The sequence below is a fragment of the Pongo abelii genome, chromosome 2 (assembly GCF_028885655.2).
Source record: "Pongo abelii isolate AG06213 chromosome 2, NHGRI_mPonAbe1-v2.0_pri, whole genome shotgun sequence".
Taxonomy (NCBI): domain Eukaryota; kingdom Metazoa; phylum Chordata; class Mammalia; order Primates; family Hominidae; genus Pongo; species Pongo abelii.
In genome coordinates, this window is record NC_085928.1 from 82,458,345 (window position 1) to 82,602,523 (window position 144,179).

General features: G+C 41.9%; 3 protein-coding genes and 1 long non-coding RNA gene across 9 annotated transcripts; 2 read left to right on the forward strand and 2 right to left on the reverse strand.

Moving 5' to 3' along the window:
- Positions 1 to 9,363: 9,363 nt before the first annotated feature.
- LOC112132696 (uncharacterized) lies at positions 9,364 to 12,821 on the reverse strand. Its single transcript, XR_002914414.3, has 3 exons — positions 12,666 to 12,821; positions 12,126 to 12,553; positions 9,364 to 9,458 (listed from the first exon to the last, which is right to left on the reverse strand). It is a non-coding gene; the product is annotated as an uncharacterized LOC112132696 (long non-coding RNA).
- A 210-nt stretch (positions 12,822 to 13,031) lies between these two features.
- PROK2 (prokineticin 2) lies at positions 13,032 to 26,921 on the forward strand. 2 transcript variants are annotated; one of them, XM_002813522.5, is made up of 4 exons: positions 13,032 to 13,242; positions 16,607 to 16,732; positions 23,646 to 23,708; positions 25,324 to 26,921. In XM_002813522.5, exons 1-4 carry the CDS (start codon positions 13,147 to 13,149, stop codon positions 25,426 to 25,428), a joined length of 390 nt encoding a protein of 129 aa, XP_002813568.4. In that variant the 5' UTR covers positions 13,032 to 13,146; the 3' UTR covers positions 25,429 to 26,921. The 2 variants fall into 2 exon arrangements, with proteins under 2 accessions (XP_002813568.4, XP_002813569.4); XM_002813523.5 differs by lacking the exon at positions 23,646 to 23,708.
- A 14,716-nt stretch (positions 26,922 to 41,637) lies between these two features.
- GPR27 (G protein-coupled receptor 27) lies at positions 41,638 to 44,458 on the reverse strand. The gene has a single exon (XM_002813524.6). It carries the CDS (start codon positions 44,100 to 44,102, stop codon positions 42,975 to 42,977), a length of 1,128 nt encoding a protein of 375 aa, XP_002813570.1. The 5' UTR covers positions 44,103 to 44,458; the 3' UTR covers positions 41,638 to 42,974.
- Positions 43,493 to 116,251, forward strand: EIF4E3 (eukaryotic translation initiation factor 4E family member 3). Of its 5 annotated transcripts, none has more exons than XM_063721975.1 (8): positions 43,493 to 43,508; positions 69,406 to 69,552; positions 87,514 to 87,586; positions 98,318 to 98,412; positions 101,520 to 101,580; positions 104,092 to 104,158; positions 107,950 to 108,105; positions 113,375 to 116,251. In XM_063721975.1, exons 4-8 carry the CDS (start codon positions 98,387 to 98,389, stop codon positions 113,419 to 113,421), a joined length of 357 nt encoding a protein of 118 aa, XP_063578045.1. In that variant the 5' UTR covers positions 43,493 to 43,508; positions 69,406 to 69,552; positions 87,514 to 87,586; positions 98,318 to 98,386; the 3' UTR covers positions 113,422 to 116,251. The 5 variants fall into 5 exon arrangements, with proteins under 5 accessions (XP_063578045.1, XP_063578046.1, XP_002813572.1 ...); XM_063721976.1 differs by lacking the exon at positions 43,493 to 43,508 and adding an exon at positions 43,922 to 43,937; XM_002813526.5 differs by lacking the exon at positions 43,493 to 43,508 and adding an exon at positions 44,618 to 44,692.
- Positions 116,252 to 144,179: the final 27,928 nt, after the last annotated feature.

Sequence of the window (144,179 nt, forward strand, 5' to 3'; positions counted from 1 at the left end):
TTTCAAGAATCTTCACAGTAGTGCAGCAAAATTGTAATTTATACCTGTACTGTACAGTATAGTAGTCATTAGCCACATGGGGCTATTTAAATTTAAACTAATTAAAGTGAAAATTTCATTCATTAGTTGCGCTAGCCACATTGCAAGTGCTCCACAGCCACTTGTGACTAGCAATACTGTCAGGGACTACATGGATATGGAGTATTTCCATCATTGCAGAAAGTTCTATTGGGCTGTATTGTGCTATACTGGGATGTAATTAAAACCAGAACCGAAAAAGCACAGAGCCCTTCATATGAGGGGTGGAGAGGAGAGGCATCTCTGGGCAAGGCTTCCTGGCTGTCTCCCAAGAGGCCTCACAAGGTGGCTTCATCTTGACCCAGAGACGATAATCCAGGGTCTCTCTCAGCCTTGCAGACTCAGAGCCTGACTCGTCAGCAGCAGAGGTCTCCTCCATTTGGGTCATGAATCAGAATGTCAAGCTATTGATTTACCATGAAAACCCTTACTACTTTCACTGCCCAAGGACTGGCATTCAGGCCGCTGGCTCCCGTGACTTCTCTCCACTGGCAAGGCCACCAGAAGTCCATGTATAATCAAAGGGCTGCAGTGAGTCGGAGCCAGGCCAATGGCAGTGGTCTGTGTGTTCTGAATGTGCTATTGCCCAGCATCAAGAGGGACCTGCCTGTCCCTGGAGCCAGACAGGCACATCCTGGGCTGGAGTTCCACTGGCCTGATGGTGGTCAGCATTGCCAAGTTGTACTCCTGGGACTTCCCTTTTTTCTTTCTTCCCTACACCCCCTTTTCAATTTTAAAATAATTTTAGACTCACAAAACATTGCAAAAATTATACAAAGAGTTCCTGAGTACCTTTCCCCCAGTTTCCACTACAACAGCATCTTACATAACTAGAGTACACTGTCAAAACCAGGACATTGACGTTGGCACAATACCCTTTTCCTCTGATAACTGCAAATGTGTTAATGGGTTCTTACACTGTGTCAGACATATTTTTGTTTCATTCTCACAACAATCCTACGCTGTAGGTATTATTATTATTCACTCTATTTTATTGAGGAGAAGGCTGGAGCTCTGAGAAATTAAATATCTTTCCTAAGGCTAGACAGACCATAGATGGTAGAGCTGGGATTGGACTCTACCAAATCTGACTCCAGAGTAGCACTCTCTAAGTATGAATGGATGGGAAAGACTTTAACAAGCAGACCTCAAACGCCAGACCAAAATGCTTTTCTGCCTGTTTGCATTTGCGGCCTATGTCTCCCAGATGATTCAGTGTGTGTCAAACCTGCACTTTCCCTGGGAAGGGGAAGGGGGAATAATGGGCTATAACCCCCAAATTCTGATGATGCATTGCTAAAGCCAAAATTTGCTCAAATGCTTATTAAATGTATCTTAATGTTTGAGAAAGATAAAAATAGTGCTCAAAATATAAAGACTACTGCAGGGTAGTTGTACATTTTATACTTCAAGAGCTCACTTGATGTCATGGCTTATTATAATTAGAGTATTTCAATAATCAGTCATGGAGAACTATGAATACACTTCAGGAAGGGTGTAGACTTAATGAGCTGAGCTGCCAGTTTAGGAAATCAGGTTTAAACTTTGAACGTGGTAATGGTGAAATTGTTGCTCTGAAAAGAACCATCTGGTAGCAACTTGCATCGTACAGAGCAGCTACTGCACTATTCTCACAGCACCTATTGCACAGTGCCTGCAGGCACGTAGCAGTGATAGGCGGTATATCTCTGGTAAATTAAATTGCCTGTGTTCTTCCTTCACAGCTCCTCCTCCCTACATGTGAAAGAACCACAAATGAAAGGAAATCAGACAGAGTTGGCTTTGTTTTTGGTTCAGTTTTGTTGTTGTTGTTTTTGAGACAGAGTCTTGCTCTGTCGCCCATGCTGGAGTGCAACGGTGCCATCTCAGCTCACTGCAACCTACGCTTCCCAGGTTCAAGTGATTCTCCTGCCTCAGCCCCCGAAGTAGCTGGGATTACAGGCACCCACCACCATGCCTGGCTAATTTTCGTATTTTTTGTAGAGACGGGGTTTCACCATGTTGGCCAGGCTGGTCTCGAACTCCTGGCCTCAAGTGATCTGCCCGCCTCAGCCTCCCAAAGTGCTGGGATTACAGAGGTGAGCCACTGCACCTGGCCAGGGAGCGTTTTGTTGGACAGGACTCTTATAAAAACTTGGATGTTCCACCCCAAAAATAAAAAGTTTGAAATCTACTGGCTCACACAAACTAGATGTAAAAGAGATCAATTACAAATCAGACTAACAATTGATTCATTTTAAAATAACTGATTAACTGGAATCAGTTGATGCTAAGATAGGATTTGGGGGTTTACATCAGCCTTTAGGAAGATCATAACTTACAGTCAAGGCTGAGTTCTGGAATCTCATTCTCTCAGCAAGGAAAACAGTTCTATTTGAAGCACCCCAGTAAACTCATCCCCTGACCACTCTCCCTCTCTCTACTCCTCCACCTCTAGCTATTATGATGGGGGCCTAGTAACCAGACAAACACATAAGAAAATAGAAGGTAGAATGCTGTAACAAGATCATAAAAGCACAATTACCATAGATCATTGGCTAGGGCTTGGAAATACTTTCATTATGGCGAATTGCATCCATCAGCTCGAAAACATTTTGGAAGTAAACAAATGAAAAGAGTTAGCAATCTGCCACTTAGGATTCTCTAGGTGAAATCTTATCCTACCAAAATTAATTTTCCAATCCCCTCTCGCTCAAACCTACACTATCCTTTTTGCTAATTTGTGAGCCAAAGATTGATAATACTTACGTATACATTTAGTAAACCCAAACTCTGCCAAACTATGTGAAAAAAATAAATGACTTCAGTGGATGGAGATCCAGGATGCAACCACACACTCCACGGCCACTTCTAACTGTGAGGACAGTGGAACAGGTGATCACAATGACTTGATATATATGGAAGAGACCTTCCTAAAAGTAGTCTCCTGTGTTTTGGAAAGTGTGTTTATAACTGTTTTGTAGAGGGGTGCCCACACCTCAAAGAGGAGCCAGTATGGTTGGAAAAAACTAGAACTTCGAGGCAGGAGACCGGTGGCCTATTTCCTGTTCTGTCTCCTGGTTCCTATGAGATTAAATCTTTTGGATTATCAGTTTCCTCATTTGTAAAGCAAGTTAGATGAATTAGATTATCCCAACATTTTCTGTATTTGATTAATGAGTTCATTCGAGATTGGCTACACATTCAAAATGTAACCAATTCCTCTAAATTCCTCTACATTAGTGGGTTTTTTATTAAGGCTTGGATGTGGTCAAGATGAGGGATTGAGATTTGCCTAGCATTTTATCCCTGGCGCATGCAAAAAGTGCTCTGTAACCAAATATTTTGGAAATGCTGAGTTGTACCAAGTTGGTACAACTAGTTTCCTTTTGCAGAACCTCTTGGGGTCTTTAATGTGCTAATACAAATTATGGCTCCTAAGAGGTCTCTATCTGATCATTAAAAAATCACAATTTTTCTAAGAGGAAACACTCCCTGGCAGATGCTATACTAGAGTCCTCAGCCTGCAGTGTTAGGCTCACTCATTGATCCTGCCACCTAAAAAAGCAGGCAGGATGCCTTTGATAGACAACTCACCTTATGAGAGCAAAGGCACCCAGTCCCCACTTAGAACTCTGACAAATGAACCTGCAGAGCAGAAACACAGATGGCCCACTTTCTTACCACTCACAAAAATAGCATCTCTTCTGAACCTCTTCTTTGGGGGATTCCTCTGGGGGTAAACATACCTCCAGACAAAAAGTCACATGTGTAGAATTGTACCTGTTCTCTGCCATTTTGTTTTTAAGTCTTGATCTCTGAGTTGTAAAGAGAGAGAGAGAGAACAAAGAAAGAGAGAAAGCAACAGAGAGAAAGAGGTGAGAGGGAGGGAAAGAGGCAGGTTTTAAGATAAGTTTGAGGAAAATTCACATCGTAGTCATTGTCTCTTCCTTTTGGTTATTGGCTATCTAAATTTTTTGTGGCAATATTTAAGTAAAGCATATAAATTCAAGGAGAAGCTGTAATAGTTAAGTATTGGCATAAGACCTAACTGGGTGGAAACCCAGCTCTACTACTTCGAAGCTACCGTGATTCTGTATGACACAGTTTATCTCTGCAAATCTTACTTCCCCCTTTGTAAAATAGGAATTGTGGTAGTAGCTACCCCATAGGGTAACTGGAGGTATTATATAAGATGTATTGAGATTTATTGAGTACTTACCATATACAATGCATAGAAAGAGGCAGCCTTTACATTTAGAAATGGAGATTTTTGTAATTGGTTTGTGCCTACAAATTCCTGTACCCAGATGTCTTATTATTTCTTCCAAGTCCTTTTCCTCAGGAAAAAACATATAAGTATATAGATAGATATATAGATAGATAGATATACATATATACATACATACGTATACACACACACACACACAATTCAAATTTAGGAGAGAAAAAAATTAGTAAATAAAATTTGTGTGGGCTAGCTAATAAATGTTGACCTAAAATAATAAAGAAGTAATTACCTAGCCCTGGTTTTTCCTCTTAAGAAAATTATTTTCTTTTTTTTTTGGACAGAGTCTCATCCTGTTGCCCAAGCTGGAGTGCAGTGGCATGATCTCCGCTCACTGCAACCTTCGCCTCCCAGGTTCAAGCGATTTTCCTGCCTCAGCCTCCCAAGTAGCTGGGATTACAGGCACCTGCCACCACACTCGGCTAATTTTCTTCTATTTTTAGTGGAGACGGGGCTTCACCATGTTGGCCAAGCTGGTTTCAAACTCCTAACCTCAGGTGATCCACCCGCCTTGGCCTCCCAAAGTGCTGGGATTACAGGTGTGAGCCACCGCACCCGGCCAAAAAAGTTATTTTCTGCATGAGACTTTCTCTCTGGAAAGTTAACAAATATGCTACAAATTTGCATAACAATCTCTTCCTTTTAATGAAGTACATGATACATAGCCTTAAGGCTCATCTTCAATGCTAAAAATAGATATTAAATACAGTCAACATTGTAATGAATAAAACCTAAATCTTTTAGAACCAAATGTTCATCCTGATCCCTCATATTCTTTCAAACGCATTTTATACTAATTATTTTTTTAAAAAGTCTTTCTCTTGAATTAATATTTCAACTATTTAAAAATAGGTAAACTTTATTTTACATTATCACTTGAATAGACCAAATAATTTTTAGTGCCTCCATAGACAATTGGCTTTCAGATTGAATCTTGGTGATTTATTTTTAAATATAAAGAGAAATCATCAGCTTTGAAAAGATTAAAATAGATGTCTTATTTAGAATTATAAAAGCAATTCATTTTTCATGTCACTTTTAAAGCATGGTTATTATATTTAAAAGATATTTCAGACTGATTTTATGGGTTTGTTAACAAGAAAAGCCACGATGTAATAGAACAGTGACAAAAGATGAAGGGTGAAAAAAATAAGAACATCTATTTTACTTTTTTGGAACTCTTCTAAATGAAAAATCACTTACACAAAGACAAATGGGACCTAGTTAGGAAATTACCAGACCTACCTATTATGTGAAAATAATTAGAAGTCATATGAAGAAGGTACATACAAAGTAAGCCCTCAGGCAAGCTGGAATCATTTTTAAAACCAGAGCAGGCCAGGCACAGTGGCTCACACCTGTAATCCCAGCACTTTGGGAGGCCAAGGTGGGAGGATTGCTTGAACCCAGGAGTTCGAGACCAGCCTGGGTAACACACCCATCGCTAAAAAAAATTTTTTTTTAATTAGCCAGATGTGGTGGTGTGCACCTGTAGTCCCAGCTACTCGGGAGGCTGAGGTGGGTGGATCACTTGAGCCTGAGAGGAAGAGGCTGCAGTGAGCTTTGGTCATGCCACTGCACTCCAGCCTGAGTGACAGAGAAAGACCTTGTCTCAAAATAAATAAATAAAATTTTTTTAAAAAATTAAAAATAAAACTAGAGCTTCATGTAAAAGAGTAACAGAAGTTCTCTTCCTTTATATAGCTGAGATTGTGTCAGGCTTTCACTGCACGATGGCAGATGGAAGACCCATTTGCTTCCTTTCCCCAATTCCACAAACACGTTTATTGAGCACTTACTATATAACTGTCAATTGAGATGAAAGTACACATAAAAAGGTGAACATGCAAGGGGTCCACCAGTGAGCCAGAACTTTGGGCAAATTCCCACAACTCAGAAAGCAGATGAATTCCACCAGTAAACAGAGAGGGCCTCAAAAGGACAGCCCAGAACAGACCTAGGAAAAGGAGGTGGGAAACAATTTACTCGAGGGGCAATAATGAAACTCCAGGCTCTTTATGATCTAATGCATGAGTCAGCAAACTTTCTGTAAATGGCCAGAGAGTAAACATTTTCAACTTTGCAGGTCATATAGTCTCTCTTGCAAATACTCCACTCAGCCCTCATGGTGTGAAGGCAGCCTTAGACAAAACATTGGCAAGTGTAGCTGGGTCCTACTCAAACTTTCTTTACAGGAACAGGCAGTAAGTCTCAGTTTGCCAGCCCCTAATCTAAATTCTTACCACTGTGGCTACATTATATGAAATCTAAAAATGTTAAGGGGAAAATTGTCTGAGTTTTAGCTCCAGCCACCATCTTCTCTGTACCCCGGATCTGTCTGATTGCCTTTCTCCACACCCAGAGGTTGCCAACACCCCAGCATCCATCTGCACTGTCAATCAGTTATACAAGGTGAACCTTGACGTTTCCTTGTCCAGCCTTTATCTTAACCAATGGTAAACTCTACTTGTTCTACTTTGGTTTTTTTGCTGTTTTTTTTTTTAGAAAGAGTCTCCCTCTGTCACCCAGGCTGGAGTGCAGTGGCTCTATCTCAGCTTACTGCAACCTCCCAGGTTCAAGTGATTCTCCTGCCTCAGCTTCCTGAGTAGATGGGATTACAGGCATGAGCCACCATGCCTGGCTAATTTTTGTATTTTAGTACAGGCAGGATTTTGCCATGTTGGCCAGACTTGTCTCGAACTCCTGACCTCAAGTGATCTGCCCACCTTGGTCTCCCAAAGTGCTGGGATTGCCGGTGTGAGCCACCACACCCAGCTCTCTACCTGTTCTACTTTTTAAGTGAGTCGGTTCACCTCTCTCCCTCTTTGCTGCCAACATCAGTAGCAGAAGCCACCTGGACCGCTGCTGTGGCCTCTCATCAGGCCTGCTCTCAGCCACTCTCCAATCTCTTCTCTATATTTTTTGTAATTTGTTCAACAAATATTTATCAGGTGCCTACTATGTGCCAGGCATCTTTCTGGGTACTGGAGATAAATTAGTGAACAGAACAAAGTTTTTGAACATCCCTTATCCTGTGGAGCTTAGATTCTGGTGTATGTGTGGGGAGGTGGGGGCAGTAAGGCAACAAAGATAAAACATAATATGTAATAGAATATGCTAGAAGGTCTTAGTGCTAGGAAAAAGTGAAATATAAAAGGACTAAAAGGCATCTGGCGGGCTGGGGCAGTTGCAAATGTAAATAAGAGTGGTTAGGATAGGCCTCCTTGCAAAGGTGAGATTTGAACAAACATTTGAAAGTGACAAGGGAGTCTGCCACGTGGCTGTCTATTTGGGGAAAGAGCAATCTGACAAGGATAAGATCCAGGACAAAGTTCCGGAAGTGGGAGCATGCCCTGTGTGTTCTAGAAACCTCCAGGGGGCAGTGTGGCAGGAGCAGAGCTGGCAGGAAGACAAGAGGTAGGAGTAGTAAAGGAAGTCAAAGGTCTGAAGGTCTCTGTGAGAGAAACGAGAAACTACTGCAGGGTTTAGAGCAAAGAGTCTAACTTACTTTAAAAAAAAAAATAGGTGTTGATGATAGAATGTAGAGGGCAAGGGTGAACCCGAGAGGCCAGTCTTGAGGCAATGACAGTGACAGTAATCCAGGCTGGAGGTGACAGGGGCTCAGAACAAGAAGGGTAGCATGACAGAGGGTTTATTATTAAAATATATTCTGTTTTATTTTATTTTGTATTTATTTATATTTTATAATATAAAATATATTATCACAAATATAATGATTATATTATAATAAATAATAATATAATATAGAGTAGATTTGCCTTCAAAAGGCAACAAGATTTTCAGACAGATGAGTCTTAGGTGTGAGAGAATGAGAAGGGTCAAAGATGACTCCAGGGTCATCTTTGGAAGGATAGAGTTGCCTTCAACAAAAGGGGTTTGGGGGTTGCCAGAAGGTGTTGGGATGTGGACAGGTTGAGTCACACTGCAGGGAGGTCTTCCTTATGAAAGCTGCTCATGTCACACTTGCCCCATTCTTATGATTTTTCTCCTTCCCCGACCAACCATGAAGACCAAGATCTTTAGTGTGGCCTACGTAAGACCCTGCAAAGGGTCCCTGCCATCCCTCTGGCTCCGTATTTGTTCCAGACTTCGCTTTAGGCACATTCCTTGGGCCACATTAGCTACCCTTTTGTCTGCACTGTCTGGAATGCCCAGCCATCCTCCACGTCTGCTGTTTTATTCTTTTTTTTTTTTTTTTTTTTGAGACAGGGTCTTGCCATCACCCAGGCTGGAGTGCAGTGATACAATAATAGCTCACTGAAGCCTTGACCTCCCAGGCTCCAGTGATCCTCCCACCTTGATTCTTCAGGTAGCTGGGATTACAGTCGCCCGTCACCACTCCCGGCTAATTTTTTAAATTTTTTTGTAGAGACAGGGTCTCCCTGTTTTGTCCAGGCTGGTCTGGAACTCCTGGGTTCAAGCGATCCTCCTCTCTCGGCGTTCCAAAGTGTTGGGATTACAGGCATGAGCCACTGCACCCAGCACTGTTTCATTCTTCACCTCACTTAAATTCTGCATAACCTTCAGCTCTCATCCCATATTCCAGAACTGTAAGGAAAGCTTCAGGTTTCCTCATATGCTCTCTCATAGTGATCCTAAATTTATCTTCTGTAATTATAAAGTTGTATGATTATTTGATTCATGTGCATCTTCCCATGAGATGGTAAGCTCCCAGGGGGCTGGGTTCATGTCTGTTTTGCTCACGCTTGTACCCCCAGTGCTGCACACAATATCCGGAATATAGTAAGTCTTAGTTAATACCTGTTGAATGAATAAATTATGGTTTTCCACCCACCTAAAAGAAAATATTAGCTTACACATTTACTCACTTTCAGAGTCTTTGTATAATTCTGGTATAAAGAATGCTGTACTAGAAAAAATACAAAGGAAATTACACATTATTATTTATAATAGCAATTACTAATATAATTCAAAGTTCATTATGCTCATTAAGGAGTCCAAGCCATGAATGATTCATTTCCTGTAGAATATAGCACTGCTCACCTGATACCTTGTTGTCTTCAGAAACCAGTGACAGACTTGCACTGTCTGTCCCCTTGAAGACAGATTGTCGTGTGGCTTGTTTTGGTCACTAAAAAGTGAGCAAAAGTGACAGGCATCAATTCCAGGCAGAGAAAGCTGGTATACAACCCTCTGGCTGCACCCAACTATGTTAGTTTCCTGTGTCTGCCATAATAAAATTACCACAACTGGGTAGCTTAAAACAAGAGAAACTTATTCTCTCTTGGTTCTGGAGGCTAAAAGTCCAAAATCAAGGGGTCAACAAGGCCGTGCTCCCTGTAAAGGCATCTGGGGAAGAATCCTTCCTTGCTCTTTCAGATTCGGATGGCTGCTGGCAATCCTTGGTGTTCCTTGCCTTGTAGAAGCATCACTCCAATCTCTGCCCCCATCTTCACTTGGTGTCCTCCCGTGTGTGTGTGGGGTGGGGGGAGTCTAGTCTGTGTCTCTGTATCCAGCTCTCCCTCCCATTTCTCTTATGAAGACACCAGCCATTGAATTTAGAACCCACCCTAATATAGCATGACCTCATCTTAAGTTGATTACATCTGCAAAAACCCTATTTCCAAATAAGGTCACATCCACAGGTACCAGGGCTTAGGCCTTGAAAATAACTTGCTAGGGGACACAGTATAGGCCACTACCCTGGCAATCATGAAGCACATGTTGAAATGGAGCCTTATTAGTCAGCCCGAGTCCCAAACTGACTGCCGTGAGACAGGCCTGTGTCTCCGAGCTCACTTCATTTCAGTCACGTGGCCCCCAAGTAAAGGGATAGGCTGAATCATCTGCACCAGGTAAAGCTTCCATCTCTCTTGCTTTTTGGTGACTACCTTTAATGGATTCATATACATGACATGAGTCTGTACTGTATATGATCTTCTTGTAACTGTCTCTGGACTGTCCTTCATGGGACATATTCCTGTTGCTGGTCACTTACTGAATGCCTGCCATATGCCTATTATCATGCTATGTGCCAAGAGGGATGCATAGAAAATTAGACACAAGGATCCTAATCACAAAAAGTGTACAATCTAATATAGTGGGCAGGACAGAAAAGATCTATATCAGCATTGGCTGAAATTGTCGGGGGAGACCAAATAATAAGACTTAATAAGAGGTAACCCTAACAGAGCTCCCGGTCTATTCCAGGCACCATGATAAGCATTTTGCAGGTATTATTAAATTCCATAGGGGTTGTACCCCATGAGGTTGGTATTTTATACCCATTTTATAAAAGAGGAAACAGAGGCTTCAAAAGGTTGTGTAACTTGCCCAGTGGTCACACAGGATTCCAATCCTGATCAGCCTGTCTCACAAACATGGGGTTCTATAGACGCTCCTAGATTGCATTTTCATTTAAGCTGAGCCTTGATGGTCTGCTGGAATATGGTAGGCTACACTTTAAACACACAAGGCTCATTTCACCTAATACAGTTATGCCTGGGCAGAATTGATCATGTGGCAATATCAACAGGTTACAGTAATAGAAAAGAATAAATAAACTACTGTTTCATTTCTTTGTCATTGTTGCTAAGTTGTCCCAACTACCTTTTTTAATAGACTAATCCAAATTCTTTTTTTTTCATTTTTCCCTTTATAACAATTGAAGTCAGACTTCATTTTTCAAACTTGGCCTCAGATACAAAGATGACATATCAAGAGCCTTCATTTCTCTCCTAAAGCATTAAAACAATTAAAATTTCCAAAAGAAACAACATGAAACTAAACAACCCTATTTTTAAGTGTTTCCAAACTTATTTCTTTTTTTCAAACTTGTTTCAAAACAGCCTTATGAGGATTGTTTTCCAAACAGCTGTGTAAGAAGCCAGCCACTTTTGAAATCTGATTTTTCCTATGTAGACATATCATATTTTCTATGCTTGAAGAAGCAGGGAATACCCAAGCTGGCATTCAATAGTAGCGAATATGAAATAGACCATTAAAAGAAAGTCATAGGAATGTTAAAATCCATGTTGACTGGTTTTTACATTTACCCGGCAGCATTCCCGAGCTAGCGTTGGCATGGAGACTGGAAAAGGAAACTTTCCACAAGTCTGTCACTTGCTACTGTTTCTACTTACTCCACTATGAATCCAATTTTAACATTTTTTGTAAGTTGAAAAAAGGGTTTGACTCCTTTTGTGTTTTCTGTTCAAGGCGTTTTTTAAACATGAGAACACGTGTGAAAAAGGTTTTTAAAAATCAGCCAAAGATTGAGGTTTCCAAATATTCAGCTGTTTAACATTCAGATAATTGCCTGCCTTCCCCCCGCTATCCCCCACATTTCGTCTGAATGCTTTGGCATGGGGGAGCCCCACAGTTTGAAAGTAACTCTGTCCCAACTCTCCTTACTGCACTTATTAAAGAGGCTGAAGGACGCATCTGCTTTTCAATAGTTTGTGGTTCTTAAGAGACCAGGAAAGCCAGAGGTTCTGACTATTCAGGAAGAAAGTTGGGTTTCCCAAAACGGGCAAGCAAGTTTGGTGTGGTCACATCTAGGTATTCTTGACGTCATTTTTGTTGAGGGAAACAGGCTGCAATTTTTGGAGCCAGGCTAGGATGAGAGATGGAGGGCAAATCTGTCTCTTATTCTTTCCTGGTGTGCCTGGAACCCACTAGACACTCAATTCATGTTTACATGAATGAACGAATCACAATAACGCCCTATCGCATCTGTAAAACCGAAGGGTGATTTTCCTGGGCTGGAAAGTTTAAGAAAGAAGAGAGAGCTGCGTACCTAGGGCTTAAGGGGCCTCAGGCTGGCACTCGAAACCAGGCGTTCTCATTTCCCTTTGGCATCACCCTGAACGGCTGTGCCTGGAGCTGGCGCGGGGCTGAAGAGGGGAGGAAATACATGTGAGGAAAATCAGAGGAGAGGAAATACATGTGAGGAAAATCAGAGGAGAGGGTCGGGAACAGATGTGGGCATAAAGGGAAGGCATCTGACTTGAAAGAAACAAATAGGAGTCCCGCAGCTGGAAGAACAAATCCTTCCACGTCGCCGGGGATGTGGGATTGGGGCGATTTTGCTCTCCCTTTGTTCTTTCCCCTGCCTTCCACGTTTCCAGAGTATTTGATTGATGTCTGTCTTCTCTGTTAAGTTATTCCACCGTGAGGAGAGAGCCGGTGGCAGTACCTGGCACGCAGCGGGCGCCCAGTATAGACCTGCTGAGCAAACGAATGGATTCAGGGGCTGCTGTGTCTCCCTCACCCACCCCCCACCCCCTATGTGTCCACAGCGCCCCGCACGAAGTAGGCGCCCCCTAAACATCTGTACAGCAAATGATTTGCAAGTTTTCGCCGCTGAGCACGTGGAGCTTTGGAAACCAGGACAGCAAATGAGTGTCTCGGAGACCACAAAAGCGGTTCCGGCGCGTGCGAAAGGCGGTGGCTGGGCGACGGCGGAGGGAACGGCGCAGAGCGGGGCGCCCCGCCGGGAGCGCTGCCTGCGTGGCGCCCGAGGCGGGGGCGCGGGGGGCCGCGGGGAGCCGCGCGCAGCACGTGCTCGTGTGGGAGCCGGCCGGGCCGGGGCGGGCGCGCGTGTGCGCGTGGGGCGTGGGGTGTGTGCCCGCGCCGTGGCCCCCGCGTGTGCTGCCGGGCGGGCGCCGGCGTGAGTCACGGCGGGGCTAGCCTTTATAACGGCCGGGAGGCTCGCGGGAGCCGCCGCGCCCGCCCGCCCGCCGTTCCGCGCTCCACCCAGCGCGCCACGGCCCCGCGCCCCCAACCGCCTCCGGCGGCCGCCCAGTCCGGAGGGCGCCATGAGGAACCTGTGCTGCGCCCCACTCCTGCTCCTCCTGCTGCTGCCGCCGCTGCTGCTCACGCCCCGCGCTGGGGACGCCGCCGTGATCACCGGGGTAAGCGGCCCGGGCGCACCTGTCCGCCCCTGATGCGCGCCTGGCATGTGCCCAAGGGGCTTGGGACGGGGACCCTGAAGGGCAGGCTAGAGGCAAAGGGAGGGTCGCCCTGGGCGGGGACACCTGCCCCTGTCGCCCCTTGGCGCACTTGGGAAAATGCCCAGATGCAAAAGCAGCAGACGGCTGGGGACACTGGGCGCGTCCTGGAAGAAAAAGTGACAAGGATGTCGCCCACGACCTTTATTACCACCTTCTTCCGCTTACTTCTCCCTCATCACCCACAGCCTCACTCCTCGCATTTTTCTTCTGTTAGGCTGAAAGAAGTTTCTCTCTGAGTCTTCTCAAGTACTTTTGGAGGCTCTCCAACCTCGAACCTTAAAATTTGACGGCCCCTTCCTGAAATGCAAAGGACCAAGACGAATTCCCCAAGTGCCCAGAGTCTTAATCCTACAGTCAAAGAGTTTGCTCCCCGATGCGTCCTCCGCAGAAACCCTTTGAAATCGCTTGGTCCAGGGCTATGTGAGCGCTTTGAAAAGCAATTGTGGGAGCTTCCTTCAGGGTTCCGGGGCTTTTCCCCCAGCTCAGGGTCTTGAGGTCTCCCCATAAAAGTTTTAAATTTCTAATTCTTGGCAAAGCACCTCCAGTGCTCCGGCATAATGATGGAGTAGGTTGCTGTGTAGATGTTTAAACTTAGAGACGATGTCTTCACCTTTTTTGTAAGTAGGAACTAGTTCAGTTCTCTCCCACTCTCAACAATTTTGTGTGGATCTGAAGAATTGGGTTTGCAGTACAATACTAAATAGTCTAGTTTACATTAACAAGGCAAAACTGCTATCATTTCCTGGTTGTTCAACTTCTTTACTGTTTTTTAAGTGAGGAATTATTTCACACCTTCATTAAATTACTTCAAATATTTAAGTGCACATAATGGGATTTAAATAAAACTTCTGTGTTTGAAATGTTGATACATAGATAATAAAATATCACTTGACTTTAAAGGAAGTATCATTGTCTTGAGAAAATCAAGCTCTATTTTCTCTATATTAGTTATTAGGTTTATAGAATTTTGAAAGTCCTTTTGCTATGACAGCATTTGTATATATCCAACAGATATTTAACTATAAGCTCTGTGATATTTATTAGAAAAGAGATTTTTTCAAAAAATTACTTGCATAGCTTTGCCAGTCCATGTGGTTGAAAAAAAGTTTTTGCAGGTCTTTCTAATACATGAGAATTGAAACATGATTGGATTTTTTTCTCCCTCTTCTCCTGCTGGTTCATTTAAAGTTTCTCCTAATCCTCTGAGCCCAAGATCCCTTTGCAATATAAGTATCTTTTTGTTCCATTCACAGGACAACACTATCTGAATAGATTTGCAATGGGTTAAGGATGAAGGGCATTAGGAAACAGCTGTCTAATTAAAAATATATAAACCTATGCAACTCTTTGTAAATTTTCCAAGAACTGAAGCTTTTGTTACAAATTTTATCACATTGGCTGTCTATCTGTTAGAGAGGCTTAGACTGGGCTTATTATATAGTTAAGTGTGCTGTTTTTGTTGTTGTTATTTTAACTCAGTGTTACAAAAAGAGAATTTTAAAAATGTCTCTAAAGCAACAGGGCAATAAAATGTAGTTATGTCTCCATGACAGGAACCATCTGGATTCAAATGAAAAACTCAGTAACTTATCAAGATATATTGTGTATAGCATGTTAAACATCCAGGTGATTGAATTTTAAAAGATTTTGGCTGGATTTTTGATTGTCTCATAAAAAAAAGCTCATGGGGCCTCAAAATTCGAGGTATTGAGCGTCTGTTGAAATAAAATGCTGACTAAAACTTCCACCTTACATCTACAGTTTTTTGGGTAGCGTATGTAGGTATTTTGAAGTTGATTTATGTGCCCACATAGATTTGTTAAAACTATATTGTAAAAGATCATTGACTAGACATCTTATTTATGGGATGTAATGGCTACATATACATGATTTCTGGCATGCAGATAAAAATTGGAAAATTGAAACATTTATATATTGTCCTATAAAATCCAAACACCTCAAGGTGAAATTTTTAACTTTTATCCAGATACTTGTATTAAATAGACTGAGAAATAAATTCTAATGAGGGAAGTAAATGAACTTCAAAGTAAAATAGTTGGTTACTTTTAATGAGAAATAATGTTAAGAATGTGCCCATATTTTTATGTCTTGAGAAGTTATGACTGTCCTCAAAACTAAGAATTCTGAAGGACTGTTTAGTTGTTTCCACTAATTGTACATTTAAATTTGTGCCTAAATGATAGAGGTTTTAGCTTCTTACATATATAGTACAGGATGTTTTTATCTTATCACTACGAAAACAGATTACTGCCCACGGTTCAAACAAAGCATTCTATTTTTCGTTGGTTCTAGGAAAGAATAATAGTTCTTCAGATCCATTTTCATGCAAATAAATTTAGATTTCATTATTTATTTCTATTTGGTAGAGTATGGAAATTCCTCCATAGTTGATTATTTCATTGTATGTATTTACAACTTTTATATTGAAAGCAGGTGCCTTGAGTAATTACTATGGACAGTTGCACCTGTTGCTTGCATTTCTTAATTTGATGGCTCTTACAGGATTGTTAGCTGATTTTGTAAAGTAGATATATGTTTATGCTAAGCCAGTAATTTGCTCTTTGCAGCTTATTCACCTGAAGGAAGAGTAACATAAGGCAAGCATCTTGGTCTGTCCATTTTCAACCTATGAGACTTCTTTAAAGAGAAAATGGTGAAAAAGCAAGTCAGTGGTGTGAGAAACGTCGTGTCTCATGAAGCAAAATGCAAATATTTGAAAGGGAAAATGAGCACTTCTAAAATTTACATCAGTGACTTTATGGGTCTAGAGTGTTTCATGCCAGATTTAGAGACTATTTAAATCTCTTTTTTTAAATTGGCCCCAATGTATTCTGCAGTTAATAGTCATAAAATCTTGTGATTCTATTTATGTAGTTCCTAATGGCCATGTGTAGTGTAAGACTAATGTAGTCTTGTTCTTCAAGTTCAAAGCCAATTCAGCCATAAAGCGCTGGAAAAAGAGAGCTGATTTCATTTTTTAAGAAAATCTTATGTTTACTTAAGATTTTCTTAATCCAGGGGCTAGAATTTAGCCCAATTTCGAAAAATGAGAAATAGCTATTCTGATCAGATTTTATTGTAGATATATACAAGTAAATGAAGGTTATCATTTAAAAATATATACCTGATTATTAAAATCGAAGTGTTTAGATATTTAAAGGGCATTTTCGCTGCTAATTTTAGATTTCCTTAGCCTGAATCTTTCCCGTTATCTATATTTATCTGTTTGTTTATTACATTTCAGGCTTGTGACAAGGACTCCCAATGTGGTGGAGGCATGTGCTGTGCTGTCAGTATCTGGGTTAAGAGCATAAGGATTTGCACACCTATGGGCAAACTGGGAGACAGCTGCCATCCACTGACTCGTAAAGTTAGTATATATATATATTTGTATTCATGGTGGTTCTACTGTGGTAACTCTGAGCAAGGTCTGTATGACATGAAGGACCGGGTAATGTGCTCGACAAACAAAATGAATACTAGACATTAGCAAGGATAACAGTGTAAAACTACCCCTTCTCCTCTCCCCTTTCATTTCAAAGAATTGTATCCTCTGTCTTTCTTATTCCAGTGATAGTTTTCATGTTACTGCTCTCATGGTGTTAGAAGCATTTTACCAATATAATTTCCAACACATGAATTTGCTTAAAAGTTATTTAGAACAAAAATATATATTATACTCTAGTATGCATCTTTGCAGAAATCTGAGTATAGAAGTTCTTAAAAAGACTGCTTTTAGTATTAGATCTACTGATAAGGCAGAAGTAAATAAGGTCTGTGTTTTGGGTTTTTTTTTTTAGAAAATCAATTATACAATTACTCTTGTATGTTAGTTTAAACATTCTATATTTTGACTCTACCTACAAGACATATTTTTCACAATTTTAGAGATCGATGATATTTAATTTTCCAATTTGCTTTATTATCTGTCAGCTCAATATCACAATGACCTAAACACTTTTGAAAAGTTATTAACAGTAGTGGCATGATCATAGGGTGGCAGGATTGGACAGGGCTTGAGAAGTTGTATCTCCAAGGGTTACAGACCCACCTGTCTACAGGGATCAGGAAGGTTTACATTATATGAGGAAGCTGGTGGGTGGGAGACAGAAGGCATGTGGAGCTGGAGATTCTTGGCCTTCTGATTGAAAACCTTGAAATACAGTGTGGTCTCAACAGAGCACCCCAGGAATGCCAGGTTGCATTGCCTTCCTCTGGTCCCACCTCCGCATTTTTCCCATTAGTAAAGTGCCTCCATTGGCATTGCAACAAGTCCTAGGGCAGGTGGTTTGCGAGAGGCAGAGCTCAGTCTCTTTAAAGTGTTCTTTCTACACATTGTATACTTTCTTTTAAATACAAGTAGAATGTTTTCAAAGCAAACCAAATTCCATTTTCTGTCTAATTTTTTCACATGTGATTTAGGGTTTAAAAATGTAATATAGCCAAACATCATTCCTGTACTCCACAGTTCCAGAGAACAGTTAATATTTTGACCTCCTCGGAGTGAACAGAATGAAATAAATTGTGGCCCCTTGGCTCAGGTTTAACTCTGCAAGCTATAATGTGGATTCCAGTTGTTTTGGGCCTATCTAAAGACTGAATTTGCTTTTGGATTTCCTGTGGTTGCCTTGTGAAATGCTTCCTGTTACATTTAAACCATCCCTCCTGGTTTTACCATGCAACACTGCACTGTCATTTAAAAACATGACATGCATTGTTTTTTCTTGGACAGAAGAGGTTTAAACTGTTACTTGTGTGTCTCAATGCCAAACTTCCCTAGAAGAGGGGCCACTGGCCCAGCTGCCTTTAGCATTGCTCTCGTTATTTTCAACACCCTTATTGAATTATGAGTTATCTTTTGTACACTTAAGTCGTTGTCTCTGAAACATTTACTCTTAACTTTCTCCTTTAAGAATTACGTTGGTTTTGGCTGGGCATAGTGGCTCACACTGTAATCCCAGCAATTTGGGAGTCTGAGGCAGGCAGTTTGCTTGAGCCCAAGAATTTGAGACCAGCCTGGGCAACATAGTGAGACCCCGTCTCTATAGAAAAAATTTTTAAAATTAGCTGGGCATGGTGGCACACATTACCAGGAAGGCTGAGGTGGGGGAGGAGATCAGTTGAGTCCAGGAGTTTCAGGCTGCAGTGAGCGTGATCTTGCCACTACACTCCAGCCTGGGTGACAGAGCAAGACTCTGTCTGGAAAAAGAAAAATTGTGTTGTTTTCATACAGTATTAGTACAGCTTCACATACCCTAGATGCTAGAATCACATAGCCTGTTTACTATAACAAGGGAAAAGTGACATATCCCGTGGAACTATGTTTGTGTTAATAACAATCGTAATTGCACCTTGTTAAATACTGTGATGTACCAGATCCTCTATATTAAATGTTGTATATGTACTTCTTGTTTAATACAACAAGCCTGTATACAACATTAAGCCCCAGAGGGGTTCAGCAACACAGGCTGTGAGTAAACAAGAGACACTCAACTTCATTCTTTGTGACACTGTTGTTTATGTGGTCTTAATCATTACATGCTTCTACCTCTGCGAAAGCAGTCGTTGGGTTTAATTTGCACATTTTTTAGTCCAATTAACCAAAACTGGTTTGTTTGGATAATAGAGACAAAATGATCACTGGAATGAGTGATAACAGTTCAGACTGGGAATTTGTGCCGTCCGATAGTTTTGATGAGTGTTCCAATCCTCTGCAATATTTAAAAGAGAACCGAATTCTATTTCCCCAGTTCCTAGACAACTTCAATTTCAGGTTTAGTCCAAGATTAATTTTGAAAGTAAACAAATGCAGTCTTCTTGCATAAGCCTGGCTACATCTCTTTGGTTCTGTTTTTATCATGGATCCAATAATGAAATCTTTAAATAATAGAGTATGGTTTTCAGATGCTCACTTGAGATGTATTTCTGGAATTTTATTTTCTAACTTTTCATATTGGTTGCTTTTTTATCTTCAAATACATTTTCAAAGGTTATTTTGATGACCTATTTTAAGAGAAGATCCCAGAGTTGTACTTGTTCCAGATGAAATTTACCTATTGTAGAAAAAGATCTAGTTTCTTCCAGAATATCTCTCAGCTGTATAGGCTGTTCAAAACAACTCAAGAAAAAAGTCTTTCCTCAATACATTCTGATGAACATTATGTACAGTATTCAATTATGCTCTGAAGTTTAATGACTCATTAGTAGATAGTAAAAATGTAGACCCTATATAGAATTTTTTTTCATTTTGTTTCAGCTTAGTCATTAGCCACCGAAAATCTGTTTATTTGGGTCAAGTGAACAGTATTTGATGAATGAAACTGAGAACCGTAGGTAGGAGTTGATAGCTACCGAGTTCAGTTTACTGTTTTATTTAACATGTACCAATTAACTTGTAGAGTTTACAGTCCCTGACAGGCTATTGTTTTATGATTGTATAGTTTTGAACTTTATATTTGATAATTTTAAGATAGAATAAAATATATGAGATATATGAGTTCACCTAGTATGCATATTTTCTAAATACATTTTAAAGCAAATAATGGTTTTAACAGGTATTCATTTTTCTCAAATTTTTTATTTTATTTATTTTATTTATTTATTTTTTTGAGACAGAGTCTCGCTTTGTCACCCAGGCTGGAGTGCAGTGGCGTGATCTCGGCTCACTGCAAGCTCCGCCTCCCGGGTTCATGCCATTCTCCTGCCTCAGCCTCCCGAGTAGCTGGGACTACAGGTGCCACCACCACGCCTGGGTAATGTTTTTGGTATTTTTCGTAGAGATGGGGTTTCACCTTGTTAGCCAGGATGGTCTTGATCTCCTGACCTCGTGATCCGCCTGCCTCGGCCTCCCAAAGTGTTGGGATTACAGGCGCATTTTTCACAATTTTTTAACACTTAAGAATGACTTAACTGAATCATGCCTTTAGAAGAAACTTTCTGTTTAAAAAAAAAAAAAAAAAGTTTCTATTAATGCCTGTACTTTCCAAAGTTTACATAGAAGATTAGCCATTTCCTTCCCATTTTGACTAATGTTTAGCTTTGAAAGCTTTGAACACTTTTTACTGTTGAATAATTATGTGATTAATACTTTAATTTTTATTGCTTATTCTGAATTTTTTCAGTTTAAACAACTATGTTTCTTTCAAACAATCTTGTTTTTAAATTTTCCTGCGCTTTTTATGTGAACATTTTTAGCACCAGGTTTTTTTAAATCTTCACTTTCCTTCCTTTTCTGAAGGAAAAAAATTCAAATAAAAACCTGGTACTTGGGTTTTTTTTTAACTTAATATTTAAAAAATTATTAGTGGTTTCTATTTTAGAACCAACCTATGAGGAAACATTGTAAACATAATTTCAGAGTATGAAGTCATTAAAATTTTAACATATTTTTTAGAGTAAAAAATTTTAAAATACTAAAATATAACTAATGCAACTAGAAATTTAGCAAAAGATGGGGAAGAAAGCATAATATGCTGATTTTCTCATCTTTCCTATCACAATGTCAAGAGCTACTGTCTATGATTATTTCTTGGGATAGCATCGTAGCAGTGTTTATAGGTTCAATTCAGCAAAAAGACTTACAAGACAGAAATAGGCTTTTGTCTAATACAGGTTTTCTCAACTTTGGTACTATATACCGTTTGCCCAGTTTCTCCCAATGGTGACATCTTGCAAAACTATAGTACAATATTACAAGCAGGATATTGACGTTGATACAGTTAAGGCACAAAACATTTCCATCACTATAAGGATCTCTCATGTTGCCCTTTTATAAGTGCTAATTTCTCTTTAAAAGTGCTGCAAAAGAGTAGAAGTCATGCTTTCTCAAAGTGCTGGATGTTCTGCCTCAGTAACTTCTAGAATTTGCCGTTTGGAATTCTAGGCTATTGGAAACTTTGCATTGAGTGTTGGTTGATTCTAAAGTAAACCATGAAGTTTGGACTAAGTGGTTCCAGTGTGCATCTTCTGTAAGCACTTTCTCTTGCATTTGTGATTATGAGATGCCTGTTAGCTTTGTCACACAGTGTCTGTAGATCTGGAAGTGAGTGGGCCAGTCAAGAAACTGACAAGCATCTACTGAATGTATAATATCAGAAATCATGGTTTTTGGCTGGGCACAGTGGCTCACACCTGTAATCCCAGTACTTTTGGGAGGCCGAGATGGGCAAATCACTCAAGGCCAGGAGTTCAGGACCAGCCTGGGCAACATGGCAAAACCCTATCTCGACTAAAAATACAAAAATTAGCTGGGCATGGTGGCATGTGCCTGTAGTCCCAGCTGCGTGGAAGGCTGAGGTGGGAGAATCACTTGAACCTGGGAGGTGGAGGCTACAGTGAGCTGGGATCACGCCATTGCACTCCAGTCTGGGCACAACAACAGAGCAAGACTCTGTCTCAAAAAAAAAAAAAAAAAAAAAGAAAAGAAAAGAAAAAAGAAAAAAAGAAAAGAAGAGAAGAGAAAAGAAAAGAGAAAAGGAATCATGGTTTTTGTCATTAGGAGCTCACAGATCTGAGTGAACTGGGTTTGAATGAGAAAAAAGCACCTAAGTATTAAGGACCCTGCAGTTCAGTGTAATCATTATGTTAGGGTCAGTCAAGGCAGATCCAGATTGATGTTCATACAGTCTTGGTGTCCTTGATTTAAAGAAATAATACAAAGATTTTTTTTAAGTTTCACAAAAACAGATGACCTTGTGAACACATTACCAGGGTCCCTCCTAGGTCCTGGACTAGAGGCCTATACATGAGAGGGGCTTTGGCCTCTTGGGCTTCATGGTGAGTCCATCTCTGAGTTTGGTGGTATGAGTTACGTTTTGCCTGCTTGGAGCTGGGCAGGGCAGTGAGGGGAGCCTTGGGATCTGAGATGGTCATCTTACTTCTGCCCTTCGGGGAGTTCCTAGACTCTGTGGGGCATTGCAGGGCATTTGATTGGCACATAGCAAAAATTTCCTGAGTGTTTTCTGTGTACCAGGCTAAGAGCTATATGCTCATGAGTAAAATGGATATGGTCCCCTCTTTAGAGAATCTGGAGTCTGGGCTTGGTGTTTGAGAAGCGAGCAAAATCTGGAAGAAAGCAGGACCGTGTTTGACTATGAGCACTTTCCCCTCCTAGCTGAGTAACCTCAGTCCAGGACCTTCGCTTCACCTCAAAAGGAAGCCGCTTACCTCTATCTCAGACAAAGCCAAAATCTGGTGCTGAGGTTTGGGATGACATTCATACATGATGCCTTCTGAGACCTGACCCATGGCGCACAATCCATGTGATTTTTCTTTTCTACTGGGCCCAAGGTACTGCCCACCCCATGTGACAGGCCAGAGAGTGATCACAGTGTCATGATACAGAAAGCACAAGGCTGTGAGCACCAGCAGCTGAAACAATTTTACTGGTGTTCTGTCTTGTGTCATCAAGAGGGAAGCTCCACGATGCACAGCCTCGCCTGTTTTGCTCATCATTGTATGCTCGGCACTTAAGATAGGGCCTGGTATGTAGGTGGCTCTCAGTATCTGTTGAATGAGTGAATGAAAGAAACATATTTGGTGATCTCCGTTTATAATAGTTTAACATGCTCATTATAGGTGTGTTTCACTGACACACTTCAGGCTCCTTTTACTTGGATATTGCTATCTGTGTTCGTTTTTCTCAACCTCAGCACTATTGACATCTTGGGCCAGATAATTCTTTGTCGTAGGGGTTGTCCTGTGCATTGTAAAATGTTTAGCAGCATCCCTGGGCTCTACCCACTAGATGCCTAGAGCATCCCCCTCCCAGCCCTTAGTTGTGACAAATGAAAACATTTGCAGACATTGCCAAATGTCCCCTGGGGACACAATCATCCCTAGTTGAGAATCACTGGCCCATGCAGCAGTTTTAGGCTTGGCAGAAAGGAAACTTATGGTCTCAGGGTCAGAATGGGCTATAAAGGTCATTGATGATCACTTTTCATGCTATCCACTTATAATTATCTAAGCCAGTCCAGCTGTACTCACCTCCTCTGATGTGTTCTTGGTGGCAGCAAAAGAGCCGGCCCTCAGTGTTCCCTTTGACACACAGTGACAGAACCATTCTGAGCACAAGTCTGTATTAATCCAGTGGGGAACATGACTGCAAGTAGATGCTGTCATTAGAACCTGGGAAGTCATGACATAGCAAAAGGACAGAGGAACTGGGATGGCTTGGCTGTATCTTGCTCCGCCAGTTCACTACATGCATACCCTGACCTCCCATTGCCTCTTTTTCTTCCCTTTGTATTTATTGATCTCAATCATCTCCCTGGCCCTTCCAGAACAATTTTGGAAATGGAAGGCAGGAAAGAAGAAAGAGGAAGAGAAGCAAAAGGAAAAAGGAGGTAAGAAGAATGCGAATGTGGTACCACCGAAAGACATGCCCAGAAGAATTAGCCTTTACATTGTTGGACTACCATAGAGTTGGGTCTGTCCTATCAGTTCAGCCCCAACGTAAGACTAGAATGGTTCTGCCACTGTCTGTAGACAGCTTTGATAATCTGTATCGATATCTATATGATATATACAAAGAAATTTATCTGGAAGGCATCTAAAAGATGCATTTCAGATTTTCTCATAAGGACAGATCATGGATGTGGGGTGGCCTCTTTTGGTGGAACAGAATAAGAAATACACTAGAATGATGTTGAATTTGAGTTTGGAAGGAGGAAGAACACATCCTCTGCCATGCTTAAACTCTGGAAACATCTCTGAGACATGAGTCTGTAGCCACTTATCTCTCTCACTTTAGCCTGAGTCAGACTCACTTGCCATCTGATTTCACAGACGCTCCAGGCCTGGGATTAAACTTTCTCCATGTAACTTGTAAGACAGGAAGATTCTCAGGAAGGTGCTGTTGCTTAGGGGAGGGAAAATAACATTTGCTGTCTTTATTCTAGAAAGCATACATATTTGGAGTGTACACCATTTGCCACTGGCACAGACAACCACCATGCTCGCTGTCGGTTGACCCTCCTCAACCCAGCTTGGCTGGTGAAATGGGCTGGGCTCTTAGAGTGACTCTCGAATGAAGCAGACCTTTCACTGCTACTCAATTTCCATTTATGCAAATTGAGCTTGCCTTCTTCTCTGATTTTCCTCTGTTCCTTTTAAAGTTTTTTCCCAGCATTTTGACTCCTGGCATCTGTGTGCAAATGTATGAATTAATATATTGCTCATTGATGGTGAGTTTATATTTGCTCATTGCATAGACATGGTCATGCCCATGATACCAGGTTCAAGCTTAAGGAGCTTCAATGATAGGATACCATGAAAAGAAATAAATGAGAAAAAGTAAAAGGCAGTACAGCTTGAGGACTAAAAGCTTGGTCTCTCGGGCCCACTCACTGCTAGCCAAGCTTCAAGTTTTAGATAAGTGACCTTGGCCAATATACCAGTCTCTCTTTGCCTCATTCTCTCATCTGTAAAATGGGTACAATTAAAGTGCTTGCCATCTTTACAAGGTGATTGTGAGAATGGGAAAGATAACATATAAAAAGTACTGAGCAGGCCGGGTATGGTAACTCACATATGTAATCCCAGCAGTTTGAGAGGCTGAGGCAGGCAGATCGCTTGAGGTTGGTAGTTCAAGACCCGCCTGGCCAACAAGGTAAAACCCTGTTTTTACTAAAACTACAAAAGTTAGTTGGGTGTGGTGGCATGCACCTGTAGTCCCAGCTACTCGGGAGCCTGAGGCAGAAGAATCGCTTGAACACCGGAGGTGGAGGTTGCAGTGAGCCAAAATTGTGCCACTGCACTCCAGCCTGGGCGACAGAGCAAGACTCTGTCTCAAAAACAGTAAATAATAAATAAATAAAAAGTACTGAGCACATTGCCTAATGGGTAGTTAACGCTCAGGAAACACTAGTTATTGTTATTTAAAGAGCTATCTCAAGAATGGTTTGGTTTGTTTGTTTTTGAAAGCTTTCCAGCTCTGACTCCGTTTTCTTTTTTATTTAGGTTCCATTTTTTGGGCGGAGGATGCATCACACTTGCCCATGTCTGCCAGGCTTGGCCTGTTTACGGACTTCATTTAACCGATTTATTTGTTTAGCCCAAAAGTAATCGCTCTGGAGTAGAAACCAAATGTGAATAGCCACATCTTATCTGTAAAGTCTTACTTGTGATTGTGCCAAACAAAAAATGTACCAGAAAGAAATGCTCTTGCTTCCTCAACTTCCCAAGTAACACTTTTATCTTTGATTTTTAAATGATTTTTTTTTTTTTTTTTTTTTTTTATTGAAAGGGAGTTTTCCTTTTGGATAGAAATATAAAGTGTAAGGCATTATGGAACTGGTTCTCATTTCCCTGTTTGCGTTTTGGTTTGATTTGGCTTTTTTCTTAAATGTCAAAAACGTACCCATTTTCACAAAAATGAGGAAAATAAGAATTTGATGTTTTGTTAGAGAAACTTTTTGTTTTTTTCTCACCACCCCAAGCCCCATTTGTGCCCTGCCACACAAATACACCTACAACTTTTGGTCTCTTGCCTCTTCCACCTCAAAGAATTTCAAGGCCCTTACCTTACTTTATTTTTCTCCATTTCTCTTCCCTCCTCTTGCATTTTAAAGTGGAGGGTTTGTCTCTTTGAGTTTGATGGCAGAATCACTGATGGGAATCCAGCTTTTTGCCGGTATTTAAATAGCGAAAAGAGTGCATATGTGAACTTGACACTCCAAACTCCTCTCATGGCGCGGACGCTAGGAGTGCTGCTGGACCCTTCCTAAACCTGTCACTCGAGAGGACTTCAGCTCTGCTGTTGGGCTGGTGTGTGGACAGAAGGAATGGAAAGCCAAATTAATTTAGTCCAGATTTCTAGATTTGGGTTTTTCTAAAAATAAAAGATTACATTTACTTCTTTCACTTTTTATAAAGTTTTTTTTCCTTAGTCTCCTACTTACAGATATTCTAGAAAATGTCACTTGAAGAGGAAGTATTTATTTTAATCTGGCACAACACTAATTAGCATTTTTAAATCGGTATTAAGTTGTAATTTAAACCTTGTTTGTAACTGAAAGGTCGATTGTAATGGATTGCCGTTTGTACCTGTATCAATATTGCTGTGTAAAAATTCTGCATCAGAATAATGACAGTACTGTATATCATTTGATTTATTTTAATATTATATCCTTATTTTTGTCACGGTTGTTGTCAGTTTTTATTATAAGCAAATTTCTAAATAGGCTACGTCCCAACATGGATAAAGACCCAAGGTTGGTAAAATAGCCCCAAAGATATGTGTATTTTCATTTTACATACAGCAGAGTTCTGTTTGCATGGATTTTAAGGTAGTTCAAAAAATAAACGATGCATAAATCAGTGAGGTTTTGGAGCGTGAAGGAAAATGATGCTGTGCAAAACTGATTGTAATCAGGAATGGACTGATGGGACTTAAGTGTATTGACTTGGCAAAGAGTGACGGGAGCGTGTGTCGCGAGTGGTTAGGCAGGGTGCTGCTAGGTGCTACCACACAGTGATGCCAATGTAGGCTGGCCTCGAAAACCCACCAAGTATTGTAAATGGTTTCAATGGCGCAAATAAACAACTTGTGAAATGTGTTCAATTGACTAAACTTGCCCATGCCAACCCACCAACCATTTCCAAACACAGAAACTGCCTGTCCATTTTGTAGTTATTGACTCAGCCAGGGCTTATGATAGCACATTGTATGTAATTTTACCCCTTGAGCTAATGTGTCCCATAAATGTATGGGATTTTGCTGTGCTAATTACCAAACTTGGTCAGAAAAGTATTATTTTTGGTTGTTTAGTTTGTGTTCAAGAAACATTCCTCTGTGAGTTTGCTGAAGAAAATTCAACTTCAACAAGGGGAATTGTGAGTAAAGAAATAGGCACTTTGGCAATTTTGTTGTTTGTTTTCATATAATGTTCAAGACTTTTGAGGCTATGTTGGCCAGGTGCGGTGGCTCACACCTGTAATCCCAGCACTTTGGGAGGCCAAGGCGAGAGGATTGTTTGAGCTCAGGAGTTTGAGACCAGCTTGGGCAACATGGAGAAACCCCATCTCTACCAAAAAAAAAAAAGAAAAAGAAAAAGAAAAATTAGCTGGGCACAGTGGCATGCACCGTTAGTCCCAGCTACCCTGGAGGCTGAGGTGGGAGGATCACCTGAGCCTGGGAGATCAAGGCTGCAGTGAGCCGTGACATTGTGTTACTGCACTCCAGCCTGGGTGACAGAGCAAGACTATGTATATATAAACACACACACATATATATATATATATATATGTGTGTGTATATATGTGTATATATATGTGTATATATATATGTGTATATATATATATATAAAAGGCTATGATGTTGTTTCTTTCAATTCCTAGGATCATCTCACGCACATGTTGGGACTTCGTAGATCAGAATTTCCACAAAGTAAGGCAAGATGAAAATGTAAATGAGAAAAACTAAATCCACAGTCTACTTTGAAAATATCATGAATGAATTCCCTTCATTCCAAGGTAGAAAATCTTATGCTAGAAGATGATGCCCAAACCCTACTGGACCTTCAGATTTCTTTGCAAACATTGACTTTCATGAAAACTATCATTTCTGACTTTGTTTTGCCTTTTATCAGAAGCAACATTTTTTTTAACCATAGAAAAGTTTATGCCAAAACTATTCCCTATAAACCCTCCTATCTCACTGAGAACCTTTATTCTTCTCAGTATTTCAATGTAATTCTTTTGTTAAAGCCTTTTATAAAGTCAGTTCAGTGATAGATCAAACACATAGCCCGATTTTCCTCTTCATTGGTTTCAATATTAGAAATCTCATCCCACCCTTTTCTAGCTTCATTTTTAGAAGGTTAAAGCTGGGAGCCATTTCAACTTTAAAAACCGGACACTTTTGGTATTCAGTAAGGGTCCCTGTGCAATTCACTAGCAACCATTTATGGTGTTTCCATCTCCATGTTGCTATGTTTTTCTGATAATATCCTCGGAATTAATCTCTGATATCTTCCCCAAAGTTGTTAATTCTCAGTACTCCCTTTTGTGTTAAAGAGAACTCAGTTTCTTCCAGCATTTTCACAAATTTTAATTGACAAAAATTGTATTATGGTATACAACATGATGTTTTGAAATATGGATACATTATGGAATGCTAAATTGAGCTAATTAATGTACGGACTACCTCACACATCATTATTTTGCAATGAGAACAGTTAATATCTCTTAGTGATTTTCAAGTATACAATATTAACTGTAGTCACTGTGTTGTATGATGGATCTTCGTTCCAGGATTTTTTAATGTATTTCAAAGATGACAGTCTTTAACAACATGATCTTTAAATAAACTTTATTATCCCCTATATATATATATATATATATATATATGCATATGTGTATATATTTTTAGGGTACTTTCAGAGTACACATTTCCCAAAATTAGAGATGCAATTATGATGCTGTTCTTGAAGTATGGTTCCAATTTTTTCCATCACCCACCACTCTGAAAAATTTTGATTTGATTTTTATAGGATGAGGCCTAAGTGTTAGGATTTTTTTTAAAGCTCCCTGATTAATTGCAAGGTGCATCCATAGTTGAGAGCCACTGAGAACCAATACAGGACTGTGTTCTTATAGAAAGGTTACTGGTACCCAGTGACACTATTTGATGAGACACCTTTCTAGTTGAATTAGAAATGAGGATAGTAGCTGAGTGTCTTTGATTTTCTTACCACCCTCAAAAGTTCCTGTGGTCCTCAGCACCAGTTCCCTTTCATTCTATAGGGAAGCACACAGAGGGGTCCCACTGGAGAATTCCCAGCAGCAATTAGCCCATTTGAAGAATTCATGTGAAGTTCCCTAGAATTAGATTAGGAAGCAGGCCCCAGTCCAACCTGGCTAGCCTCACAGTTCCCTGGGTTTCATGAGTTCTCACATCCTCTAGTGCACCCTCCTGGGTGACCCAGCTTCAAAACTCCCTAGCAGGCACTCCCCTCTGCCAGCCCCTTCCACATACATCTCAGGATTTCATTCTATTTTACTGGGTCCATAAATCATCTAAGTGCTTTAGAAAGCCCAATATTGCACCGCACTGTAACTGAATAAATCAGAATGGTAGGCATTTCAATAAAATAGATATTTGTCACAGAAGATTAAAAGCAAAAAAGTAGGAAATTGTGGTATAGGCAACACGATGGCTGGCAACAAAATGCAGAGGCTAACGCATATTACGTGCATACCGGGTAAGCATTCTTGTGCTCCTGTGGAGATTCCCTCATCATAAAGCCTGGAACACCGACTCATGCAGTTGTGCCAGCTGGGCAAAACGATGGCCTTCTCCGTAGAGTGACAACCATGGCGAATAGTTACAGGCATTCTCACATTACTCCAGAGTTTCTCCATCTCAACGCTAGTGACTTTCTGGGCCACTTTTTTTTTTTTTTTTGAGACAGAGTTTTGCTCTGTCACCCAGGCTGGAATGCAGTGGCATGATCTCTGCTCACTGCGACCTCTGCCTCCTGAGTTCAAGTTGTTCTCCTGCCTCAGCCTCCCGAGTAGCTGGGACTACAGGTGTGCACCACCATGCATGGCTAATTTTTGTGTTTTTAGTAGAGACAGTGTTTCGCCATATTGGCCATGGCTGGTCTTGAACTCCTGGCCTCAAAGGATCTGCCCACCTCAGTCTCCCAAAGTGCTGGGATTACAGGCATGAGCCACTGCTCCTGGCCCTGGGCCACATAATTTATTGTTGTGGAGGACTTTCCTGTGCATTGTAGGATGTTTAGCAGCATCCCTGGCTACTAGTTCCAGTAACACTCCCGAAGTTTCGACAACCAAAAATGTCTCTAGACATTGCCAAGTGTCCTCTGCAGGTTGCAGGTGGGGATAAATTGTCCCCCTTTGGAAACTACTGCTTTAGTCTAAAGCTGTTTTGTGTCTGCTTGACTTCACTTGATAATAATGTGTTTTTATTTCAGTATAAAAAGTTGAAAAGACAGTATTTAAAAAGTTAAACCTCCAAATGTGACACTGCAAAATAAGTATCCTAAAAAACAAGCAAAATATTTTGTATCCAAAATAGTGGATGGGGCTGGGCATGCCAGTGGCTCACACCTGTAATCCCAGCACTTTGGGAGGCTGATCACTTGAGAGCAGGAGTTCAAGACCAGCCTGGCCAACATGGCAAAACAGGTAGTTGGGATTACAGGTGTGCTGGTGCATGCCTATAATCCCAGCTACTGAGGAGGCTGAGGCACAAGAATTGCTTGAACCCAGGAGGTGGAGGTTGCCTCGAGCCAAGATCAAGCCACTGCACTCCAGCTTGGGTGACAGAGCAACACTGTGTCTCAAAAAAAAAAAAAAACAGTGGAATGGTAAAACATTTGATATAATTTACATATTCAATAAAAAAATCAGTTATCAGCTCTATAGTACTGTGTTTCAAGGAAGAAATTTTTATAGTCACTCTTTAAAGTTTAAGATGAAGGGCTCTTTGGGAGGCCGAGGCGGGTGGATCACAAGGTCAGGAGTTCAAGACCAGCCTGGCCAAGACAGTGAAACCCCATCTCTACTAAAAATACAAAAATTAGCCAGGCTTGGTACTACGCGGGAGGCTGAGGCAGAATTGCTTGAACCCAGGAGGCAGAAGTTGCAGTGAGCAAAGATCGCACCACTGCACTCCAGCCTGGGCGACAGGGTGAGACTCCGTCTCAAAAAAAAAAAAAAAAAAGAAAAAAGATGCTATATAATTCATCTAATATTCATCTAATTTATCTATGATTGAATTAATCTGAGCCCTTCTTTTTTTTTTTTTTTTTTTTTTTTTTTTTTGAGGAAATATGTCTCCCAGGCTTGTCTGGAACTCCTGGGCTCAAGTGATCCTCCCACCTTAGACTCCCAAAGTGCTGGGATTACAGGTGTGAGCCACTACACCCGGCCAACTTCACATCTTTAGAGTACACTTTTAACACATTTCCACATTGTTTAAATCTAAATTTTAATCATCTTGATTAAAATGTGATATAACTAGTGGAAAATTTTTTTGCAGAAATGTAAAGGCTTTACAAGCAAAATTGGGGGAAATTGTGCTTTATTAAGTTAAACAGTTGAATAATTGCTGAGAAGTTCACATATAGAGTTTCCATACAAACAAGACTGAGGCTGGCAGGAATGCATTTGGTTCATTCTTAAAAACAAACAAGCAAATCAACAAAAACTTTGTATTATTGAAATTTTTAAACATAACAGTAAAGGAAATGTAAAGAAGTCTCATCTATCCATCATTCAGTGTCTCATCAGCATTTATCATCTTGATGCCAAGCGTCTTCTACCTCTACCGCCCCACCTACCTCCACCCCTTCTGTATTGTGTTGAAGTGAATCAATTTTGTCCTTTCTTGACAAGGTCCACTGGTCACTATTTCATATGGAAAAGACAGCCAGCCACATTCTGTGTGTTATCAATACATCTTCAGCCTGTACTCTTAAATGTTTGCTCTTGAAATATATTTTTGAAATCCAAAACAGGCATTTGAAATGGAGGAGCAAAATATTTCAGGCCCAGGATGTGTATGTGAATGAACGTTTGCTCCTGCATAGAAATTTAAAGGAAAATATTTTGCGACTCAAAACATAGGAGACTTAGAGAAGTATATGTCTAACTGTGGTGCTGTGATTGGTTTATAGGAGCTGAATGGTGTCTGAAATTATTAGCCCTTTAAACAGCAAATGTGAATATTCTGTATTAATTTTTTTGAATGTGGTTAGAAGAGGAAAAATTTCTACATGGAAGATATTTAATAAAACTGGTAGACTCTTAATTGTCTTCCACAGTTCTTTTATTCTCACATTTATTCATTACTTCTCATATTCTCTCTCTCTCTCTCTCTCTCTCTCTTTCTCTCTCTGTTTTAGCAGGGTACATGACCACCCATCTAGACATCTAGAGACTGGAGACTGCATTTACCAGCTGCCCAGGTGTGGCCATGTGACGTAAATTCTTAGCGATGAAACGTGAACAGAAGTGATCTGCCACATTTACTTAAAAGAAAACCCCACTTCCTCTCCAATAAGGAGATGCAATAATGAATCTGTCTGCTTTGCAGAGAGTGAAGGCAATTGGGGAAGATAGTAGAGCTGACCCACCAATGTGGGTCCCTGGATAACCTCCAAAAGCAGTCACCTCATATTAGAGAGAGACAATCATGCCACGGTTGTAACTTTGTTAAAGCACTCCCACCTCTACTAACCAATAAGTGGAATCATTCTCTTCAAAAGTGCATCATGTTGTTATACTTTATACTTCATTTTGTTATTTTATTTATTTATTTATTTATTTTTGAGACAGAGTCTTGCTCTGTTGCCAGGCTAGAGTGCAGTGGCGCAATCTCGGCTCACTGCAACCTCTGCCACCCGGGTTCCAGCGATTCTCCTGCCTCAGCCTCCCGAGTAGCGGGGACTACAGACAGGCACGCACTGCGGTGCCCAGCCAATTTTTGTATTTTTAGTAGAGACGTTGTTTCACCATGTTGGCTAGGATGGTCTCAATCTGTTGACCTCGTGATCTGCCCTCCTCGGCCTTCCAAAGTGCCGAGATTACAGGCATGACCCACCACGCCCAGCCGATTTTGTTATTTATTTATTTTTTTTTTTCGAGACAGAGTGTCGCTCTGTCGCCCAGGCTGGTGTGCAGTGGCACGATCTCGGCTCACTGCAAGCTCCGCCTCCCGGGTTCACGCCATTCTCCTGTCTCAGCCTCCCGAGTAGCTGGGACTACAGGCTCCCGCCAACACGCCTGGCTAATTTTTTGTATTTTTAGTAGAGACGGGGTTTCACCGTGTTAGCCACGATGGTTTCGATCTGCTGACCTCGTGATCTGCCCTCCTCGGCCTCCCAAAGTTCTGAGATTACAGGGGGGACCCACCACGCTCAGCCCATTTTGTTATGGGTTTTTTTTGTTGTTGTTTTTGTGTGTGTGTGTGACGGAGTCTCGCTCTGTTGCCCAGGCTGGAGTGCAGGGCGTGATCTCGGCTCACTGCAAGCTCCACCTCCTGGGTTCACGCCATTCTCCTGCCTCAGCCCCCCGAGTAGCTGGAACTACAGGCGCCCGCCACCACACCCAGCTAATTTTTTGTGTTTTTAGTAGAGACGAGGTTTCACCGTGTTGGCCAGGATGGTCTCGATCTCTTGACCTCGTGATCCGCCCGCCTCGGCCTCCCAAAGTGCTGGGATTACAGGCATGAGCCACCTCGCCCGGCCTTTATGTTTTAAACATCGTTTTTGTGTTCTTGTTCAGTGGTTGCCATGCAGAGAGTGGGATCAGTCGGCAGACTCACCCATCCAAAACCGGTTTGGATGTTGGGACTGTTGGAGGGTGTGACAACACTTATTACTCACATAATGGAATGTTCTGGTGCGAACAGGGCAAGCACACGTTGGCCCAGGTGGCAAAGGCAAGGCACTGAGGTTGATTTTAAGTTGTATTGTGACCAGGAAGCAGAGCTGGGCTGAGGGTTCTTACCAGGGTGGGCTAGCTCAGGTGTAGGGCAAAGATACAAGGAGAGAGAGAGAAAGAGAGAGAGAATGGTGGGGTTTGAGAGCTATCAGTGTTCCAATGTCAAAATGAAGTTTTCCTCTTAACTATGGTCCCGATACCTTAATGAGAACCTGCTAACTAAATAAAGAATCTTCAAATGAGAAATGATTAAATTACTTAAAAATTTTGGTCGTGAGAGCTTCTAATTCCAAACCCTAAGAAAATGTGTAAATCCATCTTCTTGCAGCCAATGTTTTAATCTCTGAAAGCTGTCACCTGCCCATGGATTAAGACATTTTAGAGACAGGGAAAGTCACTGAGGCCCATTACAACTGTGAATTTTCTTATGATGCTGAAATGAATTTTAATCTGGCCAAAAGATACCAGAAAAAAAAAAAAGACCAAACTGTAAATGACAAATTTAGAGTGAATAAAGCTGCTATTCAAACTAGCGAAAGCAAATTAATATACAGTTAACAGAAAACTAATTATGTCTTTATATAATTGTGTTTCTTTCAATAGAGGCAGGTCATTAAATGTGTATCCAAAAGTATTAAATTCTAATATATTTATAAAACTTATGAGGTAACTTACAAATTGAGAAAAAAAGCCTTTGTTAGACCACGTGTCACTATACTCATAAAGGATTAGAGCAATTATGCAAATTAAGTTCTAGAAATAGCTCTGGGTATCCCATAATTCCTCCAGACAGATATGCAAATTAAACTCATCGTGACTGTGGGTTAAAAGAATTACACACTGTACATTTACGCTCCTTCTGTCACTTCGCAGAATGAGTTCCTGTGACAGGTTTTTTCCTGTCTCTTCTCTTTCTCTTCTGTGTAGGACATTGCCATACACGTTGGTCAATATTCAGGAAATATATGGAGAATTTATAAGGAATAAAAGGGAGAAATAAATCTGTTAAATTAAAAGACAAGAAAAAGTTTCATCTCATGCACTTTAAGCTTACTGATTCCTACAGAATTTTTTAATAAGACATGTATTAGGTGGCATTGAAATGTAAATACTATTTCAAAGCCCTTCAAAATTACAGTACTTCTGTATCTTCAAGAAAACGAAACCCTTTACAGTTCCCTCCAGGTTCAAATCAAAAAACAATGTATGCTTCTCAGATATCATTTTCTGGCAGAAAATAAGATTTCCATCCCACAAAGCTGGGCAGATTGGGCAGGCAGATTGGCATAGTTCAGATAATATGCATTTATCAGGGAAATGTTTAAATATACACTTTTCCAACAGTTTACATGCTTTCCACCTAGAGTGGGCTGGCCACTTAAAACTTAATTTATAAATGACTAAGTTATTTCTCCTAGAAGCCAAGTAGTGATAGCTTTAATTTATCTGTCTCTTAAATGTAACTGAGAAATACAAATATTGCATTTATGCCTTGACATTGCAACTTAAAATGTTTTTGCATGATTTCTCTGTGTAATTTGAAATGACTTCAAAACTTCAGGCTTTCACATATAAAATTTGAGCTGTTTATTTATCTTATATTCTCCGACTAGGATACAGAGTTGGTTGGGTACCTACTGAGCCTTTTCCCTGCCCTCTTTTCTCCTAAATGAAAGCACAAAATACCCTTTTCTGTAGTGTAAACCTGCCATTTCCCCCATCCCTCCTTTGGGAGGGGATTGGAATGGCACTTTTTGGGGCTACCTGTTTGATTTCTATTCAGTTTTGACATTTCTGGTCAACGGCGTCTTTGCTGGCTCTCCTCACAGAATGATTTTATGTAACAAACTTCCTCCAATAAAATGGCCACATTCCTTACTGGCACTTGAACATTTGGATAGAATTGGAAGAAAAACCTTTGAAGAGGGAATTATGTGGTTTTATTTCGCTCGGAGAAATGTATTTTGGAAAATGGATTCCAGAGTGTGGAGAGTGCAGAGGGAGTCAGAAAGAAATGTAAGAACCCAGGAGGAGGGAGAAATGGAAACTGGACAATTTCTGTTTCAGTCTTCGGGTGTTTCTTTTTCCCTCCATTGAGTAACCAGAGATAGAACGCCTAGGGCTCTTTCTGGACAATCAACGATGATGTCTGATCTCTTCAGTATTCCCGAGCTCTTTATCTAGATCCCTCTTTTGGCATCTACCATGTTCTGCCTTGCTTTATGGTTTTGGGTACATTTGCCAAGTTTTCCCAATGAGCCTGCTAACTCTTTTTTTTTTTTTTTTTTTTTCCGAGATAGAGTCTCACTCTGTTACCCAGGCTAGAGTACAGTGGTGTGATCGCAGCTCACTACAGCCTCCACCTCCTGGGCTTAATTGATCCTTCCACGTCAGCCTCCCGAGTAGCTGGGACTATAGGCATGCACCACCATGCCCAACTAATTTTTGTATTTCTAGTAGAGATGGGGTTTCGCCATGTTGGCCAGGTTGTCTCAAACTCCTGGCCTCAAGTGATCTGCCTGCCTCGGCCTCCCAAAGTGCTGGGATTATAGGCGTGAGCTGCTACAACTGCTATGTCTTTAGCAAGAGTGCTGCCCCTTCCTTGTCCCTGTGTCCTTCTCCACTGCCCAACACAGAAACTGGCTTCTTATTAGCTTTCAATATCTACTGGTTAGATGGATTTATTCAGGTGGTTTTCCAGATTCCTGTAATTAGATTTATGATGTCAAAAAAGTTTGGGCCAGGTGTGATGACTCACACTTGTAATCCTAGCACTTTGGGAGATCAAAGCAGGAGGATCACTTGAGGCCAGAAGTTAGCCCAGTCTGGGAAACATATATACCATCTCTACAAAAATTTTTTTTTAATTATCCAGGAGTGGTAGCACGTGCTTGTGGGCCCAGCTACTCAGGAGGCTGAAGCAGGAGGATCACTTGAGTCCAGGAATTGGAGGCTGCATTGAGCTATGATGGTGCCACTGCACTCCAGCCTCAGAGACAGAGTGAGACCTGGTCTCAAACAAACAAACAAACAAACAAACATGAGTGGATCAAAAAGGTATCATAGACCAGGTATGGTGGCTTGTGCCTGTAATTCCAGCACTTTGGGAAGCTGAGGCAGGCAGATCATTTGAGGCCAGGAATTTAAGACAAGCCTGTCTCTACTAAAAATACAAAAATTAGCCGGGAGTGGTGGCACACACCTGTAGTCCCAGCAACTTTGGAGGCTGAGGTAGGAGGATCAATTAAGCCCAGTGGGTGGAGGTTGCAGTGAGCCAAGATCATGCCGCTGTACTCTAGTCTGGGCGACAGAGCAAGACTCTGTCCTAGAAAAAAAAAAAAAAAAAAAAAAAGTCCTGGTGCAGTGGCTCACACCTGTAATCCCAGCACTTTGGGAGGCTGAGGAGGGATCACCTGAGGTCAGGAGTTGGAGACCAGCCTGGCCAACATGGTGAAACCACGTCTCTACTAAAAATACAAAAATTAGCTGGGCATAATGATGGGTGCCTGTGATCCCAGCTACTCGGGAGGCTGAGGCAGGAGAATCGCTTGAACCTGGGAGGCGAAGGTTGTAGTGAGCCAAAATTGCACCATTGCATTCCAGCCTGAGCAACAAGAGTGAGACTCCATCTCAAAAAAAAAAAAAAAAAGTATCATAAAGTGCAATTAAACAGAACTGACCTAATAATAGGCATCTTTTTAATCTTCTGGACTTGTTTCAGTTTAAGAAATCATGCCAAATATATCTCATTTTTCTAGAACCAGGTTAATTTAACAGCAGCAGGCAGAACAATCAGCTGCTGTGATTGTTGAAAATTGTGGATACAGCTCTAGAATATCAGGCATACCTAGCAAAGGGGTCAAGGGGATGCAGTAGTTTCAAGTATTGTTGCAGTTTCTTGTCACTCCAAATAACAAGCTTCCTGACTACTAATGGCTGAAACAAAAGTAGTTTTAATTTCAAAACCAGAAGTCTAGAGATAGGAGGTTGCTAATCTAATTAAGCAACTCAAGAATGTTAAACTGGGTGCCTGCACTTTTTATCTTTCTGTTCTGCTGTCTTCACTGTCTTGACAGTGTCTCCCCTCATGGTTGAAGGATGGCTGTTGTGGCTCCAAGCATTACATCCTATCACCCCAAAAGGAATAAACAGGGAAGGGAAAAGAATTCCCTTTATGGGCTGAGTTAGGCCTCAAAAGTCTTGTCCAAGCTGGGGGAAAAGCATAAAGAACCCCTTGGCATCGGATTAAGTTTGCTTTTACTTATATTTACTCTTGAAGCAGCTTAATAGGACTCGGATGTGTGTGGGTGGAGGTGGTTTCCCATCGCCTCCCTTGCCCCTCAGGGAGAGAGGGTCCTGAAGTTCAGTGGTCTTGACAGCCCACACACGGTGCACATCTGAAGAACAGTATCTTGGGTCAGCTGCATTTTATAACCCCAGCCACCTCGGTGCACACAGAAAACCTAAAATACCAGTAAGACAATAAGTCTGCCACTTAGCCAGCTGTGTGCTCGGATCTAATAACTTAGTTTGGAGCCTTGAAAATCTTGTAGGGCCTGCCCGAAGACCATCACCCTCATTCTGTAGAGGCTAGAAATTCACTCTTTGTGTCTAGTTATCTCTTTATGTCTGAATGTTTAAGAGGCAGTTGAGGAGGGACAAGGAGCGAGGGCTTTGGCCATGAGGAACACCGTATGCAAAAGCATGGTGGTGTGGTGCGGTGTGGTCTGTTCAGGCACTGCTGACAACTAGGAGTGACTGAAGCATGTCACAGGGCCTGAGGAGAGAGCGGGAGGAAGTGAGACTGGAGAGGGAGCAGCAGCTGATGGGGTGCACCAGACGCAGGAGTGCAGACTTCAGGGAGGTAAACCATGCACTCTGGGAGCCCAGAGGAGGCGTGACTGAGCCAAGAAGGGTTTCCAAAAGCCTTGGACCTGGATCCAAGATCTGATGTTCAGCCAGGACTTGGAGGTACAGTGGTACAGATTAGTTATGCCTGTGCCATTCCAGTTGTTAGATATTGTGAATTTACACCCCTGCTCTAGAGGAGTTGGTGAGGAATTGTCAGGCAGAAAGGTGGGAATGGGCTTTCCGGGAAGAGTGGAGAGCTGGTATAAGAGTAATCCAAGAAGGGAGCGATGAGAATACAAGGGAAGGATGAGGCCAGGGTGGTAGAGGGCCTGACTGTGAAAGGTCTGTGGCAGACAAAGAGGTTTCTCCTCCATCCTGTAGGCCTTGGGAAAACAGGGTGGACTCTATCCCATCAACCTGCAAAACAATAACCCTGAGTCAGCCCTAGGACCTGGAACCCTGTCACCTGTTAGGGAGCAGGGCATTTGAGAATGTAGAGGGCTGATGGTGAGAACAAAGACTCCGGAGAAATAATTTTGCCGTTTTATTTGTTTTTAAAAAAGAAAGAGAAAAAAGGGAGGGAGGGAAGGAAGGAAGAAGGAAGGAAGGAAGGGAAAAGAGAAAAGGAAGAGTAGAAACCAATATGGCATTTGGTAAGGCTGAATAGTGGACCCAGAGATTATCGTTGTTACTGATTTGTTACATGCTTCCCCACTTTGCTTAAAATATTTCATTTAAAAAACGAACAGGTCACACCTGTAATCTCAGCACTTTGGGAGGCCAAGGCTGGTAAACCACTTGAGGCCAAGAGTTAGAGACCAGCCTGGCCAACATAGCGAAACCCTGTCTCTGCTAAAAATACAAAAATTAGTTGGGCCTGGTGGCAGGCGCCTATAATCCCAGCTACTTGGGAGGCTGAGCTGTAATCCCAGCTACTTGAACCCAAAGGTGGAGGTTGCAGTGAGCTGAGATCACGCCACTGCAATCCAAGCTGGGCGACAGAGCGAGACTCTGTCTCAAAAGAAAAAAAAAGAATATGTCAGGTGTACATTTAAACAGATATATAGACATATGGTCCTTCTACAAAACTATTTGACAAGATATCAAAAGTCCTAAAAATGCTTCTTTTGACCCAGTAATTCCATGCTAGAACATACAGACAAAGATGTATGTACGGGAAGCCTATATTGCTTCAAGTATAGTGACAACTGCGTGGGAGGGTGGGGAAGTTGTGCTAAATTAACTTCCCAAATAAATGAGCAATTTTAATGAAATCTTCCCTAAATACATGGTGCCTGTGCTGGTACAATAAGTAGAGTACTCTGGACACAACTAACCTTTTTTTTTTTTGATAATTTTTGATTAATGTAATTAACAATCAAAGTACATGTTAATAGATTCACCAATCCTAAAAGCTGTTGGGGTGGCCCTTTGCACCTCCCCACTTGCTGCTACATAGCTTGTTTCTCTGGCTCTTTTGGTTCTCGTTTCCTTTAGTTGGCTGTTATTTCTTGCTACTCTCACCTGCACACTCACTAGAAATCTTGCCTTCCCCCATCTAATCAGAACTTTAAAACATAAAAATAAAAAACCCAGGTAGCCAAGTTTGAACGCATCATGTCTGAAGTAAATCATGTCTGAACGAAGTCCTGGAGGTCTGTCTCCAACCACCTGAGGAACTTGTTGAAATGCTTTTCCCCAGGACCCAACTCAACATGTCCTCATAAGACTCTGGATCACACAAACACTTAAGGTAATTTGTATGAATGTTAGAATTTGAGAACCTCTGGCTTATGCATTCTCATATGACAAAATATCCCTTGAATTCAAGGCTATGTCAGGCCAATGCGTCACCTCTGGTGCAGCTGAGCTGCTGCCCAAAGCTGGAGTGGCTCAGGAGTCAGCCATGATGGGCTGGTTCCTGTGCCATGCCAGGTGTGAAAATCACAGAGACTTGGTGATCTCTGTTTTGGGGGCTTTTTTGAGACAGGGTCTCGAGAGCTCTGTCATCCAGGCTAGAGTGCCGTGGCACAGTCATGGCTCACTGCAGCCTTGACCTCATGGGCTTAAGCCATCCTCTCACCTCAGCCTCCTCAGTAGCTGTGACCACAGGTGCACATTACCACACCCAGCTAATTTATTTTTTGTAGAGACATGATCTCGCTATGTTGCTTAGGCTGGCCTCAAACTCCTGGTCTCAAGTAATTCTCCTGCCTCGGCCTCCCAAAGTTCTGGGGTTACAGGCATGAGCCATCGTGGTCTGGTCCGAGCTCTATTTTTGGAACTGAGACCACTTGGGCAGGTGGAGGGTTAGATGAGGAGAAAGGTACTTCTGGGCTCCTCTATCTTGGGGTTGGCTGAGGTTTCTGATCAGTGGCCCTTGGATGATTGAGGCCAACCTGGACTCATGTCGGGAGAAATAGGGTAACTGTCTCATATTTTCCAAGTGTGAGACTGTCTTCACAGACTGATTAACTTCCACAACAAAATAAAATCATGCAGCCTATTTACCAGAGATTAATTAAATTGGCCACACTCTCTTTTTGTAACTTATTCCCACTGGACTGAACATTTAATAGTTTATATTATACTCAGCTAAATTTCAATATATCTACCACCCCCACTTTTACCTAGTACTTTTATCAAAATGATTGTTTGTACTTGAATTTGATATGTTTATTTAAAAGCTTTTTAATGTCATTTAACGAATAGTCATTAAAATGTTCTGTCATCCAAATAAAAAAACAGTTTTAAAGCAGTATATATGTCTACTGCTTCTTCCCTTTAAAGAAAAGATTCGCAGATTTTATCTTGCATTTTAAATTAAGCCTCCACATGTCTTGGATATGCTGATGGTCAAACTATGAAACCTGTAACTAAAGAACACGTGCTAAAAGGATCATAGAGCATGTTATCCTTACATAACACACTTAGAGGCATGTAACATACTTTGACGCATGTATCATTACAGCCTCAAACACCACCACCACCACAACAAAACCACCACTCCAGAATGAAAATACTGGTATATTTGTATAATGCAAAGAGAAATACAGATATAAATCCTCAAAACGGAAGGTACATTAATAAAAATGTAGCATTATAAGCCAAAAATATTATATAGTACTTGCAGAATTTAGTCTTTCAGTTTAACATTATAATGTCTAACAAAGAAATATTATTTAAATTATAGTTCTCATTATTAATTTAAAACAACCATCAGTAGAACAGCACAGCTTAACCTAGCAAACATTTTAAGGAAATGCTTTGTTTCCTAGAAGGAGGATATCATTATATTCCATTCATTTATACCATGAACAACAGAAGAACAATTTTCAAAGTGGAAATTATTTTCATAAGACAGAATAAAACTGGGCTTCTCAAAGCACAAGCCATTTCCATAAAATTAATTTTTTATTGGCAAAAAATACTTAAAACAACTTTGATGTAGTACTCTGCTTCTCAGAGCCCTCCCAATCCTCGAACCACAATCTGTACACACGAACACATGCAATACTGTATTTTTCTCCACATCATTACTAACCAAAACACTTTACTCTTTCAAAACTTACAACTTGACAGAAATGTTTCCATTCAAGATTGCTATAATACAGAGAGCAGTTGTCACTGACGTGGTTTTTAGCAGCAGAAAGTAAACCGGGAACCAAATCTTACTTGTTACTTACTGCTTTAAAAAAATGACTGCCTTGCTACTGATCTCCATCTCTGCTCTTTAAGTTCAATATCAACACTGACACTTTGAAAGAACCGGCGCAGCACAAGGACCCTGCAGCCGGCAATTCAGAGGGCATTTCAGACAACTTCCCCCCCGCCCGCCGCCCACTTTCTCCTGCTTCCAACAGAAGATCCTCAAGAAATCTAACTTGTGAAGAAGTCCCCCTAGGTTCCTCTACTTCACTGCAAAATGTAATGCCACTTGAGGTTGTCAAAAATAGCTTCTGTAGAAAACTGGCCATGGTCTTTAGGAAACGTTGCATGAAGAAAATTAGTACAGCCTTTATAGAAAAAGAAAAAAAGGAACCACACATGGAATAAAAGACGTCAGTACTGGTACAAAAAGACTGCAGGGCCTATTGTCAGGAAGAAAGTCGAGTTAGGAGGACGAATGTGCGGAGCTGGAGTGGGCTGAGCATCCTACTCCTCACCCACCCCACCCCACCCCACCCCACCCCCAACGGAGTCAGTACAATCCAAGTGTCTGTCCACTTCGAGTCATTTTGAAGGCAGCTTAGAAAATTAAACAGGGGCCAGAAGGAAAAGATACAACGTCACCGTCCAAGCCAAAGGGAAAGGCTGGGTTGGGGGTCTATGTGGCGGGGCCTCCCTCATAAACCAATGCCTTTCAGGTCGCAGGGATGGGTCGCCTGGGTGGTCCGGGGGCTCTGGCAGCAAGGGAACTGGGCCCTGAAGCAGTCCCTCAGCTCCCTGTTGAAGAGGAAGCACACGACGGGGTTGATGCCGGCCTGCGCGAAGGTCAGCCACACGGAGGCCGTCAGGTAGGCCTGGGGGACGGCGCCGGGCCGCACCAGGACCCGCAGGTAGCTGGCCACGACGTAGGGCCCCCAGAGGAGCAGGAAGAGCAGCGTGACGGCGTAGAACATCTTGCACAGCCTCTTCTCCGTCTTGAATTCTTCCAGCACGAGGAGGCGGCGCGCGCCGCGGCCCGGCCCCGCGGGCCGGATGCCCACAAGCGCGGGCGGCGTGGGCCCGCGGCCGAAGCCCGCCGTCCAGTTGGCGGCCGCCTGGCCGGTGGCGCCCGGGCCGTGGAAGGTCCAGTCGTGGCTGACGGCGGGCACCAGGCGCGCGGGCCGCATCTTGCGGCGGTCGTGGATGAAGAAGAGCAGGCGGAGGTAGACGAGGTGCGTGGCGCCCACCACCACGGCCAGCAGCAGCAGGAAGCCCAGCGCGCCGGGGGCGCCGTCGGGCCGCTGCTCCAGGGCGCACGGCGCGTCCTCGTCGTCGCCGCCGCCGTCCAGCACGGGCGGGAAGGCCGCGGCCAGCGCCAGCGCCCAGGCGGCGCACACCAGCATGGCGGCGCACGGCCAGCCGGCCAGGCGCTCTGCATAGAAGCGGTGGTGAGCGATGGCCAGGTAGCGGGTGACGCCCACGCCCAGCAGCAGGAAGGCGGCGTGGAAGCAGAAGAGCGCGGCCAGGAAGGCGAGCAGCTTGCAGCCCAGCGCGCCCGGCGGCGCCCCCGCCGCGGCCGCCGCACGCCGCGCCGCCAGCATGACGGCCGGGAGGCAGGCGAGCGCGCGCAGCCCGTCGGCCAGGCACAGGTCGAGCAGCAGGTAGTACGGGGCGCGGTGCAGGCTGCGCTCCCGCACGATCAGCAGCGCGAACAGCACGTTGCCCGCTAGGCTCACGCACAGCAGCAGGCTGAGCGTGGCCAGCTTAAGGCCCAGGGCGGCCGCCTCGCCGCCGCCGCTGCCACCCGGCTCGCTCGCGTTCGCCATCGCGGCCTCACCAGGCCGTGCGCTCCGCCCCGGGGCCGTCCCCTGCCTCGCCGCTCCCGCAGGCCGCCCGGCCCGAGCTCCGCCGCCCTGCCGGCCCTGGGCGAGCTCCCCGTCCTGCGGGGCTCAGCCCGCTCCCGGCCGGCCCCTCCTGGGCTCCCCGAGCCGCCGCTGCGCCGCCGCCGCCATCTCAGGAATGGTGCGCGCAGGAGGAGGCGGCCACTCCCTGCGCCCTAGGCGCCGCGGGCTTCACTGCGGACAGGGCCTCGCCACCGCCCGCAGCCCCCCGCATCCTCCTCCGTCTCCTCCTACTCCTCCGCTGCTGCCGCCGCGCCTCTTGGCTCTGCCCCCCGCCGGGCCCGCCGCCGCTGCCGCCGCCGCCGCTGCCGCCGCCGCCGCCGCCGCCGCGGAGCCCCCTCCCCTCCGCCGGAGCGCGCAGCGCGGCCGCCGCCGCCAGCCCCGCCGAGGCATCCCGCACCGCCTGGGCCCGGCTGGGCTGGGGGCACCTCCGCAGCAGCCGCGGGGTCGGGAGGCGGCCGGGAGGGAGGCAGGGCCCAGGACGCAAGGTGGCGACAAGTCGCGTTTGGCCCCAGGTAACGGGGGTCCGGCGGCGGCGCCCGCGCTGGGGTCACGGTGGCCGTGCGCGGGGGAGGTTGCCTGGGCTGGCAGGGTCGGGAGGCCTCAGAGGGGACAGGAATATCTGGAATGAGCCTTCTGCCCGAAAGCTAGGAGTAATTTACGATAGTAATAGTCATCGTAATCCTAAAACCGCTGATACTCAGGTGCGCACTGATGTGGGTGGCAGTGTGCTGGGAGCTTGGCAAGCATTATCTCCCTCAACAGTAATCACGAAGTTGTTTCCATCCTTAATCCCACTTTATACCTCAGGAAGCAGAGGCTTGGAGGTCAAGGGAGTTGAGAGCCAGGAAGTAGCGGAGCTGGGATTCAAATTTCGCTTGGTCTGATTTCCAGTGCTGGACTCACAGCGACTCTGCAGCATCCCCTGCTCGCTAACTCATCAGTGATCCCGGTGAAGGACCTATATCAGGGAAAAGAAATGCAGCATTTCATGTTTAAGTGATTTGGAAGGTGAACCCTATGCCACCTTCCTCCCATGATATCTACTTTCTGGGTAAGCCTGAAAGGGCAGCCCCTGTTGTGATTCTCAGACACACCGCATTTGTCTCGCAGGACCTTGCACGTGCTGGTACCTCTGCCTGGACCAGCTCCACAACAGGCTCCCTCTCCGTAGGGCCTCCTTCTGACCCGTCTGTCTTACTCTGTATCCCTGCCCTCTAGTGATTTCCTTCTTAGCACTTATAATTTATCATTATATACTTTCATTTCTTTTTTAAAAATCATGCTCTTCTAACTAGTCTCTAAGCTCTTTGAAGGCAAGGGATCATGCCTGGTTTTTGGTACCACTGTATCCCCAGTGCTTAGCATGGTAAAGCCAGAATTAAGCAACGCATTGTTTCTCACCCAGACTCATATTTTTTTTCTTCTGTGCAGAAAATTATTTATTGCCTACTGATTACATGCAAGGCAGGCACCTTGATGGGCATTTTCAGGATATTGCAAGATCATAGAGGGCCTTAATGATCAGGCTAAGAAGTCGAAACTTTAGTCTGCAGGCAGTCAGGAGCCCTTGAAAGCTTTTGAGAAGGGGAGCGACATGACTAGGTGTGCTCCAGGAACATTATTCTGGCAGCAGTATTGAGGAGGGATGACAGAGCAGAACGGTAAACCTAGTCCAGAGCCTCAAACTTTACTATGTGCAGAAATCACTGGGGACCCTGTTAAAATGAAGATTCTGATTTAGTAGTTCTGGAATGGGGCCAGAGGTTCTGCATTTCCAACAAGCTCCTGGGTGAGACTAATGCTGTTGGTCTGCTGACCTTCCTTTGAATAGTAAGGCCCTTGGGGACAGTTTGGATATATTTTTTTTAAATCTAAGTGATTTTTCAAGAAAATCAACTATTGAGCACCTGACTTGGGACTCCTAAGTGGCCAGCAGCAAGTGGCTGACCAGGCACATCTGTAAATGTATGTTGATAGAAAATAGATTTTGGAGGGTGTATGGGTTAGGAATTGCAGTTTGATACTAGTAGCAAAAAACGTGTACATGAGTTTATTTTCCTCATGAAAGAAGAAGTCTGGAGGTCAGTAGTTGCTGACATTGATTTATTGGCTCAAGGACTGAATCTCTGGAAGTCTTTTAGCCCTTCCCTCATGATCACAGTAGGCTGCCGACACCCTGACCATCATTTCTTCATTCTAGGCAGAAAGAAGAAAAGGGAAAGAGCAGAAATATTCCAGCCATCTAAGTAGGAAGAGCTTTCTAGAAGCCCTACATTATAAACAAACACTTAAACATATCATTGGCTATCATTTGAGAGTGAGCACTTGAGCAAGGGAGGGTAGGAAATGGTTTCCTATTTCTTTGTTTAAAGTTAGACCCATGGCTGTAGAGAATTCGATCCTGCCTTGCTGTGGCCCTTAGCGCTTGGGCTGCCTCTGCCCAGAGGAGGGAATGCCTTCTTAATAACCCACACAAATTTACCAACTCTGGTTGCTTTATGGTAATACTAATGGCAGCCACCTTTTACTGAGCACTTGCTGTATGCCAAGCATTGTGCTAAATTCTTGACATGTGTTATTTAATGTAATCATTGTAATGGCCAGATGTAGTATGTGCTGTTACTGTCTTCATTTTGCAGAGGAGGCAGAGGGGTTAATTTGTTCACTCTTTCACCACTTACACTTATTTTACACTTACTTTCAAGTAAGTGTAAGAGCTGGAAGTCTGACTTTATTTATTTTGAGACAGGGTCTCACTCTGTCACCTAGGCTGGAGTCAGTGGCATCATCATGGCTCACTGCAGCCTCAACCTCCCAGGCTCAGGCAGTCCTCCTACCTCAGCCTCCTGAGTAGCTGGGACCACAGGCTTATACCACCACACCCCGCTAATTTTTTTAAAATTATTTGTAGAGGCCAGGTGCGGTGGCTCACGCCTGTAATCCCAGCACTTTGGGAGGCCGAGGTGGGTGGATCATGAGGTCAGGAGATCGAGACTATCCTGGCTAACACGGTGAAACCCCATCTCTATTAAAATACAAAAAATTAGCTGGGCATGGTGGCAGGCGCCTGTAGTCCCAGCTACTCAGGAGGCTGAGGCAGGAGAATGGCATGAACCTGGGAGGCGGAGCTTGCAGTGAGCCGAAATCGTGCCACTGCACTTCAGCCTGGGCAACAGAGCGAGACTCCGTCTCAAAAAAAAAAAAAAAAAAAACAATTATTTGTAGAGATGGGGTCTCCCTATGTTTCCCAGGCTGGTCTAGAACTCCTGGGCTCAAGTGATCCTCCCACCTCAGCCTTCCAAAGTGCTGGGATTACAGGTGTGAGCCACCACACCCAGCTGAGGAACTCTGTGTTTAGAGTCCATCCTCATAATCTCCACAAACACTGCCTCTTCGTTATAACTGTGAAGAAAGCTTTTGAGTTTATAAAAGCAGTAAACTAACATACACAAACTACTGATGCTCCCGTGCACAGAATTATAACCCCTTTCGAGAGGGAAGGATTTTTCAAAACCATCTAATTCTAACACTTGAATTTTACAAACAGAGAAGCTCATGAATAGCTGAGTGGGAGGGAGAACCCAGATCCTCCCACTCCTAGGTCACTACCTTCCACTTTAAATCTTCGTATTTTTTGTTCTAATGAGCACATGATGTTCGACAAGTCACTTAACCTCTTGGAATCTCAAATGTATCCATTTATGAAATGGGACATTGGACCAAATGATTTCTGAGGGTCCTGGGCTCTGAAGTTGAGTTTAGGTATAAGGAAATGGAAGTTAAGTGATTATGTCTCCCAAATGGGGAGAGATTTATTTTTCAGAAAAGGACACAAAAGAAGAGACATTATTAGTTCCTTATAATTTAAAATTTTCTGTTTTCTGTTTCTATCTATGGCGCAAAATGCTGCTCTTGAGATTTGGTTTAGTCATTTTCCCAGGCTCAAATAGCAGAAGCAGCAGTAGAAAATATATAAATCATGGTTCTCTCACAGCATTTATATGCCTACTTCTTTCATTATCAACATTTGTTCAGTAGATTAATACTTAAGGAAAAACTGTTAACATTTCACTGGCGAGGATCAGCGTATTTTGCTTTTTCTGTTTCTAGGAAGCTGCAGGCAAGAATTTTAAATACTTTCTTAGGCACCAAATTGCATGCCTTCATCTCAAACAGCTCTGACATTTTTTTCCTATAAGAAAATTTCCATTATTCTTGTATAATCAAATTATTCATTTTGGACATAGAAACAAAAATATTTCCCACCCCCACTCCCCAAATCGTTTATGTCACTTCATTGATGTACGTGTAGATGGTGTGAATGGTACTAGAAATCCTGACTGTTCAGAGGAACTGGTTGGCACCCTTTGGCAGATACAGTCAAGGTCATGGGTTCCCTAATCATGAGGTCCAGTCTGGCCAGTGTATCCTGTTTAACCTCAGGCTTCTGGCCGGTCACCTGCCAGTAGGTACATTAAACACCAAGTTAGAGAAGGTTGGTTTGACTTAACTCCATCCCAACTCTTAGAAAAAGTGAGCCAAAGTCTAGGCCCAGTGGATGTTGGATTATCAAAGGGCAGCACTCAAGTTGACCTCCCCATGGGACGAAGTCATAACTTAGACAATGAAAATGGGCCTTGCGGTGAGGACCACTCTGGTTCATGTCCAGTTTCTGCCACTGACTAGCTGTGCATTAGTGGTAGTTGTACACGAACCAGATTGTACCTACCTGTAAAGAGCCCAGACTTCGGCTCATTGGGCAAGTCTCTTGCCTGCTCTGAACGTCTGAATATCAAAAGCTCATTGTGGGAAGATTCAATTAAATGAGATTCATTTACAAACAGTGTAGCACAAGGTGTGCACACAAGTCGTGTGCAATAAATAGTTAACTACACTTGTGCATATTTGCTCTTACCTGACTATATAAATGTCTTGGCTAACCATGATTTAATTGACTTTTATATTTCCCACCTCAGCTTAATCTAGCAGGATGCCCTGTACACAGTAGGTTCTCACTATGTATGTGGCAAGTATGAGTGTCAGTCTATATAATCAAGAGTGCAAGAAGTGCAGCTGCTTCCTAGAAACCTAATTTCTCACTCTGTGTTGCCATTTTGTCTTGCTGGTGGGGAAAAAAAGGTAGCCTTAGTGAATCTTGGGTTTCATCATGGGTCCTTGCTTTCTCGGAATATACTGTAATTCAGGCAAGTGCCTAAATTGCCTAGTATATGGTCATTCAGGATAGTGCGTGCATGTGTCTGTGGGGTGTCCCTTCTCATGTTTCATCAGTTGTTGGCATATTGTTCCTGTTCTTCCAAGCCATCGTGGTTTGGTGACTCTTGGCTGCCTTGTGCCCGACTTGTGGTGTGAGAATCTGGGCTGAGGATGCATTTGATACTAGATGCATCCACAGGCATTCTTCTTAGCAGTATGTCTGAGAAACTGGGTGCAGCTCCCCTCTCTCAGTACCCTTTTCTTCTCTTCTCCTCCTACCTTCATCTCCAGGGACTCCCTATATACTCTGGAAGAGGGTGAAAACCCAGTTCTTCCTTGTTCTTCTGGACAATGTAATTACAGTCGTCCCTCAGTATAAACAGGGAATTCGTTCCAGGGCCTCCGCGTGCACCCGAATCCATGCATACTGAAGTCCCATAGCCAGTCCTGTGGAGCCCATATATATGAGAAGTCAGCTCTTCATATATGCAGGTTTCACATCTCTCAAATACTGTATTTACCATCCTGTTTTGACTGAAAAAAAATTCACGTATAAACCAACCCATGCAGTTCAAACCCATGTTGTTCAACAGTCAACTGGAATCAATTTCCCTGGGAAGCTGTGTTCCCCAAATTCAGGTGTTTGGAAAAAATAAAAGCCAGGAAGCCACCTTGCCATAAACCTCTCCTAGTCAAGGAAGCCCAGAGCCTGCTATCCACTTGAATGTTGGGAAGGAAAGGGAAAAATAGAGGAAGAAAAATTATCACTGCATATCCTAAAATATTGTGCTTGCTGTCTGTATTTGTTGAATGAATAACTGAATATCTTTGTGTGTATATGTATAGCATATTGTCACACTTCATTTAAGCAAAATATCTTTAGTGAAAACTCTTTAACAGTTGGTTTTCTTTCTCCACATGCAAGAGAATGAAGTTGCGCCCCAACCCCACCCCATATATTTAAAAAAATTCATAATTGATGATAGACCTAAAAGTCAGGGCTAAAACTATAACAACTCTTAGAAGAAAATATAGGAGTAAATTTTCATGACTTTAGATTAGGAAGTGGTTTCTTGGATATGTTCCCAAAAGGACAGGTGACAAAAGAAAAAAATACATAAATTGGATTTCATTAAAATTTTTAGAGTTTGTGCTTCAATAGACATCATCAAGAAAATGAAAGGCCCACCTACAGAATGGGAGAAAATGTCTTCAGATAATGTGTCTGATGGGGGACTTGTATCCAGAATATATAAAGAACTCATAACTCAAAAAAGACAACCCAATTTTAAAAATGGATAAAGGCTTTAAATAGGCATTTCTCTAAAAAGATATGTAAATGGCCAATAAGCACATGGAAAGATACTTTGCATCATTAGTCAATAGGACAATGCAATTCAAACCATCTGAGATACCACTTCATATCTACTATGGTGGCTGTTATCAAAAATGTAGATGATAACAGGTGTTGGTGATGATATGGAGGAATTGGAACCCTCAGATGATGCTGGTGGGGATGGAAAATGATACAGCTGGTTTGGAAAATCATTTGGCAACTCCTCAAAAAGTTAAACATAGAGTTACCTTATGACCTAGCCATTTCACGCCTAGGCATTTACCCAAGAGAAATGAAAACATGTCCACATGAAAACCCACATGTAAATGTTCATAACATCATCATTCCTAATAACCAAAAGGAGAAAGCAACACAAAGGTCAGTGAATGAATGGATGGATAAATAAAATGTCATATATCCCTATGGTGGAATACTATTCACTCATAAAAACGAGTACTGGTATGTGATGCTCCAGCGTGGATGAACCTTGAAAATACTGTGCTCAATGAAAGAAGTCAAACACAAAAGACCACGTATTGTACAAATCCACTTATATGAAATGCCCAGAACAGGTAAATCCATAGTGATAGAAAGTTGGTTAGTAGTTGCTGGGAGCTGGGGGGAAGGATTGGAGAGTGACCACTAATGGGTCCAGAGTTTTTTGGGGGGTGATGAAAATGTTCTAAAATTAGGTAATAGTGATAGTTCCACAACTCTGCGGATATCGTAAGAAAACAGAATTATCAAAAAAATTCTTATGAAAGTGAGATCACCTCTGTGGCCTTTGGAGGTGTCTTTATTAAAAGGTGGATAGGAACCTGGCAAATAACATGAACTCCCAGTTATGGCTTTCTGAGTGAGTTCAGATTCTTAAGGTGTGATTTCTTGTACTCTTACCTGAGGCTGGCCACAGAAATAAGTCATGCCTTGTCATATGATCATGTGCACAAGGATTGCCCCGTTTGGTGGGCCTTAGCATTTACGTGCTTTGGGGCTTTGATGTTTAGGTAAACCTGGGAAGAGAGATTAAGAAAGTTTTATTTAATCAATAGCTTTATATTGCAGCACAGCCACTAGAAAAGCTATCATATTTTAAATCCAAAAATGCACTAAACTGTTTTGCATATATGATTACTAATTTACTCCTACAAAATCTCCTACGCAATTTTACAGATGAGGAGCCTTGAGTTTTAAAGCAATTGACCATAGTCTGTGGTCACACAGCACAAAGTAGAAGAGCAAGGTAAAATTCCAGTCTGTCTGGACTGAAAGCCTGAATTCTTAACAAATATGTACAGAGAGCTTTGTCGACTAATATATAATTGAAAGAAAACCTATCGGGATGATAGAAGTATTAAACTGAGATTGTATCTGCTAGTACAGAATTGCGAAAAACCATTATGCTAACAGCATAGGTGGCAGTATTTTAACCACCTGAAAATAAACACTTTCAATATCGAAAAGAAACAAACAAGGAGTCTACACTAACATGTTATCACTATTTAAAATGCCATTATTGATATTTCTATAATGGTTTTCTAAGCAAGTTACAGCAACGGCTCCAAGTGAGAAAAAAAGGCCTTCTTAAAAAATGTGGCCCTTTTCTTTTGCATTATATTTACTAGCTGTTTAAACTCCCTCTAGTGGTTAAGTCATGTTGTGATCCTAAATTTTGCACTGACAGACTCAATGCAGCCACCAGGACTTAGAGTGCTACTGGGAGTGCCGAAGATTACAAGATCAAACCTATTCCTTAAGCATTCTCTTCATGTGCATGGAATAATGGTATAAATATTGTAAATCAAAGCTGCTACTGCTATAATCCTTGCCTTCATCGCCTTTCTCTCTTATTTGATCGAAAATCAAATAGTGCATCGAGTATTGATACTTCCTACTCTAGAGAATTACAGTGAATATACTTTATATGGTGGCGATTTGGGGGGTACATCCATATAAAATGTTCTGAATTATGGAACAGGGGCCTGTAAGACACATCTTTAAGGATGTACCTACTGTTTCTTGAATTGCTAGTTTACCTATTATGCAATGACTTCCTTGTAATAAAATATGAAAGTTTGGCTCTTTTAAATGCCCACCCTCTATATACATACACCTCCCACCTCCCACACACATATACATTCTTCCTATGCCACCAGCACCAAGCTTTGCATTGGGTTTTTATTTAGATGAGGTAGAGACTCTTTCATTTGCAGAATTGTAACAGTTGTTGAGGAGAGCATCTGTAAAAATAAATCTTAGAGATAAGGCAGACAGATTTTTACGATAAATCACATAAAAAGTATGACTCGGGTTCGATTCTCCTTAGACTCCCATGTGAACTTGCAGAGGTCTGATTTCCATATGTCAGACATTTTGGATAAACAGCTGCATTTCTCAGAGAACCCCCTGCTACCACCCTTCCTTCATTCTCTTACTTCATCTGGTCTGGACAGCTCCCTGCACAGCTGTGGCCCTGGCACTGCCTTCCAAAGCATGCTACTCTCTTCTCTCCCTGCGAGACTTCCTATTTCCTGGAATGAACCCACATCTTTCTCTTTCTTGTTTTATTCTTTTGTTTCATTTTCAAGTGGTATACATATATCAATAGCTTCCTGAGAAAGCTGCTTTGGATGTAAATATATATATATTTTTTGAGATGGAGTCTCGCTCTGTCACCCAGGCTGGAGTGCAGTGGTGTAGTCTCGGCTCACTGCAACCTCTGCCTCTCGGGTTCAAGCGATTCTTCTGCCTCAGCCACCTGAGTAGCTGGGACTACAGGCACGTGCCACCATGCCCAGCTAATTTTTGTACTTTTAGTAGAGACGGGGTTTCACCATGTTGATCAGGCTGGTCTCAAACTCCTGACCTTGTGATCCACCCACCTTAGCCTCCCAAAGTGCTGGGATTACAGGCATGAGCCACCGTGCCCAGCCGGAGGTGAATATTTTAAGTTTTTTTACATATCTGAAAATGCTCTTACTTTACCTTCTTCATACTTGATAGTTTGGCTGGGAATAAAATTCTACTGGGTTGGCAATTATGACCAATGATATTGAACATTTTTTTCATGTGCTTCTTTGCCATCTACCTATCTTCTTTGCTGATGAACCTGCCATATTTTTTCAATAAATCATTTATTTTTCTTTTTATTGACTTTTAGGAGTTCTTCATGCATCCTGGAAAAAAGTTCTTTTTTGGATATAAGATTTGGAAATCCTATTTTCCCCTGGTTTGTGGCTTGTCTTTTTATTTTTTTAATAGTGTCTTTTGAAGAGCAGAGATTTTAATTTTGATGAAGTTCAGTTTATCAGTTTGAATTATTATATGAATTATGCTTTTAGGTCATATCTAAGAAATTCTTGCCTAAACCATAGTCATGAAAATTTTCTCCTATGTTTTCTTCTAGAAGTTTTATGATTTTAGGTTTTTTACAGTCAGTTTTATGTTCCATGTTAATATTATAAATGGTGTGAGGTGGATTGAATTTCAATGGATTGAAATTCATTTTTTTAATATATGGATATTCAACTGTTCCAGCACCCCTTGTTGAGAAACTTATTGCACCTTTGTCAAAAACAAATTGTCCATATATTTGTGGGTCTTTTCCTGGACTCTTTATTCTGTTGAATTTGTGTGTTTGTCTATCTTGATGTCACACTGTATTCATTATTGTGGCTTTATAATAAGCCTTAAAATCAGGGAGCATTATTCCTCCAAATTGTTCTTCTTTTTCTAGTTGTTTTGGCTGTTGTCAGTCATTAGCATTTACATATGTGTTTTAGAATCAAGTTATCTAATTCTATGATAAAGCCCACTGGGATATTAATTGGGGTTGTGTCTAGATCAGTTTGGGGAGAATTGATATCTTAACAATACTGCATCTTCCTATACACAAAAAAGGTGTATCTCTTCATTTCTTTAGCTCTTCTTTTATTTCTCTCAGCAGTCTTTTGTACTTCCCAGTGTATAGTCTTGTATATCTGGTGTCAGAATTATCTATCAACATTTTGTATTTTTGATACTTATATGAATGGTATTTTTAAAATTTTTAATTGTTCATTGCCACCACAAAAAGAATCTAATTGATTTTTGTATATTGACCTCATATTTTGAAATTTTGCTAAACTCACTTATTTCAGTTTTTTGGGGGTAAATTCTATCAGGTTTTCCACATGGATGTGCGTCTTGTCTGGAATAGACAATGTTACCTTTTTTTAAGTCTGGATGCTTTTTTATTTCTTTTTCTTGCATTGTTGCACTGGCTAGAACCTTTAATACAGTGTTAAATAGAAGTGACAAGAGCTAACCTTATTGGTCTCTTCTCTTATATTAAAAGGAAAGCATTCGGTTTTTCACCGTTAAACCTGATGTTAGCTGTGGATTTTTATAGGTGCCTATAGATGAGGAAGTTCCCTTCCATTCCTACTTTGCTGAGAGGTTTTTGTTTGTTTGCTTGTTTTAAAATCAGCAGTGAATGTTGGATTTTGACAAATGCTTTCCATGCATCTATTGAGATAACCACACTGATTTACATTTTTAGTTTGTTAAATAGTGAATTATACTGATTGACTTTCCCATATTAAGCCAACCTTGCATTCCTCAGATAAATATGACTTGGTCATGAACTACTATCCTTTTTGTATATTCTTGTATTATACTTGCTAAAATTTTGTTTTGAATTTTTACATCTGTATTCATGAGGGTTATTGATCTCCAGCTGTTTTTCTTTTTTTCTTGTACTGGCTTTGGTTCAGGATGAAGGTGATCTAATAGAATGACTTGGAATGTATTCTCTCCTTTTCAATTTTTTTTTTAAAGTTTATGTAGAATTTTTTTCTTTAATGTTTGGTAGAATTTACTAGTAAAAGTATTTGAGCATGGAGTTTTCTTTGGGGGAAGGTTTTTAACTATGTATTTCATTTCTTTTATAGATATATGGCTGTTCAAGTTATATATTTTACCAAGTACATTTTGGTGGTTTATGTCTTTAAAGGAATTTGTCCATCTCATCTGTGTTACCAATTCATTGGCATAAGTTGTTAATAACATTCCATTGTTATCTTCTACATAGCTATAATATAAAATCAGTATTGATATCTTCTGTGTCATTTCTGTTATTGGTACATTTTTCCCTGAATAGTCCTGCCAGAAGTTTGTCATTTTTTTCAGTCTCAAATAACCAGATTTTTACTTTCATTGATGTTCTCTACTGTTTTTCTGTTTTCTATTTCATTGGTTTCTGCTCCGATATTTATTATCTCCTTTGATCTATTTAATTTGCATTCTATTTGCTTTTATTTTCTAGTTTCTTAACACAGAAGCTGAGTCCATCTATTTGAGATCTTTATTTGGGCATTTGTGTTATAAATTTTCCCCTAAGAACTGTTTTGGTATAATTCCATGAATTTGATAGGTGTTTTTTTATATTCATTCATTTCAGAATACTTCCTAATGTTCCTTTTGATTTCTTTTTTGATCCATGAGTTATAGAGAAGTGTGTTATTTAGTTTATAAGTATTTGGGGGATTCTCAGAGATCTTGCTATTATTAATTTCTAATTAAATTCCACTGTATCAGAGAACATACTTGTATGACTTGAATTCTGTTAAGTTTATCAAGACTTTATGACCCAGAATATGGTCTATCTTGGTAAACATTCTGTGTACCGTTGAAAAGAATGTATTTTGCATGGTTGTTGGGTGAAATGTTTTATAAATGTCAGTTGGGTCAAGATGGTTGATAGTGTTGTTGAAATCTCTTATATTCTTACTAAATTTCTGTCTACTTGTTCTAGCAATTATTGAGAGATGAGTGTTGAAATCTCTGGCTATAATTCTGGATTTGTATTTCTCCTTGCACTTCTAACAGTTTTTGTTTCATGTATCTTGGGGCTCTGTTATCATGAGTAAAAAATATTTAGAATTATTATATCCTCTTGATGAACTGACTCATTTATATTACTAATCAACCCTCTCCATTCCAAATAATATTCTTTGCTCTGGAATTTACTTAGTGTAATATTAATATAGCCTCTCCAGCTTTCTTTTGATTAGAATTAGCACAATGTACCTTCTTTTTTTACTTTAAAAATTATTTCATTGTAGGATATGCTCATAACATCAAGTTAAGGATCAATGTAACTTCTAATTTTGCTTACAATCTATGCCTGGGATTCCAGGATGTGTGTGTGTGTTTGTGCATGTGCATGTACATGGATATGTTTTTTTGTTTTTATTTTATTTTATTTGAGATGGAGTCTCACTCTGTCACCCAGGCTGGAGTGCAGTGGCACAATCACGTTCACTGCAACTTCCGCCTCCCAGTTTCAAGCCATTCTCCTGGCTCAGCCTCCCAAGTAGCTGGGACTATAGGTGAATGCCACCACACCCAGCTAATTTTTTGTATTTTTAGTAGAGATGGGGTTTCACCATGTTAGCCAGGATGGTCTTGATCTCCTGACCTCGTGATCCGCCCACCTCAGCCTCCCATAGTGCTGGGATTACAGGCGTGAGCCACTGTGGCCGGCCGGGTTGTGTGGTTTTTAATGAATTCTCACAATTCTTTTGTTCCTTTAACAGGTTTTCTCCTATATTCCTGGACAATAGTAGGTGCTCAGTAAATATTTGGTGGTTTTGTTTTGTTGTTTTTTGAGACAGGGTCTTGCTCTATCGTCCAGGCTGGAGTGCAGTGGCGCGATCTCAGCTCATTGTAACCTCTGCCTCCTGGGTTCAGGTGATCCTCCCACCTTAGCCTCCCAAGTAGCTGGGACTACAGGTGCGTACCACCATGCCCAGCTAATTGTTGTATTTTTTGTGGAGACGGTGTTTTGCCATGTTGCCCAGGCTGGTCGCAAACTCCTGGACTCAAACGATCCACCTGCCTTGGCCTCCCAAAGTGCTGGGATTGCAGGCAGGAGCCACCACGACTGGCCAATATCTGTTAAATGGAATGTTTGTGTCTACTACATGCAGAAAGAAAAATGCACACTCTGTCCTTTACTTTTAATCTATTGTTGCCTTTATATTTAAAGTGCATTTCTTGTAGGCAGCATTATTGTTGGTTCTTGCTTTTATATTCAACCAAATAATGGCTGAAATTCAATTGGGAATATTTAAACTGTGCGTTTAATGTGAATATTGATATGGTAAGATTTAAATCTGTCATCTTGCTCTTTGTTTTCTATTTGTCTTAACTACTCTGCTTCCTTTTTCCTATTTTTATGCTTTCTTTTAGATTAAATATTACTTATGATTTCTTTTTATCTCTTTTGTTGGATTATTAGCTATAATTCTTTGCTTTGTTATTTTAGTGCTTTATTTAGGATTCACAGTGTACATTTTTAACTTAGCACAGTCTACCTTCAAGTGATATTATACCTCTTCACATACACTATAACAATTTACAGTGGCATATTCTCATTTCTCCCTCCCAACTTATGTGCTATTATTGTCATAGATTTTTCTTTTATTCATGTTATAAAGCCCATAGTACATTGTTATTATTTTTATTTAAACAGTCATTATTTTTTAAAGAGAGTTTAAAAATACCAAAATTATCTTATATTTTACCCATGTGGTTATCATTTCCAGTGCCCTTTCTTTCTTTCTGTACATCTACATTCCCTTCTGGCATCATGTTCCTTCTTCTTGAAGGAATTCCCATGACATTTCATTTTTTTTCAGACGGGGTCTCACTCTGTCACCCAGGCTAGAGTGTAGTGGTGCCATCATGGCTCACCGCAGCCTCAACCTCCCAGGCTTAGGTGATCCTTCCACCTCAGCCTCTTGAGTAGCTGGGACTACAGCCATGCGCCACCACACCTGGTTAATTTTTTAATTTTTTGGTAGAGACAGGGTTTCACCATGTTGCCCAGACTGGTTTGGGGCACATAGCCTCAGGCGATCCTCTGGCCTTGGCCTCCCAAAGTACCAGGATTACAGGCATGAGCAACTACTCCCAGCCTGTGACATTTCTTATAGTGTTGATTTACTGGTAGTGGATACTTTCAGCTCTTGCATATCTGAAAACATCTCTATTTCTCTCTTTTTTTTTTTGTTTCATTGATTTTCTCTATTATTTTTCTGTTTTGATTTTATTAATTTCTGCTTTTTATTTTTCTCTTCCTGATGCTTGCTTTGGGTTTACTTTGCTCTTCTTTTCCTAGTTTCTTAATGTAGGAATTTAGGCTGTTGATTTGAAACCTTTCCTCTTTTCTAATGTAAGCATTTAGTGCTGTAAGTTTCCCTCTCAGTAGTGCTTTAGCTGCATCTGACATGCTTTAATATGTTGTATTTTCATTTTCATTCAGGTCTATGTATCTTTGAATTTTCTTTGAGACTTCCTTTTTAACCCATATATATATTGTTCAATTTTCAGGCATTTGGAAATTTTCTGGTTCTTTTTCTGTTATTGATTTATTTTCCATTTGTTAAATTTTGTTTTATGGTTCAGAATGTAGTCTACCTTGTCTTGGTGAATATTCCATGAACTCTTGAAAAAAAAATTGTGCTTCACTAAAGTGCTATGTATGACAAATAGATCCTGCTGTCTGATTTTGTTGTTCATTTCTTGTATGTCCTTGCTGGTGTTCTGTCTAGCAGTTCTATCCATTTCTGAGAGTGGGCTGTTGAAGTTCCCAGCTATAATTTTCTATTGCCTATCTCCTTTCAGGTCTGTCAAGTTTTGCTTCTTGTATTTTGAGGCTCTCTTGTTTGGTGCACATATATGTAGGATCATTATGTCTTCCTGGAGGGTTGATTCTTTTATAATTATGTAATGTCCTTCTCTGTCTCTGTTAACTTTACTCTAAAATCTGCTCTATTTGATATTAATATAGCTACTCTTAACTTTGTTGGGTTATTGTTACATGATATCTCTTTTTTCATTTTTTTCCCTTTCATCCTACCCACATTGTTGTATTTGAAGTGAGTTTTTTATAAATAGCATTTTATTGCATCACTTTTTTTGCTGTTGTGTATTTGCTTGTTATTTAATCCACTCTACCTGGTGGGGGTAAAAGTCTAAGCTTCTCACTTGGCCTTGCTGGCTTAGGTAGGGGAAGGATCACAGTTTTTTCTGTTGCATTTGGCTGGCATAGTTAGTTTTCTGTCTTGCAAGGCTGCTCCTTTGGCTAGAGAAACTAGACTTTTCTTGTCTGTGCTCGTTAGCATTTTCAGGTTGCCAGCTTCTCCATCTCTGAGTCTAAGAGATATGAGACAAAAAGAAAACCCAGGGAAGTTATTGCTGTGTTGTTCCTTAACTACTGAGGTCCCTAACTGATATTCCACCTTTTGGCCTCTTTCAGAGTCTTCTTATGTTTATTTTATATAATGTTCAGGGTTTTTCACTATACTTTGTGGGAGGAATTGAGAAAGCATGTCTTATTCCATCTTTCTGGCAGAGAATCTTCTCCATCATTTTTGAATAGATATTTCACTGAGTATAGAATTCTAGGTTGACAGGTTTTCTTCTTTCAGTACTTTAAAGAGATTGTTCTGTTATCATCTTAGTTGTATGATTTCCTATGAAAAAAATCTCTGTTGTTGTTGTTTTTTGTTTGTTTTTGTTTTTTGGTAGAGATGAGAGTTCTCGCTATGCTACCCAGGCCGGTCTTGAACTCCTGGCCTCAAGCAATCCCCCTGCCTTAGCCTCCCCAAGTGCTGGGTTTACAGATGTGAGCCACCACACCCAGCCTAATTCTTATTTTGTTTCTCTGTATAAAATGTGTCTTTTTTCCTGCACTATAGCAGTTTGATTATGCCCTGCCTTGGTGTGATTTTCTTCATGTTTTTTGTGACCGGAGTTCATTGAGATTCTTGAATCCAAGGGTTTATTCCTCTTAAGCAGTCACTCTCCAAAAGCAGGTGGCTCAACCAAACTTACAGTAAAAATTAGGCTGCTATTAATTTGTAGTTGAACTCTGATATTTTCCACGTTCTAAATTGTTTATTTAATAGGTGGTCATATGTTTTGTACACCAGATATTCAAGCACCTTCTGCCACAGTGCTCTGTTTTGAACATTTAGGGCATAACTTGAATATTTTCATAAGTCAAAGATTTATCTCATTTTCCAGATGACAGAGATGACTTCGGAGAAGTGAAACTTCTCCTAAAGTTTCCTGAAGTTGCAACTGTTAGGAGCACAGGCAGACTTAGGGTTTGGACTCCATACCTCTTGCTGGGTGATGATGGGAATGTTATTTAACCATTTTGAGCCTCCAGTGTGTAAAGTGGGAGATGATAATCATACTTGTTAATACCTCATCAGGTTGATATGTGAATTAGATGAGAATAGTTAAGGATTCACAAAATGGTAGCTATTGTTGCTGTTGATATTTTTCTTTAATAGACTTTCTTTTTTAGAGCAGTTTCAGGTTCACAGCAAAATTGAGTGGAGGGTACAAGGAGTTTTCCATTTATCCTATCCTTACTTATGCATAGTCTTCTCCGTTATCAACATCCCACACCAGATGGGTGCATTTTTTATAATCAAGGAGCCTACATTGACACATCATTATCAACCAAAGTCCATAGTTTACATTAGGGCTCACTCTTGGATTTGTATATTCTATGGGTTTTGATGAGTGTCCAATGACATGTATCCACCATTATGGTATCATTCAGAATAGTTTTATTTTCATAAAAATCTTTGCTCTGCCTATTCATTCCTTCCTCTCCTACACCTGAACCCCTGACAACCCCTGATCCTTTAACTGTCTCCATAGTTTTGCCTTTTCTGCAATGTTATATTAGTTGGAATCATACAGTATGTGGCTTTTCAGATTGGCTTCTTTCACTTAGTAATATGCATTAAAGTTTCCCCGATGTCTTTTCGTGGCATAATAGCTCATTGCTTTTTAGCAGTGAATGATATTATTCCATTGTCTGGATGTACCATAGTTTACTGATCTACTGACTGCTAAAGGACATCTTGTCTCCTTTCAAGTTATGGCATTTATGAATGTAGCTGCCATAACCATCTCTGTGTGGGTTTTTGTGTGGACGTAAATTTTCAGCTCAATTGGGTAAATACCAAGGAGTATAATTGCTGGATCATATGGTAAGAGTATGTTTAGTTTTGTAATAAACTGCCAAACTGTCTTTCAAAGTGGCTGTACCATTTTGCATTCTTACTAGCATTGAGCGAGAGTTCCTGTTGCTCCACATCCTCACCAGCATTTGGTGTTGCCAACGTTTTGGGATTTAGACATTCTAATAGGTGTATAGTGGTATCTCATTGTTTTAATTTGCAGTCTTCAGTGACATATGACATTAAGCATCTTTTCATGGTGCTTATTTGCTATCTGTATATCATCAGCGAGATGTTTGCTCAGGTCTTTTGTCCAATTTTAAAATCACGGTGTTCATTTTCTTATTGTTGAATTAAAAAATTTCTTTGTAGATTTTGGAGCTATTGGTATTTTTATTTGAATTATTATTATCTTAAGTGCTTGGACAAGAGTTTCATTAAGACCTCAGCATTTTAACCAGTAAAACATGAAAATGTTTTCTTCTCATTTTTTGGAGGGAGGTGGATAAATGATCTTCACTTGAAAAAAAAAAATGAAAAGATGTTCTAGGTTACTTTGATCCAGAAAGAACTTCAGGCTGCCTCTTAAGTAGAGCTGTGACTTCATGGGCCCTCCATGCTGTAATACCCTCCCCACAAAATTAGTTTGTGCCATGTGGTTTTCAACAATTGCCTTATTAAGGAGTGGGAAGTACCTGCTTAGCACAGTATTTCCTTTCTTTGTTAGGAATCTGTGGATTCACAAGGTGCTCTGCTGTTATCAGGGTGGTGACATTACACCTATTAGCAAGTCTCCTCAACTTGCAGGGAACTGCTCTGGCCTGGATCATTCTGTAGAAAAACTAGTTACTAATGCTATTGAAGAAAAATATGTCCCATGATAGATGGAGGTATTATATTATCTGATTTCCATTCTCCCACCCTTCACTATGCGTCAATAGATTTATATCATAGGATTCATTTTCATTTTATGTCTTTTTATTTACGCACCAGTTCTTTTGCAAGTAATTTTAATTCTTCGTTTTATGAGAGTGAGGCTCTGTGCCTGTGTACTCCTATATAAAATAAAGGAAATTATTGTTTTTAATGCAGATTTGAAAAAAATATAATGGATTTCAGCTACACCAATTTCTCCCCATTTAGATGAGATGAACACCTAGTTAGATGAGGAACGTCATTCCTCATATAATTTGAATACATCCGGTTTCCATGACAACTTGTACTTACCAGCTTGCCTGGTAAAAGAAGTGCTTGAATTCTTCTTTTGATAAAAGATTTGACCAAACACTGGGGCCCCAGTTTCTTAATTCCAATAATTTCATTCCAGCCTGAGGCCAGTTTTCTTTTTAACATGGGATGATGTTGAGGATAAGAAACCAAAAAACCATTTTAGAGGTGAATTCACCTTCAAAATAAAAGGAGAGGACTCATAGGCCAAATACTAATGAGCACGAGAAATGAAGATACTTGTGCAGGTCATAGTCATTTTCTGATATCTTCCAGTTAAATTGAATCAACAGAGATGATGCAACAACTTATTAAGATGCTATTTGATTTGACAAAGAATGATTCAGTTATTCATTTCCATCTGGATGTTATAATCAGTTGGCTTGTTTTTTTCACTGCTAATTTATATCTTGCCTTTATGGATGGCTTGTGCCCTCTTACTGCTGAATTTCAATTCTAATAAGGAGTACGGTTTTATTAATGATTTTCCCTCAGAATGAAAAATAGGAAATTATTTGCATCATTAACTGTGCTTTTGCAAACTATGAAAAACATGATACTGCATTTAATTGACAAATTTATGTTTCATGTGTTATAAAATATTTTAGTCCAATAAGGCAAGCAGACATGACCCTTAGGCATTTTAGGAATGATAGGGACTTATCCCAAATTTAGGATAATTCACAGTGTATTTCTGAGTGACCTGGTAGGTTTTGAAAGGACAAAAGTGACTCAGCTATCTCCAAGATCATTGTCAACCACAGTATATATTTGTGACATCAAATACTTGTATAAAGTCATCTGAGGGATACCATGTTCATTATAGCCTCCATGAGAGCTCCTCTTTTGTAATGATGACCTAGTATGATCAATATGTGCATATTTTTAGCCTCTGGGAATAAGATACTATCTTACCACAAACACTAAGAAAATTTAAAGCAAAACCGTAAGGTGCAACCTGCCATTATGTAGATAATATGTAACTAATAAGAATGAACAGGAAAGAGTGAAAAATTAACAGGATCTTTCTGTATTGTGAGTATGCAATTCCTGCTGATGGTAAAACAAAAGAGATTCAGTAACTGAAGGGGTCTCATTGGCCTAAACACTGCAGGTGTCCTTCTGTTTCCAAATGGAGCATTTTGCACAGTAGTTACAGTTCTAAAAATGTCATGCAATTATGATTTTTTTTAGAAAACAAATAATGCGGCTTCATTTAAAGAATTGCTTTATTTTCTTTTACTAATTGTTCATCAATTGATAATGGCTTCTCAAACTTTAGTGTACTTAGCTCTTAAGAAGTAAATGACTTATAAAATATTTCAATCTACACTTTAATGAATGTTTTTAAATCACAGAAGGATTCATTATTCAGATATTTATTGACTTCCCAGTACATGAGCAGTACTTTATAATAGTCTCTGAGGACCTCAAAGGTGAGCTCCCCACCCCTCAGGAAGCTTAGGTTAAATATGGTACAGGGAAAGATGGTACAGGTGGTCTTTTTGCAGCCTGACTCATAACTTCCTAATATTTTGCCAAATCAGCTTATATTTTCTGTATCAGGATTTCTTACGTCATAAATATGATTATTTCAGCTTAAAATAAAGCTTTGGAAAGCACAATACACTTCCTCAGAGAACTGGCTTACAAAATGTTCCCCTAAATGATCTATGAACCATAAATGAAATCCCCAAAACAAAATCTTATCCTTAAAGCAGCTTCTTAGATGTAAACAAATGACTTGCTTGCTGTTGATTTATCCCACTAGGCGAGCAACTATCAGCTCACAGTGGGGATTAGAGGCCTCCAAGATGGTTGCTGAAATCCTATGGAACAGGCAGTGCTCCAGGACCTGCTCCTTGTGTATCTACCATTTGGGTTTTCCCAGGACCAAAGGGTTTTCTGGGACTCAGAACTTTCAGTGCTCAAATTGGAACAGTCCTAGGCAAATTGGGACAGTTGTTCACTCTACCTGTCTCTAGATCCCCAACGAGCATACAAAGGAGGACACTCGTATTCAAAAAGCAGAGAAGGTGTAGGGTTATCCCCTCCAGGAACTGTGATAAGGAAACAAGAATCAACACTTGTGTGACTTTTTTTGGACTTATGTAGAGCCTCACCAAATGTTCCTGATTTGATCCTTCAGGCAGCACTGCAAAGCAGGTGTTATTGGCACACTCATTTTTTAATTGAGAAAAAAGACTCAAAGAGGTTCACCAATTTGTCCCAAAGCACATGGCTGTTAGACATGGGCTCAAGCACATGTTTTTGGACTTTCCTCCGATCACATTGCCTCCCTACTGCCCATTGTTCCCTTTCTTTTAAGAATTGCTGAAGACCAATTTGAGGCCTGCCGGCTCTCCCCTTCAGTCCAGTTTCTGATGTAAGCCATCTCTGTATCTCTGATTGATTGACTGGCCAGGAATATTCAGAACTACTCTTTGATAAGAAGCCAGTGATTGGCAGAGTGTTTATTACAGGGTTGCACATGATAGCCACAATCACTGGTAATAATCTGTGTGCCTAACAGAAGGAGTTGGTTATATGAATCATTACTCCTCCAATCAGTGGAATTCTGTGTGGCCACAACAAAGGTCTTTAATCAGAGCTCTTAGACTGGCCACAAAACCTATATATCTGACATCATTGGGACTTTTTTTTTTTTAATCAGGGAAGAGATTTTTTTTTTTAAATCAGGAAAGTAGTTTGGGCACTGCCCAGCTGTGTCTCTAGAACTCTGTGAATCTCCTGTCGCTATCTGGGGTGTGTTTGGTGACTGATTCCCTCTGAGGGAACTTGGCCTGGCCCTTGAGGGATGGTTAGACAATTTAGATGCTCAGAGGAGAGAAGAAAGGTCTCAGGCAAAAGTGTGGAGATATGAGTACATATGGTGTGTTTACCAAGTGGGGAGTAAGCCCATCATTGATTCAGTAAAGCTGGGTCTCCCATGTGCCAGACACTGTGCTAGAAGACAGTGGTGGAGGGGGTGGACCCAGGCCTGTCTTCGGGAGCTCATGTTGTGGCAGAGCTGAAAATGCACCAAGAAATAGGGACAAATCTGTTTGGAATATATATATTTCCATGTATAGCTGTTTCTCCAAATATATAGATTTAACATATATATTCCAAGTATATGTAAATATAGGTGTATAATTATATCTCTCTAAATATATTTGGAAATATACTTGCAAATGCATTTGAAAAAGGGGGTCAAGGTGTGGACAATTTCAAAGGCTAGATTCCAGATTTCAGACCTCAGCCTGTGAAAAACAGGCAGTGCTTTAGGGCTTTTGAACAAAGAAGTAATAGGACAAAAGTGCTTTTTAGGAAGACCAACATGCCATCATAAGAAAGATACACTGGCAGAGGAGAAAGACAAGAAATTAGGAGACAAAGTCACAGACTCTTCCTTTCAACCAGTATCTGCTGTATACCCAGTTTGTTTCCTTAATAAATGTTGCTGGTGTGCCAGCCATGGACAGGCCCTGCACTAGGCACTGGGTGGACAAAGGTGGACAAGAGAGGCCTGGCCCTCCCCACTTGGACTGGATATTCTGGTTTGGAAGATCGGCAGTTGATGTGTGCAGCTGACACGTGCCCTGAAAAAAATAATGAGGAAGGGGAGAGGACCTGCTTTAGAATGGAGGCCTAAGGCAGGAGAAGGAGTCAGCCATTCAAGTGGAGGGACTAGCAGTTCAGGAGAAAGAACAGCATATGCAGGTGCCCTGTGGCCACAGAGAAGCTTTGAGGCAGGGGGAGAGATCAGCCATGACTTTGGAAAGGCAGGAAGGATCCAGAAGATGCTGAGTACTGTTGGCCACCAGAAAGAGTCTGGGTTTTTTTTCTGAGAGCAGGCAGAAGCAAACCAGTGTTTGAGGACTGTTGTTCAGGCTGCTGTCTGGCAGGAGATGAGAGGGTCGGGTGTTAGAAGCAGGGAGACCCATTAGGAGGCTGTTGCAGTCCTCCAGGCCATCCTTGGCTGACTCAGGAGTGAGGACTGGGAGTGGCTGGCACCAGTGGGAATAAAGAAGGAAGAGCAGGCCGGGCACAGTGGCTCATGTCTGTAATTCCAGCACTTTGGGAGGCTGATGTGGGAGGATCACTTGAGGCCAGGAGTTGAAGACCAGCCTGAACAACATGGTGAAACCGTGTCTCTACAAAAAATTTAAAAATTAGCAGGGCATGGTGGCATGTGCTTGTAGCTACTGGGGAAGCTGAGATGGGAGGATTGCTTGAGCCTGGGAGGTCGAGGCTGCAGTGAGCCAAGATTATGCCACTCCACTCCAGCCTGGGCAACAGAGCAAGACTCTGTCTCAAAAAAAAAAAACAACAATAATAATAGAGAAAAAGAAAAAAAGAAGGAAGACCAACACACGGATTGCAGGCAGATCAGGACGGGAACTCAATGTCTGATAGGTGGATCGATGTGGAGAGTGGGACAACCAAACCTCAAGGCCACATTTTCCAGGCTCAGTGACCACATGGACCTCAGTGTCCTCACTGCAGATGCTTAACACATGCCATTTCCTTTGCCCCTTTCTCTTCCATTAGCAGCTCTGAACAAGAGAGGCCTGGCCTGGCCCCTAAAAGATCTTCAGAGGTCTTTTGGAATCTAGATAAATAACACTAGTTGAGCTTTTTCTATGTGCAACTTGCAAGGTGCTTTATAGACAATGTTTTCTTATAAATGGCTCAGAGCAGTCCCTTGAGGGCGCTCTTGTTATCTCTGTACCCTAGATGAGGAATCTGGAGCTCAGCAAGGTTAATAACTTCCCAGAGTCACAGGGTTTACCTATGGCAAGATCTTGGTTAGAGCAGGGATCAGTCTCACTCTGAAGCAATCACTCTTGAACCACACCGCAGCCTCCCCTGACCCGTGAGTATCCCAGAATAGTTTCAAGTCTCCTCTACCTCTCCAAGCCATTGCTCTAGGACTGGCCAGCTGCAACACACCTTTACTGGAAGCTTCAGTCAGGGCCTGTGCCCCAGGCCAGTCCCTGTGCCCTGTACCTACCGGCACTGAAGACTGCCATCTAGTGGCCATTGCTTTCCTTTTGCTGTTAAAAGAAAGGAAAACGGAGTTCCCACATAAAAGACAGGCCTGCATATTTATAGTATCACACCCTGTAAACAGGAAACTTCTCAGTCTTAGAGAAGGAGCCCAGCAACATAAACAGCATATTGCCAATGAGTTCCCCCACCCATTCAACAAACACTTAAATACACACACACACACACACACACACACATTCTATTGGAATGTAGGCTCCCTGAGACAGGAATTTCTTTTGTCTGTATTGCTAATGAACCTGGAGAGCTTAGAACAGTGGCATTTGCATAGCAGACATGCAACAAATATTTATTGAGTGTGGAATGAATGAATGCCTGACATTTACTGTATCTTTACTATATACGAGGCACTTGACATGTACATTTTCTCATTTAATCCTAACGATAACTCAAGAGATAGAGACCGTTAGCATGTCCAGTCCTCATATGTGGAGACTGAGGCACAGAGAGGATAAGAAGCTTGCCAGGTTTAGGGAGAACTAGCTTTGACCCAGGTTTTCTGACATTAGAGACCGTGTGTTCCCTCCTTTCGAGGGAGCCACTGGCCAATTCCCTCCCATGTTCTGCCTTTATTGAGTGGAAGGCTCCCTTCCCAAAGTGTTGAGACAGAGGCCATCAATGGAGGGAATGTCACTAGCTAACTCTGTGGCTGTGTGACTTCGTGTCCCTGAACCTCAGGTTCCTCATTGGGTAAAGGAGGAGACTGAGTTAGGACCCCTGCCTTCCCTTCCAGCGTCATCATTCTGCTGTTCCTGTGACTCCCAGGGAGCGGATGTGAGTAGAAGAGAGAGGACCACTTGTTGCTAGGCAACCAGCACCCACCTCACCCATGTTGCCATGGTGATGATGAAAGTTGGGCTGATGGGATTACCAGCTCCTGCTAATTGCATATGAGCGCTCAGGTTTCTGTCTCTTTCTTGCCTGCATGCTCACTCTTTCTCCTTCTTCTAGGAACTGTAGAGCGATTTCCCCCTCTCCTCCATCTGCAGCCTCCCTGAGGCAGCCCTAGTGCAATGGAAAGCAACTGGGAATGGAGGCTGGCTGTGTGTCTGAATAGCTGTGTGACCTTGGGCAGGTTACCCAGCTTCTCTGGGCCTTTCTTTTCTCATTTGGAAAATGAAGGTGTTGTAACAGTGATCCCTGTCTAAGGTTCTTCCCGGCTCTCAAATCCTTTGATGCCTAAGGAGCATGTCAGGGGAGCAGACCACACTGTTACTAGGCAACCAGCAGGCACCCTGCCCAAGTTGCCTTGGTGACTGGATGCTGGAGGGGAGGGGAGTAGCTGCTGCAGCTAATTGCTTAATTATTTATGAGTGCCTCAAGTCCTTGTTGTTTTCGTTGCTAGGGGCTGTGGGTCACCTTCTCTTCCTCTCTTCTGCCACCCCAAGTCGTCTGTGTTGCGTGTCATGCAGTGGGAGAGCACGTTGGTCCGGACCTCAAGCTACCCACGTTCTAGTCCCGCCTCTGTCATTTCCTAGAGCTGTGGCCTCGGGTAAGTCACCTCACCTCTCTGGGCCTCAGTTTCCTCATTTGTAAAGTGATGGGTTTGCTTAGATGATCGCTGAATCCCCTTTCTACCTTGAAATTCTAGTTCCTGCCATCCAGTTCCCAGATGAGGGAAATTTCCCCAATTTATTATCTTCTAAGAATGATTCTGAAGAGCAATAAAAATAATTAAGTCTCTTACATATTTCAAACAGGAAGGGAATGAAAGTTGTGCCCATTGTTCCCTCCTTAGCCATTTTGTATAATCTCTTTTATTAATCTTAAGGTCATTTAAATTTTATCTATTCATATATACCACCTACTTCCAAAATAAATTTGAGGGGTTCAGTGTAAGGTGCATATATGCTATTAGGTCTTTAAAATAGAAATAGGAATAAATATAAAAATAGTGATGCTTCTTCATTGGCTAATATTGGTGCTGTGATTGAGCACCAAATGTAATTATGAGCAGCCTGGAAGCCAAAGCAAAAAGAGAGAAAGGTATGTAATTGCTATTCAGTAAAGAAAAACTGCCAGACTGTTCCTAGTTCCAAATTCTGGAGGGAATTTTTTTCATGTGGTACACATTCCTTTTACAGAAACTGCAGATAAAAATTCTTGACTAGCCCTTTTTTGCTGAGGATATTGTTAAAGGACATAAGGAAGGAGCTAAACTTGACAGTTTGACTAGTTTTAATCATTAGAAAGCAAAACTTCCTCTCTACCCATGCCTTGGAATTTTATACAGATATGTGTCACTTCGTAAATATAAATTTTCAGAATCAACCATTATTTATAAATCAGCTATATATAAATTCATGTAACCACTTTGCAAAGCAATTTGGCAATATGTATCAAATTTTTAAATGCAGCCAACAATTCTTCTCCAAACTTATTCTGAGATTAGCTTGTGCAGATGAAGAAAGACATAAATATAAAAATACTTATGGTAGCATTATTTATATAAGAAAATGTCTAGAAACCACATAAATGTTGGAGGCTAGTGAATTAAATTATATTACTTCTTCACAATGAATTACTTTGCAGCCCTTAAGATAAAGTAGATCTATATGTTTTGATATGGAAAAATCTTCAAGGATATAATGTTAAGTGAAATAAGGTGCAGCATTGGTATTAAATGCTTCCATTTTGGTTATAAAAAAGATATAGATTTATAATTTATGAATCTAGATATATGCTTGCATGTGCATACTTGCATTTTTCTGGAAGGAAACTGTTGCCAGTGGTTTCCTCTGGGAATGAAGATTGATAGTCTTGGGAGGGAGGGAGACCTACTATTCACAGCTTGTTTTTACTTTGTGGACTTGTTAGTGTTCTGTGTAGAGAGGCAGGAGAGTCTGGCAGTTGAAAGTCTAGACTCTGGAGTCTGAATACCTATGTTCGAATCCCAGCTGTCCCACTTACTAGCTCTGTGACCTTGGGGTTATCTTAATCTTATCTCTGTTCCTCATCTGTAAAATGGGTTAATAGTATATTCCTCATTGGCTTATTGTAAGGATTAAATGAGTTATTAAGGGTAAAGTGCTCAGAGCAGTTTAAACAATGCCATATATGACGCTTCTTGGAAAAATGAAAGGAGATATTAAGCAACAAGATAAATGCATCTAACCAAAAGCACCCTCCCCCGTTTTAGTGTTGGAGAGATTTTATAAAATCTGTCATTGCTTCCAGCATTGTATGTTGTATAGAAGTTTAAAGCAGGGGTCACAAAGCAGCGGTCTTGTTTTTATTATTGTCACTTTATGTGACCTTGATTACCTTTTAGGGAGGGCATCTACTCTGGGATTCATGACAGTCTGTTATGATGCTGTTGATGCCCCTGAACTCATCTTGTTTTGTAGCTCTTCCATCCCAGCGAATGCTCAAGGCATGAACAGAACACATGCTAGGCCAGGTAGAAGGTCAATGAGGAGATGGAATCCCACACCCTTCACTGTTCAAGGCCAGAGAGGAACTATCTAGAAATTCAGGTGTAAAGAGGATATCCATGCTGGTTGTGACATGTGTGTTCACATGCCTCATGCCTTTGCTTTTCTTTTGAAAAAGAAAGTGACAGAGACCTGGGGAGAGGCTGTGTTAGGAGGGCCCCTCCTACTTTGGGCTCAGGAATCTCACCGCCTAAGGGACTTCCTGGGTGCTCAGAGGTACAGGAAGCAGAGCGCTCTGTGTTCACAGCTGCCCGCTTTCCTCCTCCCCACTCGCCGGTGCTTCAGGGCAAATCTGGATACTTTGGCTGATTTTGGGAAATGTTCTCTGAAGTTAGCCACATGTTAAGCCAGGCTTGAGGCCCTCACTGTGGTCACATGGTAGCTCCAGAGGTTGGGATGGGGGCTCTGACCCCTTCAAATCAGCGGAGTTAGGAAGTATGCTCTCACGAAGAGGAATGCAAAGCCCACCTGCTCCAACCTCATGCCCCAGTCGGTGGTTCTCTTATTCGTTCTTCTGTCTCGCCCTTTGTTCTGTACTCGCGGGCACTGGAGTCTCTTTATCCATTTGGCCATCGGTTCCCCTCTCCATTTATCTGTCACACCCAACTGTGCTTCCATCTGCCCTCCATCCCTCCTTCCCTCCTCCAGCCATCTGCCAGCCTTCCCTCCGTCCTTCTGACTGCTGGTATGTCTGTCCATCTCGCCTTCCCTCGCACCACGTGGGTCTGGGGCTCCATCCCCTGTCCCATCCATCCCTCCATCTGCCCCTAGCCTGCCGCTCTATCCCGCTGCCCTTTTGCATGGCTGCAGAGCCAGCCCGCAGACCGTTCCCCGGTCCCTCTCACCCCCGTGGGCCCTCTAGCCCGTCCCCGGCCGCCACTCCAGGCCGGGCCGTCAGTCCCCCACGCTGGGCTGAGCGGGATCGGCCCCCCATTCCTCCGTGGGTCTGTCTTTGTTCGGCGGCCCCGGCCCGGCCGTGCCTCCCACGGCCCCTCCGCGCGGCTCCCAGGCCCTGAAGGCGGCGGGCGGCGGGCGGCGGGCGGCGGGCGGCGGGCGGCGGGCGGCGGGCGGCGGGCGGCGGGCGGCGGGCGGCGGGCGGCGGGCGGCGAGCCTGGGGCGGGGCGGGGCGCGCGGGGCGGGGCGGGGCGGGGCGGGGCGGGGGCCGGGGGTGACTCAGCCACGCTCGCCCCGCGGTCCGCGCGTCCGCCGGCCTTGCAGGCGGGGCGGAGAATATGGCGCTGCCCCCGGCCGCCGCGCCCCCCGCCGGGGCCCGGGAGCCGCCGGGGTCCCGCACCGCAGCCGCCGCCGCCACCCCCGAGCCGCCGCTCGGCCTGCAGCAGCTGTCGGCGCTGCAGCCTGAGCCGGGCGGGGTCCCGCTGCACTCGCCCTGGACCTTCTGGCTCGACAGGTGAGGGGGCGCGGGGCCCGCCGCGCACGGCCCCGACCCGGGTCCTGCCGCCACCGCCGCTTTGTCTTGGCGCGGCCCCTCGCCCTGGCCCCGCTCCGCTGTGGCACAGACCCCGGCCCCGCCGCGCGTCCGCCTGCGCGCCCCGGGACTCGCCCCACCGGGTCGGAAGCCAGCTTCGGGCCGCGCCGGGCGGCTGTTTGGCGTCCTCGCCTCCGGGCCGGGGGAGGACAGCGCAGCCCGAAAAGTTTCGGCAACACTTTCTACCCCTTGTTCCCTTCCGAGCTGAACGCGGCGTGCTGGCAGGGCCGTGGGAGAGGGTATGCGAGCTGGGGGTGGCCGCGTCCCTGCTGCAGGGAGAGGGCTGTCCTGCTTACCCCGCGGGGCGCCTGGGAGCTCAGGACACGACCTCAGCTGTGACAGCGCTCGGAAAAGTTGCCCATCCCTTGGGAGGTGTGCGGTGGTGCAATGATTACTGCACGGCGGGCGCTCCCACCCCGTGTCCGGCCGCTGCTGCAGTGGACTCCTCTTCCAATTCTTCCTCATCCACTGGGCAGGTATTTCCTGAACACCTACAGTGGAGCCACACACCTGCTATGCGCTGGAGATTCAATAATGAGCAGCAGCTGACCTTGTCAGGAAGGGGGTGAATTATGGCTTTCTCGGGGGACAACCCAGGTGCCATCTTTTCAAAAAGGCCCCCTGACTACCGTATCTAAAATAGAAACCTTGCTCCATCGTTTTGTATTCTCCTGCCCTGCCTTCTTTTTTTTCCTAATGCTTAATGCAGCTGGATTCTATTATATATGAATTTGTTTATTTTCAGTCTGTCTCCCCAGCTCCTCAACACCTCCCCTCAGTTAAGGATAAAAGAGCAGTGGCTTTTTGTTTTTGGACATTTTGGACCTAGAACTGTGCCTGGTCCCTAGTAAGAACACCAGAAATTGTTATGAATGAATAGACGGATGAATGCAAAGCCCCTTCTTAGTGTCTGCCCTGCAGTGGGTGCCCAATGATGACACCTCTAGGTTGTCCCAAGAGCATTTGGAAATTTTGATGAAACCGTGTCTACTCTGGCTAAGTGTTAGGAAGAAATGTGTGACAGTGTTCTGAGAAGTTTGCTTGGTACATACAAATCTGGTTTTAAAAGGCTTTGCATAAAATGACTGCAAGATTTTTTTTTTTAAAAAGTGATATTCATTTTTTTTTTTTTTTTGGTTAAGACAAGCTCATTTCTTTTATCCTTTTGGGTTCTTATAGCACCCGTCTATAAGAATTGTCACTTGCTGCCATTTTCTTTGCCGGAGACCCAAAAAAGTTGGGGGTGGGGGAGATGGAGTGAGTTTCGTTCTTTCAAAACATTTTCACTTTCATTATGGGATGCTAAGAGAGCATTATACTGTCATAACAAGCTGCTTTTGGCAGACCTTAGCAGAATGAAATCGTGTCTGTTTTCATAGGTGTGCTGCAACTGTGCTATTGTTACCTGGTATCTGTTTTCAAGGTGTTAAACCTGGACCTGTGGTCTAAACTGTGGATACTGCTGACTGGTGGAAACAGTATCAAGAGAGTTTCTTTTTAAACAGGTCTAAAATTAGTTTACATTTAGGAACAACACTTTTAAGGACTGGTCTAAAATGTCAATACTACAGATAACACAATCTTTTAAGACTAGTAGCTTAAGATTATAGTAACTTTAATGAAGACAAAAACTATATCTTACTATTGATTTTTGTTCTCTAAAGGTCGATCATCAAATGAAATACATTATTGCCACAGTGTCCAGATCTTTAATAGAAATGGCTGTATTAATTTAGAAATTATAATGAGTTCCAATATTGTACATATGAATTCATTTTGCCTGACCAATCATCTCATAATTTTTATTGAACTTTTTCTACTTCTCTGGGAATTCATTACCTTTATATAGGGTGCCCCTCTCCCCCTTGAGGTTATGAACACATTATGATCTGGAAGTTCATTAGTAACTTTTCTCCCCAGGTAAACAACATTCTAGAGACTGCTGAGGTTCTCAGGAGAGCCCTCCAAGTCAGCCTTCCCTGCAGCATAGCCAATGTCTGCCTGGCAAGATGACATCGGTTTTTGAGTTCCATAGCATGCAAAGGCCTCTTGCTACTTAAAACTCCCTTTTGGCATCCTACCTCCTGGCCTGTCCTACCTCCTGGCCTGTCCTACCTTCCAGCCTACTGTGTGCTGATGAACAAGCCACCTAGCTGCCCCAAGCCTCACTTTCATTGTAAAATGGGATAGTCATAGGCTATATCTCACAGGGCGGTTCTGAGGATTAAATGAGAGACATGATGTACAACACCTAACAGGTGCCAGCTGGTAGAAGGAGCTTCCTAAGCATAAACTACTAACACTGTCATTACCATGCTCCCCAGCTACCAACCCCTCCCCATACCCACACCCCAACGAACAGTCTCTGGAGCAGCTTGTCTGAATTCCATGTTGGGAAGCCAGAAACCTAAATTCATTCCCCTCACTGGATGAGTTGGAGAACTCCTCGGTAAAGTTATTAGTATTTTTAATAGTCAACTCCAATAAGTCCTTATTTGGTTAAAAAATTAGACTGTATGGCTAGGGATTTCGGCATTTGAGGAAGGTAATTTTAGATTGGGGGCACAGGCTGAAGAGTTTTTCTCCCCTTTTCTGGACGTTTAAAACTATCCTGTCTTGATTCTTGGAAGCCACTCTGGGTTATGTGTCTCTAACTGCTTCCTTTTGATCTTATGGTGACCCCCTCCCCTCTGAGTTTTTTCCCACAAGACTCAGGCCTCAGCCTCTTCTTTGCGCCATTTACACCAGGGATCTCATCGAGTCACAGTGCTTTCAGGTCCACCTGAATTCTGGTGACTCCCAAAAACCTTACACTCTTAGATCCAGTGCTCCTTACCCTTTGTCTCCATGGATGTCCAATGTAATACACAACCAGACTCAACATGTACTGAACTACCTCCTCAACTGCCTTCCCAAACTTGCTTCCTTCTATCTGTATTTCAGATAAGAACAGTTAAGAGCAAGTCTATCCTTCCAGTTGCCCAGCCCAAAAATCTTAGAGTCATCTGTAACCACCTCCCACCTCCGCCCCCAGAGCAAAAGCCAAAGGGCTTACAGTAACCCATAAAGCTTTGCAGCTCTTCCTGCCCCACCCAGGACCCTTTTCTCCCTTGTCACTCTCCCTCCTGCCATGCCCTTCTTTCTGCTCATCGGTCCCCTTGCTCTTTCGCCATCATCCCAAGCAGGGACCTCAGCCACTGACACCCCCTACTGCTTGGAGTGCTCTCACCTCCATCACTGCTTGCCCTGCTCTTTCCTGTCCTTCAAGCCTCCGCTCACATGTCACCTTCTCAGACCTTCCATATTAGTCTGTTCTCACACTGCTACAAAGAATTACCCAAGACGGGGTAACTTATAAAGGAAAGAGGTTTGACTCACAGTTCCACATTGCTGTGGAGGCCTCAGGAAACTTACAATCATGGTAGAAGCCAAAGGAGAAGCAGGCATCTTCTTCACAGGGCAGCAGGACCAAGTGAGTGCAAGCAGGGTAAATGCTGGATGCTTATAAAATCATCAGATCTCATGAGACTCACTCACTATTACGAAAACAGCATGGGGGGAGCCACCCCCATGATCTGGTTACCTTCACCTGGTCCTGCCCTTGACATATATGGGGATTATGGAGATCACAATTCAAGATGAGATTTTGGGTGGAGACACAGCCAAACCATCTTATGTTGCCTGACCACTGTTATGAAATGGCACAAGCATCCTGACACACACACCCCGAGCCCCTGACCCTGTTTTATTTTCTCCATAGCATTACCACCATTGGCTTGTCTTCTCCCACTAGGATGTAAACCTCATGAGGGCAGAGTTCTTGTCCCGGATGCCTTGTCCTTAGCTCCTGGGTTGGAGCCTGGCACAAGTCAGCCCGCACTGAATACCCTGAACGGGGTGTTGTTGAATTCTACCCGCAGTGACTTCACCTTCTCCTGTGGTGGCTCCATTACTCTGCTAATCATTTGCAAGTCTCCATCTCCAGCCTTCAGCTCTCTTCGGAGTTCTGGACACATGTCTGAAAGCTAAGGAAATCCACAGGCATGTCAAATGCAGTACTGATTCTTCAGTGACTGAGCTGATTTCTCTCCATTCTCTTTCTTTTCTGCTGACCACGTATTGGTTAACCATCCTGCCATACTTCCAGTTTTTCAGAATTGGAATTTCCATTTGATCCTTGAATCTTCTTTCTCTCAAGCACCCTGCTCCATCCAGTTCTGTATTTCATACTGTTAATTCCCCTGGGAAAACTTGCTCCAAGTCTAAGCCATTTTCCTCTTTCCATGCCCTCTCTCTGCAGGTTCTGGTTATGTCTAGTTCCAGTTACCTCCTAGCCAGCTCTTAGCTTCCTGCCTGCTCCCAAGCTCTGCCCCTCTCTAGGCATCCCCTACCTGGGCTGGCATGGTTAGCCTTCTAAACATACGGCTTATCTTATCATTCCAAAACTCCTTTGCCCCGTTCCTCTGCCATAGCAGCGGATTTTTACTTTATGTCTCTTACCACCTAAGAGGACTTCTTTTATGAAGTTGTATGATCCAGACAGTAGGGATTCTGGATCTCCACCACTACTTCTACCAGAGCAGCTTTGAGAGGTGGTGGTGTGGTGGTTTGTTTGTTTTTAGAAATGGGCCCCCTTAGGCTGGATGTGGTGGTTCATCCGTGCAATCGCAGCACTTTAGGAGGCTGAGGAGGGAGGATCTCTTGAGGCCAGGAGTTTGAGACCAGGCTAGGCAACATAGCAATACCTTGTCTCTATTTAAAAAAAAAAATTAGCCGGGCATGGTGGCAAGAGCTTGTAGTCCCAGCTACTTGGGAGGCTGAGGCTGGAGGATCCGTCGAGCCTAGGTGTTTGCTTGAGCCTGAATTCAAGGATGCAGTGAACTATGATCACACCAATACACTCCAGCCGAGTTGACAGAATGAGACCCGCCTCTACAAATACATATATATGTACATACATACATATATAAAAAGACCCGTTTAGTTTCAATAAAAGGTTCCGTACCTTTTTTTTTTTTTAAGGAAAACTATGGACTTACAGATTATGGTATACATTCATATATTGCTTTTTTAAGTGGAACCCACCTCTTAAAATATAAGATATGAATATATATATATATAGAGAGAGACAGGCTCTCTCTGTTACCCAGGCTGGAGTGCAGTGGCGCAGTTATGACTCACTGTAGCTTCTACATCCTGGGCTCAAGCAGTCCCTCCACCTTAGCCTCCCAAGTAGCTGGGACAACAGGCATGTGCTACTACACCCAGCTAATTTTTTTTATTTTTTGTAGAGATAGGGTCTGACTATGTTGCCCAGGCCGGTCTCAAACTCCTGGGCTCAAGCAATTCTCCCACCTCAGCCTCCCAAAGTGCTGGGATTAGAGGCGCCCTGTCCAAACCCACCTCTTCTTTAACCTTATCACCTACCACTCTTCAACTCCACAATACCACTCAGTCTGTCCACTCTTCCTGGTCACGTCAGACTACTGGCCCTTTCCTTGGATAGATTTAACTTCCTCATGTCTGTGACTCCAGGGAGTGCACATTACAGTGCCTGGTACACAGTAGGTGCTGAGTGAGTATTTGCAGACTTTTTTTTTTTTCATCAGAAAGGTGAGCCATCATATACAACTGTCACCAACCCCACCCAGTCATGGTTTAGCTCCACCAAGCCTGTGTTTCTCAAAGTGTATTCCCTCATCCACCCATCAGAATCACCTGGCTGTGCTTGTTACAATACAGGCTCTCCACTCTGCCCCAGACCTACTCATTCAGACCTCTGTGGTGAAAGGTAGATTTGTAACAAATGCCATAGATATCCAAACTTGAGAGTTACTGCTCTATGTATTGATCATATCAATTGAGTATATTATTTACCAGTCACCATTCCAGGTTATAAGATTGCAAACATGACTACACCTTGGGCCGTGTCCTCGCAGGAAGGATATCTCACATGCTGAATGTTTCAGTAGTATCAGTGAAGAATTCTGAGAAGTGTTGAGTTCTAGGCGGACCCACCCTAAAGGGTGCAATACTTCAAAATACATTCCAATGGTGTGTTCCATAATAACAAATCTGATATGAGAAGGTAGGGCCGAACTTGACAAAAGGGACCCTAAAGTCATCCTTGTTCATTGAGTTGCCTACTGGGACTAGGTTGGGGAGGAGACTGGATGGAAGGGCCATGGTTGGCAGGGAGAGAGTGACTGGCATCTGAACTTTTCTTGTCTTTTTCCCACACTTGCCCTCCTGAACCTGTAGACTCTAAATGGCCCAGGATTTTATTTTTTGTGAGGGGTAAAGGTCCTCTGAGAACGTCTGGCAGGGCAAGGCCCTGACATAGAGTACTTCCAGCCTTTCTACCTCAGGTCAGTGGTTGCTTCTTGCAGAAAAGTATGAGGGCGTTTCACATCCTCACTCAGAAAAGTTTCTGGTCCTTACCTGGCACTAGCTGCTCAAAAACATTTCTGCTTTTAATATTACAGAGACCGTTTACTTACTTCCAAACCCAGGGCACATGGCAACAATTTAGTGATCTGTCATGGGAATGGTTCACAACTTGGTCTTTCTTAATTTTGGTGTAAACTCTAACACTGCTGTACTTCTCTACCCATCCTCCATGTACTGAAGGATTAATATATCTCAAGATGAAAGGAGCCCCAGTTGCTACTGTCAAAGAGCTGTAAGATAGACTAGGAATGACCATAGGAAAGCAGGGAGAAATCAAAATTAAATAAACATGCAGAAATAAAACCTTTAAATGATGTAGATATTTTCAGCAGATGCATTATTAACTGTCAGTAATAGGGCTTGGGCCATTTTTGTATGAGACTCTTGATCAGACAGGAAGCTGGTGTAGCCACAAGCCACAGATCTATCTAAAAGTGATTAAAATGAAATCATCTTTAATGGAGTGAATGGCATACGAGGGACATACTTAATCATGTAACTGGGCTGTACAAATTTTCCCTCTGACAGCTGAGCCCGATGTTGTAAATCCAACAGGAAGACTGGCATTTAGAAGATATAACTCTGCCTTTAAAGTCTTCCCCTTTAAGGTGGGTTCTCTTGGCTGGAACAAAATTATCTCTCACATAAGATGGAATATTGTCATCATTGGTTTTTTCAGCAAACATTTATTGTGTGCCTGTGTATTGGGCATGTGTATCAAGTAATTGGATATACTACCACATACTGTTTCAGACATCTTTTCCCACTTTAACTTGTTAATATGAACTACAATTTACTCATTTGTGTTAAGCACTGGACTGGATACTGTACATAATTATCCATAAAACTCTCACATTATTGAAGTAGGATATATCAGCAACATTTTACAGATGAGAAAATTGAGGCCCAGAGAAGTAACTTGCCTAAGGTCACACAGCAATATAGAACAGAAACAGGATTTGAATTAGGACTGTGTGACTCCAAGCCCTGGTGTCCCTAACCCCACTGCACACTTTCCTGTGAGCATGAATACAGATAGGACACAATTCTCTCATATCTCATATCCTAAAATATCGGAGCTGGACAGGACTTAAGAGGTTATCTGGCTGTACCTCTTAATTTTACAAATAAGGAAACCAAGAGCCAGTTTCATGGGAGATGATTAAGCCAAGGACTCCCTGCCTCAGAATATGCTGAGAAAAGAAGAGAGCCCTTGCCTGAAAACCCATATTTAAGTGCTTTTACAGAACTGTCCTTCACATATAAGGATAACAACTTCTTGATGTCTTTGGGTGATGACAAATGCGTTTGTGACAATAGTGATTTTTACATTTGTCTTGTGATGCTGTAGTTCATTAGATTTTACTTTCCAAGTTAGCATTTCTTATGGTAACTTTAGATGACATAGGTCAGCATGTCTCAAACTCTAATGTACATACAGATCACCCAGGATTTAGCAGGTCTCATGGGGACCTGGAGACTGCCACTCTAACAAGCTCCTGGGTGATGCTACCCATTGCCTGGTTGCACTTTGAGTGGCAAAGATGCGGCAGGGTTCGAAGAAACCTTTTCAGCTTGTTTGCTTTGTAAGAAGCATCTCTAGGCATACATATGGATTGTAAGTGGTGCTGTGGTCTGATAAAAGATAGCCAGGTAATGATTAAGATAATTTCCTTAGGTATTTACAGAGGCATCTGTCTCCATGAACTTTCTTAATGAGCTTAGGCTGCAGCAATTATATCTTTAAAAGTGGGGTTTAATGGGGAAGGCATATTTGGGAAGTCTGAATGGAGGATTGTAAGCTGCAGGACAGCTGGAGCCATGCTTGGTGCAGTGTTTTTATGAGGGTGCCAGGCTGAGTATTGGTCATGCAGGAGCTATTTAGTTTAGGCTAATGACTAAGGGCATGGTTGTCAGGTAACCTTTGGTTCAAGTCCCAGATCGGCCACTAAACAATGGTGTATGTTTGGGCAAGTTACCTTACCATCTTCAGATTTAGTTTGCTTATCTTTAAAGTGGGGTTGCAACTATTATTTACCTAAGGTGTTTTAATGAGGATAAAAGGAGATCATGTATGCATGTACAACATGATGTGTGGTCTTTTCAATTATTGGGGGCCCAGCATTTGTGGAATAAGAAAAAGGATAAAATGGGCCAGGCACAGTGGCTCATGCCTGTAATCCCAGCACTTTGGGAGGCTGAGGCAGGTGGATCATGAGGTCAGGAGATTGAGACCATCCTGGCTAACATGGTGAAACCCCGTCTCTACTAAAAATACAAAAAAAATTAGCTGGGCATGGTGGCCGGTGCCTGTAGTCCCAGCTACTTGGGAGGCTGAGGCAGGAGAATGGCATGAACCCGGGAGGCGGAGCTTGCAGGGAGGCGGAGCTTGCAGTGAGCCGAGATTTCGCCACTGCCACTGCACTCCAGCCTGGGCAACAGAGCGATACTCCATCTCCAAAAAAAAAAAAAAAAAGGATAAAATGCTTTCAAGCACTTCACTTCTTCCTGAATCATGTTATTTATATTACATTTGGGGGTATTTTTTTGCCAGGGATTCTAGTGGCATCTAGCTCTCTCCTGCACCTCCGCCTCTGTGCTTTGCCAGCAGTGTGGCTAGATGTATGGTGGGGAGGCAAGATTGACTTAGGTGGGCCTAAGGAGGGATATGACACAAGATGTGCCATGGGACACCTATGCTGACAATGACTGCTCAGTTATTCCTGGGAGTCAGCCTAGTTTAAGGGGAAGGTCATGGGCCTCAGAGCCAGATAGACCAGGAGAAGAACCCAGACCTGCTGCTTAAAAACAAGTTCACTGAGCCTCAGTTTCCTGATCTGTGAAGTGGGGATAATGAAACCAACCTGACAGGATTGCTGTAAGAATTAGAGATAATCTCTGCAAAACCCTTTCATGTAATACATGCTTAGTAAAAGGGAGCCATTATTGCATTAATATTATTAAATAAAGAGGAAACTCCTGGTGGAACTATTGAAATTCTTTAACCTGATCCATCGAGGGGCATTTATTGTTCCATTGCTGTGTTCTCAGCTCTAGCTGTATACCATGGGAGGGCAGCGTATGATTCAGAAAATTCCGAACCAGGGTCCTGATTCCTGGGTTCTGTGATTTTCCACAGCTCTGCCTGTATCTTCTACTGGGAATGGTCATTATCAGCATGTATGTTCCTCTCTCAGCTTTCTTTCCCACCTCCTCCCTCCTGGGAGAATTAAAAAAATGATATGAACATTGTTTCTTTGCCTTTGGGAGCCTGGGGAATTCCGAGAGAGGAGGGATGTTGGTTCTAAAACATAAACTGTATGGGAAAAGGCCTTTTTCTAAAATGATCACCATTGTATCCCCAGCGGCCACAAAAGATGTGCAAAACATTTTTGTTGATTAAATAAATTTTAAAGCTCCTGAGACTATTTGTTACACATTGCCAGGAGGGTTTCTTTGCATGGGCACCGTGGACATTCTGGCCAGGGTGATTCTCTGTTGTGAGGGCTGTCCCGTGCACTGTAGGATGTTCAGCTGCACCGTTGGCTTCTACCCACCACATGCCAGTAGCACGGCCTCAGTTATGACAACCAAAAATGTCTTCAGATATTGCCAAGTCTCTTCTGGGGTGCAACATTACTCTCAGATGAGCACCCCTGGTCTGTGGAGACAGGGTTTGGACTAGGGTTCTCCTGGGAAGGGAAGGTTTATAACATGAATGAAAGAAAAAGATTTTTAAAGCTAAGAGAATATACTGTATATGTGATACCTGTAAAAATGTTTCCTTCCTTGACATCCATTACAAACATTTACCTTCAGTTGCTACAAATGTCTACTCAGGTGACAGGGAAGAGAGGTGTGGCTGCCGGCTGCCAAGGCTTGCATGAACAGCTTGCACTGCTACTTTAAGAAACAGTAACCGTAGATGATACAGCTGCAGTTCAATTTTGAATCAGCAAGTCCAGTACAGACTGACCTGTTTACAGGGCAGATCATTTAAAAATCTTGGGTTATTTGCTCTTTTGAAATTGATTCTGTGGATATGGCCCAATTTTGCTTGTGTGTTCAGGCATGAGGTTTAGGCACATTGGTGTTTTTCAGTGACTGTTGGAATCAGATTTGGCTCACAGAAGGACGCCGTGCCTTCTGCTGGCCAGCCAAGTATTTACTACCATCAGTACTTCCGACATCACTGTTTTGTTACTTCGAAGCCTGAATATTCAGAAAGGTGCCCATCAGCTGGAAAGAATCTTTAAGATCACAGAATCACCCTCCTCCATGAAGAAATTAGGAAACTGAGTTTCTATGAAGCCTGACACATCTCCTTTCTTTTTTTTTTCTTTTTTTTTCTTTTTTTTTTTTTTTTTGAGATGGAGTTTTTCTCTTGTTGCCCAGGCTGGAGTGCAGTGGCTCAATCTCAGCTCACTGCATCCTCCACCTCCCAGGTTCAAACGATTCTCCTGCCTCAGACTCCTGAGTAGCTGGGATTACAGGCATACACCACGACGTCCAGCTATTTTTTTGTACTTTTAGTAGAGCCTGGAGTTCATCATGTTGGCCAGGCTGGTCTCGAACACCTGACCTCAGGTGATCCAAGTGCCTCGGCCGCCCAGAGTGCAGGGATTACAGGCGTGAACCACTGCGCCCAGCCCATATCTCCTTTCAAATCCCAATACATCAGTATCATCAGGTGTTAGTCTGTTAAAATAGAGCTCTTGTTGAGTGTAATCCTTTTGGTTTTTGTGAAGATCTTCCCTACTCTGCTCCATTGGAAAGACTATTTTAATATTGTTTCTTCTCAGAATATTATATGAATACAATCTTGTATTAAACGTGGTGTTCAGGCCTCGAGGTGATGTCTCACTCCTGTAATCCCAGTACTTTGGGAAGCTAAAGCAGTGGGATCACTTAAGGCCAAGAGTTTGAGACCAGCCTGGGCAACATAGTGAGACCCGCCCTCTACAAAAAATACAAAAATTAGCTGGCTGTGGTGACATGCACCTGTAGTCCCAGCTGCTTGGAAGGCTGAGGCAGAAGGATTGCTTGAGCCCAGGAGGTCGAGAATACAGTGAGCTATGATTGTGCCACTGCACTCCAGCCTGGGCAGCAGAGTGAGACCTTGTCCCAAAAACAAACAAACAAAAAAAATTGGGATTCAGCAAAAATGGTGGCCTTGATGAAAACATACCAAAAGAGTCAACTGTAAAACTCCACTTAAAAAGGCAAGTGTATATATGGCTTGAATGGGCAGCTCAGCAGTGAGGGATGGAGAGCAGGAAATCACAAATGGGTCACCTGTATTCAAATCACGTATTTGTGGCCATGGGCAAGTTCCCAAACCTCTCTAAGCACCAGCCTGCTCACCTGTAATGGTGATAAATAATATTGACAGCTGCATAAATAGGATTGCAGGGATTCAGTACTTCAACAGAGGTCAGAGGCTCAGCACACTAGCAAGAATTCGGCACTTACATGTTAGTCACTGACACTGTTGTGTTACACTAATAAGTACTTCCTAGTTGTTATTTTATTCTAGAGTCCTTTTAAGGCCTCTGGAAACGTGATTTCTTAAAAAAACCTGGATAATGAAACTGAGGGGACCTGCGTAACTTGGTACAGTTATCTCCTTCATTGGAATACAATTAAAGACCAGACTGTGGAGACAGAGGCATTTAAAAAGAACCATATATAGCAAATTTTCATCAGTGCTTTTTTTTTTTGTCTAGGTTAAATGGTATTATCCTCACATTGTATTTGCTTAAAATTGACATAATACTGTATGAAGCAAACATTTAAATTATACTCATTATAAACCGTTTCAAATTGAAGTGAACTTTAAAAATTAGTTTAAAAAATTTTTTTGAAATACAGTTTTTTGAATGAAAAAAGAACGCAAAGTATGTTTCCTCTCTTTGGGCCTTAGAATCCCACCCCCTCCAACCCACATACACACATAGGGAAGAAGCCCTGTGTATACTCTCCTATGTGCTTTGGGGGATCCAGGAATGTATTTACTGGGCATATGTAGTAGAGCAGTCAGTTAAAGGAAGAGAAGTCGTATTTTAATGTTAAAGTGATAGATTTTTCATGCTAACAGTCTGTTCAGAAAAAGTTTAAGAGTTTTAAAGTTTTTTTCCCCTCATTTAAAAAAATAAAGCTGGAAAAGACATAAAACCTACATTAAATAGCCAACTTAGTATCTATCCAAGTTGATACTTTAGTAACTACAGCCCGGTCAATCCACGTGGACTGATGTATTTCATCAGGGGCCCAGGTATGAACTGTCATTAGCAAGGGTATTGATTGAGTACTTCATTCTTTGCCACACTCTTCGACATAGTTATTTTAGGCTTAAAGTCTGACAACAACAAAATGCAGTCATGGTGTTTAATGTGGGTTTGCTTTTCTAAAACAATGTCCAGCAAATCGAGTTGTAAATTCAGTGCTTTACAGTAGATTTCTTTATTGGACTGCACCTGCGCAGTGGAAGTCCCTTGTTTTCCCCCAAACTAGCCTGTGATTGTGCTTCTTTAGTGACCTTCTGATAAGGAAGCGATATTCAGAATTGCATTTTTCGTTTTTCTCAGACAGAGCCTCGCTCTGTCGCCCAGGCTGGAGTGCAGTGGCCCGACCTCGGCGCACTGCAACCTCCACCTCCTGTGTTCAAGCGATTCTCATGTCTCAGCCTCCCGAGTAGCTGGGACTGCAGGTGAGCGCCACCACTCCCGGCTTATTTTTGTATTAATAATTTTAGTACAGGTGGGCTTTCACCATGTTGGCCATGCTGGTCTCAAACTCCTGTCCTCAAGTTATTTACCTGCCTCAGCCTCCCAGAGTACTTGGATTATAGTCATGAGCCACTGCGGCTGGCCACAAATGCATTTTTGATATTCAGGTTCGACTCTTAGGGAGCATTCACTGGTTCATAGTTTGAGGACTGTAGTCCTTGCTGTGCTTACCCCAACCTGGGCATGGGCCTTTGGCATTGCCACCACCTCTGAGTTCATGTGAGTTTTGTCTCTAGTGTGCAGCGTTTTAGCAACTGTCCAGGAAGTACAACATACTGAGGGTCCTTGGGGGCAACGTCTCTGGGATCAGTGTCTGGTAAAGAGCATTGCTTTTATAGATTCCAGATTCTAGTGGGTCAGCTGTGATTGAGGTACTTTCTCCTCTCAGCAAGCTTCTTATTTCTCACCAACAGCCAGATGTGGGCTTTCATGCATTATTTGTGTGATGGAACATAATCTTAGGCTGATATAATTGTACCCCAACATTTTTGAGCATGAACTGCTAATTCAATATAGAGAGAAAGAAAAGGTGGCAGGAATTGAGAGTCTTGAACTCCTAAGGTTTGATGGTACAGGTCATTTTACCATCCCAGGCAATGGTCCTTGGTAAAACCAGTTAAATTGCAGTGTTTCTGGTGACTAAACCTGTAGTATGTTGCCATCTAGTGGAACACATAGCAAACTAAAGATTAATGCAGTGTGACCATAAAGTTCAGCAGAGCTAATTAAATCAGCCAGAGAAAAGAACTGAAAGTATTTTCTAAAGGCAAGTGTTTTGGTAACAGCAAATTCATATGAAACCAGAGTTGACTTTTCTTAAAGTAGGCAAATGGTCACTCTGTTTCTCAAGAGTGCTTGAATGTTTACCACCCAGTTACTAACAAGTTTTCAAACATATCACCAGGCCAGGACACTGCATTTTCATTGTCATCTGTACAATAGGCAGTTTCTCATCTAAAGTCCTGGAGAAAATGCTTGATTATCAGTAGGTTATTTTGGTATGTTTTAAAATGTGATTTTAAGGTGTCCATTCCCTTTCTTATTAATACATATTTATCTTTTTTTTTTCTATTAAGTTTCCAAGAATAAATCTGCTGATTTTTAGGAGAAGCAAACACATGACTTCACAAAGTAGGGATTTCACATTTTAAATTCCAACTAGCATCCCCAAAATGTCCAGTCCTGTGGTTTGAGACCTGATTTTTAGGAAGACCTAAAAGATTCTACTGTGGGCTGTTTTGTGAGCACTGACTGCTTGTTTTGTTTGTGTCTTTGTCCTGCTCCTGCTTGCCTAGATCCCTCCCTGGTGCCACAGCAGCTGAGTGCGCATCAAATCTGAAGAAAATCTACACAGTACAGACAGTACAGGTAAGATCAAGTGAGGGACTAACTGGATTAACACGGCATACGTCAGACACCTAATCACCCACCTTGAAATCTGTTGCTGTGCTGGCAGCCCCTGTCCAGGGTTCTGCTCTGGAGTTGGCTCTCGGGTCCAGGTTGGCACAGCTGCCCTTGACCAAGTCCACCCCAGGGCCAGCTGAGCACACAGTCAGGTGGCCTGCTCTTCTCTTGGCCACCTGCTGAACCTTTATCTACTACCTAAACCTTTCATAGACCCGCACAAAAGGCAGACTGCAGTGTGGTTAAGAGCAAAGGTTTTTCAAGATCTTTATCTGTGTTCCTGTTCAAACTCCAGCTCTGCCACTGCCTCTCTGTGCCTGTGTTCCCCATCAGTGAGAGGCAGTGGCGACTTCCCTGCAGGATTATTAAAGGTTTAGAGGTCACATGGGGAGAGCAGGATAGTGTGGAGCATGAAGGTGGAGAGTCTCTGCTTGGTTTCCTACTTCACTTCACAATTCCATCATCCTAAGTTAGGCATGGATCAACCCCTTTCATCTCTGTAAAACTGGTCTAATGGTAGCACCTACCTCTGTGGGTTACTGTGAAGATTGAATAAGATTATGTTTATGCCATGCTTAGTGGAGTACCTAATACATAGCAGATTCTCAATGAATGCAGGCTCTTAGTTCTATTAGTTCTTTCTCTATCTAACTCTGATGGTGGAGTTGGAAAAACAGAACTGAAAAAACACAACTGGCCAGGCATAGTGGCTCACGCCTGAAATCCCAGGAGTTTGGGAGGCTGAGGTGGGAGGATTGCTTGAGCCTAGGAGTTCCAGAGCAGCCTGGGCAACATAGACCCCCATCTCTACAAACAGTTTCCTTAAAAATTAACTGGGCGTGGTGGCACACATCTGTGGTCCCAGCTACTTGGGAGGCTGAGGTACAATGATCACTTGAGCCCAGGATTTCAACACTGCAGTGAGCTGTGTTCACACTACTGCACTCTAGCCTGGGCAACAGAGCAAGACCTTTTCTCAAAAAAGAAAAAACCTGATTGATTTAATTGATCCCATTTCTATTTTCTTCAATAGCAGATGCTATCCAGTTTCTCCTGTCTTCTAGTTTAACGGGCTGATGCAGGTAGAGAATAAGGCTTTTGTGGCTGCTTCATAGTTGCATTGACCATATGTCCATGAATTTTCTAGAAGGGAGAGATTTTAAATAGCTTTCATGTTGTATCCCTTAATCTTTTAATGTCTTAGAAATTCCAATAGATCCGCATCTAGATTGTGTCTCTTAGGCAGCCTCTTACATGCAGAAGTAGCACAGAGATCCATTTTTATTTTAGGCTGTAGTCCCAGTATCTGGTTCAAAAAATTTGGCATGCATAATTACGAAGTCCCAGGAATCTGATTGTAAGGTGCTGCGTGTGGCTACCAAGGGCAGTGAGCTGGGTGTGAAGACACAGTCCTGACTGTGGGCCATTTCTGGTGTCGTTGGGGAAATGACATAAGCGTGTGGGAAGCAGAGCAGCAGTGCTGCTGTGCAGTGCCAAGTACAGACAGCACCGCAAATCAGCACGAGGGCCACTGTCCAGAGAAATCAATGTGCTCAGAGTCTGGGAGGCCTCCCTGCACGTCTCCTCTTCTGTGGATTTAGGGACTTCTGTTACCTTTTCCCAGCAGTCATTTTATAATCCTCAGAGCGCTTGATTTGAAGGCCTGTCCTCATGTAAAGGCTCTCGGAGTCTCATTAGACTTTTCCCAACCCACCTGACATTAGATCATCAGGGCTATGCAAGGGGTTCTGGGGCTGACACTAGTCAGATGAGGGAATTGGCTTGGTTTTCCTGACCCCGCGAGATAACCCAGGGTATTTGGTAGAACCCCTGAATCTACAGCATTTTAGGGTCTTCGGGGAGCAATTTGAAGCACCCAGGCAGGCACATACTAGGAAGTACTTTCTTTAAAACTACTTTATTGGGATATAATTTATATACAGTAAATGTAGATTTCTTAAGTATAACTTTTAACAAGGGTACACACATACAACCATCACGCAGATCAAGAAGAAAAAACTTTCCCTTATACCAGAAAGTCTCTTCGTGTCCCTGCCAGCCTCCATCCCCCAAAGCAACTACTATTCTCGTTTCTACCACATTACATTCATTCTGTTATTGAACTTTATATTGATGGAATCATACAGTACTATATTATTGTGTCTGGTCCTTTGCACTCAATGAATATTGAAGGATTGAATGAATGAATGAGGCCGAGCATGGTGGCTCTTGCCTGTAATCCCCACATTTTGGGAGGCCGAGGTGGGCGGATCACTTGAGGTCAGGAGTTCAAGACCAGCCTGAGCAACAAGGTGAAACTCTGTCTCTACTAAAAATACAAAAATTAGCCTGGAGTGGTGGCGGGCACCTGTAGTCCCAGCTACTGGGGAGGCTGAGGCAGGAGAATTGCTTTAACCTGGGAAGTGGAGGTTGCAGTGAGCCGAGATTGCACTGCCCTCCAGCCTGGGTGACAGAGTGAGACTCTGTCTCTCTCACACACACACTCTCAAAAAAAAAAAAAGAATGAATTAGAAGTTAGTAAATGAACCACTTTCCTGAGTCACAACAGAATGCTCCCGTAAGGATTCTGTAGGCTGCACATTCTCAGTGGGGGCCAAAGTTGATTCTTACAGGGGAAGTAGATCAGTGAACAAATCTCGTTCTTTTTATGTACAAGGCATAGATATCCATGCAGTCCATAAACATACGGTGTCTCTGTGGTATTAAAATTTCATCATAGGTGATTAGGAAAAAGGGTTCTTTTAGGGCCTAAGGGGGCAACAGTGAAAAAAATGGCTGATAAACACTGCCCTAAGGATCAGGAAATTCCTTTCTGTCTCAGCTGTCTCTGCTCCCTCAGTTTCTCATCTGTAAAACTGAGGTAGTGATAGTGCCTAGTTGCTAAGGTAGAGTGAAAGTTAGATGAGATGGTATATAGTTCTTAGTAATGCTTGGCACTTCGCCCTCAGATGTGGCCAGCTTTTACTTAAGTGTTACTGGATTCTACCCCTCAGCTCCATCAGTTACCTGGCTAGGGTGTGGGCTAGGGTAGTCACAATGCCTTGATTGATGTCCCATATGTGACACTTACTAGCTTGGACAAGTTATATAACCTGTCTGAATCTCAGTTTACTAATCTGTAAGATGGAAATAATTGTGACAGTAATTTTATCTTGCTGTTGTGAGACTTAAATGATACAATGAGGTAAAAAGCCATAGTAAGTACCCAATCATCTGCCATAATTTGTCTACTTCTACTGAGATATCTTTTCATGCTTTCTTCAGTCATATTTTATATCAGGAAACTATATACCACTGCTTCTAGATTATTTATTTCAAGTGATTATACTCTGGATTGCACCACCGCTAACACAGAGGTGTATGTAAAGATATTTAACTTATCAATAACTTTCGAGATTTCAGCCTGCAAGTGTCCTTAACAGCTGATAAATTGTCCTTAGTATTTAATGAATGGCCAGGATAATATCTTGTAAGTAATTTGAGGATATGCTTTTGTCCCACTGTCTTTTTATTTTATTCTAGGATTGTATATTAATTTTTTTTTTCTTCAGAAACGGGGTCTCACTTTGTCACCCAGGCAGGAGTGCAGTGGTGCAATTATAGCTCACTGCAGCCTCAAACTCCTGGTCTCAAGAGATCCTCCCACCCCAGCCTCCTCCCAAGTATCTAGGACTACAGCCATGTGCTGCCACACCCAGCTCAATTATTTTATTTTTTTTGTAGAGATGGGGTCTTGCTATGTTGCTCAGGCTAGTCTCGAATTTCTGACCTCACGCCGTGTTCCCTCCTTGACCTCCCAAAGTGCTGAGATTACAGGCATGAACCACTTTGGCCTGTACATTGATTGTTTTGCTCTCACTCCATTAGCACTAAAAAAAACTGCTTCTCCAATTATGTCTGTGTTTTCCTCCCATATGTGTTTAGATGAAAGGTAGAAATCATGTGATATTAATGATTGCCTTATTAAAGACATGTGTGTCTTTTTACACTTTGAGGCCCTTTAGCAAATCAAAGTAGATGGGTTTGGGAGAGGAATTGTTACCCCTTCTATTAGTTGAGGAGACTGAGGCTGGAGGTAAGTGGCCCAAACATTCAGTAGAAAGAGCCAATCATGCCATGCCTGTAGAACTGGAATTCCCTCCACTTCCAGTCCAGTTCTCTTTCTTTTACTCCCCGTGATTGAGGAGTGGAGGAGACTCAGCCTTCAAAGGACCTGGGAACCCCTGCTGAGGACACTTTCATCACACCTAACAATAATTCTCTCTGCCTGGAGTTAAATTCATTTCTACTTTCCTACCTTTCTTAGAAAATTCCATTTTACATCTAGGTGTATTTTCCAGATGCTTATTGATTCTCTTACTCTTTTGTGAACCTGTCCAAATTTTCCACATTTCTCTTGTGGTTTTGCATCCTCAGTGGTTGCAGTGCAGAATAGAAAATGGCTTTTAGCCGGGTGCGTTGGCTCATGCCTGTGATCTGAGCTACTCAGCAAGCTGAGGTGGGAGGATTGCGTGAGCCCAGGAGTTCGAGTTCAGCCTGGGCAACATGGCAAGACCCACATCTCTGGGGGGGAAAAAAAAATAGAACACGGCTTTTGAACAAGCCCTGTTTTACCTGTTGGAGAATGAAGAGCTACCTGCCATTTGTGATTTGCAAGAGAAGTCTCCCTTGTCCGGTTTCTTTCAGCCTTATCTGCTACAAGACTAAAAATTCCACCCCTGAAACCTCATTCCTGTACAGCACTCTGTCTCGAACGTCAGTTACTTGATGTATCACCTTAAAGATTTTGCCACACTTATCTCACCTGTAGTACTTTCTACCCAGTATTTCTTATAACTTCTTATTTAAATTTGCATGAAACAGAAACTGTATTTCCTCTATAAGTGGAAATTCAACATCGTTTATCATAAGCAGAAAGTCTTCCTAAAGAGTATATATAACCTATTGAAATTAAGAAAATGTTTCCCGTGCATATGCCAAACCTATCCTGTGTGCTGTCGATAATATCAAGACTTCATATCAGCAGGTCAAGCCGCCTGACTGGAGTTGTGCAGTTAAGTTAGGGCAGCAGATTGCTTTCCAAACCCTTGGGAAATGAGGGCTCTTCCTTCAGAAGAAGAGGTTTTCTAGGTCAGTATGGATCATGGAGGATGGTGGAAAGATTGATTCCAAGTACTTGCTGCCCTGGACACAGCAAGACAGCCCATGGTGTGTGGTGTCCTGCAATAGAATGACCTGGAGTGAACCACTTGGGTGAAGGGAGGGGCCTGAGGGGAGAGAGGAAGAAAGCCAACACTGAAAAGAGAGAAAGAGAAGGACCTGCAGCCAGGTCCACTTCATAGTTCTGTCTAGCACAGACTTCGCATCAAGTATAACAAGATTCTTTATCCATCATTTAGTTTATTCATTATATGCATAATAGGATCAACATCTATAGCTACAATCCAGTTATGAAGAAATATAACTGAAGTTAAATTGCTTGTATTCCTCCACATTCTCAGTGGAGGCCATTGTGTCTGTGTATTGGGGTGGGATGAGATTTGACCTTGTTAATTAAAAGTAATTTAGTCACTTCAACTGTGAAACTGGGTCTCTTCTAATTTAAATCTCTTTTGGGGAAAATGACCACCCTCTTCTCCTTCTCCATATGAACAGGCATATGCAGAAATACCCCTGACCCCTCCTGACCTTGGGCCATGCCCACCACCTTTGGCCCTGCTGTAACCTCATGTCATGAAGACCCCTGCTATGTACACACACATCCAGACCCCAGGCCCTGTTGTCCTTAGGCTTTCTAGCAATTTCAAGCTCCAGATTGGAGATTTAGGAAATGTCGGCTGCCTTCCCCCTACCCCACCAGAATGAGGGGAACTCTATAAGGTTGTGGCAGGCCCTCCCGACAAGAATAACCCCTCCTGCCTTCACAGCTGTTCTCAGACCTGACCGCCATATTTCTCAGCGCTGTAGGAATGAGGGCCTTTTCTGGGAGTCTTGGAGCCTCTTGGGCTGTACCAGGAAGCAGGTTCCACACTCCTCTGCTCTAGGCATCCCCAAACTTTGGGTGGGGCTCTCTCCCATCCTTTCAGGGTTTTAACCCCACTGTCCTCTCACTCCAAGCTTTTAACTCCCCAACTCAGAGTTGGTTTTTACTAACTGACTTTCTATGTGGTGGGAAATTACCCTTACATCCTGTCACATCTCATTTACTCTATGATCGCACCTCCACACTTGGGCTCTCTCTTTAACCCAAGCCCTTTTTGGAATTCAAAGGAAAACCCATTTCTCTCTCAAGTACCTAGCTCTTGTAAATCAGAAGCACTTTGCTTTCGGCCTTTGTGTCTGCTGTGAGTTAAAAACATCCACTAAACTCTTCAGTTGCCTATTCAGTTCAGATGCCTATTGGCCCTGCCCATAAATACCACTGATTCAGTTGGTGGGAAGCCCCAGGCAACTAGTAATACCTAATGAGCAAAAAATTTGTTTTGTTTTTTTGGAAATACTCTCCTGCTACACATGCCACAACGTTGGAATAAATCCTGAAATTTTTTTTTTTTTTTTTTTTTTTTTTTTTGTTTGAGGTGTGTTTGCTGGGTGGTTTTGTTTCTGGTTTGTTTTACAAAACAGACATATCACTTTGTTGTCTGTCAACACATGATGTCTTTTCTTCTGAAGAATTTCCAAGTGCATTCTTTTTCTTCAGAACATTCCAGTAGGAAATTGAGGAGGAAATTTGCCAGTTTTCTTGGTAATGAATGATTATCTATTTGGCAGAAGGCTGTCAGGTGGGGGCACAGTTGCTCCAATCAGTACTAACAGATTGGGGATTTATCAAGTGGTCAGCATATTAACGGGTCTAACCATACTTTGTTTCCTTCCTTAGGCCTAGCAAGTGCTTTCACTTTGCATTTCATCATTACATTTTCCAATGAAATAGCTGTATCCTTATACAGAGGAAGCAACTTGGGTTTCAAGGGCTACATGACCTGTGAAGGTTATCCTGAGAACTTAGGTCTTAAATCCAGGTATTAGACTCCATTGGACAGGTGTCTTCCTTGCCTCAGTTTCTCAAGGAGAGGTGCCAGATTGGTGTTCCAGAACATACTTCCCAAGGAGTGGATTGCTGTGGTCAAAAGCTGACCCTCCTGCATTCAGCTAAGTTCCCCAAGGACTCGTCACAGTGCTCTGTTCACAACTGATGGTCACAGATGTTGACTGAATGAATGATGTTCAACTTTTATATCTCTCCTAGTCCTAGGGTGATTATCAGGGCTTTTGGGAAAAAAAAGCATTTAACCATTAATAAACATTGTGCTTAGTTTTACTTTTACTGCAATCTTCGATTTGCAAGTCTAACAGAATTAATTATAAGCCTAAAGGCTTTTGAAATCTATTTGCAAGATTTTATATATAGTAAAATTTAAGTGTTTCCATTTTCAAGATGTGTTACAGAGAGTATAATCTTGAATTACCAGGCTTCCGCTGTAGCAGACCTTTCACTTCTGCAAGGGCGGAAGAGGTTTTCAGGAGCTGAGTAATGCTAGATTCCTTCCTGTAGGTGTTTCACCAGCAGACATACTTCACAAATATTCTACGCATTGGATGAGGTTTGCAACAGGGAAACAGACCAGTTTAATGACATATGCTTTTCAAATAGGGCTTTCTTTTTTTTAATGGTGTGACCGGATATTTTGCTCCTATTTTATGCTCAGCAAAAATGTACAAATATGTGCTTTAATGAATATGTTAAGTCTATCACTGATCTTCTTGGGCTGTAATCTCTTCCTGTCAAATTTGCCAAGCCAAGCAGAATCAGTTGTCTGTTTTTGTTTTCAAGAGAAGCTTCTAAAGCTCCAATCCTTAGCATGATCTTTAGTGTTTTTCTGATCTTTGAAATGGAAGAAGTGTTTTGTTGTATTTTTTCAATGTGCTTCAAGTACTAGGTTAAAAAGTCAAGATTTGACAACTTTGACAGGGGTATGACGGCAGGAACTTTGGTTTGTGATGCCTTTGAGGAGACTTGAAGTTTGCCAGCACCAAAATCCTCTTGGTTTTACCTTAGGCAGGGGTTTTCATCTTAATGTTATTTTGTGCATAAATTCTACAGAGGTCATTGCCATGTTGTAACCGGGTTCTTAGGCTGGAGTTGACAACCACCAGCCTCTTGTGAATTATGGGCATCTGACTGGTGGGAAAACATCTTCAACATGTGTCCCTCTTTCTGTGGCTTCATGACCTGATTCTTGGCTGCTAAGATTGGAGAAAGATGTGTCAAAAACATATAGTAATATCTTCGAAGAAAATAGCTGAATGGTTAGGAACAGAGGTTTGGAAATCAAATTGCCTGGATTCAGATTCCAGCCCTGCCTACCCACCCTTACACCACAGAAACTGAAATACTGGAATACTCTTATTTGTACAAAATAGCAAAGCATTTACAGGATAGGTACCTCCGTAGAGACAGATGTGTGTTTGAGGAGCTGCTGTTGTTACAGTAGCTTTTAACTCCTCGCTACACTAGCACCATTTTAGTAGAAGGGAGCCAAAGTGGATTCTCAATTAATACATCTATCATCCTGTAGTTTTTTGCCTTCAATTTGATCTTATAGTTCATCATTGCCACCTTTGCAGTTAATTCAGCTTTATTAATTTTTTTAACACAAAACAGCCTTGAACAACCCAGCAGGATTATCATTCAACATAGATAAAATTCCATTCCACCCATGTGACTCAGTTCATGAGCCCTAGGATTGATTTTTCTAATTGCTCTTTTACTCATGCTGCTTTCCTCAGACCTACTGGGAGACCCAGATGATCACCCTCTGCTTACCTCACCACACAGAACAATATTTCTTATTTGCACAGTAATTCTGTGCATAGCATTCATAGCATAGTAATTCTATGACCTACTCCAAACAAATGGGGGAGTGTTTTCTTCTTCATAGCCTCAATCCTCATCCTAATCCTAATGGTCATACCAAACTGACTCTTGGGCAGGTTCATCTCTGCCTGGTGTCCTTATCTTTAAAAAAAGGATAATAATCATACCTCCTCCTAAGACTGTCATTAGGATAAATTGCATAAGCATGTAAATGTTCATAGAACAAAGCCTGGCTCAGAGAACAGCTCCAGATCACTTGTCTTTGCCGAGACTTCCTGTTTTACTCTTACTTTATTATTTTTGTATAATCTATTTCTGTTTACCAGTTGCCCTGTGTCTTAGTTCAGGCTACTATAACCAAATACCATAGACTGGGCAGTTTATGCAACAAACCCTTGTTTCTCACAGTTTTGGAGCCTGGAAGTCTGAGATTAGGGTGTGAGCATGGGCACATCCAGGTGAGGGCCCTCTTCCTGGTTTGTACATGGCCATCCTCTCCTTGTATCTTCACATGCCAGAGGGAGGGCTGGCTCTCTTCATCTTCTCATAAGGACACCAAGCCTGTCATGCTGGCTATACCCTCATGACCTGATTACCTCCCAGAGGCCCCACCTGCTAACACCATCCTATTGGTAGTTAGAGTTTCAGCATATGAATCTGGGGAAGACACAGACGTGCAGTCCATAACACTGTGTATCTTGCGCAGCTTGTTGCTTCAGCACCTGAGCTGTTCCCTGTTCTTTTAGCAGGGGAGAGATAAGGGGCAAACAGAGTGTCTAAGGTAGTTTCTCTTTGCCATCTCCTTTATCCTTCAGCCCCCAAGCCATAGCATCACAGACTTCCAGGCTTGTAGAGAAGACAGGGTTTTTTTTTTTTTTTTTTTTTTTAAACAGAGTCTCCCCCTGTTGCCCAGGCTGGAGTGCAATGGTGTGATCTCGGCTTACTGCAACCTCCGCTTCCCGGGTTCAAGTGATTCTCCTGCCTCAGCCTCCCGAGTAGCTGGGATTATAGGCGTCTGGCATCACGCCTGGCTAATTTTTTGTATTTTTAGTAGAGAAGAGGTTTCACCATGTTGAAGACAGGGTCTATTGTAACAAAATAGTTATAAATATGTTCAGTACATATATTCAGTACTAAAGGCTTTAGTGGATACTACCTAGCTGCCAGAAAAATCATTAGCAAAGTCCTTTCCAGTTTTATGTGTAGACATGTTGCATAGGAATATTTGCTTAATAACCATAGCTTCCTGAAACATAGAACTTGGCACAGCATCAGCAATGAACATCTTTTCTTCTTGTTGTTGTGTTTTTGTTTTTGTTTTTGTTTTTTTGAGGCAGGGTCTCACTCCTGTTGCCCAAGTTGGAATACAGTGGTGCGATCTTGGCTCACCTGCAGCCTCGACTTCCCAAGCTCAAGCTATCCTCCCACCTCAACCTCCTAGGTAGTTGGGACTACAGGCATGTGGCACCATGCCCAGCTAATTTTTTGTATTTTTTGTAGAGATGGGATCTTGCCACATTGCCCAGGTTGGTCTCGAACTCCTAGGCTCAAGTAATCCGCTTGCCTCGGCCTCCCAAAGTGCTGGGATGACAGACATGAGCCACCAAGCGCAGCTTTCTTTAATGTTATATTACATTTTCTAACAGAGAATTAGAAGGGATACTGAGAAAAATCTATTTTGAATGGATAAAACAATGAGAATCAAAATTTTTCTTTAATGCATTAATTTGATAATCTAGCAGCATAATAAATCAATACTGGGTATATTAAACAAAGTGTTTGTTTTTCTTTTAAAGATATTTTGGAGTGTATACAATAATATCCCTCCTGTGACTAGCCTGCCTTTGAGATGTAGTTATCATTTAATGAGAGGAGAGAGGCGACCACTTTGGTAAGTGTCTAACATGTAATTTAAGGTCAAGATGGGAGGAAAATGTTTGTGAACCTCATAAAAGATCACATCACCTGAGATGTGTGTCTCACATGGACAACATAGAAAGTCTATGATACCAGTCATGGCCCAGGGTCTGGGGGTAAGTGTCCTCCTTCTTTAATAGCTCGATGTAGTGATGAAGATGGACAGTAAGTTAGTTTGCCCAGGCTGGAGTCCCAATTAGTAACAAATCCTTATGTCATTCAGTCTTTCTGCATTATTTACTCATTAATAAAATGGAAATGTACCTCATCTTGATTAGTAGCAAATGACAGAAACCTAATTTGTTTTCGTGGGGTTTTTTTTTGTTGTTGTTGTTGTTTGGTTGGTTTCTTTGTTTTGAGACCGGGTCTCACTCTATCACCAAGGCTGGAATGCAGTGGCACCATCACGGCTCACCACAGCCTTCACCTCCCAGGCTCAGGTGAACCTCCCGCCTCAGCCTCCCAAGTAGCTGAGACCACAGGTGTGTGCCACCACCCCCAACTAATTTTTTATTTTTTATTTTTGGTAGAGATGGGATTTCACCTTGTTGCCCAGGCTGGTCTTGAACTCCTGGGCTCAAGCAATCTGCCCGCCTCAGCCTTCTAAAGTGCTGGGATTACAGGCATGAGCCACCAGGCCCAGCCACCAGAAATGTAATTTGAGCAAAAAAATTGAGTATGTTTTTAACCTGTGACTGGGAAGTTCACTGGTAGGGGTAGTTTCTGGCAGATCCAGCTCGTGTTATCAGGAATCTGATGGTCCCCACCAGAATTATTCTGCTTCATTTTACATTGGTTTAATTTTCTCCCATCTGAGGTGGCAAAGTGGCCTTCCTATGCTCTGGTCTTACACTCTGCAAGTTTACCATTGTCAGTACTCATGAGCCCAGATAAAATCCCAGGGCTGGCTCTCATTCTCCCACTTTGGGTCCCCTTTCAATTTCTGGCCAATCACAAAGACTAGGAAGAGGCAGTACTCTCATAGGCTAGCCTGGGTCAGAAGCCCACCTTTGAAGCTAGGACGTGGAGTCAACCCTGCCTGAGTGGATCTCACAGAAGAGTAGGGGGCAGGTGGCTCTTTAGAGGGAAACTGGGATGCTCTTACCAGAAAGGGAGCAGATATTAAACAGTGACACACAGCAGATGTCCCCCACAGGGACACCTATGAGGCCTTGATACATGGTTGATAGGAGAATCACATGAGATAGTGTCATGACCATGACATTGAAGTGTAAGGGCCTTCCCTTGTGGCAGCTGTATTTGTTGTCCATCCCCAGAGTCAAGCGAGCCTCTCTGCACCAGCCCTTTGAGGATGAGGATCTCAAGTTCTATCACCCTCCCTGCCCATGTAGCCACTGAATGCCACTTTCTTCCCTCTCCATCCCTAGTTCCTTCCTTTTTCATTAATCTGCTTCTGTTTCCAACAAAAGGACTGGGGAAGAGTTTATTGAAAAATGCCCAATCTTACCCCCGTTAAAATGGCTTTTATCCAAAATATTTTATCCAGGTAATAATGAATGCTGGTGAGGGTGTGGAGAAAGGGGAGCCCTCATACACTGTTGGTGGAAATGTAGATTAGCACAGCCAACTGTGGAGAACAGTACGGAGGTTCCTCAAAAGACTAAACATAGAACTGTCCATGATTCAGCAGTCCCACTGCCAGATATGTACCCCAAAGAAAGGAAATCAGTATATCGAAGAGAGCTCTACACTTCCATGTTTATTGTAGTACCATTCGCAAGAGCCAAGATATGGAATCAACCTAAGTGTCCATCAACAGATGAATGACTAAAGAAAATATGGTATATGTACACCATGGAATAGTATTCAGCCATCAAAAAAATGAAATTCTGCCATTTGCAACAACATGGATGGAATTGGAGAACATTATATTAAGTGAGATAAACCAGGCATGGAAAGACAGATATCTCATGCTGTCATTCATATGCAGGAGCTAAAAAAGAAAAAAAAACCCTGAAGGAGAAAGAGAGTAGAATGATGGTTACCAGAGGTGGGAAGTTGTGGGGCTGATAAACAGGGGATGGTTAATGGGTACAAAAATACAGTTAGAATGAATGAGGTCTTGGAGCACAATAGGGTAACTATAGTTAACAATAATTTATTACGTATTTTGAAAAAACTAAAAGAGTGGAATTGGAATGTTCCTAACACAAGGAAATGATAAAGACTTGAGGTGATGGATAGATAGCCTAAATACCCTGATTCAGTCATTACACCTTGTATGCATGTATCAAAATATCACATGTAGGCCAGATGTGGTGGCTCATGCCCGTAATCCCAGCACTTTGGGAGGTCAAGGTGGGAGGACTGCTTGAGGCCAGGAGTTCAAGACGAGCCTGAGCAGCAAAGTGAGAGAGACCATGTCTCTTAAAAAAATTTTAAAAATTAGCCAGGTGTGATGGCACATGCCTGTAATCCCAGCTACTTGGGAGGCTGAGAGCGGATGATTGCTTGAGCCCAGGAGTTCAAGGCTACAGTGAGCTATGATCATGCCACTGCACTCCAGCCTGGGTGACAGAGTGAGACCTAGTCTTTAAAAAAAAATTCAGGGGCTGGGTGTGGTGGCTCACGCCTGTAATCCCAGCACTTTGGGAGGCCGAGACTGGCAGATCACGAGGTGGGGAGATCGAGACCATCCTGGCTAACACAGTGAAATTCCGTCTCTACTAAAAATACAAAAAAAGTTTAGCTGGACGTGGTGGCGGGCACCTGTAGTCCTAGCTACTTGGGAGACTGAGGCAGGAGAATGGCGTGAACCCGGGAGGCGGAGCTTGCAGTGAGCCGAGATGGCGCCACTGCACTCCAGCCCGGGCGACAGAGCGAGACTCTGTCTCAAAAAAAAATAAAAAATAAAAAAATAATTCAGATATACCCCATAAATATGTGCAACTATTATGTATCCATAATAAAAAATAAAAAACAAAAATAAGAAAAATGCCCAACTATTTTGTTTTTAAGGTCATCTGTTGTTAAACTAAATGTATGTAGAGATATTTAATCTAAATGTATGTAGAATCACTTAGTCCTGAGTGTAACTTTAAACGTTGGTCTTTGGCCCAGGGAAGAGGAGAGCAATGCAAAGGGTGGCGTATGGAAGATGAAAGTCCCCAAGGACAGCACGGTAGGTTCCTTCTGATCCTCTTCTAGAACCGGCGAGGCTTGGGGTTGTTGACTGCCTGTCATCAGCATTTTGTGCTTTGCAGACAGCCTATTTACCTGGCAGTCCCCAAACAGGCTGGGGGTGAGAAATTCTGTTCTGACCTTGATGATTTTCTGCCTTACACTGTCACCTTGAAAGTGTATAATTGTGCTTCTCTATAGACGTGGTGTAATATGTGACTGTATCATGCAGTCTGCAGGAGGAAATGCCTGTGAACTTCACAGAAAAGCTGGGTGAATCTCTTTATGGTAGTCATTCCCTTGACAGCCATGACTAACATGTGGCATATGGTTTTACGAAGTCGGAAGCAGGATCTTTCCTTCCAAAGGCTCATCCCTCCTCTACGGGGGGAACAAAAAGCAGTTCTGAGAATGACCATGTCACAGAGAATAGGGAGGCTTGGCATTTCACCATCCTTTAGGGTTTCATGAGAGACTATGCTCCATCTCCTTCTGGGGCCGATGAGAACCTGGATGGTATGATGACCTGGTGGGATGCTGGTTTGCAGTGATCAAGTCTCAGAAACCCAGATTTCCCAGAGTGAGCTCTAATTCATCTTATTGACTGGAAATGAACGTGAACATTAAAATCGGTTATCTTAAGCCGTGGGAAACTAAAAAGCTTCTTTGAAAATGGACAAAGGGGAAGTGCTACGCAGTTTCACCTTTTCGTGGTTTCTTTCATGTGGATAAGCTCAAAGAACTGAAATGTCTCCAGGGACCTATATGCTTGAACTGGAGTCATTTTCCTATAAGCACATACCTAAAGACATGACCAGATTTATTTGTCAAAGGTGCAAACCATTAGTCAAGATTTGAAGCTCCAACGTTTTACTGTTATTTGGCATACATAATGAAAAATATCAGGGGAGCAGAGAATATAAGAGAATGAGGGAATATAAGGTGTTCTTAAAATTTCACTATGAACACTTTTTGCCTTTCCATGTTCTTTATTTACGCACACTAGACTTTGAACTCTAGTAGAAGTAATCATGATGTCAACATTCCTTGAAAAGCGGCTGAAAGGCAGTTTTGTCCTCTCCTTGTTAGCTCACTTGGCTGCATTGGGTCACAAATAATAACGCTTTCATGTTGGTGCAAATGCCCTCATCCCAGGCAGTTTAGCCTACTTTTCATCATCAACCAGTGGGAGTCTTGTGGGCCAATCTTGTCTGAATTCAAAGCAGAAGGGTGAAGTCTCCCTTCCCCTAACAGCCTCTCCCAGCTCTCAACTTCATCACTAACAGCTTGAAGGAGTGTAGCTGGACAGATAGAAAATGGAAGCAATGATTCCTAGGTGAGAGACTCATAGACCAGAAGGGACAGGCTAGGAAAGAGAAAAGAAAAGAATGAAAGGTCACTTTTCAGTTCCCTGGCTAACTGCCATGGCCTTGGTTAAAGATTCAGCGAGACTGCTTTAAGCTTGTGAGGACATAATAATAAACACTATTATTATAGTTAATATGTATTGAGCACTTGGAATATAGCAAACACACAGCTGTTTATGGCATGGATCTTAAATGTTAAGCCCTTTTATTGCAGTCATTGTACTAAGCCCTTTGAGCACACTTGTTGACTAATTTCATACCCACAACAGCCCTGGAAGGTTGGACCTATTATTATTTCCTTGTTCACCTAAAGAAACTGATGATCAGAGAGGTAGTTAACCCATCTGGTTTGCAGATAGCAAGCAGCCTCTCAGGATTCAAACCTAGTTTGGGGGCAATTTGGAGCCTGTGAATCACAGGAAGGAGGATAAATGGGACCAAGAACTTTTCAAAGGAAGTAATGTGTGTGGAAATAATGTGGCTGTCTATTGGATGCCACTATTAGATCATGAGGAGAAAGAAACTCCAGTGTTTCTCATTGGTAGGAGGCAGACCAGAGCGTGCACTGAATCTTCCAGGGAAATTACATACATTCTTACATAAAGTTCTATCGCCTGCCATAAACAGTCTGCCTCAAATGAATGGAATTTCCCAAGACTCTAGTATTAAATAAACAAGAAATGTCCTTAAGTGTTCTTTACTTGTGTAACCTTTGAAGTACCTTATAAGTAGTAAGAAAAACAGAGAAAGGATTTTGAAGAGAAAGATTTTACTAATAACATCCACATATAATCAGCTTCTATGTTTTTAATCAGTGAGAGGTAAAGAAATTTGAAATTTTTAAGTCATTTGAATGCCTTTTCCCTAGAAATTCTTCTGAATTGCACCAGGGGTTTCACTAGAGATTAGCTTTTACCAGACTTTGGCTCACTTGTATCTGTGTAAAGTTACTTGTAAACCAGTGAAAAATATGCCACGGTGAAAATGTTTGCACCTAGGATTTGGAGGTGTCTGTGGACTCCAAATATGGGCACAGAAAGTGTATGTGAAGTTGAAGAAAACATAATTTGTTTAGCTCCTGAGGATAATTGTCTAAAAATATGTGTATTTTATTTGTTTTGTTTTTTATTCTTTTGCCATATCAGTCCACAGTTTGGAAAGAGTTGCTGTTAGCAACCATCGGGGAACAGTTCACAGACTGTGCCGCAGCAGGTAAAGCAGCCTATGGCTCTGGCCGGCCCTGCCTCGTGTGCTCCTGGCTTGTGCTTGTTTCTTGCAGCAGTTTGTTATCACGTGTTTGACTTTTTACATGTTTTGGAGTTGTTTATTTTGGAACTACAAAGTTACTCAATTTTTTTTCATGTGATTTTGGTGTTTAGTGTTAGATATGTGTGTCTGTGTCCATATGCATATTTACATATGTGCATATATATATATGTATGTATATTTATATATGTATGTATATATATATTTATATATAAATATGTGCATATTTATATATGTGTATATATATATTTATTCATGTATATTTTTCCCTCTTAGCTTAACTTAATAGTATCTATAACCATCTGTCCAAAATAAATAGGCAGAAAAGAAAAATCTGACATTAACTGGGCCCTTAACACAATTGGTAGTAGGTTCCCTTTATCTGTTCCAGTTCTTCCAGAAGGGGAAAGTGTCTTCAGTGTCTAGTGAAGTTTGTAGGTGGGCAGGCACAATCCTCTCTGTCCCTCTCAACCCCTAACCTCTTCCTCTTGTTCTCTCTGTCCCCTGCTCAAAGAGGACTAGAGTGGTAGGTGGGGACATGCTCACCATTATATCCCGTGATCTCACGGTGGAGGATAAGACAGAAGTTCTTCAGGGCTTTTCTTTGGAGGCCATTTTCAAATACCCAGGGTATTTCTGAGCGCAAAACAAAAAGCTTTTGTTTTGCTTTGTGTTTATCATGAACCCACTCAAAGAGCAGAATTTAATTGCTTGTTTAAAGTTTTGTTTTCTTTTGGGGTAGTTCCTTTTGAATGCTCCTGAAGTAACATTTAGAATACTATTTTTCTTCCCCAGCTTTCTGTTAAGTTTTTCTTTTTAGCTAATGACAATGATCAGTTGTCCCTCAGATGTCTTAGATGGAGCGGTGTTTGAGAGCCCTGTAGGCCTTACCAGTCCCAGGGCACGTTTCAGATTCATCTCATGAGCAGTTCCAATCATTCCACTTTTGTTTTGCTTACTTCTTACACCACTTTTTATTCACTTAAGATAAAACCTGCGCTGGGCATGGTGGCCCATGACCGTAGTCCCAGCACTTTGGGAGGCCAAGATGGGAGGATCACTTGAGGCCAGGAGTTCAAAACCACCCTACGTAACATAGAGAGACCCTTGTCTCTACAAAAAATGCAAAAAATTAGCTGGGTGTAGTGACATACACCCATAGCCCCAGCAACTTTGGAGGCTGCAGTGGGAGGATCACTTGAGCCCAGGAGATAGAGGCTGCAATGAGCTATGATCGCTACTGTACTGCAGCCTGGGTGACAGAGTGAGACCCTGTTTCAAAAAAAAAAAAAAAAAAAAGACCTGGGTTAAGATAAATTTGTCTATAAGTACAGATTCCTTCTGTTTTAATAGGGAGTATTTAGCAACTTGATAATATACAGCCAAAAATGTATCCTGTGTATAATTATAAACACATAAATCCCTGGGAGAGGAAGTTTTCTGCATGAATTATTCCTGTTTCCAGAACCAGGGAAAAATAGTCTAAGTGGTAATAAATAGCCAGTATTGGGTAAAGAAGACCAATTGTTTTGTGGTTGACTTGGGACATGAGAGCACGATTAGCTATTAACCATTAGCTCTTCCATTAACTAGCTATGCCACTTTAAGCAAGTCAGCTAATCTCTCTGGGCCTCACTCGCCTCATCTTTAAGCAGTGGCTCCTCCCAGCTCTAATGTCTTATGCTGCCAGTACCCTAAAATAATCAAGGTTTTGCTGGTTGATTCTACTTATGAATATTACATGTTTGCTAATGGATCTGCCTTTGGATAAGAGTTGCAGCCTTTTTTTACCAAGCCATTTGTGAAAGTGCTGTGCTAGTAACTGTGCCTGGTTACCAAGAGCCAAACCAAATGGAAATATTGACAGTTCGGCATCCATCAGTTACATCACGCTTTGACCAATAGGGTAGAAATGGGCAACACCAAAAGACTGGAGACATGAACATTTCCCCAAAAGGGTGATGTGATTTCATGGCCACTCTTGAAAGTGGTAAACTGCAAAGCTTCTCTTTTTATTTGATGATTTTTATTTTCACATAAAATATAACATTGATCTCTGGCAAGATTATTTTTAAAGTGTAAATTAAAAAGTAAAGAATCTGTATCTAAAAATATTTTCTTGATGGGATAATAAGTTTCTGTGAATGACCATGGTAAGGTACTATGTTTTTTGACTCTTTTGTTTAAATGTGGCATATATACAGAAGATTGCACACGTCGTATGTGTACAGTTTGATAAATATTCACAAAGTAAGCATACAACTGTAACTAGCATCCAGATGTATAAGCAGGACATTAGCAGCCTGCCAGGATCCCCCCTGCTGTCTTTCCTTCCTTCAAAGGTAACCTCCAGTCTAACTTTTAACATTATAGGCTAATTTTCCCTGGTTTTGAGTATTTATATAAGTGGACTCGTTTTTAGTGTCAAGTCATACACATTTAGCCAGGATCAAATTCATTTTAAAAAAGAAAAGAAGGAAGAGGGGGAGAAAGAGAAGGGAACAATGGAGAAAAGAAAGGAATTACTTTACTGCCGATTATTTCTTTTAGTAAATTGGATATGTTTTTATTTAAATTCTATCCTAATACTAAAACGTTTTAACTCCCAGAAGACAATTGGAAAAACTGATGGCATGAATATTTACTTTACAGAGGTCAGCAAATTAGGCAGAGCATACTAACTAAAGCAAAATTTTTTCATATTGATAATGCTTATCTCTCACGTATTACATATTGATACTGTTTATGAAAGTGCAGAGAGCTGACCATATTGCATTACCGTGTCATGAACAAGGAAAACAAAGAATCAAAAGTTTGTATTCCTTTCATTTTGCTATTTTGCTGCAAATGTATGTAAACAAAGTGGCTGCAAGGGAGGATAAAACAGTATAACACCTTACTTTCCATCCGCCGTTCTCAACTATGTACAAGACAGCCCTAATCTGGAATTTTGTTTTTTAAAAAAAGTCCACCTTAATCAATGTAGATAAATGCCTTAACGTTCATTCATTGAAGGATGCTCCTATAATAGCAGAGCTGTACTCAGAAGATTTTACTCTCACTCTATACACAGTGCTAACAGATGGTCATTGGCTTTCTAGCCCACAGTATATAATGCCCAAAACCAGAAAAGGGATTTCTAGAGGGAGGCATCAGGAAGCAGGAAGAATTCGTAGGAAAGGAGCAGACAAGCAAACCGCCGAAAGCAGATGAGCAGTCGAGAATGCACAGTCTGGCTCCAGTTAGTGTTGGGGCAGATAGCGCTGACCACTCCAAGGTCCCTGAAAGCTTGGCAGGAAGTCAGGAGAAATTCTTGCTCTCCTTAACAAAGACAGCAAGGCATCAAGGAAAAGTTCATTTCAGTTCACTTGGCTTTCAGAGGGCAGGGAATTATGCAACCCGTTTTAGAAAAAGTCTCATCAAAACAGTAAGAAATAGTAACAAAGCTTTGGTAATGTTAAAAAGGGTAAATTACTTATCTGGGAAATGCATTTGGCTGGAACACTTTATCTGAGTCCCTGGATAAATGTGATGTGACTGCTACAGCTTTTGTGCACTGACTTGCTTTCCTCCAATGGTTCCCCATAGAAACAATTATTTCTTACAAGTTATCTTGTGCCACCTTCTTTTTTCCATCTTATCCTTAATTTTCAGATAAAAAGACTAAGTTTCTTAGAAACAGTCAGACTGACTTGAAAGTATCACTCATTTTTTTTGTTTTCCTTTCTTCCCCTCAGATGATGAAGTAATAGGAGTTAGCGTCAGTGTTCGGGACCGAGAAGACGTCATCCAAGTCTGGAATGTAAATGCCTCTTTAGTGGGTGAAGCGACTGTTTTAGAAAAGATCTATGAACTTCTGCCCCACATAACTTTTAAAGCAGTATTTTATAAACGTAAGTGCTTCATTTCCAGTTATTACTTTCTAGTTTACTCTATCATACTTTTAAAGATAGAAACTGTTTTGCAAATGCAGTGAAGGCAGACTTACTTGAAATTTGATAATTCAGAAAAGAATTCAACAAAATACATTTAAGTGTTTTTTTTTTTTTTTAAAAAAAAAAGCTTAGTCTCAGAAATTAAAATGAGATTTTATTCTTGCCTAACCGTGTGGATCAGAAAAGGAAATAACAAATATTGTGTTTGTTATTTCAAAAATTTGTACCTGAACTCAAATTTGTAATTCTCAGAAAAAAAATTACATTCTGTTGGAAACAACAATAACAAAAATGTCATTATATGAACTGGCAGGTAGATATTCAATCATCCCTTCATAAACAGGAATTTATAATGTATAACATCTGTATTTGTGGAAGAAATGCATTCTGAGCACAGGCATGATTGAATGTTCTACTGAAATGCTAATACTTCCTCATTATGAATGACTGTGACACAGAACCAAGAGAGAATTCACGCCTAGTGGTGAAATGTTAACAGTATGAATAGGTGTGTGGACCCATTGTTTTCCATCATGATTCATGTTCATTGCTTTTGTGTGCTCTTTTGAAAAAGTCTTCTTTTTCATAATGAAAACATCTTAGTGCTATTAAACCAATGTTTGGTAGATCAAACTGCAGGTCACATATTTAACAGAGTTAGAGAAAAGGACGACAGCCCTACACATGTATGATAAATTTCCTATATCCAAAACTGTTCCTAGAGTCAGTAACCCATTTTTTAACTACTGTATTTCATTGAATCTAAGATGCTCTTGAAGATAAAATGCTCCATTATTTTAGTATTACTAAAAAAGAAAAATAAAAGGCTCCTAATTAAACTGTAACACATTATTGGTACCAGAGGTCTTCAAATATATATGTGGTAGTTGTGAGGAGTGTGTCTTAGAATTGCTGAAATACATTTCATTATTGCTTCACTTTTTCCAACTCTTTGCCAAAAAAGGATTAAAAAATCAAATTTTGTTTTGTGAGTATCCCAGTATGTCAGGGGATATTAACACTAAGGCCTCCCTGTAAGGAATCATATAATTACAGGCCAAATGACCTGGATGTTAAGCAGTGGGACTGACCTGGCACTACAGATATTCTGAATTTTAAATGGAAGTTTAAAAGAGACAGAAAAATGGCACTGCAGAAGTTGCTTATTGGTTGTGCAGTGTAGAAGTTGCCAATTTGCCGATGCCATTTTTATTCTTTAGGGATACTTTAATTGTATTTTCACCCCAGATATTAATTGAAAGGTCATCAAGGGTTTTTTCTTTTTTTTTTTATTTCACAAGACTAGCAGAAACTGTATAGACGGAAGTGTATTTCATTGGCATTTACGTATGGGGCTAAAACATATTTTCCTACCTTTGAAGCAGCTCCACACTTGACTCTAAAGAGGAGAACACCAATTTAGGGTCGTTAAGTCAGGCACTTTAGATTTTTGTCCCACTTCACCACTGTGACCTTGAGCAAGTCACAACTTCTCATCCTTTTACTTTCTCATCTGAGTATCGAGGAGGTTGGTCTTAGATGATCTCCAAGGTTCCTTCTACTGCAAAATTCTATGATTAAGTTTCCAGGTAGCACATTGGTTAGCAGCAGGCTCAACACAGATAATAAGATATCTGTTTTATCAGATAATAAGGCCACAGAGTGGTTAGGCTAGTTTTTAGGGCCATGGCAATAATCAGGTAAGATTGACAAAGGGCAGGATGATTCACTGCTTAGCTGTTGTGATGGCTCTGGGAAAGAAAAAAGCCAAACAAGGGGAAAGAAAACTGCAACTTGGCCAGTTAAATCAAATAGATACCTAAAGGTAGGGGCCATTGCAAAGTATGTAATACAGAACTGAGGAAGGGTCTCAGCAGAAATTCGTATTTTAAGGGCATAAATTAGCATTTAAAAACTCAAATATTATTCAAATAAAAATCTGAATTTGAAAAAACAAGCAGTTTTCTTTATTGTAAACAAAGCAGGCAGTCCTTTACTCAGCAGGGTATACACCACTTGCTGCAGAAGTGATTTGGAAAAATTAGGTTTGGGCTGAAATCTTTTTCACAGCAGGATGAACTAAGTTAGAAATGGCCAATTTATGCTTTTACTCTGGTTTGGTTAATAGGATCCTAGTGTAAGTATTCCCAAGTTTACAGAAGCCAGGTGACTGTAGATTTCCCATGTAGAAAGAACCCAAGCATATTCAGTCATGGCCTCTAGCAGGTAGATGGGCATTGGGCCATTGATAACTTACATTTGATATGGATACACATTATTTGACTGAGAAGCTCACAAGGCACAGACTTCACTCACTGACCAGCCCCACCCTGGCCAATTCTGCTAAGTTCTTCAGAACAGCTGAGTGACAAAGGTCTTCTTTGGCATGAGAATTGTTTAGAACAGGAAGCTGGAGCCCAAATCTGCCCTCTGTGTTCCCCTCTCTGCTCTCCTGTTTCTGTATAGGTGTAGCTGAGAATGCTTTTTACATTTTTGAGTGGTTGGAAAAAATCAAAAGAAAAAGTATATTTTGTGACACATGAAAATTATATGAATATCAAATTTTAGTGTCCATAAATAAAGTTTTATCAGCATAGAGCAATACCCATTTGTTTCTGTATTACCTATAGCTGCTTTAGTGCTACAATGGCAGAGTTAATAATTGATACAGAGGTCAGGTATGGTGGCTCACGCCTGTAATCCCAGCACTTTGGGAGGCTGAGGCAGACGGATCATCTGAGGTCAGGAGTTCAAGACCAGTCTGGCCAACATGGCGAAAACCCATCTCTACTAAAAATATAAAAAGTTAGCTGGGCATGGTGGCAGGTGGCTATAATCCCAGCTACTTGGGAGGCTGAGGCAGGAGAATTGTTTGAACCCAGGAGGTGAAGGTTGCAATGAGCCAAGATCACACCATTGCACTCTAGCCTGGGCGACAAGAGAAAAAGTCTGTCTCAAAAACAACAACAACAAATAATAATAATTGGGACAGAGACCGTATGGCCATAAAGACAAACATTTATTCTCTTCCTTTTCCTGAAAATGTTTGCCAACTCCAGGCTTAGAGCAATTCTATAATCCCTTTCTACCCAAAGTAACCTAAGGCTGACAGATCCTATTCACTAGGTACTCCCAATTCTGAATGTTCTGTTGTACTGTCTCCTTAACCCATCAACATTGTAGTTTGCAACTATGACCACCCCAGACTGCCCCTCACACCTAGAAGTAACACAGATCTTTGGATAGCCTGTATATCTGGATTTATTGTTTGGAAACCAGGTCACTGCAGTTCTATGGTACCTCTACTTGACCTTGAAGCATAGTATAATTTCCTTGCAGATCAAACCATGTTTTCTTTGGTATCTTCCCTAAATATCTTTCTTAAAAAGAAAACACACACACACACACAATGTGAAATATTTGTAAAGTTAAAGCTGTGAGAAATGTTCTATTAAATTAGTTCAGATTTCAGGCCGCCCTTAGGAGTATGGCCAACCTGAAGTGACCTGGGAGGTATAAAGTGCGTCTCTCCCAGTGTTTTATCCAAGTGCGGAGGAGGTTGGGGTGAACGTCCAAGATGATGTTGAAGGGAAAATAGGCCTGTTCCACCCACCCCCTCAGCAATAGTCTGAAGAATTTAGTCCTTATGAAAAACACAGAGGCCAAGTACAGTGGTTCATACCTGTAATCCCAGCACTTTGGGAGGCTGAGGCGGGTGGATCACTTGAGCTCAGGAGTTCGAGACCAGCCTGGGCAAGATGGCAAAACCCTGTCTCTATCAAAAAGACAAAAGTTAACCGGGCGTGGTGGCACATACCTGTAATCCCAGCTACTCAGGAGGCTGAAGTGAGAGAATTGCTTGAGCCCGGGAAGTCGAGGCTGCAGTGAGCCGAGTAGCGTGATGCTACTGCACTCCAGCCGGGGTGATAGAGCAGCAAGACCCAGTCTTAAAAAAAAAAAAAGAAAAAGAAAAAGAAAAACAGAATTGGAAGGGGCTTAAAAGGTGAAATGGGCCAGCCCATCTGCCTCCCTAGAACCCCATTCACTGCTAAGTGTGGCTAGCCTGTTGGGAATCAAAGCACCCAGAGTCCTGAATCACCCCACCTTTTTCAGACGTTGCTTCCTGGTAATGGTTAGCCAGATCCGGGAGGTAGATTGTCACACTCAGTCTTTTGCCTTAGAGAGAATGTTATGTATTTCATAGGTCTCCCTGTGGCATCTTCTACTTTAAACAACGTTAAGTGTTTGAAAATATTTTTGGTAGCATAATTTTTTTAAATTCCTGAGTTCCGGCTGTGCCTGGTGGCTCACGCCTATAATCCCAGTACTTTGGGAGGCCGAGGCAGGTGGTTCACTTGAGGTCAGGAGTTCGAGACCAGCCTGTCCAACATGGTGAAACCCCGTCTCTACCAAAAATACAAAAATTAGCTGGACATGGTGGCATGCGCCTGTATCCCAGCTACTCCGGAGGCTGAGGCGGGAGAATTGCTTGAACCCGGGAGGCAGAGGAGGTTGCAGTGAGCCGAGATTGCGCCACTGCACTCCAGCCTAGGCTACGGAGCAAAACTACATCTCAAAAAATATATATATATATATTCTAGAGTTCCTAATTAAAATTAGTAATTTTGCAAGCCAGATGATAGGGCTGAATATCTATTGGCAGGGGGAAACTTGATTTGGAAAAATAAAACTTAGCAATTTTATGAAACTTCATTTCCCATGGAGAGTGTTGAGAGGTAGGGAGCAGGGGCACCTAGATATAATTGCTGTCACCCTGGTGTGGTTCTTTGTTTTGTTTTATTATTAGTTTATTTTTAAAGATAGGCTTGTGAGTGGCTCTGTCTTGGGTTGTGTCAGGCACCCCTTCTCCCCACCCCCCGCAACGCATTTTGTGGGGCACATTTTCCCCTGCGGCATTTGCTTGCAGCCCAACATACTCTCTTCATCGGCTTGCTGAGATGACTCATCCTCCCAGGCACAGCAAGAAGAAACAGGCAGCATGCCCATTGCTTGTTTATTCCTTGTTTTAATTTTCATTATTATGTTTCTCAGGAAATGCACGCCTTAGCTAACAGTTACTGGCAAAAAAATAATAATAATAATAAGGTGTTTGAGTTCTTGCCAACATTTGGGGAAGCTGAATGAGATGCCTAGAGGAGGGTTGGCCCATCCTTTGCTTAAAGTTTTCTTTCCTTTTTTTCTTTTTTGTTTTTTTTCTGTCCTTTAGCCCATGAAGAGCATCATGCTTTTGAAGGTGGACGTGGAAAACACTAATTGCACTCTGTAAAGAATTCTTTGTCCTTTGCTGATTGGTTTTGGAAACGGTCTTAACAGGAGGGAGAGTGAAGAGAAGACTTGCCGAAGCCGATGCTGGTCAATTTAGAGTGGGTTTCTGTCCTTGCAGATGGGCAATTAGGACTCAAAGTGGCAGGTGGGGTGGGGGGAGATTGTGTGGGTTTCTACCGTCACATTACTTGCTTTTTAAAAAAAAAAAAACAAAAAAAAAAACAACTTTTTTTTTGGCTTTCTAAATTCTCTGTTCTTTTCACTCTGATTTTTTTTTTTTTTGCCGTTTAAAATTCCTTATTCAGCCTAATTATTGTTTTCTACACTCCCCTTTCATTGAGGCACAAGAAATCGGTTTCCCTTTAAGTAGCTCTGCTGTACCTAGTTAATGAGAATATGCATAATCGTGACAATACTGCTTTTGAATACCACACTGTACAAGGAGGAACACTAGCTTGGAGAAACCTGTCTTCTGATTATTTGTTGTGACACATTCCTATGTACTGTGAGCTGGGCATTGTTTTTTTCTGTCCCAGGGAAAAGAAAAACCATACTTAATCTGATTTTGCACTGACAGCACACAAATCTTTAATTTTCCTTTTTAAAACTTTTTTTTTTTTAGTGATAAAAGGAAAATAATAGTTGGATTACCTAACATGAAAACTATAATCACAATTCAGTATCAGGATATAAATCAAGCTCTAAGTCTTTGGACCCTCTGTGGAAACATTTCTAACCCGAATTTTAATTTGGCCTTTTCAACCAAAGGCTTAGAGTGGTAGCAAGGGATTTTTCCCCATAGGAAACCTGGTGTTCCTGATTTAAAGAGAAGGTGATATTTTAATTGTTTGAATTAAGCTCCTTGGAAAGTTCGGGTGTGTTTACCCACTTAGGGCTTTCCCAGTCAACGCTAACACATTTTGTTAAATGATCCCTTTCCCTGCTCTCATTGTGTGTCATTTCTCATCATCAGTAGTCCTCCAGCCTGGGCAGCTGTCCCCACCCTTTTTCATGTAGGTGCCGGAAGTTAAATCTCATTTCCAGGATGCATGTGAACATTTACAAAGTTGAACTTTGAGTGCATTCTGCTCATATTAATTATTGGGATTATTGATATATATTGTATTATGCTACCAAAGAAATATTGGTTTTATTAGAAGGAGATGGTCATCCTCTGGACCATGGAGACTTGCTCAGAATATGCCGATTTCCCTCTCCTGACTTTGCCAAGCCTTTGGCTGCTTTTGCCTGATAAAGGGCAGGGCCATTTGAAGACACTTCCCCCAGTTGGCTTTGGAGTCACGGGAGCTAGTGCCTGCTCACACATTTTTCAAAAGGGCAGTGCACTCAGAACTTCACTGTATCTGGGATTTTTAATTCCTCTTGCAGTGTTCACCAGCAGAGAGACCCGAGGCTACTTTAAGCCCCCACTATGTGTTTGTAGATAAAATTCTCCATTCAAACATCTTAAAGGACTTTGAACATTATCTGCTTATGGAAGTTGTGCCCTTCACTTGGTTAGTAACCACCTCAGCCATAATACTTACCATCATAGGGTTTTTAAAATGATTTTTTTTTCCTAAACTTGAGTTTCCTTAGTGATTTCAAAATGAAGTAAAAGAATATCAGATCCAATTAGCAAAAGCCTGGGACTTGTTTCTCCAAACATTGTACTAACATTCAACTTGTTTTAAAATTATGACTCAAGAATTTTAAAAAATTATTCGGGACATGAATTAAAACTTTTTTATAATATAAGTATTTTTCTGATTAGAAAAAGGATATAATTGACTTCACTATAATTGTCATATATATTTCCATAAGTAAATGGATTTTGAAGCATTTTTATTTTTTGAACTTTATTTAAAACATTTGTGATGACATGTTCAACTTTTGCATGTATGTAGCCTTTGAAGTAAAAATAAAATAAATAGGAATGTTAGGCTCACGTTCACATTTCTAGTTTCTGTTTATGATCATGGAACATGACTAGCACACAAAGTAGATTTTTGCCCCAGTGAACTTCTGCAACTGTTTCTGACCCTTTAGAAAATACCAACTGTGAGAAGGATTTAATTTGCCTAATGTTAAAAACCTATCATCTAAATTACTTTCAGAGAGGATTTTGTCAGATTTTGGTTTGGAAATTGTTTTAATTGAATATTTAATCATAATAGACTTTGTATGAACTAAGCTGATTTAATCAGTTTAAAAACCTCTCATTACCTTCTTAGATTAAAGAAGCTAATACTCTTTTGAGATAGAAGGAAATATTTTGTGGGGCATGTGACTTTTGTGTTAAGGCAGTTTACCCATCTTGGCTGATGTGGGGAAAGTGCAAACTTCCAGTAGAATCCCGGTCTTTTCATCCAAGTGCTTGCAGGTGCAGCCTTGTACTCTGCAAAGAACCATACAGAAACCAAAGAGCTCGCTTTTTTGTCTTTGTAATTCCTTAGGGTCTGTGATATATGCCAGGAAATCTGATTGAAACTAATATGCTTTTTATTCTCCCAGTATTCCCTAAATTGTTATATCACAGGCACTTGCCTACATTGGGAAAATAAGGACAAATAATACCCATTTAAAGTAACTTGCCTGTATTTTGACTGTCTTTCATAAGCACTTGCTGAACTGCTGACTTAACTCAGTTTTAAGATTTCCTCTTTCCCCCCAACTTTTCCACATTTCTTAATTGAGGGTATAATTTACTGCAAACATGTACATTTAATATAATATTGCTGTTAGATTCATGGTACACTTTATGAAGCAAAAACATGAAGGAAAACACAACTCTAATAAACTTTAAATTAAAGATTAAGGTGACTCTTTCTCACCCTTCTTCTTGAGTTTAGCCCACGTCAACACCATGCACACAGTCACAAGACTTTATAGCTTAGAAACTTTAGATATAAGTGGGTCCTATAGACATAATATACAATCCACCAACTGAGCCTTGGCCGAACTTGTCCCTTGTTAAAGACGTAGGGCTAGCCAGCCACAGAGCTGGGCATTGAAGTCGGCAAGTTGTATCCCGGTGCAGGTGTCCTTAAATGGAGAGTACTCAGAATCTGCCGGCCTCAACCTGCCCACTAGCCACCCTAATCAAGCATTAAATATCTGATCCAATCTGGCCACTGATGTAACTCTGTAATCAGACATCCTGTTTATAAACAGCTCCTCCTTCTCTCCCTCTCCCTCTCAGAGACAGAAGTGGTGCTGGGGTTTGGAGTTTGAAAAATAACCTTCCTATGACAGGAAGTGGGCTTTTGCTATTAGCTGCTCAACTCTTAGAGGATCCCAACTTGTGTCTTTAGACAAAACTGACAGCCTTTGGAACGATCACATGGTGGCGCTGCCTTCCAGCCAACAGTTCTGGCTCAGCAGCAAAATTTATCCAGCTATGTTTGTGGAATTCTTTTAAGATCTTACTGCATTTTGCTCTTATGCTTTTATAAAAATTTGACGAGAAAATGTAAAAATGATACTTGGCAATAAGACATTTAGCTTTCATGCACCTAATAAAAATGTGTCAAAGCTAGATCGCTCCAGATGTGCTTAAAATATCTCAAATCCTAGGCTCTCATTGGCCTTATAAGTGGTTGGGAAGAAAAAGAATAAAATAAACTCACATATAGGAGATAATGGAAAATATTTCATCAAATATTATGCCCAAAGAGAGAAAATTAGGAGTTGATTTTTTTTAGCTCTCTGAATATGGAACTTCCTTTTAAAAATGTAATTCTATCCTTCACCTTTCCTACATTGTATGTTTCTGTGAGATTTTACTCATTACAAGTGAAAGTAGAGGACTGCCTGTGAATTGTTTACTTCTGAAAAGAATATGTTGAGATCAGTTAAAATTACTCAAGAGTTTGGTGACTCAGGATTGTAAAAAGCCTGGATCCCAACAGCTGGGAGGAGTCAGAGGGTGATGTGGAAAAAAATAGGGACTGAAAGGCAATGAAAAGTCCCTTTGAACCTGTAGTCATTTATAGCAATTACAGTGGGTTGCCCCTCTACCTCTCCCAAGAAGGAATCCCAAATAGATTCCTTTCATGTCAGATTATACTGTTCTGATTTTATTTTCTATTATTTTTACATATACATCCAAATCTAAGAATACTTATTCAGATTGGCCCACTGAGGCCAAAAGTCACTGTCTTGTGTTCTAGAAATTCTTTCATGTTGCTGACATGAATCCATTTTTAAAAGAAAATTCAGGGACTCTTAGGATTTTAGAGTGGAAGGGACCTTTGAGATCATCCACCAGTGCTTCTCACCCCTTAGCATGCAGCAAAATCACTCAGATACTTACTTACTTATGCCCATTTCTTGACCCCAGCACTAGAAATCTGGGAGGATATCTGCATTTTTAACAAGTGCCCTAGTGATTCTAATGCTGATGGTGCTCAGATCGCTCTTGGAGAACCCCTGATTTTACCCAACTCCCACATACGACAAATGAGGAAAGCCTCCCAACCCTAAGCTCTGTCAGGTGACTTGATTCCAATGTATGATACCAACAATCTTATGAAGGCTGGAGAAAACCATTAATACTGAGACTTGAGTAGATGATGCTCGTAAATAAGAACTTTATGGCTGGGACCACAGCAGTCATGGGAGCCCATCCCTGGAAGTCTATAATATAAAGCCTTTAATACAGAGTGGTGGTTTTTCTCTTTTCTAAATGCCATTTCAGCCTGTTAAGAGAAAAGAAATTAATGTTCAGAAAAGTAGTTACTCCATATGTGCAATAACTACTTTTCTATAATGTCTTATGGCATTTGGGGTTCAGCATCATTGAACAAGATTAAATGAACATTATAGAGCTATAAAATTGCATGTAAAATAACATAAAACTGTTCAAATGACTATGAAAGTAGCCCGGGAATGAATTTCCACTAAAATTAATTGTCACTTTCAAAACGTAGCTTAGCAAAGCTGTTACTAAACTGGAGAGATCCTTTAATACATAGAAATGTCAAAAAAATCAAATAAGTATTCCCTAAACGGTGTGAGTGATAAGCAAAAGTCATTGCGAAGTCAATATTTTTTTGTTCATCATTGCTACTGAAGTTTAGAGTTCCATTGTATATGTGTGTCTTGAGTGTACCTTATTAGAATATCCAAATAGAATAGCTTTTGGATATTCTATGCTTTTGTGTCCTTTAGAAATCATGAGATTGAAGGAATCTGTGTTAAATGTTTTTGTTTTGGTTGCTGCCTGAAAAAAGTTACCAACTCATTTAGTGAAATGCAAGATTTCTTTATGAAAATTTCCATTTCTAATGTCGAAGTCAGATAATTTTTCTTGAACTTTTATTTTGGAACAGATGTTTATTTTGGATTTATTAAAGTGTCAACTTTGCATTATGGAACTGAACATGAAGTAAATTGAGTGTTTCTGAGTTTTCTATAGAAAATTTATGCTACCTCTCATCTTTTCACATACAAAGAAGCAACTTTTAATGAAGGCTTAAGGTGAAAATTTTAATTTTAGCACTTTACATTACATGATGAATGGAGAATATTAAAGGACTTTAAACATTTTAATAAACTTACAGTGTTTCTGTTTTCAAATAGAGGTATTAATGTTGTAGATATACATTAAATTCTCCCCAAAGTTCTCAGACTTTAATCAGATAATGTGGCTTACAACCATTGTTTTTTTTAAGTTTTAACACTGTCTTTTCAGTATTCATTTAAAACAAGTCACCATGACTTTGAATATATTCTCGTGGAGAATTTGTTTCAATGATTATATAAAAGAATTTCAAAATTTAAACTAGTGAGCATACTTTAGCTTGAGACAGCTAATATTATTTGTCCCAAATTTAAAATCTTATCAGTTGCATTGAAAGTTATTAATTCTTTAGAATAGTCTTACCTGTGTAAGTTGAACCAGGTTTGTTTGATTATGTTTTGGATCTGCTTGTACCCCCACCCCCCTATTTTATACCATCTGTGCCCTGTGCAGTTGGGGACCCTTTCACATCTGGCTACAAGCTGGTGTAATGCCCTTCCTTTTGATCTGGCTTCATCTAGTGATTTGCTCAGTATTTTTAAGGTCAGACTGAAAACTTCTCTGTTCTAGTTATTTTTGATTTTATATTGTGTGTTGTGTTTGATGTTCAGATACATGTGAAAGTTGCTTCTATAAGTCAGTATTTTTTATTCCAGCCTTTTGCAGCAATAAGGTAAGACTAGACTATACTTTTCTTACTTGAAAGGGTAGTGATTTATGTGTTTAGTGCAAATGTTTAGACTGTTCTTGCAATTTTCTAATTTGGGACTATATTGCTATGAATTTGTGCTTCTTCATTTTTCAAGGTAGTAGTTCATAGGGTTTAAGTGTTAGTTTGTAGAACTTTATTTTGAGATCTTTTGTAATCTGTTGCTACTAATTCTTATTCTGTGTTGAGGTTCTTATAGTATAGAAATGTCATTTTCATCCTCCAGTTTAAAAATTTCATGCAGTTTAATCAACCACATCACTTAATCATAATTAGATTTCCAGTGTGTGTGTGGTGATTAGCATAACCTTGTTTATTCCAACACATATTGAAAGTTTCTGTCCAACAGCTCTAATATGTGTGACGCTGCTAGCATGGAGTCTGACGCTTAGTAGCTTATCTGGTATTCTGACGGGGAGTAACTATTTTTATTTTTACACTTCCCTGTTGAACACATTTGATAATAGGGCTCATCTGGGTCTCTTAGAAAACACATCTTGCTTATTTTAATTCTTTTTCTTTACCCTCTACTAAGAATGGTTTCGTTTTAGAATAAGTCAGTTACTCTTGTTGCTCTTTTGTGCTGCAATTTGCCCGTGAGATTCAGTTGTCCCCTGTTTCGGCAAGTAAAGTGAATTTACTTCTCCTTTCTGGCTGTCTAATATATTCCTTTAAAAACAAACAAAACGTACCAACAAACTCTTCTTCCATTCATCTGCAGACTTTCCTATCTCTCCCTGCGGAAACAAGCAATTCAGGATCTTGTGTGTGATGCCTAATTAATTTTAACACAGCGAATTTAATGAAATCATTGAAGAGCAGGGCATAACACTAGGAAGGCTTTAAAATTTCATAATATTTCCCTCTCATATTTGCATCTGATTACTGCCACCATGCATTTTGTGTGTACTTTATCATCTAGTCATTATTGATGCACTTCTTGGAATGTGTTCTCGGTTCTTCTATTAGCGTAGGTTCCTCTGCCTTGTCACCTAACGTACAGTTTTCTTGGAAGCCAAGACCATGCATGCCTTTTCTTCCTCAGTGATCCTTTTACTTCAGTAACTACTATTAAAGAACTTTTAACTGCTTTTCGTTAATGAATGCATAAAAAAATCTCTGGAATCCTACAGGATGATGGTTCTTTTGTTATACGAAGAAAAGGAAAAACAGTAGCATTTACAAGGGCCAGCAAGTTAAAATATATGTCATTAAAATATGTTTCTATTTCCCATCATCTGGCTAGGCTGTGGTGCTGACTAGCTTATTTCTTGCCAGAGAAAATAAGTTTAAATCATAAGCATATTTAACTAGCAAGCATAAATCATAAATTCTTTATAATCGTAAGCATGTTGAACTCTGGTACCATTTGTACAGATGGCAGGGCTAAATGTGTGTGCTCCTCTAAGCATTAAAGATGTGGAGAAGCTCTTATTCCCCAATTTCCTCTTTAACTCAGGAAACTTAAATCATTTGTTTTTTGCACATACAGGATTCTATAAAGTATGGACCTAGAGAAAGGTTTCAGATCTTAGGAAACATTTGAGTTTTGTGATTCACGCTTACTGGAAAAGAATGATGGAAGTGAAGGTTAAACACTAAAGCCGTGTCCCCTTTTTAAGGTGAAAATAATTAGTGTTTCATGAAGATAGTCAAGTTATAAAGGACAAGACTGTTTTTCAGAATTTTTTTTTTTTTTTTTAAAAACAAACATCTTGGAATCCACATTTTAACAGAGGTCCATCAGCTTTCAAAGAGTGTTCCCTAGAAGGGTGGTTCTACAGAAACACTTTCAGATATGGCAAACAAAGTTTTCATTGCAAAATACATTTTAAGAAGTATTTTTAAAAGTGTAATAAAGCAATAACACACAGTGACATGCATCACATGGCAAAATTTTAACATTTTGGAAGCCAGTAAGTATAACTTATGTACTCATTGATTTTGTTTTATGAAACAAAGGTTTTATAAAACCTTTTTATTGTAAAATAAAGGTACAGAAAACCACACAAAACAAATGTGAAACTTACTGAATTGTTACAAGGAGAACACTCTATAACAGCAGGCCAAGAAATAGAACTTTGCCAGTCACCCCAGGAGCCCTTTCATGTGTCCCCACCCTCTCCACTAAAATAACCATTATCCTGACCTACAGGAGGCACTTGCATTTCTCTCCGGTTTTATCACAGGTGATAAACATCATTTTACATATAGAATCTTCTCTAACTATGAACGTTGGTTCAGAAAACTTATTTGTAAGTCTTTTAAATGATAAGTGCAAAATGACACACTGTAAGCAATTGATACCCCCATAAGTTAGTGACTGGGCAGAATTTGATGTGCTTTTGCTGTAGTGTGTGGCTCTGTCCATAGCTATAATATCCACAATAACAATAGCATGTATGGAGTTCCATGCCATCTAAGCATAAAGATTAGTTCTCCCCAACACCCTACGAGGTAGATGCTGTCATTGTTGTCCCCAGTTTGTGTATGTGGAAAAATATGCATGAGGTTCAGAGAGGTGAAATAACTTGATGAAGGTCACACCAGTAGTCAGTTGCAGAACCAAGATACATATAAGGTACTGTGGCTCCAGCCTGTTCTACAGTGAGGCTGCCTTGATAGAAGTTGAAGATATGATGTGCAAGAATTTTGAGATTCCTTATGAGAGTTCATTTACAAAGAAAAGGTTTTACAGCTTTAAGAAAAAGATGGAAAAATCACTGGCCTAGTTCAAACTTTTCATTTTACAGATGAAGAAATGACCCAGAAAGTATAAAGAATTCGTTCAAGGTCATACAAGCAGTTGGTGGCAAAGTTGCAGCTATATCCCAAATCTCCTGGCTGTTAAAATCAATGATCTTTTCTTCATTCCATACATTATGTGGAAAAAATGCATGTTTTCTAACCTGCTTCTTTGCATCAACTCCATGTAAGCAGATTTGTCTTAAAACCAGTTTATAGCTAGGACACACCATCTACTTGCTTATTTTCTCAAGGTTTTAACTGAGAATTAAAAAATTTATATCTGAAGCTTGCTTTTCTGTCTCACTTATTGAGTGCCCAATCTGCAGACACACATGCCTAACACTCTTCTCCAAAGAATGTACAAGAATAACACATTTGCTGGTGTGGATGGCAGGTGAAAAAGAATTACTGATGTAGCGTGTAGGCCCTTCAACATATTCACGGCCAATTCCGGATTATCCCAGCACAGATGGATCATGCAAAATCCCTCTTCTACTTCTTACTGGTGACCTTTAACTATTTGTGTTTGCAAATGCTTCTACCAGGGATTGGAAAGGAGAAGAGCAGAGAAGATGGAATTTGGTTTATTGACCAGAATGTTAGGTGTTCTGGTAAAAGGTTTGGTGGTTTTGCCACTTAAGAGTACAGGGAGACCGTAGGATTCTCTCTGGATTTGAACTTGTCCGGGATGCCCAATTTAGCCTTGAATATGAACAATCAGAAAGAAAGCAAACTGACGCAATGCAAAGAGCTTAGTTTGGAATTTGCTTTATTGGGTTGAAATTCTATTCGCTTGTGCCTTGAGCAAGTCCCTCAACATATCTGAGCCCCAGTTTCCTCCTTTTTAGAAGGGCAAGGTAGAGCTTCTTCAAAGCCAGTAACATATGAAGCACCCAGCTCAGCCCTTTGGTTGTGGTAAAGAGTTAGTAAATGGTACTTCCATTGGTTGGCTGTATCAATTCATCCATACAGTGAAGAGAATGAACTGCTTCAAGGAAACTTTCCCACTTTCCTCTTCAGGTATTGGCTCAGCTTAACTTGTTTGAGGTCCTACAAGTCTCTGGTGGCAACACTGTGGCCAAACCCATTAGTCTCCTAACTGCTTGTTTATGATCTTTCTACCTCATTGTACCATATTGGGAAAAAACAAATCATCCACATTTACTTGAGTTCTGTGCACTTCACTTCTGCGTTAACTTGCCACAAACCAACTTAAAACCTAAACGAACTTTCCAATTATTTTCTAAGAGCATTATTGCCATCATAACATAAGAAGGAAGTTCAGGGTCGGGCGCAGTGGCTTACTCCTGTAATCTCAGCACTTTGGGAGGCTGAGGTGGGTGGATCACCTGAGACCGGGAGTTCAAGACCAGCCCAGCCAACATGGTGAAACCCCATCAATACTAAAAATACAAAAATTAGTTGGGCATAGTGGTGCACGACTGTAATTCCAGCTACTCAGGAGGCCGAGGCATAAGAATCACTTGAACCTAGGAGGCAGAGGTTGCAGTCAGCTGGGATTATGCCAATGCACTCCAGCCTGGGCGACACAGCGAGGCCCTGTCTGAAAAAAAAAAAAAAAAAAAGTACAGTTGATGAAAATGTTTTAGAGGCTGAACAAATTCTCACTGAAGTATAAGTCTCCTATTGTCCATCTTGGATTGCAGACACTCAAAACTTGTCACTGAGGGGACAATTGTGAGAAGCTCCCAAGAGTTCCCTGTATGATGTGCATATTATGTTATGTGTATATATACATATATAAAAAATATATTATTATATTATTATTTTAATCCTGGCTACCTTAAAGGAAAGTTAATAGGCCTTAGTATTGCTGAGATATAGACCATATACAATATTGATTCATTCATTCAGCAAATATTTCTTGAACAACTATGATGTGTTAGGCACTGGGGATACAAAAACAAGACATGACATCATTCCTATTTCATGGAGCTGACAGTTTAGTGGATTGGTAAATATTAAAACTGAACTACTAGACTATGAGAAATGCAGGAAGTGTATCTTAGACATTTTTGAGTTGCACATACCTGGCATATAAGTATGAATGCAATGCATGTTTGAATGAAGGAATGTTTGAATGTTGTCATAAGCAGTGTTTTTTTTTTTAAGTCAAAAACCCCTTAGATTTCTAAAGCTGAGTGTTTTTTACTAATCTCATTATTGTTTTCAAATTCTCTAATAATAATAATAGCTGAGACACTGAATTCAGTAACCACAGAGGCTGTTTATAATTTGTTGGTGCTTTTTAAACATCTTTGAAAGCCAAACAAGCCCTTGACTCCTGGCCAATAATTCACTGTGTCTTTATGTATATACCTGAGGGGTAGCAGTCATCAAAAGGCCTGTGCACCAGCATGTGAAATATGGGGATCCTTATACTGTGGAATGTATAAAGATTGCTTACTCTGTAATTTTTAAAAGCCCCGTAACTCTTTATAAAGCATATATAGCATCTGAACAAGAAATATGACACTAAGTCTAGGATTAAATAATATCTTGGGGCCACTATCTTATGCATTTTCAGCAGTTTGGGAACTCCACTAAGTGCAGGTCAACAAGCCCAGAGCATCATAAATGAGCATCTGTCCCATGACCCAGCTGGAGACCCTTTCCGATTATTCATTCCAGAAGCACGTGCTGACACCGGGTTCAGCCCTCGTGGCTCTCTCACTCACAGTGGTCTTTTAAGATTGTAGAGAGGTCAAATCTTCCCACCCCCATGCCTTGCAGAGTGGCTAAATGTTTTCTGGGTCTTACTTGCTTTGTAGCCCTGATAACTCTTTTTTAAATTAAAGTAAACAAAAGAGGGCCCCAGCCAGGGAGCAGTCCAACCCGGAAGACGTGTGTGGAAAAGGTTTAAACAAAAAAAAAAAAAAAATGTTTTAAATGAGAACAGGCATCTCTGCGGAGAAGAACTTGTTCGATTCAGCACCACTGCTGTTTCGCCCGCTGACCTGGACTTTGCAGCCCAAGTTCATCCTTCCACTTCAAAGGCCGGGCTCTGAGCAGATCACACGTTTTACTTGATGACAAATTAATCAAACTTGATTTCTTGGATGAGATGGATACAAAAGAACTACAACTCCCCAAGGCCTGAAAGTCAATACAGCCCTTCTGGCTCTGATTAGAGTAACAAAAGGATATCTGAGAGCCATCTTCCTCCCTGCTCAGGCTGTGGGATGGAACTAAAAGCAAGCCGGGCTTGTAAAGGAGAAAGGCCTTATTAAAACACATTTCAGCTGCAACCAAGTGCATGGCGAGCCCTCCTGACAAGAGAAAATTACTTTTTAGTAGATGCTCACCTTTTCTCAAGAGCAAAGTTTCCACTTAGAAGAACCTAGAGGAAGTAGTATATTATGAATCTGAAATGTTTATAGATCTTGCCTTTTATGTTTCTGCTGTGAAGATGAGGTTAAAAAAAATCGCCCGGTGATATCTGGCAAATGTTAGAGAGGGCCCACGTTTGGTTAAGTAAATTTACTTCTGCTGGATTAAAAATGAAACTCCCCAAGTCCAGGGAATTTATGTACCTGTTAAGGCAGGACTAGGACAAGGTAAAGTAATGGCTTCAAAATGCAACTCCTGTGGGGCCACTCCGGCAGCCCACTCATGTGAGAGGGCGAAATAAGCCTTCTGCTAAATCGGGGAGCGCAGGATTTCAATGCAAAACCCTCTTAGCAGCTTTGTCATCCTCCTGTTCTGTGGAGCATCCAAGGACATCGCTTGCATCCTTCTTGTGATTGCTCTATGGTCTATATTTAGAAGAATTGCTGTTGCACAAAATATGGTCCCCTGACTGTTCTGGGGGTGCTTCATGTCCTTCCCAAAAAGGCTTCCAAAAAAAAAATGGAGGGTTTATACCTTTATAGCACAATTTTTAAAAGAAGGCCCTGATGAGTGTTTCCTTTAATATGTGGGCAGAATGCACAAATCTATATACCGTGGGATCTTATTTTGTAAGTTTGTGGGATCTGCTTCCACGCAGCCGCCCCGCCGCCCGGAGAGTAGGGAATGAGGCGAGGGATGGTTAAGTATGCGGAGTGAAGTTGGGTCACACGGGCCCATCTCTCATTTCTGACACTCAGTTTGAAGATCCTTCCTTCAAGTGTCTTTCTGATCCTGACAGGCAGTTTTTAAAATGTTTGTGGCATTCCAAGACGCTTAATAATTTAAAGCTGTATTTTAGATTCCAGCAATGAGCACAATACCCCGAGAGTTAGCCCTCCCCCCGCGAGCGGCTCCAGATGCTGCCATGCTGTCTCCCGCTCTTCTCCGACATGTGTGCGCCAAGCTGCGGCCAGTCAAGCCCCTTGTCTCTCTGCAGCCCTCTGCTGGGCCCCCTCCTGCTCACCCCGTAGGGATGCTCTGAGGGTGAGCCAAGGCCCCCTCCTCCCCAAAGCCTGTTCTCAGCTCTCCAGCAGAGAAGAGCTTCCTTTCCTGCAACATAGAGGGCACTTGAGTTTTCTTTTAGCCTCCTCTATGGCCTTCGACTCATTCCACATATAGTGTGTATGGCCATTGTAAGTGTGGCACTAGGTTGAGGGTTCCCAGGCCTTCTCCCACCTTTACATCACACACAGCTCTGCACACAGAGGTTCAGCTGTTGGATGAGTTGAAGGGGCAACAATCCCACCAGCTCTTCCGAGATCCCATCTTAGGAAACCCATTCTCCACGCTTGGGGGATTGCTGTTTTGATTTGCTAAGTGAGAAGACTGGCTTCCTCAGCCTTACACCCCAACTTGCTAGTCTTGTGACTTTAAGTGAGCCACCTGACTTCTGAGTCTCAGTTTCTTCATCTGAGTCACAGGAATAATGAATTCTCCCATCACAGAGTGTGAAGATTAAATGAGAAAATGCACGTGAAGGCTCTTTCCATGCTATCCAGTGTTTCTCATGGATAGATCTTGTTAGTAATGCTTCATAGTACCACAGTGGTCTGACCAAGGTGGGCCTGTTTTTGAGATACGTGGCCAGTTGTTTTAAAATTACATTCTACAGTAGAATCCAGGAACCTCTCAATTTCCACAAAGACCCCCATTGTTAAGGACAAAAGTAATATCTGCTTATTTTAACAAAAACAATACCAGTAGCTAGCTTCCTCTCGCCACCAAAAACTTTTTTTTATTCCTAAGTTATACTTGTAGGAAATACAGTGCTTATAGATATCTAAAGACATGGAAGAAAGTTGGGCTGCTTGGGGCTGAGACCAGGGCCGTGGCTGGGGCCACGGGGGTTGGGGGGGTGCAATGGAGGAGATTTAGGAAGGAAGGTTACTAAATGGGAAAAAGGAGGGGCAAAAGAAATGCAGCGAGCTTTGTGAAGAGGCACCTGCCTTATCTCAAGTGGTACCACAGATATTTACTTGCAAAAGCTGTCTCCTCCCCATGTTTAGGAAATTTTCTAAAGAAAATGTAGCCACCATGTTTCATTTGTGTGAGTATCTCCAACACCTGGAAGACTTTTGTACCAGGAGGTGAGGTTTGAGGACAGGTAAAATCTACAAGAGCCCCCTGACGTTCGACAGTTTAGAAACCCACCTGTAGGTAATTAAGTAAGTCACTAGTCACGCTGATAGACAAATATTCCTTATCTTCACACAATAAGGCAGAAATGGTTGGGCCTGTAGAAACTTCACTGAAGGTTTGTGGTTTTAAATCCAGTTGTTCTTGTCAGTGTTGTGTCTTGTCCTCAAGGACGGTTTATGCCTCTTGTGTTTATATAGCACAATTATAGTCTCCAGAACAGGAGCTGTGCAGTATGAATAGTTTCTACTGGACGTTTTGCTAGAAAGTATGTGTCAGATTCTAAGAGTTCAAAAATGAGGGTTGATTACTTTGATCTTCCCCTTTTTTTGTTCTGCTAAATAATCTATGTCTCTTTGCCCATGTGGAGACTCCAGACAGAGCAGCCCTAGAATGTCACTCAAAATAAAACAGCAAAGGTTGAAGTCATGTTTAGGCCTTCACCGGGACGTTGAGTAGTTGAGAGTGTTCCCTTGTGTTACCAGAGGCTGGGAAGATTTCTGCCCATAAAAATGCATCAGTGACTTCTGATTATAACATACCCCCACTTCTAACAAATCTCAATAGCCATTTAACGTATCCATTTGTATATTTCATTCTAAACACAATTTTAAAATCTTATATGTTGCAGACAGAAACACTTAGTTCAAAAATTCAATTGTTGGGGGACAAAATGTATTTATCCATGACAATACAGGTTTTAAAAGCAGCTCCTGTTTGTATTATTATTAATATTATACTTTAAGTTCTGGGATACATGTGCAGAACATGCAGGTTTGTTACATAGATATACATGTGCCATGGTGGTTTGCTACACCCATCAACCGGTCATCTACATTAGGTATTTCTCCTAATGCTGTCCCTCCCCTTGCCCCCCACCCCCCAACAGGCCCCGGTGTGTGACAGTCCCCTCCCTGTGCCCATATGTTCTCATTGTTCAACTCCCACTTATAAGTGAGAACATGTGTTGTTTGGTTTTCTGTTCCTGTGTTAGTTTGCTGAGAATGATGGTTTCCAGCTTCATCCGTGTCCCTGCAAAGAGCATGAACTCATGGTTTTTTTTTGGCTGCATAGTATTCCATGGTGCACATGTACCACATTTTCTTTATCCAGTCTATCACTGATGAGCATTTGGGTTGGTACCAAGTTTTTGCTATTGTGAACAGTGCTGCAATAAACATATGTGTGCATGTGTCTTTATAGTAGAATGATTTATAATCCTTTGGGTATATACCTAGTAATGGGATTGCAGGGTCAAATGGTATTATTTCTAGTTCTAGATCCTTGAGGAATTGCCACACTGTATTCCACAATGGTTGAACTAATTTACACTTCCACCAGCAGTGTAAAAGCGTTCCTATTTCTCCACATCCTCTCCATCATCTGTTGTTTCCTGACCTTTTAATGATTGCCATTCTAACTGGCGTGAGATGGTATCTCATTGTGGTTTTGATTTGCATTTCTCTAATGACCAGTGATGATGAGCTTTTTTTCATATGTTTGTTGGCCACATAAAGGTGTTCTTTTGAGAAGTGCCTGTTCATATCCTTTGCCCGCTTTTTGATGGGGTTGTTTTTTTTTTTCTCGTAAATTTATTTAAGTTCCTTGTAGATTCTGGATATTAGCCCTTTGTCAGATGGACAGATTTTAAAATGTTCTCCCATTCTGTAGGTTGCCTGTTCTCTCTGATGATAGTTTCTTTTGCTGTGCAGAAGCTCTTTAGTTTGATTAAATCCCATTTTGGCTTTTATTGCAATTGCTTTTGGTGTTTTAGTCATGAAGTCTTTGCCCATGCCTATGTCCTTAATGGTATTGCCTAGGTTTTCTTCTAGGTTTTTATTTACATCTTTAATCCATCTTGAGTTAATTTTTGTATAAGGTGTAAGGAAGGGGTCCAGTTTCAGTTTTCTGCATATGGCTAACTAGTTTTTGCAACACCATTTATTAAATAGAGAATCATTTCCCCATTGCTTGTTTTTGTCAGGTTTGTCAAAGATCAGATAGCTATAGATGTGTGGTGTTATTTCTGAGGCCTCTGTTCTGTTCCATTGGTCTATATATCTGTTTTGGTACTAGTACCATGCTGTTTTGGTTACTGTAGACTTGTAGTATAGTTTGAAATCAGGTAGCATGATGCCTCCAGCTTTGTTCTTTTTGTTTAGGATTGTCTTGACCATACAGGCTCTTTTTTGGTTCCATATGAAATTTGAAGTAGTTTTTTCTAATTCTGTGAAGAAAGTCAATGGTAGCTTGATGGGAATAGCATTGAATCTATAAATTACTTTGGGCAGTATGGCCATTTTCACTATATTGATTCTTCCTATTCATGAGCAGGGAATATTTTTCCATTTGTTTGTGTGCTCTCTTATTTCCTTGAGCAGTGGTTTGTAGTTCTCCTTGAAGAGGTCCTTCACATCCCTTGTAAGTTGGATTCCTAGGTATTTTATTCTCTTTGTAGCAATTGTGAATGGGAGTTCACTCATGATTTGGCTGTCTATTTGTCTATTATTGGTGTATAGGAATGCTTGTGATTTTTGCACATTGATTTTGTATCCTGGGAGTTTGCTGAAGTTGCTTATCAGCTTACAGAGTTTTGGGGCTGAGACAATGAGGGGGTTTTCTAACTGTACAATCATGTCATCTGCAAACAGAGGTAATTTGACTTCTTCTCTTCCTATTTAAATACTTTTATTTCTTCCTCTTGCCTAATTGCCCTGGCCAGAGCTTCCAATACTATGTTGAATAGGAGTGGTAAGAGAGGGCATCCTTGTATTGTGCCGGTTTTCAATGGGAATACTTCCAGCTTTTGTCGATTCAGTATGATATTGGCTATGGGTCTGTCATAAATAGCTCTTGTTATTTTGAGATATATTCCATCAATACCTAGTTTATTGACTGTTTTTAGCAGGAAGGGGTTGCATTTTATCAAAGTCCTTTTCTGCATCTATTGAGATAATCGTGTGGTTTTTGTCATTGGTTCTGTTTATGTGATGGATTACATTTATTGATTTGTGTATGTTGAACCAGCCTTGCATCCCAGGGATGAAGCTGACTTGATTGTGGTGGATAAGCTTTTTAATGTGCTGCTACATTCAGTTTGCCAGTATTTTATTGAGGATTTTCGCATTGATGTTCATCAGGGATATTGGCCTGAAATTTTCTTTTTTCTTTTGTTTTTGAGACCAAGTCTCACTCTGTTGCGCAGGCTGGAGTGCAGTGGCGCAACCTTGGCTCACTGCAACCTCTACCTCCCGAGTTGAAGCTGTTCTCCTGCCTCAGCCTTCTGAGTAGCTGGGACTACAGGTGTGCACCACCATGCCCAGCTAATTCTTTTGTATTTTTAGTAGAGTGGTGGTTTCACCATGTTAGCCAGGCTGGTGTTGAACTCCTGACCTCAGGCAATCCGCCCACCTCAGCCTCCCAAAGTGCTGGGATTACAGGCATGAGCCACCGTGCCGGGCTGAAATTTTCTTTTTTTGTTGTGTCTCTGCCAAGTTTTGGTATCAGGATGATGCTGGCCTCATAAAATGAGTTAGGGAGGAGTTCCTTTTTTTCTATTGTTTGGAATAGATTCAGAAGGAATGGTACCAGCTCCTCTTTGTAACTCTGGTAGAATTCAGCTGTGAATCCATCTGGTCCTGGGCTTTTTTTGGGAGGTAGGCTATTAATTACTGCCTCAATATCAGAACTTGTTATTGGTCTATTCAGGTATTCGACTTCTTCCTGATTTAGTCTTGGGAGGGTGTATGTATCCAGGAATTTATCCATTTCTTCTAGACTTTCTAGTTTATTTGCATAGAGGTGTTTATAGTATTCTCTGATGGTAGTTTGTATTTCTGTGGGATCAGTGGTGATATCCCCTTTACCATTTTTTATTATGTCTATTTGATTCTTCTCTCTTTTCTTCTTTATTAGTCTGGCTAGTGGTCTATCTATTTTGTTAATCTTTTCAAAAAACCAGCTCCTGGATTCATTGAATTTTTGAAGAGTTTTTCATGTCTCTGTCTCCTTCAGTTCAGGTCTGATATTAGTTATTTCTTGTCTTCTGCTAGCTTTTGAATTTGTTTGCTCTTGCTTCTCTAGTTCTTTTGTAATGTCAGGGTGTCAATTTTAGGTCTTTCCCACTTTCTCCTGTGGGCATTTAGTGCTATAAATTTCCCTCTAAACACTGCTTTAGCTGAGTCCCAGAGATTCTGGTACATTGTGTCTTTGTTCTCATTGGTTTCAAAGAACTTACTTATTTCTGCCTTCATTTCGTTATTTGCCCAGTAGTCATTCAGGAGCAGGTTGTTCAGCTTCCATGTAGTTGTGCGGTTTTCAGTGAGTTTCTTAATCCTAAGATCTAATTTGATTGCACTGTGGTCGGAGAGACTGTTATGATTTCCGTTCCTTTACATTTGCTGAGGAGTGTTTTACTTCCAATTATGTGGTCAATTTTAGAATAAGTGCTGTGTGGTGCTGAGAAGAATGTATATTCTATTGATTTGGGGTGGAGAGTTCTGTAGATGTCTACTAGGTCTGCTTGGTCCAGAAGGCAGCTCCTGTTAAAAGTATGTTACAGTGACAGACTTTCATGTCTCTGATTCTTAAGGTGTTTTCATTGCAAGACATTCAAAATAGGGGAAAAGTATCTCTTTTTAATAGTTGGTTGTAGAAATTCTCTGGCTAATTTTTAGCAGAATAGTTAAATAAAGCACTCAGCCCATTAGATTCTTTTAAAGTCACTAGCCATGTGCAACCTGTCAGTGTTAACATTTATAAACTAACCAGCGTGGCTTTCATGGGATCACTGTGGGCTGCCATCCAGCTCACTGGCTGGAGCCATCAAGAGAAAACAAAGACCAGCTGATCCTTGGAAACTCATACTAAAGGTTTGCTATAGAGCGGTTCTGTGGTGGTTAAGAGTGCACCCGGGGGGCTGGGCATAGTGGCTCATGCCAATAATCCCAGCACTTTGGGAGGCCTAGGTGGGTGGATCATTTGAGGTCAAGAGTTTGAGACCAGCCTGGCCAACATGGTGAAACCCCATCTCTGCTAAAAATACAAAAATTAGCCAGGCGTGGTGGTACATGCCTGTAATCCCAGTTACTTGGGAGGCTGAGGCAGGAGAATTGCTTTAACCCAGGAGGCGGAGGTTGCAGTGAGCTGAGATTGTGCCACTGCACTCCAGCCTGGGCGACAGAGCAAGACTCCATCTCAAAAAAACAAAAGGCCGGGCGCGGTGACTCACGCCTGTAATCCCAGCACTTTGGGAGGCTGAGGCAGGTGGATCATGAGGTCAGGAGATCGAGACCATCCTGGTTAACACGGTGAAACCCCGTCTCTACTAAAAATACAAAAACAAAATTAGCTGGGCGTGGTGGCAGGTGCCTGTAGTCCCAGCTACTCGCGAGGCTGAGGCAGGAGAATGGTGTGAACCTGGGAGGCGTAGCTGGCAGTAAGCTGAGATTGCACCACTGCACTCCAGCCTGGGTGACAGAGCGAGACTCTGTCTCAAAAAAAAAAAGAGTACACCCAGGGAATGTCCTCTCTCTCTGTTGACTTGGTGGTGAAGTGTTAGCTTGAGCACAGTAGGGCTCAGGCCAGGCTGGAGACCCATTGGTCCCTCTCTGCCACCCACTCACAGGGCTGCCATTGAGGTTTCAAGACCCAGTACAAGTTGGGTCCTCTGGAGTTTGTCAGTTACATAATTCCACTTCACTGAGCACAAGCCCAGTGATGAGCCTTTCTCAGCAGCACCTGCCACATACAATTAGGTGTGGACTTTCTTAGAAGGAAGATAAACCCCCATTTATGTTTGAATATGAAAGGACTTTCTAAATCTGTATTAGCCAAATTTGGGGTTTTATTTGTTTGTTTTTAGAGAGAGTCTTGCTCTGTTGCCCAGGCTGGAGTACAGTGGCTTAATCATAGGTCACTGCAGCCTTGGACTCATGGGGCCAAGCAATCCTCCTGCCTCAGCCTCCCAAGTAACTGGTTACTCCTTGCCCAGCTGTATTAGCCAACTTTTAATTCTAAAGCAGCCTAGAAAAAGGTTGTGGACCCTGAGTCAGGGTCCCATCTAGCGACACTCCCTTATTTTACAGTTGAGGGTGCTGCAGCTTAGAGAGGAAAGGCCCCTTGCACAAGGTCACAGAGCAGGTGAGCCCCAGAGCAAGAGCTGCACTCCAGTCCCCTCACTCTACATCCACTTCCCTTCTTCCTACACAGCTAAAATTTTATCAGTGTTTAAATCACACTTTCTTGTATTTTGTACTCTGCTTTTATTTTCAGAGCCCAATTTATTCCATGTTTGAATTTTCACTGGGATAAGTTTTTTAAATAAGAATATAGCAAAACACCAAATCAATTTGAGTAGCCTATAACATGATAGGTAAAGTGGAAGAGTGTCACCACGAGCACCATTGCATCAGGGCCACCATGCATCAGGGCTGCCTCATTGCAAGTGAGAGAAACCAGCTAAGATTCTTATAAGGAAAAATAAAATTATGTCTGATGTAATTTAAAAGTTGTAGAGTAGTGGCTTCAGGCACAGCTTGATCCAGGAGACAACCTCTTAGTTCTTTTTTGTGTCATCTTCATGCTCCAGCTGTAGACATACGTCTTCCACTTTTTTTGTTTTGTTTTGTTTTGTTTTTGAAATAGAGTGTTGCTCTGTCGCCTAGGCTGGACTGCAGTGGTGTGATCTCAGCTCACTGCAACCTCTGCTTCCCAGGCTCAAGCAATTCTCGTGCCTCAGCCTCCCGAGTAGCTGGGATTATAGGCGCACACCACCACACCCAGCTACTTTTTTGTATTTTTAATAGAGATGGGATTTCATCATGTTGGCCAGACCGGTCTCGGACTGCTGACCTCAAGTGATCTGCCTCGGCCTCCCAAAGTGCTGGGATTACAGGCATGAGCCCCCAGTTTTAAGTCCAAAAGAGACAGAGTGGGCCTCTCTCTCTCTCTCAACAGTCCCAGTAAGCCCCAAGGTTGTGTACCATTGGTTCTACCTGACTCTTTTCCTGAGCTAGTCACTGTAGCCAAAGGATGGAAATGCTGTGCCAGGCCAGGCTTAAGTCACCCATCCCTACAGCTGGGGTGAAATCATGAAGATGATTCTCCCCCCACCACCATCAAAAAAAAAGGAGGCATTGATTCTAGGTGACAAAACCCAAAAAGATCCACTATAGCATCAAGTTCCAATAGCTGGGTGACCTTAGGCATGCTGCCTAAATCCAAAGCCTTCATTTTTTTAAATGGAGTATGAAGATGATGATTCTGCCCTGGTTTTGGGTGGTATCCTAAGTTTTGTATGTCGTCAGGCTCTATCAAGTTGAGTAATTAACATAAAACAAGAAGCCAGTGGACTGGGACTTGGTGATGCAGTGGCTCCCCGTTGCCCTGTGGATAAAGTCCTGATCCTCCATTAGCCCACAAGGAGCTGAGTCTGCAGCCTTTTCTGGATCCACTCCCATTACCCCTCCTGCCGCTCCTCCCTGCATGGGAGGGACTTTCCCAGGCTGCCCTGTCTGCTGTAGCACTCTCCTTCTCCCTCCCTCTCCCTGCCCACTTACCTGCCTGATCTTCCTCAGGAAAGCCCCTCCTTACCTCAGGGGGTACCCCTCCTTTGTTGCTTGCAGCCCTGCACCCCTTCAAGTATAGCAGGTGGCACGCTGTTTGCCTGTCCCTCACACTAGACTAGGTGATGGCGGAGACCATGATGTTCACTCAGGTGGCCTCCATGGCTGGCTCATAGTAAGTGTTCAAAGGACCTTTGTTGCATAAAACAGTGAGGCATGAGTGGCGAACCACAGTCAGGCAGGCAGGACGTCTTCCGGTGAAGGACTGGTTGGCCCTGAGAGTTTGGTGATCCAGTGGATGAAGAAGCTTCACTCTGTCCTGCAGATGGGGGTCCTCACCCCAATATCTAGGCCACTACCTTGTAAAGCATCCTGCTGATGCCTGGGGAGAGCGTGCTGGGCACCATCTTCACCCTTGGAAAAAACCCAAGGGCCCTGCCTTAGAGCCTGGGAGCAATCATTTTGCCGACTGCATGGACTGTTACCAGTCTTTGTCTGTAGGTTTGTAGACAGTGTTGTAGTTTTGTAATAAATTCTTATTTTGAAAGGATAAGCTGATTCTTGATTCAAAGAAGCAGATTTTAATCCACAAACTTTCCTGAAAGCAAATATTTACTTTCTGTGTTACAGCTTTAGAGATGCCCAAGGTAAAACATTTCCCCGATTACATGTTTAGGGAAATTTGCTTTGGGAGGAGAATCAAAAATGTAAAAGAAACACAAATTTGAAAATAACACAACAGGCAAGGAGACCCATCCTTTGCCCAGTGTCCCAATCCCCTCCCGCACCTCCAAGCAGGAGCAGGAGGCCGCCTGTTCTTCTCTTCTGATGGGGATGGCGGCTTGCAAGAAGGGGCTTGGCAATAGTGAAGTATTTAATATAATGCTTTCTATTCAAGTTCAGTTTTGAGTATTCATGGGCTAGAACCCAAGAAACGCTTCCTTGCTGTAAACACTGGAGGTAAGCTGAAGAATTAGCCCCAGATGCAAATGTGTGCTAAGCATGTGAGAAATGAAGATCAGGCTACTGCACTCATCATGCTCGGCTTGCAAACCATCTTCCCTCGGTTTCTGCCCCCAAATCTTCTTTCATGGAGCTGGCTTCTCTCTTATTGGAGTATTTCCCACGTGTTTGCTAAAGGGAAATCACCACCAAGACATCTGCAAAGTCTCCAGGCTTTGAAGTATTCACAGGAAACTCAGCAAAGAGAAATCCAGTTACTTTGAGTTACTTTGGGTGGGTGGATATATTGTTTGTTTGGTTTGGTTTTACAGCAGCTGGTGGTGAAGCCCAAGCCCCATGTGCTGGCACCACCGGAAATTAAAATGCCTTCTTTCTTCTTCTACCTGAGACAAGAGATTTTTAACATTGCATTTTGTAATTCAAGGGAACGAAACATAGAAGCACACATGTTGAGTTTTCCCCATGTTCTAATGAAAATTCAGAGCTTTGTATGCTTTTTGAGTATAAGTGTATCTTTCTGAATTTATAGCACTTTCAATATATGAGGCATTTAAGAGTTTACAAAGTGTGTTTGTGTGCATTAGCTCATGTAATCTTTCTAACAAATCAAGGCAGTGAGCTGGTTACCACTGGTTCGCAGATGAGTTGGCCGAGAGAAAGGTGCAGGGACTTGCCCAGCAGCACTTAGCTGGTCGGTGAGTGGCAGACCACAGCCCTGTGTGATTCCAGAGGGAATACTTCCAGCTAAGAGGCGCTTCTTTTAATTTATTGGTGGAAAGTGGTTCTATACTGAGACACTCTCCCCTCCACCTTGCCCTTACACTATGAAGTAATCTCCTTCCTTAGAGGTGGAGGCCAGTGTTTGTGGTTTCTTAAGACAAAATGGAAACAAGAAATTAGGCAATAATTATAATATGATTAATGATAACATTTATCAAGCATGGACCCTGTGCCAGACTCTTTTACAAATTACATGTATTCACTTGCTTAATCCTCTAGGAACTTTTCTTATCTAGCGAGGCAAAGTGACTTGTCCAAGGTGACTTAGCTGGAAAGTGGTGAGCCAGGATTCAAATACGGACACTTTGACCCCAGGCTCCTCCTCTTAACCACTTTCTATATACTTACTGAGCACCTACTCAATGCCAGACTCATGTTAAGCATTATCTCACCATCCGCCATTTGATGGATGAGGAAACAGAGGCTCAGAGTGGTTAAGTGACCTGTTGAAAGTGATAGGACTTAAGTGCTGGAGTTAAGATCTGAATCAGGCTGTCTGACTATCATGCCTGTCCTTGGACTCTCTTGCTCCATGTCATGCCAAAGTGTGCCATTTCCACTGCAAAGCCTAAAACAGCCTCATGCATAAAACTGCAAGGAGCCCATTGGGGTTGGATTCCAGAGGGTTTGCTACCCTGAAGGAGAGGACTTGGATCTTTTCTATGCCACATTCTGTTAAGATATCCTCTTTTTTTGACGGATGGGAAACAGAGGCCCAAGGAGGCTAAATGACTTGCACAAAGTCATGACTTTCTGAGAGGTGACAGCAAGATCTGAATACTAGTGCTTTTCACTTAGGGTACTGGCCTAAGCAGTTGCACAATTTGGATGATAATAAACTTGGAAATTGAGGACCCTTTGGGAGCACGGGGCTTCCCAGTTTCCATTTCAGGGTCATCTTTATTTCACTCTGTCCCTTTAACCTCGCTGTTCCTTCCCGCTCCTCCAGAAACGTAAAGAAACTGCCGCCCCTGCCCCGCAACCCTCTTCTTCACAGGAATGTTGCAAAGATTAATTGGATAACTTCAGAATCATTCTTTTGAGTTGCTTGAAGGAAAAATGCCATCTAGAAGAACAAAGTAAAATAACAATAATAATTATTATATTTAAAAGTATTTATGAGAATCTCTGTGGGGGCAATTAAGAGGAGACCAGCTTGTACTTGTGGAAAATTCACAAGTTGATGAAACACTCGTATCCCTGCCAGTGCCCCATGATTCTGCTGGGCTGCTGGTGGAAGGATGGTGTTGGGGTACTGGAACTGAAGTGCAAGCATGAGGGGGTGGAAGCTTCAGAGCCCCAGGCCCTCATCCTTCATAAAAATAACCAGCCTTCCCCGTGTCAGGCCGGCAGGAGATAGCACCTGTGATGGCCCCAGACTGGTTACCACGAAGTGCTCACACAGCTCTTTCCAAAAACGACATCTCCTTGTCATCCACAAAACAGAACTTATTTTGTTGGGCTTCAATGTCTCTCCTATAATTAATTACTGCCCATTTACCACAGAGATTGAAAATTCCTACTGCCTCAGCTGGGTGCCTGGAAGGACTTCTTTCACATCTGCTAATAGAACCTGTGTTTGTATTTAGCGGTGGGCCTGGCAGATAATGAGGTTTTGATGCCACAGAGCTATTTAGGTGAGTTTATTCTAGGCTCTAAAGGATCCCTCGGCTGCTAACATCTGGTCTATTCAGATGTCGCTCTCTCTCCATTCAGAGGGCCCGGGTTTGGTGGGCAAGATGTTCTCTTTTACAATCGACTTGCTTTTGATCTTCAAGACTGGCTTTCCCGCTTAAACACCTGGCCACGCTTAGCCTGTGTAGCAATTCTGCACTCCTGCACAGTGTTTCTTTTCTTGGCTTTCTTTTTTTTTTCAGCTTCACTTTTTATACACAGATGGTCATCACGCTGTGTGCAACTGCAGCCTCAGCCTGCTCATCATCGGAGAACAGATTTTTTTTTTTCCCTCCAGCCAATTCAGACAGGATAACCTCTTAGGCAAACACTTGGGTACCTTCCCATCTCTTACAGCTTCATTTTCTGCTCACACCACCCCCACCAACTCCTACCCACTGAGTGTGAGCAGAGGCTGGGCCCCCTAGAGCAGAGCTTCTCCAGCAGCAATGAGCATACATACTGCCCGGGCATTTGATTAAAATACAGACTCTGATCCTTAGGCCAGGAGTGGGCATCAGATTCTGACATCTGTCAGGCTCCCAGGCAACACCCATGCTGTTGGTCTGTGAACCACAGGCTGAATAGCAAAGTCCTAGATTACTTCTAGAATAATCTACACTTTGGCCTCCTCCCAGTAATGTACCTGCCTCTTCCCCCCCTTTCTTAACAAAACTTAACTGCCTTATGTTCTGTTCTCATGAAAGCACCCTCCTGCCCCCAGGTGACTATTTCATACTCAAATCTTAATACCTGATGGAGAAGCAGGATGTGAAATCAGAAGACTGTGGGTATAGGAACTGTGTTGTGACCGCAGTGTAAGAATTGCATTTCTAATTGGTGAACCTTTGTTGTTTTAAATATATCCTGGCAGTATTCTACCCTGATAAAAGTTTTAAAATAATAATGTTATTCTCAATATGGAATTAGATCTTGACACACTTTCTCCTTCCACCCCTATCCTCAGAGTTCACGCAGAACCACAGAGGCTCAACTCATGGCCCATTCAGAGTGCGCAAACATAAGAATCACATCCTGTCAAGATGATCTGTGCCCCTGTCACAGTTGATGCCATGGCTGAGACCAGTATGTTCTATTCAGATTTGAGAAAAGCAGTTTCCATGTAATAAGTCTGATGCCATAATTAAAACATTTAGCAACTGGGTCCATGCCCGCCTTTTACACGAATCCTCAAGAGCGACATTTAGATGAGCATGGACATCTGAAATCCACTTGATGCAATGGCTCTTTCTAGGAGGGAAGCTCTTTTATGCTGTCATTAAATGGGCACTTAGGATTCTCCAATCACACATCAGGGTTGAGAGGCGCAAGCTTGCGAGTCCAACTTGCCTTGATTCATATCTTGCTTCCATACGTGGCTTTAGCCCTGTTGTTTAACCTCGTTTAGCCTAGCTTTCCCTGTCTATGTAATGGGCATAACTATTATTATCATGTATTTCAGGCCTGTCACATGATAGTCTTTGTAGACTCCACCTCTGTGGCTATGACAGCCCTGTAAAGCTGGCTAGCGACTGGTATGACATGGATACCAGTCAATGACAGCAAACCAGCCCTTGCCTCTAGACAGGCCTTCAAGGCTCTTTTGGGCTTGAGTCTCCCTTACTCTCCTGCATCACTGGGGGGTTTCCAGGAACGGGCTGGTTCCACCAGGGCAGTGGGAGTGTGTGTGCTCTCAGGACTCAGGGCAACTGCTCCTGCCCTTGTGATGTGAAAGGATTTCAGTATTTTAACTGGTCCATCTCCATTTGGCTGATCATATATTGAGAATTAGAGAGATTAAGCAAATTGCCTAAGACGGCCCAATCGGTGAGTGGTGGGTCTCAGGTGTGTCTCACTCTAGACACCTGTAGCCTTAACCGCTGGGCAGCCCTGCTCCATTTGACACGAGTGAATGTGCGTGAAGGTGCCCAGCACAGTATCCGGCATATGGATGGTAGGTCCTCAGGAAATCCTAGACTCCTTTGCCCTTCCCCTACACTTGATTCCTGTATGTTTCTCTGCTGAGTTGAGTGCCATCCTCATTCTGGGGGCTGGGGTGGGGCGGATGAAGCTTCAACGCCTGACCTCCTCGTTACCCAGCAGGGCCTCGTGGGTGCTGTGACTCACAGTTTCCAGTTCTCCCAGTTGCTTGGTTGTACACGGGAGTTTTCTAGCTACAGGTTGGTGAAGTATTCCAGGGCAGGATGTTTACATCCCCTAGAGGAACGGGCACGGAATCAAGCCAGCCCTTGCTTGGCAACCCCTGGCTGTTCTTTCCAGCCTCAGGCGCCCTGCCAAACCGACTCAGGAGAGGAAAACATAACAAGTGCTGATGTGCTTCCATTTCACATAGAACATAATACAAGTTTTCAGGATGATTTATTTTCCTAAACAAGAAAATACAATGGACCCCATCCATTATTCAACATGCTAATGATAACCTTTACTCTCTTGTCAAGGATGATCTAAGGTGGTGTTCAATTGAAGTACAAAGAATAAGCAGAGAACACACAAACACACTCACAATCCCACGATACTCCATGGCATGACAGTGGGGAAAACATGGGGGCACAAGAGGATGTGAAACTAAGAGGAAAGATATGTTTCCACCTTGGCAGCTTTCTGAGCATCATAAAGCGGGGACTTTAAAAATTTTAGGTGATTAACTTGAAAATGACCCCATAGAAAGTGAATATTGATAACTCAATGCATGCTTTATTGTAATTTTTAGAAAATTGATTTCTTTCAACTGACATTCAAACCACATGGAGCAGAGAGCCTGGAATTGTATCAGTTTTCAAGATCTTTATGCCTGGCCCAGTTAACACCTCTGTGTGTGTGTATGTGGTGGGGGGGGGTACCCTGTAATACCAGGGTTTTCTTTTAGCTGGGAAAGTCTGAATTTCCTGAGAATTAAAGGTAATCAGGAGAATGCAAAAGTTTGTTTTGATTCCAACCAAGTTCAATAGAGTGGCAAAATGAATTAAGATTTTTTCCAAGTAGAGAATACATGGTAATTAAAGTTATTAACTTCCTGTATGTTTAGGGATATTATGTATATTTAAATGAATATCAGTGAAAAGTAAATCAGTATAAATAGCTTATTTTAGAATTAGCATTATAACTCAGGTATGGATGTCACCAAATATTAAGTTCATTTCTAAATTTTCCTTTTAAGCATTTTAGGTAGCCTATAGACCAAATGAGTCCGTTAAAGGATTGCCTGTGGAGAGCAGCTTGGAACTAAGCATCTGACCCTTGGCCACGCTTTCCAGGAGACTGAAGAGAGTTATTTAAGAAATTTAAGGCTGGGTGCAGTTGCTCATGCCTGTAATCCCAGCACTTTGGGAGGCCGAGGTGGGAGGATGGCTTGAGCCCGGGAGTTCAAGAACAGCTTAGGCAACATGGTGAGACTTTGTCTCTATAAAAAATATAAAAATTAGCCAAGTGTGATGGTGTGCGCCTGTAGCTGAGTAGTCCCAGCTACCCACGAGGCTGAGGTGGGAGGATCACCTGAGCCCAGGAGGTCGAGGCTACAGTGAGCTGAGATTGCACCACTGCACTCCAGCCTGGGTGACAGAGCAAGACTCTGTCTCAAAAAAGAAAAAGAAAAAAGAAAAGAAATTTTTAAAAATGTGAAGGCAAAGCTTTTTTTCTGATTCCTTTAAATGGTATTTTGGCTACGAAAATGTAACCATCCCTGAAAAATGCTCATGGCCTCAGCCATTCTCAAAACATTCCCTCCATCTCGGTATTGAGATAAATGAGTAACAAGGAAGGCAGCATTTCTTAATTGGAATCACAGTGGACCCAGCAGCATCTAAGGGGCAGCTGGGGCTTGGGCTCTAGTTGGCTGGGTGACCCTGGACAAGCTGGTAACCTTTCTCAACCAATAATAACCAGGTGATTGGCCGGATGCGGTGGCTCACGCCTGTAATCCCAGCACTTTGGGAGGCCGAGGTGGGTGGATCACGAGGTCAGGAGATGGAGACCATCCTGGCTAACACAGTGAAACCCCGTCTCTACAAAAATACAAGAAAAAAGTTAGCTGGTCATGGTGGCGGGCGCCTGTAGTCCCAGCTACTCAGGAGGCTGAGGCAGGAGAATGGCTTGAACCCGGGAGGCGGAGCTTGCAGTGAATGGAGATCACGCCACTACGCTCCAGCCTGGGCGATGGAGCAAGACTCTGTCTCAAAAAAAAAAAAAATAATAATAATAATAATAGCCAGGTGATTATTCCACAGTAAAATGTAAAAGATTTTTGGTTGTTGTGAGGTTGAAATGAAGCAACATAAGTTAAAATATTTAGGCCGGGTACGGTGGCTCACACCTATAATCTCAGCACTTTGGGAGGCCAAGGAGTTTGAGACCAGCCTGGGCAATATGGTGAAACCCCGTCTCTACTAAAAATACGAAAATTAGTCGGGCTTGCTGGCGCGTGCCTGTAATCCCAGGTGCTTGGGGGGCTGAGCTGGGAGGATCGCTTGAGCCTGGAAGGTTGAGGCTGCGGCTGCAGTGTGAGCTGTGATCATGCTACTGCACTCCATCCTGGGCAACAGATCTAGACACTGTCTCAAAAAGAAAAAAAAAAGTAGTATGGTAGCTAGCACAAAGGAATTATTTAAGAAATGTTGCCTCCCCACTTCCACTGCTCCGGAAAAAAAAAAAAAAAAAAAAAAAATATATATATATATATATATATATATGTAAAAGTTAAAAAAATAAAATACAGAGCTTAAGGAAACTTTATCATACAATACGTAGTCATATACTTTGCACGATAAAAGGTCTGTTTTTATTTTCATTCTTTCAATAAATGTTGATTGTCTATCGTATGCAAGGCACTAAGAACAATTTTCTTCTTCTCCAAAGCTGGTCACACTTAGCTATGCAAAGCAGTCATGTCAAACTTTAAAGGTTTTTCAGCAGGAAAAAAATGTCTAGGGCCAATGCTACTAAAACCAACAGGCTATAAAATTGAACCACGTGGTCTGATTCTAGAGATCTCCAAAAGATTGTTTTAAAACTCTACCCTTCTTTTTGAAGGGGCTTTTCACATTCTTTAGACTTCACTCCACCATTCCCTACTTGCAATACCATGTTCAGGATTATTCTAAATGATTCCGAGACTTTCCACAACTATGTCTATTTCAAGTCTGTTCTCGGAAGATGGAACTCCACAGAAGGCGGTTCACATGATTTTTAGTCCGAATCTATAAATAATTGGTGGATCCAT

Excerpts from the sequence above, each read along its gene's own strand:
- EIF4E3 (XM_024245248.3), top strand. The coding sequence starts at position 72,727 with ATGGCGCTGCCCCCGGCCGCCGCGCCCCCCGCCGGGGCCCGGGAGCCG. Across the intron at positions 98,413-101,519 it reads GGAGAGAGGCGACCACTTTG|GGAAGAGGAGAGCAATGCAA; the intron begins GTAAGTGTCTAA and ends TCTTTGGCCCAG. Across the intron at positions 104,159-107,949 it reads CACAGACTGTGCCGCAGCAG|ATGATGAAGTAATAGGAGTT; the intron begins GTAAAGCAGCCT and ends TCTTCCCCTCAG.
- GPR27 (XM_002813524.6), bottom strand. The coding sequence starts at position 44,102 with ATGGCGAACGCGAGCGAGCCGGGTGGCAGCGGCGGCGGCGAGGCGGCC.
- PROK2 (XM_002813522.5), top strand. The coding sequence starts at position 13,147 with ATGAGGAACCTGTGCTGCGCCCCACTCCTGCTCCTCCTGCTGCTGCCG. Across the intron at positions 16,733-23,645 it reads GCCATCCACTGACTCGTAAA|AACAATTTTGGAAATGGAAG; the intron begins GTTAGTATATAT and ends TGGCCCTTCCAG. Across the intron at positions 23,709-25,323 it reads GAAGCAAAAGGAAAAAGGAG|GTTCCATTTTTTGGGCGGAG; the intron begins GTAAGAAGAATG and ends TTTTTTATTTAG.